The 144179-nt window shown below is 40.3% G+C and overlaps 1 protein-coding gene and 1 long non-coding RNA gene across 5 annotated transcripts in view; both read left to right on the top strand.

The window, feature by feature from the left end:
* Positions 1 to 34653: 34653 nt before the first annotated feature.
* LOC115795750 (neuropilin-1a-like) lies at positions 34654 to 126164 on the top strand. 4 transcript variants are annotated; one of them, XM_030751810.1, is made up of 19 exons: positions 34654 to 35272; positions 36194 to 36368; positions 60577 to 60755; positions 70752 to 70979; positions 75914 to 76084; positions 83032 to 83198; positions 94316 to 94471; positions 96331 to 96475; positions 100295 to 100470; positions 101363 to 101518; positions 105720 to 105864; positions 112883 to 113062; positions 113545 to 113589; positions 116981 to 117118; positions 120312 to 120613; positions 121495 to 121591; positions 122071 to 122115; positions 122220 to 122264; positions 123199 to 126164. In XM_030751810.1, exons 1-19 carry the CDS (start codon positions 35179 to 35181, stop codon positions 123471 to 123473), a joined length of 2919 nt encoding a protein of 972 aa, XP_030607670.1. In that variant the 5' UTR covers positions 34654 to 35178; the 3' UTR covers positions 123474 to 126164. The 4 variants fall into 4 exon arrangements, with proteins under 4 accessions (XP_030607670.1, XP_030607669.1, XP_030607672.1 ...); XM_030751809.1 differs by having other exon boundaries at positions 94316 to 94477; XM_030751812.1 differs by lacking the exon at positions 122220 to 122264.
* Positions 126165 to 135807: 9643 nt separating this feature from the next.
* LOC115796497 (uncharacterized) overlaps positions 135808 to 144179 on the top strand; it is a 14778-nt gene continuing 6406 nt past the window's right edge. The window contains exon 1 of the long non-coding RNA XR_004021307.1: positions 135808 to 136199. This is a non-coding gene — a long non-coding RNA (uncharacterized LOC115796497). The remainder of the gene's footprint in view (positions 136200 to 144179) is intronic.

Below are 144179 nucleotides of genomic sequence, written 5' to 3'. Positions count from 1 at the left end.
TTTTAATGTGACAGCGGGCTACAACACTGCCCAAGCCTGGACGCGGCAAATTAGGTCACAAGAACGATGAGGGAAAAGTTCGTAGTTTTTCTGATGTTCACAGTGTTATGAAGTATAAATTAATTCCCAGGAATAAGGCTACCGTCTCAGAGTTTTAATACTGGAATGTCCTGGGGCATTTGAGGAAAGGCCTAAAACTTCTCAAATGTCCACTTCTTCAAACAGGCCTGAATTTCAGGTGGCTGATCATCATTGGTCCATGCACCTATCCCAATCCCTAAACTGCTTGTACCTCATTTTCAGGTACATTCTGCTAGAGACGTGCTTATTATGTGTAGCTTTTCCTGCTATGTTCATAGGTTTTATTATTTCAACAAAAAGAACCAAATGATCAATAAGAACTGTGACGTCCTATCCCCTTCTGTCAGTCGCTCAAGTCATTTTTGGCTGAATTACAAGTGTCTCTTATGCTTTTGCTTATATGTGCACACCCTAAACTGCTCATTAAAAGCAATAAATGCATATGCAGAATCAAAATTGATTTGATTTGGTGTCAAGAGAGTCGCCTGGCCAGAGGAGGTTTAGCATAGAAGGAAAAGACTACCAGAAATTTCTTATCTCCATGAGCTTTACTCTTTGAGTCCCGGCCAATATAAAATTTAAGCAGTTATTATTCATCAAGAGTCGTTGGTACAAAGTGAATCTACATGCAGGGGTACTGGAGAGACACCTCTCGCTCCCAGAAGAGGTTAGCTTCAAGAGAAGAAAAAATTTTCCTTCAGTATCACATTATCACAGACTGCAATTATTTGGACAGTTACACATATGTGTTCTTGAGGCTTAGGCTGCTTCAATATTGCTCATATTAAAGTGCAGCTCTGCACTTTAATGCAGTATCTATTATTTTATTTTAAATTGAATGTGCTGAAGCACAAAGCGTGAAGAACACATATTGTGTTAGGCTGACGATTAGGGTGAAGAACAAAGTACATCAAACGCATGCTTTTCATGTTTTTATCCTTAAAATTAAATATGGGTAGATAAAAAAAAAAAAATCACATGCTGGGTCACTCGCTTCACTCTCAATGTACTTTTTATTACACATTCACATGACTTTGGTTCCTGAGGTTGTGGGGAAGGCCTCCATGGATTAGACTGCATTCTGCAGTACTGGATGAGGTTGAGATTGAGCAACACACTTGTTGCTGTGTTGCTCAAGTAGGTCTAAGCAGTTTTTATGGTGTGACAGGCAACTGCTGTGGGAGCTCACCACCCTCTGCAGTTTTGTTGGTCTGGAACTAACATGCATATGCATGCCAAGGCCCAGAACATTAGATTGTAATGATTTGATCAATGTTTAATGTTGTCTGTTTAATGTTATGTCTCATTGGTATACTTGATATTTGTTTTCTTTCACAGCTGTCAGTCTTAGTTCTTTGCCCAAGTTTGTGATTCACATGAGTACACCTCCCACCTTACACGTTATCAGCACACGTGAGGGTTTACGTGTGTGCTGAGGACGGGGTAACTTTTGTTGTCAATATAAATTAGAAGGTGTCTAACTGAGGAATGGATATGGATTATGACTCGGATTTTCAATGAAATGACTTTTAAATTTGTGCTGTGGTTTTAGTGAGATTGTATGAACTACAGATAGAACAACGGCAAGATTAAAACCTACCTTTAAGGTGGATCCTACCCATACGGTATAAACCTGATAATAGATCATCACCATGGTGGAAATATATATATTTAAAAGTTTATTGTTCATTAAGCATTGTGTCATAAATTTGTAAAAAAGAAACATGCTTAAAAAACTAAAATCAGTACACAAAGTAAGCGCAAACTATGGTCACTTTTATTTTTGGCTCTCCTGTAAAGTTGATGAAATGTCACTTAGGCCTCTACGGCTCTAAATCCTTGTTATGTAATAATGTGGTCTAAGTTTAAAAGTTAGAAAAAGAAATCAATCAAGAAATAGAAATTAAGGCATCCTCCCATCCCATTTATTTAGAATCTTCTCAGCATCTTCCTATGAAGTACAATAAAACAGGGTTGTGTGTACTTGCATTGTGCGTGTTCACATCTTGGCTACACATCTTTGGAGGCAACTAAGTAGTCTGATGGTCTCATCTTAGTCGCACATGTGCATAAACACACACACACACGCACACACACTCTCCGTCTGCTCACCGGCTGCTGTCATCTGCTGGCATGAACACACACCAGCCCGTGTCCTCTGGGGGGGCTGGAGGGCTGTGGGTGGTAGGGCAGGTTTTCTGGCAGGCCTTCAGGTCTTCACCCTGCACACTGGGCTGTCTGTCTGAGCCTCTTTTCTTGTCAACTCAAGGACTCCTCTATCAAGTGTCTGTCACTATCGCTGCCTGTCTCTGCAGATAGCTAACAGATGTCTAAGTCAGAGTTGAGTGAGTGACATGGCATCGCGTTGAGGGTGGTGGGATTATGCAGCATGTAAAAGGATTACAAGTGAAATGCTACCGGATGTCTGCTGCTGTTGATGTGGCAGAAAACATAGTAGCCCTCTCAGATTATCAGCGATGTCAAGAGCATTTCACTGCTTTTGAGTCAAATCTACATTGACAACCTTTTAGGGATGACTATGCATTTCTAAAACGCAAAGCTAATACCTTCTGAAGGGATTCTTGAACCCCTAAAGGCCCATGTAAACCTTTAAGGTTAAAAAAAATTCCCTCTTACACCCACTGCTGTTTAGTTTTACATGTAGGCCTACATGCAGCTTTTCCAGAAAAACCTCTTTATAGTGTTTTACTCTTTCTCCAATTTGTTCAGGTATTTTTCCAGTCATAGGAATCAAACTTGTCACTGATTAGGGATTGCTGTGGTAATGGAGCAACACAGACATCAAAGAATCTTGAATTAAAATTGCTGCCAGAAGTTATGTTTTTAAAAATATAGGCGTAAGGACAAATATTTAAAAAAAAAAAAAAAAAAAGATGTAGATTTGTTAATTCCCATTCTGGAATATTTGGATAATGTGTTAAACGGACCGAACTAAGTTGCTGTCATTGTTAGATGGTAATAAACATACCGGTGCCTTCAGTCTTCAGCACATGTACTGCACTAACGATGGTACCGAACAGCAAACGTGAATCACTGAAGTTAATCTTTGCTGAAGTTGGTGTGCTTTACAGGTGAAAAGTGATGGCCAGGTAATAAATGAACTCCCCTGTCTCTCCATAAGCTCAGCACCACAACTCCACAATAAAGATGAACGGCAGTGACTTAATTACAAACAAGAGAAAACAATCACCATCCGCCCTATGAGGACTACTTTGACACAGCTGACACACACCAGGTGCTGATGATGTACTAGAGTGTATTATGTTGAAATGTACTTTCAGTGTACTGTATATTGAAGTATTCATAAATAATTTTCCAATGTTTTGTCAACATAATGCTGACAGGTACACCACCCACACCCACTGAAACCTCATTAATAAAGATTCTGATTCTGTCAAGAAATACCTGAAAATGTATGGATTTCATAAAAGTGTTCCTTATGGTGAGTCTATCTAGTTCAACTATAGAGTTCACCTGGTGGAAAAATCCAACATATAACCCAACAATCCCGTGCATGCAAATTATTATTAACTTCACTAATTACTCTGTCTCGTTAAGCATTTCCTACTAGTTTAAAAAGACAATACTGGAGCTCATCTGAGACAATTTTTCCATCAGACTAAATTCATAATAATCATAGCATGCTAAGATCCAAGTTTTTTCTCAAGGAGGGATTCTATGAAGATATTCTAATTAAATTATTACACATAAGAAAAAATTATAAGGAAAAAAGGATGAGCATCAGATTTGATTTCCCTGGAGTCTTAGTGTCAAATACAGTAATGTACAGTAATAACATTGTTATCTTTAGTTTTACTCAAGGGAAACTAAGGATATGTGGATGAACAGGTAACACAACCAGTTGTAAAACTGTGGAATAAAAAAATATAGATCACATTTGAATTTGAATTTCCCTGAGGGAGCCTTCCTAAAGGGATGAGTAAAGTTTTTTTTTTTTAACTGAACTGAATTTGCTCACACTGTGTTCACTGAATGCTCATGTAGTGCCTAATTTCCAGGTTTTCTGTATTATCAGTCATCATGCTCTGCAAAACTGTAGATAATGGCTAAAATGTAAAAACTAAATGTTGTGTCAATGTTATCTCTTGTGCAGATGCTTTTCTGTCCCTGATTTTAACATTAATGCTTTATTACTATTATGCTGATAATCTTCATGAAACCTATAATTATGTTTTGAATGGATCTTCACTCTGCTGGGGAAATCACTTAAATCTCAGAGGCTTTTTGTTTAATTTGCAAGAGATGGGATTTTAATTCCATTGGCTAATGAAAACTAATGAAAACTTAGATTCAGATTTCAGTCATAGATCAGCATATCAATAGCGCTGATGCAAGGCATTTTAATTCATTAACCAGCCTCGAATAAGGATCCCTTATTAAACATTGCTCTGGCTTTTAACTTTACATACTTTCTGCACCATTATTTACATTTCAGACATTCAGTTCAAGCCTGTAAACAGTAAGACTTGCCGTGAATGTGAAGAGACTGTAGGTTCACATCTTTAAGGAATTTGATGGACGTGTTTGTGGTTACAAGGTTTGAACTTTCAGGTCACAGCGTTACCCTGTAACCACAAATCCAACCTTTAAAGGAGCGCATTTCAAAAGAACCAATAATCTTCAACAACAAGTGTAATTTATGGGTCAGTGTAGCTAAGTCACGGTAGATTAATTCAGAGACATGAAGCAGGGCAGTGCCAGAGACTGAACTGAATGAAATGTTGAATGGACTCCCCTCACATGGTGCAGGGGGAAGTGAATTCTAATTCAGCCATAGTGCTGCACAGCTTACTAATACAGCGCTCAGAGTGCAGGATGGAGGCCGCGTACGGTGAGCAGTGAATAAAGACTAGGATCAAGGCCAAACCAGACTCTGAGGTTCCGACCTTGAGGTTGCGAAGTCTCCACATGCACTGGCTGAGAATAATGATAACTTGCCTTTATATACTGTATATGTGCAGGTCGCATTGTTGCAAACTCTCCAGTAGTTAGTGCTGAAAAAAAAACTCCTGTTTGTTTAAATAAACATAATGTTAACTGTCCTTGTGTCCATGCTGAATCAACACAAGCCCGTTTCAGAGAGCAGAATTTAGAGCCTTTTTTAAAAAACAGAAAAACGGTTCACATACACTGTAAAAAAATCTTAATTGTAAGGGGAAAGTAGATAAAGGAATAGAAATGCAAGAAATGTGACAGGACTCGAACCGGAGGCATCGCTGTTAGGATTCCTAGAAATAAAGATGCTCAAAAGAACTCGTATCCTGGTACAAAAACTTGAACATTACAGGCTTCAGGTACAGGAACTGGAATATAACATAAATTGTTTATAATGAGCACTCTACAAGAGTGAATTATCCACTAATCATGCAGCTGATCTAATCTGGGGCATGCCCATGTGCTGAAGGGTCCTTTGGCAGTAGAACTTCGAGTTGCCCCTGATGACAGAGTTAATGAGAAGTGCATTGCAAAGCATTTTGTAGAACTACTGAAGTTAAATGGCAAGACTCCTATAATTGGAAGTAATAATAAATAATAAGTTATTGTCTCTGTGGTCTATGATGTTTATAGATGACACTGTGATCTGTAGTGGGAGTAGGGAGCAGGTGGAAGAGAGCCTGATGAGGTGGAGGTATGCACCAGAGAGAAGGGAAATGAAAGTCAGTAGAAGCAAGACAGAATACATGTGTGTGGATAAGAGGGAAGCAGGTATAACAGCGAGGCTGTAGTGATGGTGGGAGAGTTTAAATACTTGGAGTCAACCATCCAAAGCAATGAACAGTGCACAAGACAGGTGAGGAAGAGAGTGCAGGCCAGGTGGAGTGGGTGGAGACAAGTGGCAGGGGTGATTTTTGACAGAAGGAAAGCAGCAAGAGGGGAAGGGAAGGATTATAACAGAGCAGTGAGACCTGCTACAGTATGATGAGTAGTTTGGAGATGGTGGCTCTAACAAAATGACAAAAAGCTGAGCTGGAGGTGGCAGAGTTGACGGTTTTCATTGGGACCAACCAGAATGGACAGGATTAGTGTGTGTATCAGAGACAGTTCAGGCCGAGCACTTTGGAGACAAAGTTAGAGAGGCAAGGTTTGGACCTGTGCAGAGAAGAGAGAGTGGATACACTGGACAAAGGATTCTGAATATGAAGCTGCTAGGAAGGAGGAAAAGACCACAAAGAAGGACAGGGTGAGATGAAGGCAGATGATCAGCTGTGGTGATCATCTTTGTAGTGTCCATTTTATTTCCACATTCTGGCTTAAAAGCACGTGAACAGCTTGAAGTCAGAAGAATTACTTCCCACCTTTGGAAATGGAACAAGTATAGGAGAACACAAAATGTAGGGTTTCATGTCACTTCCTTTAGATACTTTTAAGTTCACCTATGTAGATTAATGTACCCATTTCATACACAAAAATACCAATATGATTGCTAATATTTGTTTGAACCGTGCCACAGCTGAAATATCAGCGTGTCATCAAACAGTATTTAGAGAACCAGGGTAAAATACTCTGTGAGCCAGCAGTTTGGCACACATAAAGAAGGCTTATAACATATTTTTATTAAACTATTTTATAGTATACTGATAATTCAAACATTAAATTTGCTTCAGATAAGCAAAAATGTGAGGGTTTTCTTTCAGGTCATGTGCAAAAAGCATGTTATTCAAATTTATACCACGTTTCCTCATCCCGGTAGTGTGAAACAGCATCGGTAAAGAATAGCCAACATGCACTGCATTCATTCATGTTGCATGTTTGCACAAAATATTTTCTGTAGTAAAGCCTGAAGCAAATACCTTCAGCTTCTTGCCAGTACCTAGTCAGAACATTTTTCTTTATATTTTCATTGTATGCACAAATTTATCAGTGATAACCATGCCTGGAAGTGCTGGATGATGTCAATACAGAGTCGCTGTGTGTTTGTGCGTAAACGTGCCCTGTATTTTTTTTTTTTCCTAACCATTCACAGTTTGGAGCAAAAATACATCAACATATTATACTTGACAGTCATATCTCATAAAAAAATGTGTATTTTATTTAATACCTGTGACATTTGTTTGGCATTTGAAGCCGCCTCCACATCGTTCTCATGCAGGACGCACAGGAATCAGATCAGCCATTTATGGATTTAAATCCCAGGATCAGAGTGTTTCTCGTAAAACACCCTTGAGTTGAATTCTCGATGACATTTACATCTGGCGATTGCTATTTTAGATAGGCAAAGCACCTAGCAGGTTATTCAGATGTCATTGGCATAGTAGGCAGCATTTCAGTTGAAATTTCCTTTCGCCTCTTCGAGATAGAGTTGAGAAAATACGAGCGTCACTAAAGCTGCCTGGCAGAGTGACATTTCCATTACGGGTGGTGTTGTGACAGTGGGGAGTTGGGTGCAAATGAGAGCATGCATATGTGAGACTTGATGGTGCACATGTGGATTTGGGCAGTGCTCAAACAGTGTGAGCTTGTATGTGCAAATGTGCATGTGTTTGCATGTTGTAGCAGGTGGTTTTTTTTGTGTTTGTACATGTGTTTATCTGCATTTGCATGTTGGTGTCAAGACAAATTATTGGAACAAGCCTATTCTATGTTCACATGTCCATCACTGTCACACAAATGGAAATGTCAGAGTTTTCTAGTCAATATTTTTAATGCTGAGGGTGCGTGTGTGTGTTTTTAACACAGCTTTTGGTATTTTATTACCAAAATTGATGTGCATCTATGAATAAAAGTTAGATAGATAGATATTTTATTGATCCTGGAGGAAATAAGGGCAAAATGCTGTCCTGATGTAAAATGCTGTCAGTTTAAGTAATTCAGTTGTTTCTTGGCCTGTACTCTGTACAGGTCAGAGATGAAAGGACCCAAATCCAGTACATCAGTGGCAGGGTAAAGGTCAAAATCAAAATCCTGAATCAAAGTAAGCAAACTAGATGAGGAGCAAGCAAAATTTAAGCAGAAAGTCACATAGAAGGAAAACTGAAAAGTGCAACATTCAACAAGAAAAACGAGAAAATGCTTGAAAAGTGTGGCTATTTGGAGAACCAGCTAAATCTTGCCTGGAACAAAGGAGTGCAAGAAGGTATTGTAATGATCCATGATGGACGTTATTGCTAAATGTGTGTCACAGTTATTGTTCTCTTTAAGTTAGGTTGTTTTGGGGTTGAACCGGAAGGAGATGTGGGGGGTCGCTCTTGGGAGGGAGGTCTCTTTTTTTTCTTGTGTGAGTTAGAGTTGGCTGTATCCGGCGAGAGCTGTTCTGTGTGTGTCCGGCCTGATTAAATGGTGTTAGTAACGAAACCTCTGCCTGGTGCTTGGGTGACATAACGGAACGTTACAGTATCTTCTGAAAATAATTGAATGATTGAACATGCTGATCCACAGCAGAGCAAGTAATCACAAAAGGCAGGACATGAAACAGACTGGCAGCGAAATGAATGAAATGACCCAGAAGGAGCTGCATGACGGCCATAAAAAGAGCTGGTTTGGAGTCTCCAAGTGTAAAGGAAAGGTGCTTCAGTGCTTTAATTACCTCCTTTAGCAGAGGATCACTGGATATCTGAAAAGCAAAGCACCATCTGCAACCTAACGCCATCATTAACCAAACTGATTATACATGAAGTAACATAGATCATCATGTAAATTACTGCTGTCTAATATGCAGACATGTTTTTGAACTTGTTAAACCAATAGGCAATCTATGAACGTAGCAGTAGTGTAATAAAAATCTGCATAATATGAAGTTGCTGCCTGATAATTAGCCAGGTTTAAATGATCAAAGTAAAGTGAAGGTTTTAGTAAACTGGTGTTTGTGCAGTTGGATTTTCTGAGCACTGTGGTCCTCTCCTCCTGCATCCCTCTGAGTTCTCCATTACTGCCACCTCATCAGGTTTTCCTCTGAGGTCAAGGAAAGGTGATTTGGAAAAGACCCAAGTTTCTTTTTTGGACTATTAGACTTCTACCATGTAATTAAATGAAACGCAAAGCAAAGCTAGGTAATAGCCAGAGCTTGGGATGCTGTAACCGAGTCACACACTCTCTTCTCACAGCATCAACATCCATGAGTTTCCAAACTTTCAAATCCAAGTCAGACCAGCTGGACCGGTCTCAGTTAAACCACTAACCATGATAAATGTACAAAAATTCATCATGGTTATGGTGTTGATGACAATACATTACACGGGGACTGCATGGTGTCATAAGCAGTGTTTACACACACCGTGTACAGGAGACCGTCTCTATCACAAACATCAGGTTTTCAGATGAAACCATCAGTTTGACAGCATTTCCTAAATCCAGCAAATGATGGACGAGTACCCAGAGGATCAACCCAATAAATTAAGAGAACAGCAGTCTAATCATGTTAGCAACACCCACAGACATCTGGTAAACACTTCAGCCGGAACCATGCAAATGAACTCTGGCATAATGGTCGCCCAATTATGGATTTAACTGATGGGGGGGGGGGCAAAGGGGGAGGTTTGTGACTGAAATTATGACTGAGATGATGTGTATATATGTTTTTTAAGTAAAAAAAAACATATATATATTGCATGTATTTTTTTTCATGTGCAATGAATGCTTGCATGTGCACCAAGGAGGTGTTTGTGTGTTTGTGTCCGTTTTCATTTGTGCTTAATTTTCTTGTGTCTAAGGCTCATACATTTATATTACATTTTTTTCATGCATATGTGTTTATGCAAATATATATCGTTACATGTGTGTGTTCGGATGTTTATATATTTTTTTTCCCCAGATGCATTCAGAGAGGACCTTTTGTGCATTTCTGTATGTTTGTGCACATGTGCTCCCCCCTGCAGACTTCCCCATCTCTGTCTGACAGCGTGACAAATTTACATTACGGAGCTCACCTGTTGACATGAAAGATAACTATCAATATTGCCATGGTAACTGTGGCCCTGCTGTTACCAGAGACCTACAATGCCACGATGCAGTGTGTGTGTGTCTGTGTGTGTGTGTGTGTGTGTGAGAGATGGAGTTGGGGGGGGGTTGCTGTTGCTTACAGGGGTTGGATGTTCTTTTCCAGAGGTATAGTCTGCGACACAGCAGGTAGGTGACAGGGATTACAGCCGCAGCCAGAGGTAAATAATATGACCACGCTGCTCATCCCTGTGCAGAAAAGCCTCTATATTTCTGAGTGGTTGCCTTGGCAACTAGGAGCAGAGAGTGGCCCTAATTTTGTGTTGGACTCCCTGAGACAGATGAGCTGTTCAGCATTTTGAGGAAGGTTCCTCTTGAATGTTTCTTTTTTTTTTTATGAAGTGAAAGATAGTGAGCGATACAGGTTTTGTTTTCTGTGGATACTATAGCTCTGCTGCTGTTAAGCGAATACACTATACTATATATGTAATATGCAGCCAACTCAGCAGGCATTTAAAGTAGGCTAACAAAACCAAGCCCTTAACCAAATGCAGTTTAGCATTACTTCAGTTTTAATGGCAGCTTGAACATAAACCACGAGTCATATCTGATAAAGAGTGCTTCAAAATTCTCGTGACTTTTCCCAAAATAAGGTTTAAAAAGCTTTTTTTTTCCTAGTAGGTTATACTTGCACTCAAAATGCACAGAATTTCATAACATTACTGCTTCATTTACAGCATATCCCAGTGCTGACACGATTAGCACTTCAGGTAACTGCCCTGCTAATTGACATTTACCTACATGTTTATAATGAGACGTTAGCTATGTGCTTTTATCTGTGCAAGAACATGATTATCCAGTATGTTTCCCAGCTCAGCTATCATAAAACAAATGGCTCATTTTGGGGAGTGACGGGGCAGCCACCACCAGGATGAAACCGATGATCCCCCGTGAACAGCGCTCAGTGATGGTGGAGAGGACGAACTCCCTTCGAACAGGAAGAATCCTCAAGAGAACCAGACTCAGGTAGGAGAAAGAAGAAAGAACAGAGACGCATAGAGAGACCATAAAACTATAAGAAAGAGTAGACAAGTTAATGACATGATGGCATTTCAAAGTGGGAGGATTGGGGAAAAAAAAAAAAAGATTACTCTCAGTTATTCCACTCACTGCAGTGTGTTTCTGCTTTTTGATTGAATGATGCTTCTTTCCCAGTTTAAGTAAATTTCACCATCCAGTGCTTATTGGCTTCTGTTCTGTTTCCATGTGAATAAATTACAAATGATTTAGGCTCAACTTCAATAAAAGTGAAACTGCATTAAAAAGGCAAAATAAATGGATGCTTAAGGATTAGTCTATTTGAGGAACTCATTGAGGAAGGCATTAGAAACAGGTGAAGTTATACAAAAGTCCCAGGTGCAACACACACCTGTACACATCATATTCCAGATGTGTCATACAGACAAAAAATAAATCATTGAATTGGGTTGGGAAGTGGCAAGCTGGAGAGCAAGCGGTGCAAAATCATTCCTTTTCAGTAGCCTTGATAATTTTCAACACAAAATGACACATTAAAATGTGATAATAGTGTATTCCTATCACGCTGCTTCGGCACACTGCTGAGCTTTACAGATGCACGTCTGCATGTTATAGCTTTCTTCTGCCAGTTGGGAATTGTTAAAAGGAAAAAAACTGAAACTGAAAATGTACAGTACTCTTCTTCATGTTTTCTGCTGCTGATTCTTGAGCTTTGCCCTCTGAAGACAGAATCAACAGATGACAGATGGGCATCTTTGTTCTGGAGTGAAGCAAAGTGATAAAAACCGAGTAAAACTGTCCAATGAAGCCATTTGTTGTCACATATTTACATTCTTAACTCACCATTTTGAGTGCTTGAATGGACAGCTATAAAATGAACTCATATCAGTGTTAAAATACTTATTTTGGAATGCTGTATGCTTCTAACGCTTAATGTAGAAGATGAGGATGGTCCGTAGAGCAATTTTCAGTTAGTCATTGAGGGAGGTTGTCAGCTCCGATGGCAATTCCAACACTTATAATTTTTTTTTTCTGGTTAGGTTTTAATGGTACACGTGCTAAATTCTTTTGGGTGTTTGTGTATTAAATTGCCATCTGCAGTGTAGAAGATGTGTGGTCAGAGGCTCAGCAGATTGTATATGTTCACAAAATGTGGCATCTAAAATGTGAGAATTTCTGACAAGTCCGCAACTTGCCATGTTTGATTTTAAACAACACCTGGTCCAAATGCATGTGGAGCGGTACAAATATGAGTGTACATAGTGTACTGCGTGGAAGTTTACAAAGTGAAGTATCTGGATTGAAACACAGTGACTGTGCTTCTCATTTGTGTTTTTTTTTTTGTGTGCTTCTTTTAGATGTTATACAGAAAACAGACACTGTTTTGCAGCTGTAAAAGGTCATATGATAGTATAACAGATATAAAAGTGCATCAATGTTTTTCATTTGCCTTACTCAAGGAGTGGGAGGCACAGCAACATCAAATTTACAGGTGTTTTTGCACATGTAAACATAATACGAATGCATCACCAGACCATGCCATGTTTGTGCAGCGTTTGCCATGTGCACAGGTACGTCCTCAACAGGAGTTACACTATATTGCCAAAAGTATTCGCTCACCCATCCAAATCATTGAATTCAGGTGTTCCGATCTCTTCCGTGGCCACAGGTGTATAAACCAAGCACCTCGGCATGCAGATTGCTTTCACAAGCATTTGTGAATGAATGGGTTGCTGTCAGGAGCTCAGTGAAGTCCAGCATGGTACCGTGACAGGATGCCACCTGTGCAACAAGTCCAGTTGTGAAGTTTTCTCCCTACCATATTCCACAGTCAGCTGTTAGTGGTATCATCAAGAAGTGGAAGCTACTGGGAACAACAAAGCCATGAAGTGGTAGGCCACGTAAAATCACAGTGTGTGGGTCAGCGGATGCTGAGGGTCATAGTAAACAAATCAGTGGAGACGTTTTCTCTGATGGGTGGGTCTGGGTTTAGCAGTTGCCAGGAGAACGGTCCTTGTCTGACTGCATTGTGCCAAGTGTAACATTTGCTGGAGGGGGGGATTATGGTGTGGGACTGTTTTCATAAGCTGGGCTGAAAGGAACTCTTAAAGCTTCACCATATCAAGACATTTTAGTCCATTTCATACTCCCAATTTTGTGGGAACAGTTTGGGGATGGCCCCTTCCTGTTCCAACATGGCTGTGCACCAGTGCACAAAACAGGTCCATAAAGACATGGATGAGCAAGTTTGGTGTGGAAGAACTTGCCTGGCCTGCACAGAGTCCTGACCTCAACCCGACGGAACACCTTTGGGATGAATTAGAGCGGAGAGTGTGAGCCAGGCCTTCTCTCCAACATCAGTGTCTGGCCTCACAAATGTGCTTCTGGAAGAATGGTCAAAAATTCCCATAAACACTCCTAACCTTGTGGAAAGCCTTCCCAGAAGAGTTGAAGCTGTTATAGCCACAAAGGGTGAGCCTACATCATATCCCTCTGGATTAAGAATGGGATGTCACTCAAGTGCATATGCGTGGGAAGGTTGATGAGTGAATACTTTTGGCAACATGGTGTACACGATCTCCAAAACAAAAAGTGTAAAGGCATGCATAGAAAGATAAACTGTTATGCTGCTCATGTCTTCTTTTACTGGTGATCAGATAGAGACTAATTAAGATGAGTCTGTAAACGAAGAATGGCCTTCGCCACAGTTTTGTCCAAATGACTGAAAAAAAGCAAAATAAAAAAAAGTATGTCTAATTTAATTTTCAGAAGAGTCAATATGTTGCGGAGACAGTAATGCACTGCCCAGCATCTCATCTCCCACACTCAGTAATTCATTTGCTTTAAAGTCATTAACAAATGACCTTTGAAAACTCTGCGGTGGAAGTGAGTCATTTTCTCAGTTCATCGTTTCAATTCCCAAAATGTGTATTTTGGGTATTTTTATCAGAGCTGTTTTATCCCGTATTGTTTTTACAGTCCGCACATGGTCAGGAAGCAAATACAGTCAAGTTCTGACAATGACAGTGTGGCAACAGCAACAACAAACCGTTCGGGAACATTAATAACATCTTTCACTTTCTGTCTCTCTTTCCTGGCTCAATATCTTTCTGTCCCTTTTCCAGCATCTTTCACTCGGTCTCACTGTCATGTGGTGGACAATAAATCAATAGAGCATCACTGAAGGAGACGTCTGTGGGAAAGTGAGGAAATAGGAGACCTCAGGGTTGAGAGAGGGAAGAGGCCGGGCTGTTGGATTGTCAAATGAAGTCTGTCCCTCTCGCTTTCTCCCACTAGGTTACTGTGTGTGCGTGTGTGCCTGTATTAGTGTGTGTGTCTGTCGGGGTGAGCCATAAACTGTCTCAATAAGAGATGAGATAAAAATTTTACTGCTCTGTGTGTGTGTGTGTGTGTGTGTGTGTGTGTGTGTGTGTGTGTGTGTGTGTGTGTGTGTGTGTGTGTGTGAGTGAGTGAGTGAAAGAGAGAGAGAGACCCTCGGTGGTGCAAACGTGAGCCAAAACTGTCAAACTGAGAGATGAGTTAAAAATTTTACTGCTGCATCTGTGCATGTGTGCATGTACCGGTATGTCTGTATTTGTGAGGGCCATAGAGTTTTATGCCATCAGAGAGAAAGGACATCTGAGGAGTGCGAGGACATTTTATGCCAGCTCTTATTCTGGAGCTGAGTTTCAAAGTGTTGTTTGAGGATCAAGTCTTGATTTTAGGCTTTTGGTTACAATTATGTTACGGTTAGAGTTGCTGTGAGGGAAGGCACGTTATTGTGGAACATTTGTTTCAAAGTAATATTAATTTGATTGGAAAATTAAAAAATTATTGCATGCACATCCATACATGACTCTGTGTCCATTCAACTGATATGCCTTTCTCTGTTTTTTATTTTTTTTTATTTTTAATGGAAGGTGGGCTTCATTCATAATGTATCATGGAGACGAGTGCATATAAAGCATTACCAGACTCCATCATATTCCAGACAGTAAACTGTCTGGCAACTGTCCCACTAGCACTGCCCAAGGCAGCCTGACACACACACACACACACACACACACACATGCATGTGAGCAAACTCACATATGAGTAAACCAAAGCACTCCTATTCAAATATTGATCCGCAGCCTTCTGTTTTCAATTCAGCCTCACTTATGAAATTCTCTTACAAATCTACTTCAAAGGCAGCAAGTGGCCGAGGGTGGCGGTCTGCAGCAACACTGGCCAAATTATGCTGCGTGAAATATGGGTTGGTGCTGCATGTGCAGGTTCTTCCATTCATTTTACTTTGCATTCATAAGCAGGCCAGCCCTTTGTTTGTGTCTGTTTGCTTGTTTTTTGGTTAAAAGTGGTGAATATATTGTCTCTGTGTCAGTAAAATACTAATTTAACAAAGCCTTTTCCTTACCTCTTCTGTTTTAAATGATTTGTCTGATTGCACATTCAGTGTAGCTATAAAATGAGACGTAGGGTGTCTAAAGATTAGGGCAGCAGCTTTTTTCCATCTTTCAAAAAAGAAAAATACACAAGTCAAAATCAATGCATCCCACTGTGTGTGGTTTTTAGCTAAAATAATAAAAATAACCATGGTCATTGTATCTCAGAGTACTGATAACAGTCCTTATGCTTAAAAGTCCTTCTCTTTTGTAAAAAAAGAAACACACTGAATATATGAATAGCGTAAATCTCACCACTAGCATAGTTGACCTAAATCAACTGTGATCCCAATGCAAGCTCAGAGCTTGAAGTCTTGTAAGATGGATCCTCTCATGATCACGAGCTTGTGACGATCTAGGTGCCCCACAAGATAAAAGTTTCCAACCCTTTGAGGAAGTTTAAGGACTAAATTGAGTTGCAGCTGATAAAATCTCATAAAGCGAAAAGAAATAAATGTCAGTTGAATCTCATTAGGTGCGTGCTACTGGAAGTAATACCTTCAATCTAAATAACCCCCCCAAAAAGAAGACTCAAGAATAATGAACCTGTGGAGTTATGTGTTCTTAAGCAGTTTTAATTATTTCTACTTTGTTTCTGGTCTAAATAAACAATATCCATCAGCAGGCACACACCATTGGAACTAGTGGCACGCAGACAAACATGCACCTTGCCAACAGGACATTATTTAATCAATATAGTCAGGAACAAGCAGCAGGGACAAATATATAAATAGAAAGTCAACCACCAGCAGCAGCTTTCCATAAAATAATAACTAATGCAAGCATCATAAAGGACATCTCATAATAAAGCTTTAATTTTTCCAAAGGGAATAAATAAATCTAGCTCGAGGGTTGTTTGCAGTTCATTTAATTTAGAAGATGCATAAATCCCATCCTGCCAAGATTACTATATAAATAAGGAGAACCTTTACACTTGTTATTGGATTGGACTGAAATTAATGAAATGAGAGACGTAAGTTAAGCTCTAGATGATTATGAGATGCACAATGATAGATGCAGTGAGGACTTTTACATGGTAACGCACACTTATGATTGTGGTGTATTGGACCTTCGGATATGGGGAAATGTGTTTTTGATTGTACTCACTCCCACACACAAGCTGACCTGTTTTGGATGTGTATTATACATTTGTGTATAGATTATGCAAGGTTGCATGCGGCCACACTTCCTAAAATCCCAGACTGAACAGAATGTGAGTCTGTTTTCATTCATATGTGTGTGTTAGTTGTGACTTCAATTTGCACTAGCTATTGATTGGCCTGTAAATAATTATCTACTCTGACTAAATAATCAATGTGATGGAGTGACAGTGTATCCATTGACAAACCGGATACTTTTCTGAATGAGTCATTTTTGGTCCGTTTGGGCCACAGAACACAAAGATAACAGTGCAATAAATCGTTTTTCTTCTTGTTTCCCCTGCAGCAGGCTTTCTACAGGTGGATAGATGGGTTTCAACTGCTTTACAGCCTTGGTGAGAACAGTTCGATCCTAACTAGACTTTTAAAAAGCTGTCAATATTGGATCGTATTGTGATTCTAATGTATTTATTACTGTACTGATACTATTCAAGTGGGTAGGAGGGAAACTGTCCTACCTTTTTGTGATGTTAACAGACTTGGACTCCAAAATCAAATAACTCATATACCTGTTGGATGGATTGCCTTAAAATGTGGTACACACATTTATAGTGCACATAGGATAATCCTACTTCTACCTGAATTAACACCTTTTGAATGGAATATGCTCCTACATGAATTGCCACCTTATTGTGGTGAATGGGTTTGTGTGTCCAAGTGATCCCAAGAGCTACTGTATGTTGTAGGGTCTCCCATGACAAACTGGTCCTGGGTGAGGGACCAGACAAAGAGCCATTCCGGGATAGGGTTACCGGGAGCCCCACCCTAGAGCCAGGCCTGGAGAGGGACCTCGAGGGAGACCGTCTGGTGGCCGGCCATTAACCCGTGGTGCCCGGGCTGACACAGCCTGAAGTGGATATGTGGGCCTGCCCTCCTGTAAGCCCACCGCTCACAGGAGTTGTCATAGTGGTCGGGTGCAATGTGTGTCGAGCAATGGCCAAGGGCGGAGGCCCTGGAGGACTGATCCCTGGCTATCGAGACTGGCTACTGGGACGTGGAATATCACCTCTCTGGTGGGGAAGGAGCCTGAGCTAGTGCATGAGGCTGAGAGATACGGCTAGATATCTCTCAGCCGCATGGCCTGGGCTCTGGAAACAGTCTTCTGGAGAGGGCCTGGACTTGCCCTCAGTGAGAGGAAACAAGCTGGGGTGGGTATTCTTGTATCCCCTCGGCTTGCTGCCTGTACGTTGGAGTTTTCACTGGTGGACAAGAGGGTTGCTTTCCTTCGGGCCGGGGAACCGGTCCTGACTGTTGTTTGCGCTTATGCACCAAATGACAGTTCAGAGTACCCATCCTTTTTGGAGTCACTGAACAGGGCGCTCGAGGCTGCTCCATCTGGGGACTCCATCATCCTACTGGGAGACTTCAGTGCTCATCTGGACAATGACAGTGAGACCTGGAGGGTCGTGTTTAGGAGGAATGGCCAACAGTGGCCTGAACCCGAATGGTGTTTTGTTATTGGATTTGTTCATAACAAACACCATGTTCAAACATAAGGATGTCCACAAGTGCACGTGGAAACAGGACACCCTAGGTCACAGGTCAATGATCAGTTTTGTAACTCGGGTGAAGAAAGGAGCTGAGCTGTCAACTGATCCCCACCTGGTGGTGAGTTGGATGCTGGACAGACCTGGTGCACCTAAAAGTATAGTGAGGGTGTGCTGGGAACGCCTGGCAGAGGCCCAAGTCCACAAGAACTTTGACAGCATTCCGAGGGAGGCTGAGGACACTGTAGAAGGAATACTTCAAGGATCTCCTTAATCCCACTGACACGCCTTCTGTAGTGGAAGCAGAGTCTAGGGATGAGGGGGATGACTCGCCCATCACTGGGGTGAGGTCACTGAGGTGGTTAGGCCCCTGGGGTGGATGAGATTCGCCCTGAGTTCCTGAAGGCTCTGGATGTTGTAGGGCTGTCTTGGTTGACACACCACACAACATTGCGTGGGGATCTGGGCCAGTGCCACTGGATTGGCAGACTAGGGTGGTGGTCCCCAGCTTTAAGAAGGGGGAATGGAAGGTGTGCTCCAGTTATCGGGGGATCAGACTCCTCAGTCTATGCTAGGGTGTTGGAAAGGAGGGTCCGTCCATTAGTCAAACTTCAGCTTCAAGAGGAACAATGCAGTTTTCATCCTGGTTGCGGAACACTGGACCAGCTCTTTATCGTCTCGAGGAACGGTCGTGGAACTGTTCGCAGGCGAGTGTGAAGCGGCTGGCATGAGAATTAGTGCGCTCGTGTGGGAGGGGCTCAGAGTTGAGCTGCTGCTCCTTCACATCAAAAGGCGCCAGTTGAGGTAGATCGGGCATCTGATTAGGATGGTTCCTGGGCACCTCTTGGGTGAGGTGTTCCAGGCATGAGCCGCATGTTGGCCAATAACTCCACCCAAAGTCACTACTGTTCTGACTCTGGCTACAAAATGGCAAGATGGCAGTTTCTGCCATATCGTCCATCTTTTTTATACTGTCACTAATGTTTAGCATGATGGCGTTAGTATTTAGTGCACTTTGTCACTGTCTCATTTTTCTTTCACTTGTAATAATATGAATACATTTAATAATGAACAAAAAAAAATGATGCAATTAGTTTTGAAAACCCTATGACACCATAACCTCTGTTTATTTACACATCCAATAAATGTATTTTTTTTCCTCTTTAGGTGAGTTGTGAATTTACTTTACCTCAAATATCTCCTGAAAAACTGCACTGACCAGAGTCCCCTTTTTAACAATGTCTGGATTTAATCTGCAATACTTTTGTGGACTTGCTGGCACTTTGTAAGAAACGCCTGCTGTTTTGCTCAGATTCTTTTAAGACAGTGGTGTCAGATGATTTACAGTTCTCTCCATCCACCTCCACCAACCTCCACGGTTTCCCGTATAGCCACATGTTTCACCTCTCTTCACTGCAAAACATGTCAACACGCCATTAAGAGCCGAGCCTCCAAATCCTGTTTTAATTAAAGAGTTTACAAAATTAAAATGCAAAACATCTTTCATGACAAAATAAATGAACAACACTCGCTTGAAAAACCGAATCATGAAAACAAGCTGTGCTGTTGGGCTGATCCATATTTTTTCACTGTTTATTTTTTTCTAATTCTACACCATGTTTTCAGAATTGGAAAGGTTTGAACGGCCCTGTGGAGTGATCTGTTTGTTTAACCTAAATGTGTTGGAGAAATCTGCATTTACCCTTTTTTTTTTTTTCTGAGACAAATATAAACGACACCAGATTAAATGACTTGTTAAGATGGATATTTTTTTCACGAGTGCAGGCTAGCTGTATCCAGAGCCCGTCTTGGGGAGGAGAACAAATCGGCTCCTTCATGGCCCAGTGAACCATCGACTCGGTAACCAGCAAAGTCCTTCAGATAGAAAAGATGCATGGTGCTTTAAACCATCGCAGGCTTCAGCTCCTCAGCCCCTCCTCCTCTCCTTTTCATTCCTCGTGCTTGGGCTTGAAACCACTGCTCCATGACACTGGACATTACACTTAGAATAAAAATGAGGTGAGGCAGCTGGAAAATTGAACATGTTGTCAGGCTGCAGTAGCTGTTTTCACTGATTTAGGAACTGTAGGGCACACTCGATTAGGGTCATTTATTTTGGGTAATGTAAATACAGTGATAGTGGGGTTGGCCATGTGAAGAATGGAAGTGTGTTGCTGAGGTTATTGGTAAATGGAAAGTTACAGTATGGTATTTTTAAAAAAGGTGGTCGACGGCTTTTCCGTCTAACAGTGATGATTACTGCAGTGCAGCATTTTGAGATATAACCACAAACAAGTGGTAAATGCTGTTCATATCTGCCGTTCTGTTGGATGACTTCAGTTAAAGTGTGCTACAGATGAGCACATACAAATCAAGCCCTCGACCCTGGCAAAATGGCATGTATATATTTTCATTTTTACTTATTCAAACTGAAACTCCAAGATAAAATAAAAGTCAAGTGACAAAAGGTGCAAAAGAAAGATTATCGTTTTCATCTTTAGTGCTTTTTTTTGTTCTGTGTGCCGTAAGTACAAATGAATATCAGAAGATTATCTCAACGCGATGGCTGAAAGGCAAGCGGCTTAACTCGCATGCAATCTTTGATCTCTGCTTTGAGTCGTTGCCTCAGTTTAACGGGAGAAAACAAATGAGCATTCAAAAGCCACATGTAATAAATTTCTCTCAGAAAGCTGCAGATTTCCATGCCGCCTGTGTGTTCTGCAAAGATTTGACATATGTGTGATGTTGAGCTTTTAGTAATTTAAAAGAGGTGAAAACCGGTCACAGTATCAGAGTTATACTATCAGTTATTCACGTGACTTATAAAACAATATAAATACAAAGTATATACAATTAAACCTGTTTGGATTAGTCCTGTGTGTGTTATATTTAGTTATATTTAGATGAATTTTTAATTTATCTGATCACTAAAACAAATTAAAGTATTAATATGACTGTTTTCAGTACAGACAATGCAATATATATATATATATATATATATATATATATATATATATATTTGCAGGACCTAGTAGGAATGCTTTTACTTAACAAAAGGAGCACAAACATGTTGTACTGAGTGTGTACTGTGTTGTAATAGTTTCCTGGTACATAAATGCCAAACATTAAAAGAAGGTAAATAACCTCTGCATAGCTGAAGTGACCATTCTGCTGGGACGTCTAATAAAACAACAGCCGGCGGCCACGGCTTTCGCTCCCTCGCTGATTAACGGTCTCAGGTCGTTAGAAGTCAACCGGAGCGACCTCGCTGCTCTTTGGCCTCTGTTAGTCAGTATGCTGTAATTGCCGTGTCCGTGTCTCAGGCTGGCTGGAGCATGTCTTAAAGGGATGGCGATAACGTCTAACACACATAAACACACACACACAAACAGTCGTTTCTCTCACAGTTTCTCTTCTCGTAAATCACAAGCCGAAACGCTCACACTTTCATTCTTGCACATCTCACTCACATGCTTCCCTGCATCCCTGTTTGCAAACTGTCATGATTAGTGCAAGAGACTCGAAAGCTGGACGTGCTGGGAAAAGTTCCAAGACTTTAATTAACACTTTGGAATTCACAACAGGTGAGTATTGGCAGCTTTTCAGGATGTTACTGAAGTTGATATTTAAACAGTGGTTTTCAAGTCTTTTGTCTGTTTGTAGGTTAGAGTCCAGTTGTCACAGGCTGGTATGGCAGGAAAGTGTTGACTGTTCTCTCAGGTTGCAGACGCAGGTTGGTTCTGGTTACTTTCACAGGTGGAATTGCAGGTAAGACTTCTCTGTTTTTCTTCACATGTGTTTACTGGGAATGATTCTCTTTTTCTCCACAGGCTCTGGTGCAGGTAAGGTCTCTCCAAGTCTGCAGGTGAACATCTCTTTGTGAGTGAGAGTGGGTCAGGCAGGTTCCTCCAGAAGCAAGACGGACAGGCACACCAGAACAGGATCTGTGGCAAAGAGAACGGAAAGAAGGCTCAGGGGCATGTCCTCTCACGAGTGTATGCTGCACACACGCACTCCCAGGTATCTCACTTCCTAATATTAGTTAGTATTAGTACATAAATTAGTCACACACACATACAGTAACATACTGTTTCCAGCATCTGAATTACATTCCTTTCCTTGAGACTTTCTCTAATCGGAACTGCTGCTCGCCTAGCCCTGACCGAAACCTTAAGTCAACTGTTCACCCTTGTATTTAATCAAATTATTGTTCACACACACACGCACGCACGCACGCACGCACACTCTCTCTCCCTGAAGGTGTAATGGCCTTCTGCCTACAGCACCAGGTTACTGATCACCGCCTTTGTGACCTTTGGGCCATGATGCTCTTACTATCCCATTTACTTCCATTTATCATGTTAGATCCATTTTCATAGAATACAATAAAATGGAATACAGTAGAATGCCTTTATTTGTCATTATGCAGAGTGTACAATGAGATCGGAGGGCCACTCCTGTTCAGTGCCATGCAGTAGACAAAAAATCCAACTCTGGTGGAACTTGAACCCACAACTTTTGAATTACGCCTGAAGTGCTTAACTAGAAGTCCGACACGCTCTCCATTGTGCCACAGAGCCAGCTGCTATTCATTAGCTTGATCCCAACTTTGTTCCCATTAATAACTCTTGATGACAGTTCTGAAAAACACCAGCAAATATTATAGTATATAATTGTGCTGAATTTAAATTGAAAGCATTATTTGTGATCCTCTATTTACTTAGAGCAAGGACCTGTATATGATCCTGAAATTTTTGAAAGCTGGTTTTTGTTTTGTTTTGGTTTTTTTGTCCCACCTCATAACAAAATTGGTCCATTTTAACCCGGGGAAGTGAAGGTCACTTCTCAACAGCAGCTCTGACAAATTAACAAAAATAATAGTTACTTTGATAGTTTAGGGCAATTTTTTAATAATAATATTTGCAACTAAATAGCACATTTTTGTTCAGTGCAGACAACATTAGCAAACAACTGTCAATAAGTCGTTCCATCCATTTATTTTAAGTGCTTGTCTGATTTTGGGTTACAGAGGGCTGGAGCTTATTCCAGCTGGCATAAGGTGAGAGGCAGGGTGCACCCTGGACAGACTGCCAGTCCATCACAGGGCTAACGCAAAGACAGCTAACACACCTGCAGCAAATTTAGAATCACCAATCAACTCCACCTATTATTTGTACTGTGGTAGGAAGCCAGAGTACCCAAAAGAAACCCCTCACACATACAGGGGGAAAATGCACATTCTGCATAGAACGTGCAAGATTAATGCTATTTTGGCCCCGGGACAGTCTGGCAAAAGAGATTCATAATTTTCCATTTCCTGGTTTAAAAATAAGGTAAGTTAGAAATAAAAATTAAAACATTCATAAGACAAGATTTGGTTTGTTATCCAACTCATTTTTTTTTCCCCTTGTTTTTTTTTTTTTTTGTAGCTTCAGTCTTTTGTTGTTTTATTGCATGTGGACCAGAAAATCTTATCACGCAGTGTACTGAATGATATAGTGGTCCTTTCTTTGTTAGCTGATGTAATGCAACACCACAAACTGCGCCATCCTGCTTCTCACCCACACAGAGGGAGATGTGGGACAGTGTTTCTTTCTTGACAAGCAGCTCTTCATATCACTTGACAAAGTATCAGGGTGCCTGGAAGTGTTAGATGCTGGCATTTGCACTTAAAGCCTTCCCAAATGGCTGCTCGGTGCCAAGCAAGGGCTTAGGCTAAATTGATGATGACTGTGCCAAGAGAGAGAATGAAAGGGTGAATTTTGCACAGCTGTCCCTAAAAATAAGGGAAGCAAATATAATTCTGAAGAGACATGTGTGAGTGCTCTTAATTTCACTCTAATACATGATTTGGATTTTTTTTTTTTTTAAGAGGATCAAAACTGTGTTAGGGGGGACTTTACTTTAAAAAGAAAAAAAAATGCATGCTTTACCCTGCTGTTTAGATGCAGTAAATGTTTACTCGGCTTAAGTAGAAACACAATGTGTTTGTGCTTTCTACTTTTTTCTGTTAACGACGTGGATTGGTAGCAGCCGAAATGCCTCATTCGATGCTTTCTGCGTGACTCGGTGCATTTTGCACACATGTGGTCACCATTATTTATCAATCAGTTGAAAGCGTTGGGTTCTCACAGGCCTGTGTCAACAAATTAAATCTGCAGAAATTCAAATGTTTTGGGTGTCGTTAATGTTGCCCTAACAACATGAATAGGTTACACATCAGACAATATATAACATACATCTAAATTTAATTTGTTTTTTTTATTAAATATACTTTTTGCTTCAGATGCATGGTGGAACAGTGGAGTGCATCGAATTCTGTTGCTTAGTTCACTGGCTTTGACTTGATCTGATAAATACTGACTCACTCCACTAGTGCTGCTGTTGGATGGGAACCTTGCACGTGTGCCACCGCGGGCCAGCTGAGTAATGGAGCTCAAATCTCACTGAAAGGCAAGAAAGGTACGACTTTCAGCTGTCTCTGACGCAGACGTGACTCAGCATTTAATGTCGTGGCTCTTTAAATGAGGGACACGTTAATGTAAATCAGATTTTTACAACAGCCTTGGAAATTTCTGATTTGTTCTGCCGTGGGAAATGTTCAGTTCTGAACTTGAATGTGTTTCGTAACATTTGAAGCCTCAAGAGTTTCAGAGTTTGAGTTTACTTTTAGAGCCGCATGCTAAGTAGATTTTCTGCCAAGTTGACAGGTCAGAGACCTGTGCACAAATCATGCTGATAATTACCATATGCCAGTATGCCAGATGTGCTTCGGAGACAAATTGCTGCACTGTCGTAAGCGATCTTCTTTATTTCCTCTTGTTTTCTTTGATGATGTTTAATGGTAGACCTTGTTAACTATAATCTATCTTTATCCCAGCCTCTTTGAATTTAAAACACTTGTTTGTTGTAACTCTGAAACTGAGAAGTTTACATTACACTTTTTTAGGTTTCAAGCTGAATAATATTCTCTATTAATGTTGGAAAAATTAGTTCTGTGATAGTATGATAACCTCTTTTGTATAATAATTATGCTTATGTTACATGTATCTGTGTTGCCCATTTAAGCTGACTGAGTACGTGTGGGAATTTTTCTGTAACCTTATGACCTTTGTATAGAATGTGTTTTTATACACAAGTGTAATTATAATGAAGATTCATATGTCTGGTAAGTTTCCACTGACCAGCTTCCACTGTTTAATTATAGCTATAGTAAGGTGCAAAATTAACTTTCCATTTAACTCAGAGACCTGTACAGACTGCTGTAACCAGAACGCTGAAAGACATCAGTGGGTTTTTTTTGTTACTTCTTTCTTTAAGCTCGCTCTTGTTTCCTGTTCATGTGCTCAAGCGTGTATAAGAAAAACTGATCGGAGATAACAAACTGAACTTGTACTGATGTAAATGCTCCTTTAATTTTCTCGCAAGAGAATTAAATGATCTTTACTGGAGATTTGATTGTGTGGCCTCTGGTTTTTGATAAGTTTCTGAATTTATCCCACAGTTAATCAGAAAAAAAACCCATTTAACTTTAGTTTTGTCGAGACAGCTTCTAACCAAAACAATCAAACAACTCTTTTGGAGTACTTGTAGACTTATTAATTGTGTTACTGGGTGGAGTCCCCGGTGTATAGTACAATATCACTCCAACAGAGCACTTTGCTCTCAGACTGCTGGCTTACTTGTGGTTCCTGGGATACTTAAGAGTAGAATGGGAGGCAGAGCCTTCAGCTTTCAGGCCTCTCTTCTGTGGAACCAGCTCCCAGCTTGGATTCAGGAGACAGACACCCTCTCTATTTTTAAGATTAGGCTTAAAACCTTCCTTTTTGATCAAGCTTATAGTTAGGGCTGGATCAGGTGACCCAGAACCACCCCTTAGTTACTTTGCAACAGGTCTAAGCTGTATTTCTTTTTCAATCACGTCTTTTCACTCTATTTATCCACCACTCTGCATTTAATCATTATTTATTATTAATCTCAGCATGTCTTTTGTCCTGTCTCTCTCCCCTCAGCCCCAACCAGTCACAGCAGATGACTGCCCCTCCCTGAGCCTGGTTCTGCTGGAGGTTTTTTCTTCCTGTTAAAAGGGAGTTTTTCTTTCCCGCTGTCACCAAGTGCTGCTCATAGGGGGTCGTTTTCTCTGTAATTATTGTTGAGTCTTTACCTTACAATATAAAGCCCCTTGAGGTGACTATTTGTTGTGATTAGTGCTATATAAATAAAATTGAATTGAATAGCCATTTAATCAGCTGTTGTTGAGCCAGTGCTCAAAACCTTCACTGTGGCTGTCAGGAGACGTGTAACCTCAGTAAAGTGGTCCATAATCAAAGTTTAGAAGTTTCAAAACAGGCATTTGCTTTAATACTGCATGCATCATTTGAATTATGTGACAGAACATCTGTCTAGTAAATGCTTTGTTTTAGTGCAATTTTGTAAATTTAGCATGGAGCACCTCCCCAGTGCATTTGGCAACTTGTGATTTCACAAGATTCTTCATGATCAAACTTTTTCCTGCAATCCAAAATGTTTTTGGCCAAGGCCCTCAACGTAGTAGCTGAAATGAGCTAGGGTTTACCCACTCTTTTATTTACAGCTGGACGACTGCTATAGCGTCCTTTTTCAAATCGCCTCCTTGGTAATGACAGTAATTATCACAATCCAAGTCCTCAAACAAGGCGTTTTTGGCCAGCATCGTCCATTTCACTCCCCAATCCAGAGTCTAATCATTAGGTCCTTTGGGAAGTGTAACTGGCAAGGCCATTGCAAAGCTCTGTGTGTGTGTGTGTGTGTGTGTGTGTGTGTGTGTGTGTGTGTGTGTGTGTGTGTGTGTGTGTGTGTGTGTGTGTGTGTGTGTGTGTGTGTGTGTGTGTGTGAACACAAAAGCTTGGTCCCATATTGTGAACCATAGGCAGCTTGGCTCATTGCCAGGCAGTGAGACCTGATCATCAGTGCCATGACCTTGTGCTGTGTTGAAATGTCTTCCCAGAATTGTGTGTGTGTGCGTGGCTGTTAATCTGCACATGTATACATGTATGTGTGTGTGGAAAAAGGAGGATTAACACTGTGAGAGTGTTTTGGTTTCACCGGATTGTTTTCTGAAGGAAAGCTTTTGAAAAATCTGAGAGGGGGTGTGTTAAGTAGAGCTGAGGGTTGCATGTGCCTGTGATATTGATATGTACTTAAGCACATTAGTGCATGTTTTTGTGATCTTTCATGCGATTGCTTTTACACACATTCACACGTAATGTCAATGCTTACAGCATTTCTGGGTGACAGGAAATGAAATTAAATGAATGCATATGTAAATTAGCTTTAAAATGAGAAATGATTATGCACGTGAAGAATAATTGCAAATGATTGCCCAGTGCTTACACTGAAGTGCACAGTGCCAGCTCTAATTGCGCGGCAGAGGTCATCAGACCTTTTTTCAATTGAAGGTACAAAACCATTAACATAAGTATAAAAACCATAAGACAGCAATGGTGGTTTGACAATATGGAAGAAATTGCACTGTTTGCCTGCAACCAGATCCTTGAACCTGGATACACTGAGTGTCACTGCCACATAGATCCCTGATCCAGGTGTTGACTGGTCAGCTATGACAGACTGTATAAAATTAACTGTATGTAAATGTCACAGTTTGTGTTTTGAGAACATCATCTTGCTGCAAGTATTTGCATTCATATTTGCATGTCACTAACTGAAACTGAGAGGTAAGTCTGTGTAACAGTATTGCTGTTTGTTGCTTGAACCTGCTGGTCAGATCAGGTCATTCTCTCTCTGCTTCGTGCCTGCACGGGCTTTGTCCAGGTGCTCCATTTTCCACCCATAAGACATGCGTGGAGGTTAATGAATGATTCAAAATTGGCTGGAGGTGTGGATTTTAGCGTGAAAGATTGCATGCCACTCAGATTTCCATGCTCCGTGATGGACTGGCATCCTGTCCAGAGCGTACCCCACCTCTTGCCAAATATCAACTGGGATAGGGTCCAATCACCCCTCCACCAGTGTGACCAGCACTACTCCTTTGCAGTCTCAGCTCTTAGTCATGAAGATGGACTGTATTGTGTTTCTGTGTCAGAAATGCATGCATCAGAATATAGAGAATTTTAATTAGCTGTATGAATGCGAGCGTTACGGTACACGCAGATATAAACTGTTGAAATAACATCGACAGACTGTGTTTGAGGTACATGACTAACACTGCTCTACTCTCCTTTCTGTATGTGCCCTCAAACATGTGCTCTGTGAATGCAGCACGCATAGAATCTATGTGCCATTACATGTGAACGGTAAATGCATAATAATAGGATGTGTCTACCAGAAGCCCAGTGTTAGCCAGTATGTAGCTGCTGTTGCTCTCAGCCCACCACAGTGGACTAATGGATCACTGTCAGTTTCTCCTGTAATTACTGAGATATGACTGTGTCATTATAGAAATACCACCCCTCCTCCATCATTCCACAGCCATTAAATGCACGGGTGTTCTTGTGTGTGGGTGTGCATGCTCCTGCTCCAGTATGCACATACAGCAGCCGAGGGTTATTTTTGTGAATGTATTAAACGTTTTGTAAAAGTTTACTGTGCAAGTATCTCTGCATGCATTCAAAGTAGTTTCATTCATTTCAGTAAAGGTGAAAAATTATAGAAGCTTCCTGCATTATAAGTTAGATGAAGGTGAAACTATTATTACCATACTGCAGGTATAGTTACAAAGAAAGTAGTTACAGCAACACAACATGTTTGCTGACTGAAGCTACAGCACATTAAGGTTGGTTTAGGGAAGCTGGAACCTGCAACAGACCAGCTTCCACCCTTCTGATAACTTTATCTGCCCGGTACACTCCTTGGGAGAGGTTGGATTGTTGACTGGAAATTCAGCACAGTTTGAGAAACTATATTTTTTACATTTTTTTTGCTAAGTATGCTATTTATTGGTGACACTGCTCCCTAACACTGGATTTTGACAAGAGAGCGATAAGTGATAAATCATTCCTGTAAACATTCCTCAAAATTAGGGTAACTGGATTCCAGTCTTTTTAGCGTATGAGGAAACGTACCACAAAATGTACTGTAACATATGAGAAGTGCATAATAAAAGCATATGTTTGGGTATTTTCCTCACAGTAATATCTCATTTTCAATACATGTTAAACATGGCAGCATCCTGGAGAATGTAAGTGCCTGTTTTTTTCTAACACTTATTTCAGTGTTTCTAAGAAACAATGATTTTTTTTTTTTTTCCTGTCATCTTGGAAGGGTAAATGGCATCTCATGACACTCAGGGGGGGGGGACCCAGTCACAGTCACAAATCAGAGCTGTAACACAAACATCAGGGTTTTATTGAAGTAGTTTACAGCAAAACAGTGCACTGCTCCTACTGAACAGTTGAATATTTTATCCATTTTGTGTGTGTGTGTGTGTGTGTGTGTGTGTGTGTGTGTGTGTCTGTGTCTTCTTTAGGTTCAGTGACATTTAATGACAATGACTAATTGGATTTTGAGGATTTTAAACCAAATGATTTGATGTCTCTCACAAATAAATGTTCATTTTGAGTCTAGATAAATTTTCTCTTATTTTATATACACGAGCTTTTTATCTAAGGCTGTTTTTTTAAATGAATAGATAGCACAGTTATCTTAACTCTTGACATAGTTGCGCAGCTTGTATAGTGATGATTTATTCTGGAGAGTTTTGTATCCAACTACATCTTGGAAGTGCTCCAACTGATGGTCACCTACAGTAAAACCGCCCGTGACAGAATTACCCCGGACATGCAAAACAGCAGAATTGCCAGTGTGCATAGTACATGAGAACTATCAAGAGACATAGAAATCCAAGAGAAATGGATGCTTTTTGATATATTTCTATTTTTAAAATGGCATAGCAAAGTAGATTATGCAGATTAAATCACATTACATTATTAATATAATAGGTAAAAATTACCCACCAACTGTGGAAGTATACAGTACACTGTGAGAACTCCTTTTTTCTCAAGAAACAGTTTATGGTCCCAGCAACAGGTGTAACACCTGTGCTAAATCAAAAAATATGAATCATAAAACAGATTATGAAATGATGGAAGCTGAAGTAGAATGACTGTTGGGGAGAGGTATTACAGGCACTGGGTGATTGTGAAGAATTGCCAGATGGTCGGGCAACTACAGCAGAAGTGGTGAAGAAGGCAGCTAGAAAGGAGCTTGATGTGCTCATTCCTGGAGCGACAAATGCTGTCATTCTGTTAAAGCTGCTCCGCAGATGAGCATGTGGTGTTTTTTGGTGTCTCTGCCACGACACACACAGTTTAGGTAATAGTGAGATGGGCCTCTTACTGCACTCTTCACATAGGAATATTTGTAATGGACGCTGGGGTTTCCCACTTTAGTGCACTGGATATGCGTCATCTTTTAACATCCATCCATCCTTCCATTTTCCTAACAGCTTATCCAATTTATGATCACGAGGGTGCTGGAGCCTATCCTAGCTGTCATGGGGTGAGAGGTGGGGGAAACCCTGGACAGGTCGCCCATCTATTGCAGCGCTAACACAGAGAGGCAGACGATCATTCATGTGCACATTCACCCCAACAGTCAATTTAGAGTCACCAATTAACCTAACGTTCATGTTTTTTGACTGTGGGAGGAACCTGGAGTACCTGCAGAAAACCCACACAGGCACAAAAGAACATGCAAACGCATTGGACCGCAGCCTGGGTTGGCCAATTTTTCAAAAATTGGGGTTTAATCTTTTCTTGAACATAGTCAGATGCTTAAACTTGACCAAGCAGCACATGATAACAAAAGTAAAAGTAGTTAAAAACAACAACAGCTATAGAGACTTAGAGATCACAGGAGAGATGGGGTAATGTATGGCTTTTACGTCGAGGTGGGCTTACACATAGGGTTGCTCTGAGCCCTTTTCTGTTTGCAGCTTTGCTGGACAGGCTGACAGATGAGATCAGGCACGAGTCTCTGTGGAGAAACATGTTTGCAGATGACATTGTGATTTATAGTGTGAGTTGGGGAAGTTGAGGGAATGCCACTGAAAAAAAAGAGTAATAAAAGCCAGTGGAAGCAGGACAAAATAGCTGTGCACGAGTGAGACGGACAGTGAGATCATGAGGATGCTCCTGGTACCGCTACGAGGTACCCGGTCCAAATCCCGGATAAGGCCCCATACAACTGTGAAATGACTGAATGACAAGGCCGGGCAAGATTAGGAATGGGTACACAGGGATGACTCAGGCTGGACTGTTCAGGAACACAGTAAAACAGGCAAGATTAAGCAGCTGGGTAAACTCGGAGAATAATGATGGAGATGGAGCCAATCACAAGGAAAAGAGGAAGGCCACAGAGGGCATGCAGATGGTAGGTGTGACAAAGGGCAGGATGAGATGGATATTCAGTTGTGGTGTCCTCTAATAGAGGAAGACGATATTATAATTATTATTGTATAAATCCTTAAATGAACACGCAAGCATATGGCTGCACTTTTAATATCACTCTCAACACTTTCTATATGTCACTCCTCCATCTTTTCACACTCACCTACATGCTGAAATTCACTTTAATGAAACTTCACTCCAGATCATTAGCACACATGAACTAGCATTAGAGTGATTTATTAGGCTGTTATTGGCCTTTTATTAAATCCTGATGAATGGCTCTGAATTCCTGGAAGTACTTTGCATTAAAATGGGGAAAATGTCAAGTTGTCAAAAAACATCAACAGGCATCAGTACAGAAGAAAACAGCTGTGATCAGTCTTCAAAAGCTTGAATCTGTTGTCATAACACAAACACAAGTTCTGTTCTCGCTTTACAATCTGCGTCACTAACATGTACTTTGCCACCGATGCTATTTCAGTCATGCTTGGCAGTGTTATGAGTGCATCGTGCTGCCAAAGATTTTTTTATTGTCTCCACTCCGGCATGTACTGGTGCGGAAAAAATAATCAGAAGACTAAAACTAGAAACTAAATCATATTTGAACACTGACTGGAAACATTAAAGTCTATTGGGATCTTTGGATTGTAATACAAACTGTTTCCGTGATGAGAGTCGTGTGTCTCCACGCTCTCTGCCAGAGCCACTCAGCTGCTCATTTGCTGATCTCTTACTGTGTTTTTATGTCACTCAATCACTCTTTCTGCTCGTTCGCACTTCCACTCGCTCACCTCATCATCTCCCCCCCCCCCCTTGTGTTTACATTAAAAGATCCATTTCTGCTTGTGATGACATTCAAGCAGGTGCATGTAGTGCAAATTTAGAAACTGGTGAAACTGTAGGAGCAATTATGTTACATAGACTTAAGGTTTTTGGAGTTTTTTTTTGGTGGGGAGGGGGGGGCTTTTTCCACAGTGATTGTTTGTATATGTGTATCCTCTAAGAGTTTCAGTTCTTTTTGCTGTGTGTCTGTCAGTCTCGTCCTTTTAACTTTTATAGACTTGTCGTTCCTCTTGCTGTTTTTCATGGTTGCTGAACTGAAAGATAAACTTGTGCTAAAATGAAACTTAAACACTCAATTCCCTAAAAACACCCAGTTGAACTCACGAGGTATAAGTTTTATCATTTAAACTATTTACTGTGTATTCATTGCGCATATACTACAGTGGAAATGCCAAGTGCAAGACTCTGTCTGTACATTTAATTTGAAATACACTTTCCTGCTATTGTTATTTTTTTCCCCTTGTTTAAATCTTCTCCAGAGACACTGCCCTTAATCTGAGCAACTGCTGAAGAGATTAAATTGCAGGCAGCAGCTCATCAGCGAGGATGACGAATGCTGACGTCAAGGGAAACTGAACGGCTCTTGTTTGCAAAGAGCAGCAAACAGTTTTCTTATACATACAGTTATTTTGAATTACACAGCATTAGTACAGTGCGGTGAGTAATTAGCAGCTCTCGCAAGTGTCTAATAATCACATTTTTATCTTTATTTAGCCGGGGACAATGTGCTGAGCAAACAAGTTTTCATTAATTATAAACAGCTACACCTGGGAGTCTTCTGCTGGAGAGTCTCCAGCAGGCCCAGGATATTAGAAAGGTCATGAGCTATGAATTGTATTCTTCCTGGATGTTTTGTAACTGTTATTTACTGAACTGTAACATCCAAAAGCCAAGGGCATGCTCTCTACTCCTCCAGAAGACTTAATTTATACTCTCAGCTTTTGATTAAAAAAAAAAAAAAAATCCAACTTTTTTTGTCACGGAGTTTGTGTTGTCATAAGATGCGAGTTTATGATGTCCTCACTGTTCAGTAAATTTGCACCCTCCTGCAGGAGAGCTCAGTAAAAGGACCAATTTCTCTCCAACTGCATTAATCACAAGAGAGCAGCAGTGTCGACACTAATGTTTTCCATCCCGTGGTCAACTTGTGATTGACAGTTTAGGCGGTGCAGCAAGTTTATTATTGTAATTAAAGAATTGTTTGTGTTGATAATGTTGTTACTGTAACCATGATTTGAGGAAAATGCCACGGTTAATGCCCCCTGAAATTCTGCACCCTGTCCTCACATGCCATGACCCAGCTCTGTCACGAGAATGAGTGTGTTTTAGGCTGATTGTTGGTCTTTCAATGTCAACATTGCTTTATTGATATTCAAAGTATTTATTTCACTCTCCATCACAGTGTGCAACAAGTTTGAGCATGTTCTCTGGGGGTTGCTGAAAGGCATTGTGGGAACTGTAGGAACTCCTGCGCTTCACTAGATGAGGCAGTTTTAGGGATGTAATAACAAACTAACTCCTGTAACGCACATAAGCTTAATCTGACACAGTAGTGAAGTTTTCTGTACATGCTTAATAGCGCTTTGCATAAGTATACATCCATATGCATTAATATATAATACGAAGCCAAAAAATGTGCATACAATTTATTAAGAAACACAAAAAGACACTCCCTCAAGTAATGTGATTCTCTTCCCAGTCAGCTCTCCGTACATGCTCAGTGTTTGTTATTGTTTGGTCCTTGCACCCAAACATCATTTATCAATAACGCAAAAAGGCTAAATTCACAATATATTTGCCCCTATTATGACACCTGTTTCGGGGGGAAACGTATTGCTTCATCTAAAAACGACAAATGAAATTACAATTTTAAAGTCACGCAGCGCGCACTCTTAAGCCTGAATATTGTGCCCCAAAAACATGATTTAATAGATTGATTAAACGTATCCGGTCAGTGGAACAAACTATGTAGGATGTAGGTCACCTCCGAGGGACGGAAATAATCTTCATTGAATACTTTTGTCTTCGTGACTTCGTGTCAGATGATTCGTGTCGTTGGCTCACATGGTCGCTGTCCACATCTCACCTTCCACCAGACCCACATGCCAGCCTCAGTTTGCGTGCGCATTTATCCCTGCGAGCACGCGTCGGGACCGTAAAGAGGGCGCACCAGTGTCAGTTTGCTCCAGCCCCTTTGTAGCGGTCGGTGGCTGGTGGGTGCGCGCAAGGCGTCTAGGAGCAGGAATTTGGGGAGTGGAAATTCCGCTGTTACTTTCACGTCTTCCTGACATTTCTGCTGCGGCGGTCAGTCAGACGCTGAGAGCGGAGAGAGGCGGAGAAAGAGCTGAACTGAAATAAGGAGTGAAGATCTGGAGAGCGGCGCTCCGATGTTCCCCGCGGTTGGGTTTCACTAAATAGCGTTTAACTACTGATTTCTCCTTTTCAATTTCCCGTTTGGAAGTATGTTTATCGCTCCTGTTTGGTGCCAGGAGTGAGAGGTTTGACCAAGTGTCGCAGGCGCACGGCTGCCACTTTTGACGATCGGATTTTTCCTTTTGATTTTATTAATTTTTTTTTTTTTGTCTTGTTTTCTGCATTTGGATTATTATTTTTTCCAGGAGATGCCAAGTTGTTCACTGACAGACGCAGGGCTCTGCTGCTGAAGCTCACAGGATGCTGGGGACCTTACAACAACCAGATCTCTTACTTTGAGACAAATTCCGGTTATTTCTCCTCTGTGGACGTAAACTCTGGACGTTTCCCCTCCGTTTGCCTTCATTTTCTTTTATTTTTTCGTTTTCTTTTATCTTTTTTTGTATTTTAACAAATGTCTGTCTTGTGCTATCTAATAAGGATGCGTAGTGGATTGCTATTGTTCCTTTTCACCCAAGTCATCTTGGTTGCTTCGCTGACACAGACTGGTAGGTGTTGACTAGTTGTAAGAATACATGTGGCTTGACAACAGGCAGCCTAGCTGAACGTTGATCCGTTTTTCATCGTTTTGCACCATTGTTGCCTCTCACCTGTTATGCTTCGGCTTTCCCTTTGAGAGCACGTCCGCAGGGGTTCAAGTTAGACCATGTAAATACTGTTTTCTGTATAATTCCTCTAATAGACGGGGAAACAATAAGAATAAGGCACAGAATACACCAAAACCTGATTATACTAAGGATGTGTAGATGTAGCGGCGCAAATTACCTTAAAGGGGCAAACTAATAAATACAGTCACTGAGGCACAACAATTCGCTATATTAAGTTTCCTTATTATAATAGAAAATTTAAACAATTTCTCTTTGAGGTGTGTTGGCTTCATCCATTCATTTTCGTCACTGAAGCATGATCCCGGCTGCAAGCAATTTAATAAATCATTCACAGAGAAAATTAAATTTAATCATCCTGCGTGATTGCTGGCAAAGCAGCCCACTTCACCTTCATGGGCGTAATCACACCTTATGGCGAGGATGCTAAGGGAACTCACTTTATACAACACCTCTGATCAAAGAAAATGAAAAATACAAAAGTGTACGCGTAAAGTTTTAGCACCTTTTTCAGGGGGATGGAGATTTCTTGTGTGTGAATTTTTAGTTCCCATGTGTGGCTGGCTCCTCGGCGCACAAATCTGTGATTATTATTTTTTTTTTCTTTTGTTCTGGCGGTGGATATTTGGATTTATGTACCCAAGCTGGAATTGTTAGTATCCTCCTCACTCCCACCCCTGCAGTTGCACTTAAATCATTTACACCAAAATGCGCAATCAGTCAACATTACAGTGCAGCTCAGTGCCCAGAAAGTCAATTTCTCCTCTCTCACTGAACAACTTTCTTGTTTCTTTTGCGGTGCAGATAAATGCGGGGGGAATATAGAGATACACAGCGCGGACTACCTGACCTCCCCGGGCTATCCCAGCGCCTACCCGCCCTCCCAGCAGTGCGTATGGGTGATTACCGCCCCTGAACCGGGTCAGAAGATCCTCATCAACTTCAATCCGCATTTCGATCTCGAGGACAGAGACTGCAAGTAAGAGTTCACTCCTCGCTCTCTCGCTGTCTCTCACTCTTCTCCCTCTGCCACCCTTCTTTGCTCTCTCCTCAATTCTGCCCGGATACAGTGGGAAACTGTGCCACCTATTGGTCAAGGAGTTGTACATCTGTTCCCAGGGAACGGGAGTGCAAGGATGAGATATGGTACTGAAGGTGCTGGCAATTACTTCAGAGGAAATGGGGTTTGATGGGTCTGGTAATTCATACATGATAAGGAAGGAGGCTGGCGTTTAGCATGATTTTAAGAGGGGCGCAAACTCTGCAAAACTGGTTGCATCCACTTCTGATTAATGAAGCTCAGTTTGCTCATTGCTGAAATGAAGAAAGTGGGTTTACTTTTCATTTGGAAGTAGAGTTTACCTGTTTGCATTTGGTGAAGAAGCGCTTTGTCGGGCTGAATGGGGGAATGGAAAAACCATCAAATTTGATTTTAAAAATGGCTGGAAGTGCTGATGTGTTGGTTTTAGGGGGGGGATGCTGGAAGATAAACACGCATCACTTAATGCTTATATGAGCAAACATGCTTCCTCTCATGTGTTTTCTTGCACTTTTTATATTTCACACTAACAAAACAACAATGCAGTGCATTCTGACATCTAACGAACCATTTATTCCTGAAGGAATGTTCCAGCTTATCAAATAATGTGAAGCTTTACTGCATCATAGTTAAGGAAATATATTCAAGTTTGGGAGCACCAGTCAGACAAAACAAGTACAAGATGACAGCATCTTGTATCCTGGGAACTTGTGATAGATGTTTTATATATATTTTTTTAACCTTTTGTGGACAAAACAATGAATGAGCATGCATGAAAAAGATAAAGATATATTCAGCCTTATCTCATTGCTATCACTGGAGGTAGTTTGTGTTATCCACCATTCTTATATGACACACAATGTTACACACATGTACTAAAATCATTCGAGTGTGTGTCTCATGGTGCTTTCCTCTGCATTACTGCTCACAACCTGAAAACAAGCACCCATGCAGATACCCTAAAGCCACCCTCTTTGACACAGAAACACACACACTCAGCTGTGCACATCCACACAACAGTCCGTGTGTTGCTGCCCATAAATAAGCCTGTTTTTATGTCAGCTCCTCTGTCTTTTTTAAAAGCTCCATAAATGGCTTCTGTGTAAATCACCACTAGCTGTCCAGCGCTGTCTCACAGATGGGGTCCACCAATACTATTGGATCATGTTTCAGCACCGAGGGACTAATAAACCATTAGTGCTCAGGACAGATAGTGGATATCGTGTGTCTTTCAGGGGAATATACACCTTCCACCGTGCTGCAAGCAAACAAGCTGGAAAGCTTCTTCTTTGGAAGCTAATTCTGCAGTGACCCTATTTTGTGTGATAACCCAGGGAGCAGTATAAGCATGCAATAATGCTGTTTAAGTACTTAATGAAATGTAATAAATCATGGCGATAAAATTTTAGACAGTGGCTGGCACTGTAGTGCAGCTCCAATTGAATGTTATTGTCTCTCTAAATGACTTTTCCATAGGTTAATATGCTGGAATAAGGCAGTTGTAAAATTAAATATTACAGTTTAATCAGGTTTTATCATGTGCAGATGGTTTTAGTGTTAACTAGAGAGCATCTGGCTTCTGGTGTCTGGCAAAGCACCAACAGAGAGTGCTCAGATTTTAAAAAAAGATAAAGTTTTTTTTTTTATGTCCAAAAGGTGGCAAAGTGTGAAACGAGGGGGGAAATGGAAGCTCAGGCTCTATTGATTGTGTTGCTTTTCAGCGTTACGGGATTGTTCATTTTTAGCAACATGTGCCTGATTCCATGTCTTGCAGTCAAGAGAGCCAACGTTTCCACATTATGATTGACATGTCTGAACAGCCTGACCACCCTGAACATGTCATTTGGCTGTTTACTTGGGGGCCTCCGCTTTACTCGATTGGTTTCATTATTTGTTGTGCGAGTTTATGTTGGACGATGATGGGGTGCAGCTCGTAGCTCTCTGACTTGGCAGGAGCAGTGTTGTTTTTGGGAACGAGTCAAATCTTCGAAATATGCCCATCGAGGGGGGCCTTAAGCCTTTGGCAGCGCTGCAGTCCCACTTAAAAATTTCCTGAGATGATATCTTAGTTTTATTTCACTGATCGATGGCACAACGTCAGCTCCAGAGTATGAAACTGCAGTTGGCGAGGGCATGATTGGAAACAGAAACAGAATGTAATATTTTACTGTGAGCTGACTGTCTGAAAAGTTGTGCATTAACCTCTGTTGGCAGACAAAGCTGGGAGAGGCAGTACACTAGTAGAACACCTGGGACAGCGACTATCTGCTCACCTGAAAGCCCCGTCAGTTCCATAGTTTGCCTAGAAATAATTTCAATAATTTATAAAACTATTTTTAAGCTAAAATATCAAAACTTATTTGATTATAGCCTGGAAATGTTTCAGTTTATCGTTTTGAGACTCTGTTTCACAGTATTGAATAATACAGGAAACAGAAACAACAGTAATATAACACCCTTTTATCAGCCTGTTGAATGGCTGTTATCAGTATGTACTAGCAGGCTTATAATCAATTGTATTCAAAGATAAATAGATTAAAAAAAAAAAGTCACATTATGTAGGAGACCTCAGGCATGAAGCAGTGAATGTGAAATGTATGCCATGGTAAATATTGTGGTAACCCAGCAAACTGAGCTTTCTAACATGTGCTTTATGGTGTGAAAGGGAGTAATTTCCACAAACAGCACTGTTTTTCTCACCTTACTTTATCAGCTTTGCTGCCTTAATGCATCCCAAGTACTTTTGCTGCCAAAGTCTACCCAAGTACCTAACTAATTACTTTTGGACACCTAACCCTGACCAAGTACTTTGTGATTTTGGTGCCTGATCCTAACCTAGCAGGTGAAACCAAAAGTAAAAAGCAAGTTGTAAATAATGTCTAAAAGACTGGCCTCGAACTCGTGTTTAAACTCAAATTGATTATGCCTTTGCAACCTCCCCTGCATCCTAGTTCATAAACTGGAAACACAATTCACATCACCTCTGATCGCCAGGAAGACCACATCTGAATGAGGCGATCACCATCTAGGTGTCAGGAGAATTTCCGAGGAATAATGACCAAGAGAAGGTTATAGGTGAGGTGCAGCTTTATTAGAACTTGCAAGTCCGGAGCAGTCGCTACGCAGTCTACAAGAAGGATGTGAGGAGTGCCCCCGAACGCTTTTATACAGTTTACATATCATATTGATTTCAGGGCAAAAGGGGAAGCATTCCTTTTCCGCTACTTTCCACACATGCTGACCGTTAAGCACATTTCTCAGCAAGATGTATCAAAACATGTCATACATGGCATCATCATTCTTAGCAAACTGACCTTAAGCCTCGGTGTACATGCAGGTGTGCTCAGATCAGTAACTTACAGCTCTCTCTGTCAGCTTTTAGTCAGCTTCCTCTTTTCTGTGTATATCTACAAAAATACTTTCTAGCAACTGCTGACTTCTCAATACACCAGTCAGAAGCAAACTACATATTTTCTTTCTTAGTATTGAAGGATTACTGTAACAATACTGTAGTACGATTAACTGTAAACGGTTAAACATGTGATTAACATAAAAGATTAATGCTTTAGTAGTAGGCAGAGGAGGCACCTGCTGACAGTATGTATGGAAAAATCATCACATTTGAGAAGCTGAAAACAAAAAATTGCTTCTCCTCCTCATTTGCCTGATAAATACACGATAAATAAGTAACTGATAAGCTTATTGCCACTTGTCCGCTAATCAACCAGCCTTCCAGTTTCCAACACCCTGCAATCATCGGTAACCTTCACAGCACCTTCGTAGTGCTGTTTTTAAGTGTCTCGCTAACATAGATTTGGAAGTTATGTGAGGAAAATTAAGCCAGTGGCATTCAGCCTCTCAAATACTCCTCATTTTAAGATCCTCTCCAAATTGAAATTCATTGTTGGAATGACAATCCCACCTCCTCCGTCATATCGTGTAGCTGCTTGCCCATTTCTACCAGTCCCGTAATTAAATTATTGGACCAAAACAGAACAAACGTGCTCCACTGCTGTGAAGCATGTCTGCAGTTTAGTAGCCAAACAGAGAAACCATACCACTGCTGCTCCACAAGCGAACGCCGGCTACATTTCCGACATCTGTGTCACAAAATATCTTCCCCTTGCAGCCTCGTGGCCCAGGGTTTGTAATTATGATCTCTAATTACAGCATATTTAAAAATATGCTGTGTTTTCTACAGGGGTGATTCATAAAGAAAGAAACTCGGGAGGAGTTGTGCCCTAGACTTAAATGATCCGTCGTCTTTGAAACAACTTAAATTCATCTTGAAAAATAACACAAATGTAATGCACACAATTATAAGCCTCTGTCATTAAATAAAAATAGAAGCATCTTTTCTTGTGGACTTTAAGGTCAAATAGATGTAGCCGTGGTTCACAAGGCCATCATAAGCTTCAGAAAAACAGTCAGTCTGCGGAGGTAAAAGGTCGTTGTTGGAATTATCACCCAAACTCTCAAGTGACAAATTCTGTGCTCGGTGAACAGACGAGAAGCAGTAACACTTTTTTTTTTCAGACACATTAAGATCCGTCGGCTCTTCCTCTGTAGCCAATCTGGAGCTGCACCAGAACAACACTCGTCTCATGTCCACGTCTGAAATAGCGTGGCCGACAAAGTGAATCCCCGCGGAGCGTGGTAAAATAGAGCAGAGGCATGGGTAAGGAACATGCGTCGGTGGCCGGATAATTTGGGACATCTTTTTAGGAGTTGGCTGAACTGTCGCCTCCTACATGAGGCTGAACTGGCACAGCCTGCACCTCACACGTACACAACACACACACACACACACACACACACACACACAAACACAGGCAGCCTTAACTTTCTGTCACTTACATTAAGCTTCACGTTCAGATGCTGGTGCGCGTTGCTACAGTATGCACACACTGCCTACTGTACACATTCATACTGACACACAAAAGGTAACTTCAGAAGGAAATTTTCGTCTCTTTTCAGTGATGAATTTTGCCTTTAGAGAGCCATTATGTTGTTTGGCTCTTGTCTTTCTTTCATGTAGCTAATTGGTCAAATGCATGATGCAAAATCATGCACACAATAAACAAAATAAATGACAGAATAAAGGGAAAATGTGAGCCTAAAAAACTGGATAAGCATAAAAAAAATGGGAAAATTCAAGGCAACATGTTAGACATCTATCTCAGTTTTGATCATTCAAATAACAAATAAGTGAATGCCATTTGGAAGAATGGTGTTCATCCCTCCAGAAAATGACTGCAGACTCGCTGAATCAAAAAAGCACTGAAGCATTTCTGGAGGCTCATTGCAAAACAACAGTTTACCAAAATTTGCAGAGTTTTCCCTCTATCACCAACTTCTTTTTTTTTTTTTGTTACCAGGCACAACAAAGATGATTCATCTAGGAAGAGGTCTGTCATAGATTTTATAACCTCATACGGCTCAAATTCAAAGCAGGTTTCACAACTTCATTTATATGTGAAAAACTAACTGTAACCTATGATTCAGACGCTTGTAGCGCCACCTTTAGCAGCAGTAACTTGAAATAATACATTTCTGTATGACTTTATCAGTCTCTCATATCATTGTGGAGGAACTGTGGCCCTCTCTTTTACAACATTGCTTCAGTTCATTGAGATTTGTGGGCATTTGTTTATGCTCAACTCTCTTCAGGTCCCTCGACAGCATTTCAATCAGGCTGAGGTCTGGGCTTTGACTTTTGGCAGCGCCTTGATTCTTTTCTTTTTCAGCCGTGCTGTTGTAGATTTGCTGCTGCGGTTTGGATCATTGTCCTGTTTCATGACCCGATCTGGGCCGAGCTTTAGCTGTGGGACAGGCGGTCTCATACTTGACTCTGCGTACAGAGGAGGTCATGGTCAAATCAATGACAGCACGGTGCCCAGGGCCTGTAGCTGCAAAACAAGCCCAATTTATCACCCCTCCATCACAGTGCCTGACAGTTGGTATGAGGTGTTTGCGCTGATATGCTGCATGTGGTTTTCACCAAATATGGTGCCGTGCGTTGTGACCAAACATCTCCACTTTGGTCTCATCTGTGAGCGCCTGTGGTTTGCTCAGATGCCACCTTAAGCCATGTTCTTTTAAGAGGGAAGAGGCTTTCTATTTGCAGCCTTTCCAAACAAGCCATACTTGTTGTTTAAACATGCGGAAACTCCTATTTTATAGAGTTGATCACACGTGATGGCGATCAGTTAACCAAATGTATTTGATTAGCATCCCCTGGCTGCTACCTACCCTCTTAATTCCTATGGAAGCAGTAAGGATGCTCTTGGTTTTTGAAAACTTTCTTTTTCACATGACTGTATGACAGCAGTATCTCTGACTCAAATCTAAACTTTTGCCAAATTAAGTGCACCAGCTTGCAGATGCAAAGCCAATTTAGTAGTTCAGCTTTTTTGAACCTGTACTCACCGTTTCGGTTGGTAAACAATCAAAAACAGTCTTTACAATCGAACAGAGAGAACCAGAAAATCCAAAACAGAGGAAGCTGTCATAGCTGTGTCACATGACCTCAAGGCTTTCAGCACAACCGGTTTAATAAACACACAAGTGGATTTTGGTGTGATTCATATGTGGAAAAACACTGGGGTTCTTTGTTTTAGAACTGGGTTATGCTCTACATCACTCCACATCGCATGCACACTGCCAGGTCATTATAATCATGCAGAATCTGATGTTAATTTTTCATTGTGTTAATATTAGAAACATTGCAGCCTTAATGAAAAATGATCTATCACAGGACTGTTGCATTGGTCGATATTAACTAGACTTAAGAAACTAAATGAGTATAAAACCACCAATTTGAAACGGGTACGTGAGGCAGGTTGAGGAAAAGTGAGCACAGCCAAGAAGATAATTACAGCAGTTAATCACAGGATAACTGCAATGTGTGGACCACCTCATGATAATAAATAACAGTGTAAGAATATCTGTGTGCGTGTGTGTGGTTTTTTTTCTTTCTCTTCCCAACAGCAATTTGGTGCATCCTGACATTTCGGGAACATACAGCAAACTTGTCATCCTATAGAGGAGAGGCTGCAGGGGTAGAGGAAAGAGAAAAATAGAATTCCTCCAGAGTGTGACAGAAGGACCAGTTGCTCCTTACAGTTTGTCTCGAGGCAGAGTGCTTCATGATAAGTCAGAAAAATGCCTCCTCCAGCAGAGACACAGTCACAGGACCAACATCTCGTACCCCGGAGGTGTCACATGAATGGAAACATGCTCTTAGGGGGCGTTTGTGGTGTGTGTGTGTGTGTGCAAGTCTCTGTGTGTGATTGTTGGTGGAGCTTGTGTTTTCAAAGTGGATTTTGTGTTTTTCCCACCATATCTGACTTAGATTTTGTTGAGGCGTGGTTTAACTTGAATGAATGAAAAATGAGTCATTGGAAAATGGGTCACAGCACTGCTGTCCTCTAGACATGTTTCTTTGCTATTTTGCAGTCATCTTTATTTAGTCAAACATACTCAGTCGGCCCCAGTGTGTAGGCCCCCGCTGGAAGGGAAAACATGGAGAAGTCAGCCGGGTATATTCAACAAGATCAGGCACAGCGTTAAGACAAAATCAGTAGGAGTCGAGGCACATCAGTCGATCTTATTGCCGCTTTGCAACCCACATTCACCCCACTTCCTCCTTTCGATGGTGTGTCACTGTCATGACTGTTGTCATTGATGCTTGTTCTGTCCTGTACTGAGGTCTCGCTGCTGCTATCTCCTGTGTATGCACATGGAAACACTGGAAGGTATGCTCTCCCCATGTAATACTTTCCATGTATGCACATGGAAAGGCAGGGGAGGCCTCCAGAACAGAACCATGCGGCCGAATATAAATGACTCCAGATGGAAATAACTGTAGTGGTCCAAACAAGTGTGATAGGCAGCAACACTGTTGCCCAGTGCTGGAGGAGGAGCTGCGTTAGGCTTTTGTCAAGTGCTTTGAGTACCTGGAAGACTCCACAAGAAACAAAACTGGGTCTAAGATAGATGTTAGAGTAAATTAATGGACAGACACATTTATGGATGGATAGATTGGCCGATAAATGGATGAATTTCAGTGTGGTGGGGATAAATGTCAGTATGGATGGAAGGGTGTATAGATAAAGAAATGATTGGCAGGATATGACTGTTTTGATAGATAAAAAATTAAAGGAACATATAGGTGATTTCTGGATGACTGACAAAAGTATGACAGGATGAGCGGATAGAAGGATGTTTACTGAATATATGGATACATTTGAGTGTTTCCTCTTCTTCTGAAAGTGTAAAGCAATAGTCAGCGACTCTGCCGCTGCTCGTTTAGTTTCGTGTTTGTACCACATCAAAAAAATATTGTCTTGAATGTCATTCTTTTTTATGTGGCTTCAGACCGAGGCGTTTTTTGTTTTCTTTCACCCGCCCTGCGCTCAGGATTCTCAGCGTTCAGTCTGACTTTGCCATTTTCAGACGAAAAATAAAAGCCTCCCTTCCAGATGGTTGTATTTTTCAGTTCCACAGCGACCACACAAAACAGGAAGACTAAATGTGCTGCTGTCACTGAACAATTGGCTCGCTGCCCGAAAATCGAGGCGTGAGCCTTCAAAAATAATGCAGTTGTTTATTTTGTGTTTTCCTTCTATCTGTAACTTTGAAGTCCAAGAGAACAATGAGGATTAGGTCGGTGAATTTGTTTTGTCTTTGTAGTCTGAATGAACAGTTGTAGCCTCTTATGTAATATTATTTCCATTTTTTTTTCAGTAATGCACAAACAAATCTGCAATTTCTCAAGTACATTTCTAAAAATAGCAAACACACCGAGACTGTGTAAACTTCTAAAGCAGTCCAGCTTAAAAGCTTTTCTTTTAAACATGGACTTCTGGTAGTGGGTTTGACGCCAGGCTTGTGGGTGTTTTTTTTTTATTTTTTATTATAAAGCCAATCTCGTAGTGGCCTCTGGCAGCCTTCAGCCTCCGCTGTAGGACGTCTGTGGGAGCAGACGGGGGCAACAAGAAGCCCAGGCGGCAGTGGACTCGCGTGCCTCGGAAGAGTTGCGTGGTAGCCCCACAGGGAGAGCAGAGCAGAGTCTTAATGATCCTTCTACAAACCTATTAATACATACAATCATAAAACAATAGATTTATCACTACCGCACATTTCCCCCCGTGCTTTTCAAAAATGACTACATTTACACTAAGGTGCAACAGAACGTCATGAATTCCTTCCTTCTTAGTTAAAAAAAAACACAAATAAGACACACAGTACATTTGACTGTTTAATCCTGTGTCATCACAAAAAAAAGTCTCCACATTTTCATGGAAAATCTGCTTCATGAGAAGAAGCTAGTCTGAGATGAAGATTAAGCAAAAGGTTATAGAGGGGAAGTGATAAAAGCAGAGAAGGATGAAAAGAGAGATCAGAAGGGCCCCGACAGACTCGGAGAGCTTCATGCTGGTTGGCACGGTCACTCTGAGCCTGACCTCGGTGACAGACCTCTCACTGTTTCTCCTCCACCTCCTCCAGCCTCGGGCTTTTCTGTCACTTGTTTGATCGAGTCCTCTCCTGCCGTTACTTTCTTTTTCTCTGTCCATCATCTCGCTCTCTTCTCCCTGTGAACTCAAGGTGCACTTGCTATGTTTTCATCCCACGTTCTCCCCTGTTCACCATATGCTCTTCCTCTCTGCTTGACTTGACAAATGACGATGAACTTTAAACCGTGTGCAACTTGAGCTCTCAGCTATGGCAAAAAAAAAATAAACACAAATCACCTTATCTGTGTTGTTTACCAGCTATTACTCATTTCTCTGAGCATTTTGGTGGAGGACATGTAGCTTCTCATATATGTCTTCGTTTTTCTTTTATTGGTGCTGAAAACAAAGCTGAACCAAAATTGGACGCTGCACCGAAGACATGTCATTACTTAAACTGTGTCCATTAGCTGTCAGCCATGAGAGTAACTAATAAGGGTAACTTAACCACTTAATCAGAAATCCAAGGAAACCCATCAGGTAATGAAGGTGTTAAAGTTTAAGAGCTCTATAATCTTGCCCCATAATTGGGAACTTCAAATTTAAGATCATGCAGGTTTTAGAAGTTTTATTAAGCTCAAGGGAATCATGCATGTGACAGCTTTAAGGGCACAGCTGAGTCAAAACGAGCTGGCAGTCCTTTATTTAAGTTAACTAGCAAAGCTAACTCATTTCATATTTTCAGTAAAGCTCGTGCGGGCTTGTCATAAATAATTTAACAAGAAAGGACAACAAGGAGTACAAGAAAACCTCTACACAATGTCCAAGGCACAAGGACGCACCTCAATAAAAGAACCTAGTTATTTTATGGTAGCTGATTGGTTGGTTGGCTCTGTTTGAGGCCCTTAACAGAAAAAAATACACACTGAAGCAAACTGAGAGAACATGAAAGATCAGAATAACTGACAGGCTTACAGTGCCAGACATTTAGAATTTATTTAGCGCCAAATACAATAATTGACATCCAGCATTTGTACAGTAGATGACAGTAAGAACAGAGGTTAAACACTGGTGAACAAGCAGACTTTCACCAGCTGACGTCTCTCTTTCAGCAGCAAATATTTGTGTAATGGGAGGAAGGGTGAACTCTGAATCCTGCTATTGTTTCTCTTATGTAAGTGAATATTGTTTAGATTTGCCTTTTTTAAACAATTATGGCCCCAGATTCTGTGAATCAGCCTGCACATATGGAAACACTGATTCACAGTGACTGCATTAAACAGGCATTAAACAATAGCACACATGCAAGCTATGCAAGCGCACGGTCAAGTGCATGCACACACAATAAAACTAACAATACGTTGTGAATGTAATCAGACCTATTGTGGACTAATCGGTGAACTACACACGCACACACACACACTTTCACACACAAATGAAAACACATGTCAGATTAGATCCTTAACGAGCAGATTAACGGGGAGAGAGTTTGCAGGGGGAGAAAGAGGGAAACCCAGTAAACAATGTCTCACACACACACACACACACATGCACACACATGCACGCTCATAGCTGCAATCACAGGATTTACAGGACACACTAGCTGATACGCTCCAGATGTCCACAAAGCAACACACACTTATACATCAGAGGGCATCCATCAGACTAAACAGCTGGATTTAACAGTGATGATCAAGCTTGTTTTGAACCTTTTTTTTTTTTTTTTGCAAAGCTTCCATTGGCTGTTATCTAATCTTCTGTTAAAGTTCAATATATTTGATACAGGGTGAGCATTAAAATGACAGATGGTGGTGAATAAATGTTTTCTCGATTGCTGGACTGGTTGGTTGAAGTTAAGTTTGGTGATTTTTATCCTATGAGGCGTTTATGTATAAGCATCACTTTTGGGATTATAATTTATTTAATGTGGAGTTGGTTGGATACAGCTGCTTTTAAATCTTAAGAGGTTTTCAGGTTTCAGCCTGGGCTTAAGTGATTACTCAAGTTTGTTTGGATACACGAGAACACAACATGTGACGGGAACTTGTGCTGCAATCAAAGTTGAAATCAGCTGTGGTTTGACATCTTCACAACACTTGTGGGGTTTTTTGTTTGTTTGTTTTTCTACTAACAGAAGACACATCACTTTATTTTACCCTTTACGTCTTGATTATTTGGTCCTGATAGCACATAAGAATCTACTTAAAACTGTTTATCTGGACTGAAAGCAGCTTTCACACTTCAGCAAAGCTCTCAGGGAAAACAGTGTCTGGTCTAGCAGTTGGCTCTAGTGTAAAAATGGCCCTACGTGAACCTTAAAAACACTTTTAAAATAGGATTTCCAAAAAATGTCTTTGCTTTTAAATATTAAGAGGAACACATTTAGAGAGAGAAAGAGAGATCCTTCTGCTTTGTTTTTTTAAATGCATTAAAATCAAAGCAACCAGAAATGCGTTTGGATTTGCTAAAAGTCACCGGATGCGACTCCTCATCGTTAAACATAAGGACGTCACTCCTCGTGATTCTGTTTCATTCTGACTTCTGTGAAAACAAGAAAAGGTCAGTCTGGGGATATCAGGGTTGGAGGTCAGTCAGGGGGTCAAAACACAGTTTGACCCCCTTCAGGGAGGACGAGCAGCTTGAGAGACTTTTAAATATCCGTAACAGGGAACCCGCCCTCACTGAAGCCTAAATGGTAGCTCAGTGGCAGGATGGACAATAGTCTTTTTCTTTTTTAGCGTGTAAAGGAATGTGTTGTATCTGTCTGTGTAGAAACACCCAGGGTGACCTCTGAGTGAGACACATAGGCAGAGGACACACTTGCATGCACATCTTGCTTGCAGATGATAAACAGAGGGAAATGTGTGGGAGGCATAAGCACAAACACGCACAGATATATGCACAAATGAAAAATTAAACAAATGCATGGACGCATGCATGAATGAATGCATTCATTGTGTTGACCCAACCCAGATAGCAGAAACATTTGGGCCTAATCTGAGCTACTTATTGCACTTATGGCTCATTTGCAGCCCAAAAGTCTCCAGCTGGGTTTGACACAGCGAATCTTTTGTGAGCCAGAGATGGCCCAAACGCCACAACCTACCTGACATTTGGCCCGTATAAGGTGAACCCGCGGCTGAGTTGAAGCAGCCAAACCAGAGTCAATGCTGTTAGTCAAGTCCAAATGTGTCCCAAAGAAAACTGCTGATCTGAGGCACATTTGTTATCTGGCAAATCTTCACACCTCTATTAAAAAACTGGGCCGAATGTCAAGTAGGTTTATTTTGCTAAACCTGCACTTCAGTGTAGTGTGTCTGTGCCTTGCTTAGTTTAACTTTTGCATGCTTTGCAAAGCATGGTGAGTGGGGGGGTAGGTGACTCTATAATGAGCTGTAAGTAGTTTTGAATCAGATTGCTGAATGATGGAAACTCAGCAGATTTTAAGGAAATGGAAGTATTAGTCACCAGAAGATAATTTGTTCTGATATCCCTTAGTATAGTGCACATTTATGTGACTAATAACACACAGTAGTTGAGGTGTTTAGATGCACCTAAGGTCAGCTGTTACAGCCCTCCGTTATAAGTGAACAAATAAGACGCGTAAGTTGTAACAGCCAAGCGTGTTTGTTATGAGAAATAATCCTTAGTGTTAAATGAATGAGAAGCATTTTGTTCCAGTCGGCCCTTCGGAGAATCTGCATCAACTTTTTGGTAGTTAAGAGACAGGAAATGTTTCAGCTTTCCAATTATAACATGCTGTTGTTTGAAAAACTGTAATCCTATTGTTATCCATCTCACTAAAGTGGAGCTCCAGAAGCAGTAATCCTCAAATAACACCAGACTGATTTGGGTGTTTATGTTTTTATTACTGAAAAGCCAATTTTGCAAATGGGTTAATCTCCATATAACTTGGTTTATTTTCCAAATGTTAGTCATTAAGTCCCAAACACCGGGAGGCGGTTCTGCTCAGGATCATCTTTCTGTCGGAATGACGACTGTTTCACAGCCTCCGAGTGTTTGCTCCTTATCGCTCTATCTGCCTCCATGTTTGTCTGTCAGCTAGCCTCCACGGTTGCCACACTGAACAATTCCTGCTGGAGTTTCTATATTTGTGTCTGAATGGGGATGGATAATTAATCTCACATGCTTTGGGGGAACTAGAGAGGAGAACGTATAGCGGGGCAAGCCTCTCTGTGAATGCAAATGAGCTTGTCGAGGGCGAACGCGTGTCAAAGTGCAGTAGAAGTGACAGTGTGTTTATTGCTTTGCCCCTGGATCACTTCAGAGAGGTGTGGATTGAGTGTCGGCTGACAAAGGGTCTTTTTCCTCCCAAATCTCTCGGGTACCGACTGAGAAGTTTTGACTTTTTCTGGATTCAGACTCAGAAACGCCCTGCTGTGTTTATTGAAGTCTAAAGTTACTCAGACAGACTCAGGATGTAGCGAATTTTATGAAGCTGATTAAACTTAATCTCATTTTCGTTGCTCACAGGAAACACCTGGATTTTTATTATGTGTATAAAACATACAGGCTTTAGCTCATCTTGTTTTTCATAAAACAATGCGAGAGCACTTTCAGCAACAGAATAACTTTCCCGCTCTCCAATATGTCGACTCTGACTTTCGCTCTTTTCGACTTTTCCGCATTAAACGCGGACGAGCTTGCAGCAAATCTCATTTCATCCTTCAGGGTCCCTAAACAGTCTGTCTAAGAAAGTGGAGGGGAAAACAGCGTTCTCTTTCCCCTTTCTGCTGGATTAAGGCTTCCTAAATGAGAACAAATTCCACCTCCTCCTTGCCTCCGTTTTAATTTCCCAGAAGGATCGTGCTGCCGTGGCTTTGTATCTGCACAGCCGAGGTGAGGGATGAGGATATTCATACTTTGGCTGCTTGGCCCAATTTATTTTTTCAGCAAACTTCTTGTGACTGTTTAATCCTATTGGCTTAAATTGGATTTGCTTTAATATGTTTTCTCAGTTTTTGGAATTCATCATCATACCTCAGTTACCAAGAATTTATCACACAAATTTGCATTTGGGTTCAGAGTATTTGATGAGCAGTCATTGGTCATCTAAATCTGTTAGATGTGAAATAAGAGATTAATTTTGTTGTAACCATTGTTGACTTGTTGTTGACATATTTTACTTTCACTGTAGACTTCCCAGCCACTTCCTCCAAGCCCTCACATGGCTGCGTGCCAAGCAGCATTTTTCTGCGCCTATAATCGTTCGGGTCATATAAAAACGGGAAGAAACAATGATGCACATTTATGAACACATCTGGTGAGAAGCCAGCCCACAACCAGGCAGTTTTCTCCAAGCTGATGTCCCCTGGTAGTGCACCAGTTGCAGCAATACTGAGAGCAGCTTTTGTCCCGGTTAGTGTAGCTTAGCATCACATTTTAATACTTTTAACAGCTCCACAGCATCGTCTTTCAGGGTGCAGTTTTCATACTATAAAGTCAGGTAATAAAGCCCCGTTAGGAAGCTTTGAGCTGAGCATTTACACCCTCGCCACCTTGGGGTTTTGAAAGTGGACGTGAAGAGCAAGTGAGGGGTGAATCTGACTGTCAAACTGAGGACATTGCACATTGGGTAGTAAGCCAGGATAATCCTCCTTTCTGACCATTTCTAACAATGACCATAATTTACAAAATGAATTTCACATTTTATTCAGTGTGACCCAAAACTCGTCGACAAAGTGTTTACTGAGGTCATAGATCAAGTGAGCCGGGGGCTGTTTCCCCAAAGACTTCTATCCAATCAGAGACCTTTTGGTAACCACAGGAGTCACTTCCATGTTTTTTACACATCTTTACCTAAATCTTATCAAAGAGCGGGTTAAAATGAAAGGAAACAGTGACAACAAATGGGACAAAAATCTCAGTCAACCTCAGGTTAGTAGTGGACCACACAGCTCCTCTTTTCTTTTGCTTACTGTTTGCATACTTTGTCACTCTTTCGAACAGAACCATTAGCTTTTGGTGTCCCAGGTGTGCCGGGTGCATCAAGGCATTGACACCAAAGCTTGTGCTTCTCTCTGTGACACCAGTGGCTTCTTAAAAAAAGGGGAAAAAAAGGCTGTTAAGGAATATATTGTGTCAGTGAGGGAGAAAAGAATTAAAACTGGATACACGTGTTGCATGTGAGTAATTGGGTGGCATGAATGCAAGTGAGTGTTTATGCAAAATCTGTGAGCGTGAGTAGAGGACTGACTAAGAGTATTCTGAGATGACTTGAGCTGCAGTGAGTTAGAGAGCTGAGAGAGTAAAGCACTGAGCAGGAGATGATGTCAATTTCTTGATGAACAACGGAGGAGGTGATAAACGGAGAGGGATGGACTGGTGTGTATTTGTGATGACAGGTGGCATCGTAGTGTATTTTCTGCTCACACACTCAGACACTACATACACACACACGCACACACACACACACATATGTGCCATCTGTAGCCTCCCAGCAGAGTGACTGGTCAGGCTGAATTTATCAGTTAAACACAGAAACCACTCATGTATTACAAAATCTGAACATTGTAGCCTTCAGCATCCCCCTGAGTGTGTGTGTGTGTGTGTGTGTGTGTGTGTGTGTGTGTGTGTGTGTGTGTGTGTGTGTGTGTGTGTGTGTGTGTGTGTGTGTGTTTGCATTACTCACAAGGACAAAAATTTGTTCACACAGTCACATTGTGGGAGCTTGGCTTGCATTTGGGGACGAAAGCTGTTACCAATAAGGAAAGCCATTAAATTAGTTGACTCAGTTTAGAGTTGAAGGTCAGACGTGTAATTTAAAGATTCGAGGTCAGTTTAAATCCTGAGGGAATCAGTGCGAGTCTGTTTTCTGAAGCAACAAAAACACTCGAGAAAACAACGTTTTAATGGACAATTTTGGCTTTGTTTATACAAAAAAGCTTGTTGTAGATTCATGTTCAGCGGTGTGTGTAATATCTGAGAGGATCTGGAGACCGCATTAGAACATTTATGATGTGCTTCCTCGCAGGTTACTTTTCTAGTGCAGCTTAGACAGCACTGAGTGGAATTTCCAGGCCTGAACCAACATGGAAATGACAAAAATAATAAACTGCAGTTCATCAAATGGCCACCAGATGCTAGCTCTGTAATTGACTCAGCCCTCATAGACTCCCATGTTAAAATGTTACAGCAGAAATAATCATGTTTGTTACCTGTTAAAAAAAAAAAAACAGCTCTGGCTTACATGGCTTCTTTCCCTCTTCATAACAGGGTTTATAGTATTATAAGATAATATATAGATAGATAATACTTGGCCCTAATTAGCAGCTTTCTGTGTCTTTATGTAAGGGACCAAGCAGTCAAAGGACAGATAGGCACAGGTATATTTTTCAAAATGTGGGTTTTACTATACCACCAAAAACAAAAAAATAGAAAAAACACACAATTGAGTGGGCACATAAAATAGGTCAACTAAACATACTCTTAACTCAACTAACACACAACAAATTGACCAAACCAAATGAGCAGCAGCTCAGCGTATATACTAGCAGAGTAAACCACTTTTAATGCACAGAGGGACGACACAGGGATGTTACTTAACTTTAAAATAAAGAAACCTCATTCTTCCCTATGCAGCACATTACAGCAGACAGTTCAGTCCATTTGGTTGGCCTCTGCATTCAAACCAGTTCCACCCTCAGCCTTCGCTTTTGGGCAAACCAGGAAGGACTGAAACAGCTGATGGGTAGCTCAAGAAAACAGAGAAAAAATAATTAATGCAACTTATAAATCAGTGACAAAGCAACGTAAACCGAACGTGCGCGCTGTCATTGAGACTACAGTGTGGTGTCATATTGTCTATTAAAACAAATTAACCAGATTAACTAAAATAAGTGTTTGCTACAGCTTCAATGACTGCAAAATTAGCTTAAATGTGACATCTGTATCTGATTTCTATGAATCTGGAGTATGAATGAGTGTTCCCAAATTATTTTAATCGTTTGGTTGTGGATGTGACCTTTACAGTATACAAAGTACACATGGCTGCACCTTGCTAACTAGCTAGCATTAGCTCAAAATCCCCAAAGCTTGTTCAAATATGTTGACTTCTGGTTCCATCAAGGCAAAACGAGACCGGCCAAAATGTTAAAATCAATGTGGGACTTCACAAACCAGTGGGCAGCATCATTCATATGCAGTATATGTAGCTACACTTACACATGATTAAGCATGAATTTACACCATTTCTGGTATGACTCCTCAGCTGTGAGTCCTAAATGACTCTTGAACAGGAAACAGGAAGTAACAGAGGATAATTTGTCCTTAAACGGCTGCTGTCAATTTTCCGGTGCATTGTCTTGTTTACAAGTGAATTCATATTGGCAGGTTTTCAGGTAGTCATTCAGTTTGACAGCTTTAGCAGATTTAAACACTAAAAATAGACTTTTTTTTTGAGTGTGAAAGAAAAACATAGCTTTACACATTTTTTAGGCTCGGTGTTTGATGATGCGTGCAATACCTGTTACATTTGGAGAATAAGACAGGACACCCTTTTAAAAACGGAGCACTGTCTCAGTGTTATCGACACAGTCGCTCTCTGTCTGCTGCTGAGTGCAACAATATTTTGCTGAGGTTGTTAAAAGGCTAATGAAGGAAATCACTGAATGAGACAGAAGTAGATGGGTGCTGGTGGAGAAAAGTGGGCATGCCAAAAAGTTTATTACCATACTTGATCAAACTTTACCACCTGAAAATTCTGTTTGGGTGCCAAGAGAAGCTTTTGGAAGAACATTTTAATGTCTGGGGAGGAAGGTGGAGTCCAGACAGTGTTTGCACAGAGGGATCCAGACGAAAGGAAAAGGGATCTGGTTAGACTAAATGGATGTCAGAGAGAAGAAGGTGTGACGCCGCTCTGCAGAAACACTGAGTCATTCCCAGCTTTAGCTTTGCCTTGCAGGAGGTGACTGTAGCAACAGCTCAAAGTTCACTCTGTAAATGCTCCTGTGATATGTTCCAGATGTGCTCTCCACACATCTATCCACAGGGGTAATGCAATACAACGTAGCACCACGAGCATGTTAATGAGCTGTAATGCATGAGTAGAGCAGGGTGAGGGTACATGCTTTCAAGCCTCCAGTAGCTTGGGAAAGAGGTGAGAAAGAATTCAGGGCTGTGTGAAAAATTCCCACTCCATGTCTGGATCTTATTTATTTTAAGTGGTAATCTGCCACATCCTCATTTGTGTTCAATTTGTCAGCACTAGCAGAACTAAGTGGTCACTGCTCTCGACAGTTTTCTTTGCACTTACTGTAACGGAGATCACATATCTGCAAGGCTGGTACTGTGACATGTTCATTTGTTTTGTATTGACTATTTTTTTTTCCACTGATTTGGATTTATTAATTATTTCTAATCAGTGAAATCACATTTTTGTTCGACCAATTATACCTGTTATAAATTTTGCTAATGCTAGACACCCACTTCCATAGACTGTACCAAAAAAATGGAAGTAGCCACCATAATCCTTAACTAAATCCAAATGGATGAGCTATAACAACAGCTCACCCCTAATCAGGTGTTATGAAGGAAGAAGTTAGCTGCAGAGACAAAAACCGTTATTTTTACCAGGCTATAAACGTGCCATTTTGTAGGGCTGAAGTTGGGAATTTTAACATGGAAGTGCAAGGGGATTGGCCTGCAGCCTATTTATTGAAAATAAATAACAATATATAAAGTGAGTTGTCCTTTAATGTCATATTTTCAATTGATGCTGGAATATTACAGAAATAAAATCTAACAGGCAAAAGATTATCAGAATAACTTTCATCCAAAAAAAAAAAAAAAGAGATGCAGACCAGGAAAAAAAGTAGTTTAATCTTCAGCTTCTTTCATCTTGTGACTTTCACAATCAAATCAAACTGTAATTATAGAACTGCAAAAGTGACAGAATTGGTTCTTTGGGGCACATTCCCTTAATTTTTCTGAGGGAGAAATTGCACAATTATTAGCTTTCACTCAATTTTGTAAAATTATGATTACTTTGTGCTATAGAGTAGTGAAAAATCACGCATTTCTTATGAAACTCTTTAATTCTTGAAGTTCTGGCAACATTATCATCCACCTTTTCACCTTCCTTTGCTCTTCTTCTACTTGCTTATTAACCTTACCCTGCCCCTCCTGTTCTGTACATGGCGGTCAGTGAGAGTGCCCCTTAATTCCATAAAATGTTAATTTAAACATCTGCTCTTGGGCCTCCAGATGGAATGCCAACCATTTTTGCCCTTGAGCAAGGCATTTGCCACGGACAGCTGCATTTGGAGGGCATGAATAGCCGGTGTGGTTAATGAGTGATGTGAGGGGATGGAGAGGAGGCTGCAGGGCTGAAGACTGAGAGACTCTCCTTAACTAGAGTGTGAAGAGACAGACCCACTTCATTAAACGGCCTGTCTGTGCAAACACTGACTGCCTGCAGGACTGGCTGGAGTGACTGAGGGAGTGAGTGTAGCCATCTGCATGCAGCAGCACATACACACACATTCTCTGTGCCTCTTTCTCCCTGTTACTTTATGAGCCTGTGTAGGGAGGGCTATGGAGGGGGAGCTGGGTGGAAGTTTGATGCTATGAATAAAAATGCCATCACCTACACATCACCGTCGGCACTAAGGCTTTACAAGTGAGCACTTAAGTCCATTTCTCACTGGGCATGTAAAGTCGTCCGCAAACACATGCGGAGTAAGAACAGAGACAAAGAGAAAAATTAAGTCAGAAAAGGAGAGAGAGAGCAAATTTTGTACACCCGAGGCGCACGTATCCCAGTTTAAACACAGATAACATTGTCTGTCCGCTGAGCTGTGTGAGAGCTGCTGCAAGTTTCACAATATTAAAATCAAAAGCATTTTTTTTTAATGTTAAAATGTTGCTTTATTTTCATAATCATGTTTTTAGAGGATTTTGCTGCATAATAGGCCTATTATTTAAATACCTTGCAGCCTGTTGGTTTCACTGAGCTCAGGGATCCTACATCGACGTAGCTTTGGGCTTTGACTATGCTTCTGCTTCGGCTGCTGGTATAAAACTCTGAATTTTGTGGCTTCTTTTTGGCAGTTGTTCCTGTATGATTGTGTTAGATTCTCCTGTTATTGTTTGGGTTGGCTTTTTATTGTTGGCTGAATGAAAAATGACAAGACCATGTCCTCAAATGTTTGCAGATTTAGAGGTGTCCTGTGTGAGAGCCCTCTGCGGCCTAAAATGAGCCTTTATTTTCCATCTCCTGTCTGTCTGCATTTCCACTTTTAACCATCTACCAAAGGCAAGGAAAGATGTTTAGTAAATCCAGTTTACACATGCAGAAAATAACATATCCAAAATGTAGTTTTTGTAAGACTGGTCCAACGATTTTTGTCCACCTGTTAACGACTAATCAGCACTATGATTTGCATGATTAAGTCTAGAAACAGCCTCACGTCTGTGCTAAGCGATACACAGACGCTTTGTTTTCCCCTGATGGCTAACATAAAGAGATCAAAAACTTTAAATCGAGATGTCTGCATCAGATACGGGAGAGAAAAACAAATTCCCGCTGACAGACACATGAAGAGACTCTTTGAAAACGACTACCTAACAAGCTCTCTGCCTGCACGCTAATGCTGTTAGCCATCAGGAAGATCATCAGTCAGCAGTCTGAGTCAAACTAACTGTCTAGACGAGCTTCAGTCAAAACGCACTGATTAAGTTTCCGTGGGAAAGCTTCAGGTGTTTTTATCGTTTCTGGTTCAAGTGTAGCAAATGCATCGAACTGAGCATGGTTATCTGCTGAAGTCTGAAAGTTTGTTTTTTTTTTCCCTGTATTTGCATTACTGTGGGAAAGAATCTCATTAGAAAACAAGTTGCCATGCCGAAGGAATATTTTCTGCCCAGCTTCCCCGGGAAAACTTGTCTGATAGGTCAGAGGTTCAAAACAGAAGCCCTGGAGCTCGTATGAGTTTTCTGTCTTACTCAAGGACAGCGCAGCTCACACGGACCAATCATGTCCCGGTTCTGTAGCTCGTTTATTGTATTCTTCTGAGCCCAAATTGTTTCTGTTGCTGGCTTGAAAGGAAGAGGCTTTGTACATCACATATTATAGCTGTGTATAATATTTTTAAAGCACTAATCAAAACAGCTGCTAATACTTTCAGACACTGTAGCAATAATAAGAGATACATGTCAAAACAGTGACATGAAAAGCACAGTTAAAAAAAAAAAAAAAAAAGGCCAACAAATAGTGAATAATGATTTTTTTTTTTCCATCCTACATTTTCTGAGCACTGATGCTGGAGGCAATCCAGTTGATTTCCAGTGGGTTTGGGTGGGCCATGACAGCCAGACGGGAAATTTAAGAGTGTTTCCCACACAATTAGATTCTATTTGTGTTGTTTAGGGTGAGGCTGACCTGTGTGTGCAGTGTGCATCCACGCTCTCTTTAATTATTGTGAAATATTTTCTTTAAATAGGTTGTTTCATTGAGATCATGATTTCTTTCAGTTTGCAAGTAGACCTACACATAATACACATACAGTATATATGTTCAGGAAATGATCAATCAGGAATATGATTGCAGATCCATAAATATGACAGTTAGAATAAGAGAATGTAGTTCATTCCATTTTTAAGCAGCAAAATAGTTAAATCCAGTTTATTCCAAACTGTGTGTGATTGACAGGTTCACTGAGTGTGTCCTGATAGTCTTTGTACTATATTTAGATTCAGGCAAAGAGCAGAGGTAACCAGGAAATCTGTGCAGAAGAGCCTTATAAATAAACACCATGCAGTGCTGCTCTTATGTCATATTAAGGAGAACCGTTAAACTTTTTCATACAAGATACGACGGTGTGTGACCAAAGAACCACCTCTGAGGTGCAGCGCGCATAACTGGTTTCTGCCAAGGCAAGGACAACGTGCTTTATTCAAAACTGACAAAAACTAATGCATGTTACATTTTAGCGTACTGTAGCTACTGTCATTAAAATCTGGAGACTCCAGTCTGATCTGAAAGCCGAATTATTTTTTGATTTATAGGCAGTTCAGAGCTCCCGGGGGCTTAAAACAGCAGGATTTGACACCCTGGGATGAAAATGGGTTGCAGAACCAGTGATGCAAAGTAAAATGTTATACAACTAGATGATTTACAGTTTTCTGCATTGACATTTGCGCTCCTATTTTCACCATGGACACGTCACATTTACTACATGTGGTCTTGCATCTGAGCAAGCAACTTGTGCAGCTTCTTCAGGCCCACTGATTAATTTGGCCCTGAGTGGAGGATAAAAGATGTTTATCAAGACACACACACACACTTACAAACCTATTCATACATACTCAAACACCCACTTTTTGCTAATTTGTATCCTTAAGAGTGTTGTTAAAGGTGCTGAATAGCATGATTTGAATAAACATACATGCATTATGGAATACACACTCACACACACACTTGAGTTGTTGTAAAGCGGACAGTGGGTGGACAGAAGGGTGTCGGCTGGTAAAGGATGAATCGCTGCAGCAGTGGTGGGAGGTCCACACCGAGGGCAGAGACTGATGAAGTCTCTCGGTGCGCTCGGTGGGATCCGTGCAGCCTCCCAGCACTTCATTCTGCCATGTGTTCATATTTCTGTTATCTCTGCCTCTCTCTCCCTCTCTCTCCACGCGGTATCCCTCTCACTCCCAGCCGGAGCAGCCTCGTGTCCGATCTCATAGATTTTGTTCACGCTGCAGTTTCCTATATTTGATTTTCTTTTCATTTACCCACACATACTTGAGACAGAGCTGATGTTTTCTTATCATTGGGGGAAAAGCAACAACATGCAATCTTTTTTTCTTTAGATGCAGTCCAGTGAATATATGGATCACAACATGTGGTTGGGTTTAAGCAAACATCATTTTTATATGAATGTGCAGAGAATCTGAAATCACTCGAGTAACTCCGATCTATGGGCTTGTCTTTCGTATTGCCATGTGAGCTACCTGTTACAAAGTCCATCCAGGGAACAACCCGAAGCACTCACCTTTTTACAGTCTAAAGAAAACTAGGCAAACAAGCAAACATCATTACAAACATCATTACTGCACTGCTGTATCAGAGCATATTTATCCAGCTGAGACAGTTTAATCCTACAACAGTATTAGCTGTGCTAGAAGGACCAAAAAACAAAACATTTCAAACAAAGCCAGCCTGCTGAGTCGGTGTTTGGGGAAACGCCTCGATTCAGTCAAAATCCAGAAGCTCTTACTGTCAGCAAAACGTGTTTGAGAAAGACAAATATGATCCTTCTTTGTTGTGGTTTTGCATTATGGGTGTGTCCTTTTAGCTCCTCTAGCAGTTTGAAACAAAGTATTTGGGAAATGCATTCAATAATAGATAAGCAGAGTTCAAAAATCTGTCTCAGCAACACTGCATCGCTCACAAGACAGGACCTGTTCATGCACTGTGGGAGTTTTTATTAGTTCCTTTTTACACACTAGGAATCCATTGAATTATTATTTTATTGTTGTAAAAGACATTCACTTCCCCTCCACATTAAAGATTTGTAGTAAGCTGGCATTCCCACCTATAGTCAGTGAAATGCCTCTTTCTAATCACTAATAAGTAATAATAAAATCATCCTCGGTCTCAACAATCACTCATGCGCAGCTCCTTACATCGTTCTGCTGGATCCTAACTCTAAATTTGCATCTCCTCTGATCTCTCACAGGTACGACTATGTGGAAGTTTACAACGGTGGCGATGAGTCGTCCATGTTGGGAAAGTTTTGCGGGAAAATCGCACCGTCTCCGATCATCTCCACCGGCGGCCAGCTCCTCATCAAGTTTGTCTCTGACTATGAGACCCACGGGGCGGGATTCTCCGTTCGCTATGAGGTCTTCAAGACAGGTGTGCACTTTCAAACAGGTCTGCTGTGATGTCCTTGTCTTACATGCACAGCGGCAGCAGCAGCTAAAAGCACGAGCTAGAATTGCTCTTTTGTTTTACATAAATCCATAAATGTATGTGATGAATAACCCTCATGAAAAATGGCCCCTTGAAATTCAATTGTGCTTTAGCCAGATTTCCAGGTGATTCTTCTGTTGCTCTTGGATCAATTTTATGTATCACCCTGTCGTACATAATGCAAGAAAAATAATCTGAAAGTTTTAACCATTTAACATATTACTACAGTGCAAAAATGCAGCAGCAGATGACATGTAAACAATATTGTTACGCCTGCCGGCTGTCGCTGGAAGGGAAATACAGCCTATGTTTTGTGGTCGTTATGGTTACCACTTGTAGCAATAATATCGCTGACATAGTAACGGTTTGAGCTGCAATGAAGCGGTCAAATATAGAAGCCTGCCACCATTTCGGTCACTGATAGATGGATGTGTCAGTGTGTGAGGGGCAGATAATACACACTCATATATATATATATATATATGTGTGTGTGTGTATATGTATATATATATATGTATATGTATATATAAATCTATGGATTACTAAAAGGAAGTCGAACAGGAAGAAGTCAGTTAAGAAATATAAGCAGCTACAGGCAAGACAAATAAACTCCCAGGTTAAAGAAACTTATTCAGAAGAGGAAATAAAAACAAGTCATGACATTATGAACCCAAGCTTGACCCGAGCTTAAAGCTGGACAGGAAACCAGTGTCGAGTAAACTGACTTTTTAGTTTAGGACCAGCAGCATTTACAAAACACTGTTAACTGCCAAAAGCTCATGATTTCATAGGATTACTTTACCGTGGTGTCAACATGTTTGTGGCACGGGCTTTCTAACGTTGATAAATTATAAAATCAAGAAGGTCTTTTCTTACTGTGATGATTGTGTAGATGCTTCATAGTAAAACTCCAATTTGTATGTTAATGTAATCATGACAGTAACCGAGACAGAAACGACCTGGAAATATTCAAAAGTATAGAAGTGCATCTATTATTAACAACAACAGGCATTAAAGTGTGTAACTTCACTAACCTGCTGCAAAACATTAACAGCCAATAAAACCTGGTATCTGCTCCTAGCCTCTCTGTGAAATCAGGGTTTAAAAATATTTTCCCATTTGTGTGCTTGATGCCGATGGCTGTCTAAATAGCTGTAGCTGAACCTCTGGTACCGTGACCTTTATAACTGCAGGCCAAATAAACTCAAAGACCCAGAATTCATTGGAGGGAAAACCAAGTCCCAGATGGGGCAGGATGCTAGCAGGACAGACCTACGTAAACACTCCCTTTCAAGGAAGGAACCTTGCTCTCATGTCCTACATTTGTATTTGCTCTTTCCTCTGGGGTCCACTTGAGTAGCCGCCAAAACGACAAGTCTCCCGTGAACACTTCAATTTCCACCAATGGGGACCGGAGATAAATCAGGGGGAAAAAAAGGGAATGTGTGTGAGATTCCCCTTCATTTTTGTTTGTACCCAAGAGAGCAATAACTATTCAGAAAATCACAGGATCCAGAAATAACAATCCCCAGGTGGATTTATGTTAGAAAGTGCTGCATTGTACTATGAAAAATGGATAGGCAAGTGCTCTTTTGTTCTTTAACGAGGTGCACCGTAGTACTATGAGGGGAGGTTAGAGGCCCAGCTCAAACTGAAGCTCCTCCAGGCTCTTAACATGTCTGTTCTCCAAACTACAAAGCACGGCCCTACTCCTGACACTAAAACTTTAAAAATATGCTCATATCAACTTTAATTTCAGGGTACAAAGTGTAGCCGTGACTGATGGATGACAGGATGTCATTAGGAAGTCAGTGTAATAAATCTTTAAAAGTGGGTCAGCAAAGTATCGACTCAGAAAGGCACACTGGTCCTGAGTGGTATTCTTTAAGGATCTTTTTAAAGATCCACAAAGAATTTGAGCTTTGATCTCTAATAAAGTGAAGATTGGGCTTCATGGGCTTTTGTAGAGGGGCAGTCTCCTTGAGAGTTACTTGAAGAAAGGATACAACTTTAAACCATTTTAGCTGAAATGGATGGAGGTGAATTTTTAAAGTTAAAAAGGGGCCGGATGGTTGGTATCCCTGCAGACAGAATACTGCGGGCTATTTCTAAAAAGCATATAACAAGACATACATAGCCTCCGTGATGTCACCCGTTTGGAAGCGTCGACATGTGTCTTTTGACCTCTGCCATCTTGTGTTTTTGAAACCAGGTGTCACTGCTGATAATAGCTTTGTCATCTATTTTGCACTAAAAGACAACATAATTTACAAAATCTTGTAAACAAGACTTAAAACTAGTGACTGAGACTATGAACTCACCAGGAAAGTGTTTACAGGCGTCATAAATCAAGTGGGAAGTAGAAGCAGTCTCACGGTCTTCCCCTGCTGGCTCTTAGGAAGAACGCAGGTTCGAGCTTAACTAATAACCCCAGATAAGCAGCAATAGGAAAATAAATGTGTGATCTGAGCAAAAAGACGCTTTAAAAATGGTTCCAAAAGACCTGCGTTTTACTCTTCAGGGTTTAAAGATTGGAAACAGCTGTAGAGAAGTTTCACCACAAGGTCTATTTAGTATTTCTTCTTGGGGTGATCGATCATAATCATCACCACTCTTCGTCGCTCGGTTTTCACGGCACTGTGCCACGAGCTTAATTTAGAAAAATCACTTTAAATATGTGGCTTTTACTGGAAAACTGCTCAACATCTTATAAAGAACGTGATCAGAATTTTCCCAGCAGCTGTTAATGCACCTTGCGGTAAGTATCTGAAAGAAGAATATTCCTCAGATTCTCTCATATTGATGTTTTATGTTGATTGATAAAATGACTGAGTTTAGCTGTTTGAAGCTGTTGGATGTGCCGGTTTAAGTCTGCAGGAGCAGAAGTGAGGCGTAGCTGTCAGATCTGTGAGTGCTGCCATGCTGCTGCTGCTGCTGCTGCTGCTGCTGCTGTGCCACCATGTAACTGTCAGAGACACTGAGCAGCGTTTTCCTGTTGTAGTTGAGCACGTCCGGCCACCACGTCTTGCCTGCGAGCTACTGTTCAGCGGCGAGACGACGGCTTCGGAACAAGCTGTGTGAATGTGTTCACACCCATTTTACGTGTTAACAGCCTGCATACGTACATTTTTAATGTCTTTTTTAGTTCTGTGTGTGTGTGTGTGTGTGTGTGTGTGTGTGTGTGTGTGTGTGTGTGTGTGTGTGTGTGTGTTTATATATCTGTCTGTCTTGGTAATGCAGTGCATTCATTTGGCTTCCTTTGTGAGTATGAAACAGACAGGTGTGTGGGACCCCAGGCTCATTTAGCTAATGGGCTGTTTGTCCTTGGAGGCAACAGGGGTGACCTGCAGATGAGATGGATGCTCTGGCATAAAGAGGGGCTCTGAAACTAGGGCAAAATATGTGTGTGGGTGGGAGCATGTGTTGGTGTGTGTGTGTGTGTGTGTGTGCTGGCCTCAATATGGGTCCTCTACCTCCTAACAAGTTAAAAACAGCACTTGTACTCACTCAGGTAATCCCCCTGCCATGTTGCTGCCTGGCTCCTCACCACATTTAAAATCCATTACAGTCGAAGCGGCATATTGTAACTCACTGCTAAATGGAGCTGCTGCTCTGAGTACAGACAGGCTTTACACTCTGCTGAGACCTCCGTCTTTGTTTTCATCGCGCTATTATCTTTCTCTGTTTTTGTCCTTTGATCTCAGAGCTTTTTCCCCGCATAATAGTGTATCAATCTCTGCACCCTGAAGTATCAGAGGGACACAAGCTAGCAAAGGTTTTGGTTATTATATGGTTTTTTTAATATGTATTTTTTCTCTGCAGTGTTAAATGTGTACCGAGAATGCACATTTAACATCACAATAAAACACTTAATACGTGATAAAAGAAAAGGTGACAGTAATGATCAGGTTGGAAAAGAGGAAGATGGCACAGGAGACTCATGGATGTAGTGAGAGAGGGTTGGTGTGACAGAGAAGGGTGTTAGGGTCAGGGCGACTAGTCAAAAGAAGATTACAACGATGCCTCCAAATCAAATATGATGAAGTGTGTTTCGTTATGATGACTCTTTGCAAGTATGCTCGGCTTCTGTCCTATTTTCTTATGCCCATAGCATGCTCAGAAAGTCAGAAAACTCTACCCACAAAAATCACATCTAATTTAAATTCAGCCAGTCTCCCCTTCAAGATTTCCTCTTTGGAAAGCACTGCAATGCCTTCGATGCTCCTGCTGCATTTGAATTACTCCCTGATGTGCAGGTTTGATCAGTAGCCAGTGTGCATTTGCCGTGTGCTGTTAAAATAGTGACCTTTCAACCTCAAGTTCATTATGGGAAAGAGGATGAGGTTTAAGTAAGACAACATTTGAAAAGTAGGTTAGGCCAGAAGCAGTGGTTGTGTTATTGTGGTCCAAAAAAAATCTTATTAATTGTGAGCAGCTGACACACACACACACACACACACCAGAGTTCAGGTCGTTCACACCACATGTTCTTCCTCAGATGCCTCCGGATGTTACAGTCTCATCCTGAGGGATGAATTCGTGGTGCACAGTCCCGTGACTGATGGAAAAAGCGACACGCTCATGACCTCACGGGCCACTTTCAGACCTGGAAACTGCGGGTTCTCTCTCAACCCATCTCTCATCAGCAGTGATAATTCTGAAAGTCGGTCCAGTTTGATACAGAAGATATTGTTTGCAGTCCCTGGTGAATCACATGTTCAAGGAGGGCTTCCATTATGTGTTTTAGATGCAGGAGGGTTGGGAATGGTGCAGAATTCTTGGCAATTTCAAATCGGTTGAATAATAACAAGCTATTTTTGGTTCCATTTGTAGGTGAAAACCTTAACTAATGCTTAAAATACTTAAAATCCCAGTTTTCCTTATGTATTTAAACATTACTTAAATTTTTCTGGCATTAAGAAACAAGTTAAGTCTGCAGAAAAGCAGGGGAGCATTGCTTGTTTGTTTAAACACCGAGAATGACTTGTTTTTTTGTTTTTTTTTGCTTCCCTGCAAGAACATCCTTGTGGGTGTTCTCTGAATGATTGTTTTTCTCAGTACCAAAGGCAGCAGCGATGTTGTGTTGCTATGTCATCATAAAAACTCTGCGTGGTAGCTGCAATGTGTGGATTTCACACAGGAAACTGAAGTTCCCTTCTATAACCCAACCGTCAGCATTGGTTTCTTGGACCCGTGACCACCAAAGGCAGAGCTAGTCAGCATTATTAAATGTGACCATTTTTAAGCCAATCAAATTAAAACACTGAGTTCTACTGTTTTCCCTTTATGGGAGTCTTTTTAGAAGATTTGCTAGATTTGACATATGTCTTTACTTACCTTTGCGTAATTCTGTGTAACAGTCTGTGGCTTCATCCCTCATCTCCATCCCTCTTTCCCCCCTGTCATTAGTACAAGAAAATCCCTAAACACTGCCACAAAAAGCACCAACCCTCATTGAGATGACATGTTCTGTTTGGCTTTAAAGATGGCACTAATGAGTGTCGGGCTGTAAAGCTCCATTGCATCCGTCTCTTGTAACCATAACCATAACTCCACCCTCTGCTAACCACACAGTGCATTTCATTTATAAATGATAGCCAAGTGAGGCCCCTTCAGTGTCCTGGAACTATATTTGTCCCAACTCCCTGATTTTTATTGCAGGTTTTATTTTCAAACCAGAAACACATGTTTGTCTCTGCATTTTTTGTTTGTTTGTTTGTTTGTTTGCTTTTTGTTTTCCTCTGAGGTGACCTCAAGCCGCCGCTGATTGAAGGGTCATTGATTTAAAAAAAAAAAAAAAAAAAAGATGAAAAAAGAAGTTGAATGGACAGAGGATGGACAAATGGGAAATGCACTGTTTGTTTGTTTTTAAGGAAAGAATGCAGTCATGTCAGTAACATAACACAATAACACACATGCTTTCACGCATATGCAACCTCTTTTGACCAAAACATTGTTAAATATGGAAACACACATACTGGGGGGGTATTTGTTTGGGCTGTTTTTTTTCATCATTTTTAAGACGCAATAACTCAAAATAATGCACATTCTGGCAACCCCCAGAACTGAACGATAAAACCAACACAGAAGTGCGGGAACTGCAGTTCCTCATGTGGCCACATGGTGCTCGTCCCAAGTCAATCCTCATAGACATTCCATGTTAAAACACCAACTTAACAGCATTAAAAAAGCATATTTAGAGCTTAGACAAAAACAATGGTTTTGGTCTCTATAGCTTATTAAGGCAGCTTCATAACAATTACCTGATAGGTGCAAAGTTAGAGGCATGGCCAGCTGCTGGGACTCTCCTCAGCTGACTGGAGTCACTGAACCGGACCTCTTAATGGAATTATCCGACAAATAATTTAGTCCACTGTGCTCCAGTTTTCTAGTATTTTATTGGTCCTTTACTAATTAGCAGTGAAGCACACATACAGTTTAAGGATAAAGTTTGCTAATCGGGCCCTCAGCTGATAACTTAGTACTTTACACACACCCCCCCACGACCCTGAACAGGATAAATGGATGGATGGATGGATGGATGGATGTTGAGGCTTAAAAATGTGGTGTCATGAAGCTAATTGATGATGTCATAGTGACTTTGCCCAACTTTTATGTATAGTCTATGGTTAGTGGTATAAATATGGTAATATTTATTTAAACAGGTACAGATTTAGAATTTGTTTTGTTTTTGTGTTCTTACAGTTTAGCTTTTTGTTGTGAATTTTTTTTTTAATAAAACTTTTGTACATTTAAATTAAAAAAGGTTTTGCTGAAGGTGTTTGTGCAGGAAACCAAGAAGCTTAACAGGCAGGATAAGAAATATAAATGCAGAAAAACAACTGGAAGTGCAGGGTGAGCCTAACAGAAGGGAAAAGTTGCACAAAGAATTAAATCATAAACTCAAAGAGAAGCACAACAGAGCAGGAGGCAGAGGAGGAGGAGAGGGTGAGAGTGAACAAAGGGGCTGGTAAGGGGAAATACAGGACTATAAATACTCAGAGAACTCATTGACTAATAGGACAGAGGTGAAACAAATCAGGTTGTGGAAAGCCATCTTAAAGGCAGGAAATACAACAAAGACACGCAGTAAAACAACAAAACACACAAATAAAGACAAACAAAGGGAAGCAGTGACCAGAAAAGATGGAACCGTAGGGGAAAGTAAAAGAAAAACAACATGAGAACACAAGAAAAAGAACCAAAGACAAACTCGAGGCACTGCAGTGGCAGTGAGGCGCTAGCATATTAAAAATAACCTACAGTGACTGATGAACAAACGAGTTGTATTGTTCATTTTTATCTTCATTAAATCAGATTAATTTCTGTCCTTGATAGACATACAGCACCACAGATTTCTCAACCTAGATTTGAGCAACCCATCTGCACATTTCACACACACAACCACACACACACACACACACACACGCACACAGTCCAAAGTGTGCCAGTTGAGCAGGAGCGAATCCTCCCTCGTCCCTCGCCGCCCATCTTTCCTCATCATTTATCATGTCGCCCTTTTAATGACACCACCTGTGTCAACAGCAAGGGGACCATTTCAGTGTGTGCGTGCCTCTCCTTGTGTTTCTATCTGTGTGTGGATTTGCGTTTGCAGGCATGCTCAGATAACATGCAGGTCACATCTGGACTGGCAACATGAGAAACCCCCTGCTCCCCAACCCACACACACACACACACACTCCCACCAACACATGCACACGCCGTTCGTGCCTCCGAGCAACGCTTGACCCTCGTCCACGCCTCCTGTCCTCCCGTCTCGCTCAGAGATCAGTCACTGTCTCGTAACCTCACTCATGTCACTTTATAACAAGCAAGGCGTGAACCGCCCCCGCCGTGTTGACCGATGCGAGCCGACGCAGAGATTTTACATGAGCAGTGCAAACATTGTGGATGTGACTGTGGCGAAAACAGCTTGTGTACAAAAGATGGCAATGACAGAACAGCTGCCGAGTTGGCCCGCTGGACTGTTTGGAAGGAACTCGAGTCACATGTTGTTGCTTCAAATTGAGTTGTCTCTGTTAAAAAGGGTTTAATTATATAGTGTGGAGATCTAAAAGAGCATGTGATACTTTCACGCAACTGTAGCGGGTCAGAGTCTGTGGTACGCTGTCCAGCAAACAAGAATCGTACTTCCTGAGAACATTTTCCAGGAATTGAATTTATAAGCAAAGCTTTGCTGAAATCTAATTTTTTTAATTTTCCCTCTGGCCTGCAGCACTATTCATCCTTCTAGACTATTTTGGTCGGGGTTGCCTGCTTTTGTGGAAATGTCTGCCTTCTCTCGAATATAAACTAACGGTGCTGCGGGCCAGAGGAAAGATACGTAAATGTGATTTTGGGGTGAACTGTCCCCTTTAAGTTAGCAGCATGTGGAACTGTAGGTGTAAAGAGACAAAGTAGTTTCCATTCAGCTGCAATTACCAAGATTTATTGGCTCTCATGGCAATACTTCTACATGTATTTTAGTCAGTGTTCAATAATTAATCCCTCTTTATATGTGGGTTTTATTTGTTATTCTACCAAGACAACAATTAATAAGTCCATACTGTTATGTAATGTCCTTTATACATTAATACATTAATGCATGCATTATTCTCACTTTAGATGCAGAAACTGAAAAGTAAGGCTAGTTAACTGTCAGTAAATGCATAATAAAGTTTGTTTTTACTGTTAATAAAGCACAAAAAAAAAAGAGGTTAGTAAGCATTTAACAGTAATATAAATTAATCTCTTATTGTAAACCATTGCTCTCTGTTTCTAAATGCCAACATGGTCTCAGCAGCACACTCACAAGCTTTTTATATTTGTGTCCTGTATGTGATTTATGCTTGCAGATGTCTACAGAATCAATGCATGCACTGAAAAGATTACACATAAAACAGAAAGTAAGCAAAGTGAAGAGAATTTATTTAAGAAACATAACCACAGAATCATTATGACCTCCTCTAAAAACACATAAAGTTACTTTAATGTCTGTGTTGTGTTTAGTACAAGATTCGTTATGTTATTAGTTGTGGTTGCTTGATTGTGTAGATGCAGAATAGGATTGTGTTGTCTGATTGTTGGTGTATCTCTGGCTGTGTCACTGTATGTTTACAGTGATCATTTTCACATGGTCTGCGTCCTTCAATAAATACCAGTCAAACAACCCCACCCAGTAGTCACAACTCAGACTCAGTTGGCTCCAACAGGGGAGGGGACCAATCACAGCGGAGCTCGCTGGATTGGATGGAAACGACATTAGTTTTGTCAACAAAACAAGCCTTTTTTTTTCTTTTTTTTTTTTTGGACCATCCCAACAAGTTTGATACTGATGCTCAGATATCATTTTACTTCTTTCAAACCAAACCTGTTTGATCCTCCTTCACTGGAAAAACAAATTATAAGTTACTTCCCAGATTTTCCCCATTTTTAAAAAGAATTTCTGGCCTTAGGACTTATTGCTACCTTTTAAAGAGATCAAGGCTGCAAATGTGTTTTGAACTGCAAAAGTTTCAGACAGCGAGAAAGGTCAAAAGCAGATGGATTCAGTTGATTTCCATGTCTATCCTTATTTTCCCCCCACAGTAAAGACTGAAAAGGTCAGAAATTCAAACTGCTGAGGATCCCGTAAACAGTGCCAACACAAACAGACCCAAACCCACCTCTAAAGGCTCTGTGTTGACTCTTGTTTGATGTCATTTTGAAGCCGATGAAAAACATTCTGAGCTTTTTTTTGTCTGTAAATGTTGGATTTTTTTCAAGTATCAAAAACATTAATTTCATTGTAAGAAACAAACTGCATAACCTTTTTAAAACTTGCTACACATTATGACCCCTTGCTGCCCTCTAACCCCACAGAGTTCACTCGTTTGTGTCGGTGAGAATTAGTCGCCTCTTGACATTTTTAAAACTCATCTTTACGTCCTCTCCTTGCAGGTCCTGAATGTTCCAGAAACTTCACGGCTCCCAGTGGAGTCATCAAGACACCGGGCTTTCCCGAGAAGTACCCCAACAACCTGGAATGCACCTTTATGATCTTTGCTCCCAAGATGTCAGAGATCGTGGTGGAGTTCGATAGCTTCGACATGGAGCCTGACACCACGCCACCACCGGGCGCCCTCTGCCGATACGACTGGCTGGAGATCTGGGATGGCTTCCCTGCAGGTGAGTGGAGAGTTGGGTAAAGCAATGGATGATTTAAAAATGAGCTTCTATGAAAAGAAGGGAGAGTATCATGTTTACAGCTTTTTGTTGCTTTAACTTCTGTGTTTTATGAATTTCCAAGTCCTCTTTTTACACATTTTTATAGCTTAAAAATCTAGAAAAGATAGAAAATTTACTGTATCAGACTGGTAAAAAGATAAACGTGCAAAGAAATAAAAGAAAAAAAAAACAGGGCTGCTTCTCCACAGGTATAAGCAAGGTTCAAAAACTGGGATGCAGATGTAGATGGAGGAGAGGAAATTGGGAGGAAAAGTGGCAGAGGAGTGAAGGGAATGAAGGAACAAGATACAGAGTTGTGAAGCAGAGGAGACGAAGATGAAAAGGGTTTGAGGCAGCTTCCCCCTGTGGATGCTGACAGAAAACAGGCAGAAAACAGGCAGAGACATGTGGAGGTGAAGGGGAGGAGGAACGTGGAAAACAAGTATGGATGCCATCCCTGCTGGTGAGGTGAGTTGGGATTGAGTGATGGAGGTGAAAAATAAATGGATAATTGCAAATGCAAGATGCAGAATGAGGAAGGGGAGTAGGAAAAGCACACAGGAGTACGTACTGCATGTGCCGACTTTGCACATATGTGCATCTTTCTCTATCTTTTGATTGGCAGAGTGGAGTAAAAAGAGGTGAATGAAAAGAAACACTCAGTGCAGGATAAAAAAAAACCTCATTGTCCTTAACATTTAATGTCCAGTTTCTGTACTAGATACCACTATACTAATGTGACTTTTGAGTCACATTAATGCAGAATTGAGTTCAGTATATTTTCTCATCGCTTCAAAATACGACAAGTTTCTTCAAAGTTGCTGAGCTGAAATATGTTGAAAATTAAGCATTCCCTCATACTTGTGTTCCTGTTCCAGTTTGGTAATTCGCTCTGTGTTACGTCACGCTCCCCAGAAACAAAACACATGTTCTAATTCTTCCATACACGACAAATTATCTTCATATGAAATACGTGTCCAGGCTTGTTTTTATCTGGAGTAACACATCCCAAGTCCAGTCAGGCTGCTGATTATGCATCAAAGGAGTATTTTGATGAATATAATTACTCTATAAGATCAATATCATATGAATCTGGAGTGGCAGATAGCGGCCTCTTCCCTCGCTAGAGCCCAAAAAATCTGCCTATGAACACCATTGAACTTCAAAAGAACTGAATGCAGGTGTCACAAGCATGCAGAGATATGAGGAGCACACAGAAACTGATACTCATTTGTGTCTTTTGCTTGAAACTCATCTGTGAATCTGCACACGTGGAGGTCAGTTGCGCCGAAAGTAAATGGTGGTGAGACTCCTTCGCAGCTTGCTCATTGTTCCTTCACCGGCCACATTTGTAAAATCAGCTCTCTGCACATGAATGACGGCGACGCAACCTGCTCTACCCTCTGTTCACACTCCTCCCCTCACTTGGATGGCATTTCTCAGCTTCTATTGTTGTCTAATTAGCCGTACAGTGTGCATATAATCGTGAGAGCTACATACCTTGGACAGGCCTGCGCTGGCTGCCAGGATGCCCACAATACTTGCTGCTGTGCCCAAAGCTTTCCCTGATTATTGCCAAGGAGGAGACTGGCATGGGAATATGAGGGACACAAAGACTGGCACAGGTATACAGGCAGTGACATACACTTTTAAGCCGTGCCAGTATACATAACATGCCAGGGCTTTTCCTGTCAAATGATCTGTGCGTATATCTGTGTGTGTGTGTGTTCAGGTGTGTCTGTTTGCATGAATGCATGTGTGTGCGTGCGAATGTGTGTGGGTGATGTTAAAGCCAAATGTGTGTCAGAGCAGACAACAAAGCATCTCTGCAGCAGGGTTGAGACCAGCATGCAGTTCTACATCCCAATAAATGTTAATGTGCACATCAAACATTTTTATTAGGCACATTTTTGGGTTTTTATTTTTTTTCTTTTTTGAGCCGTAAATCAGTTGTTCAAAAACAAGTCCCCCTTTTTTCTGACTGGACTTAATTAGAAAAAAAACACCTAGTGGTCTTTGTTTCTGATTATTTTATAATTCTTCAGTAAAGATTTTTCACGTATTCTCTCACAACAGCAGTGCAGCCATTACCAAGTAAATAACTCCATCCAAGCGTTTCATCTTTTTGATGAAAGATTCTTATTGCCATGTGGACTTTCTTAGTTTTATCATAGCTTTTAAACACATTTCATGGCTTTCATTAGTTCCTGGGGTTTGTCCAACTGTTTTAGAAAGGCTACAAGATGTGACCGAAATTTTGGAAAACCCAAAAGAACTAAGGAGCGGTTTGACCGTTTTACTATCGTAATGCACTGCCCAGAGTTGGTGCTTCCAGCAGAATTTGATTTATACAAGCTACATTCATTCATGCAGCACTTTTTATCTGTCTCTCACACACATGATGTTGGATCAGGGGATGGTTCAAAGGGATCAGAGGCGGCTGTTAGAGCTTTATGTGGACATGTTTACATTATATTGTTTCTTTAATTTCTTTCATTTGATTAATTCTTGGGAAGATTGGCAGGATTTTGAAGCCCGAAGCACAAAATATGACTACACCCCATCTAGACTTACACAGCGTCCTTTTCTACCATGGAAAGTACAACACACAGTTTTCTCAGATTTTTTGTTGATGGTACGATGCATTCATAAAGTTAATATTTTAGGTTGGGTCAACTTAAAATATTTTAGTAAAAAAAAAAAAAAAGCTACTTTTGTGTTTTTTCTGATAGCTCAATATATTTAAAAAAAAAAAAAAAAAAAAAAGGGTTTATTTTGCTGGTCTCGATTCTCAGACTTTACTAACGGATCATTCGTGACGTCAAGAGTGCTGAAATGTAATTTTCTTCCTCACTTTTCCTTGACATTTACTTCAGATATAACCACTTCCTTAGATGTATATGGAGCCATGTTGCCTGCAGGAGTTTCTACTTCCAGGGGGGGCTGATTGCATCAACTGACAACCTTGCAGCAAAACCATTTTCATAACCCTTCCGATAACAGCTGAAATAGTTTAAAAAATGTAATCCGTCACAGGCTGTCAACTACCTGCTTTAAACTGTAACTGGTAAACATAATCCATCAGAGTAGAGCTCAGCATTCCCACTGAGCCCGCCTCGTGTTTAATTTTGGCTGGTTTGCCTCCACGGCTGAAGTAAGTTGTTAGTAAAGTTTAATTTTTGCATAGCATAAAACTGAATCTTGCTCCCCGCGCAGGATTTCCACCAAACAGCCGGCAAGCCTCATGTTGCTTCTCACAGATAAGAACAGGATGAAACGGGCAACCACCTGTGGATGTGGAACTCAAAGCCTTTAGACGTGAGACAATCTGTCACCGTGTGCTGCACATTAAAACAACATGTTGCTACAGTGGGTGTTTGTGTGAATCTTTAACTACGAACAGCTCCTTTTCTGAAAGGGAAATTCCCAGCAAAAAAAATCCAGAGGGTGCCGATTCCCTCTGTTAGCCAAGTAGGAAAAAATAGTTTTAAAATGCTTTTCAGGAGCTTTAACTTTCTGAGGTCTAAATTGTTGTCGGTGAAGACCCCAGCCCTAGGCTAACTGTAAGCCTGGGCAATTAGAATATGTCATGTTGGCATGGTTATGTCATTACTGGCTACAGTACTCTTAAAGGGACAGTTCACTTTAAAATCAAATATGCATATTTTTCACTGTTGAGCCGTGTAGATTTTGACATTAGCGACCCAATTTTTTGGAGATATCAAATGCAAAACTCTTGCCTTCATAACTGCATTCTTTATATCGAACTGTGAACTGTGTCTAATCATGACTAGAGACTGATGCAAGGGACAACATAAAAGGGTATAAAAATAATTCCCTAATAATTTGCAATACTTTTCTCAAAGAACCACAAACATTTGTTATGCACACAGATTGCTAACTCTATTGTTACACTTCTAATTAATTCCTTTCAGTTATTACTTGTATACCACAAATCAGAGAGCAGCAAACCAGCTGAACATTTAAAAAAAATTGTAATTTTTATGCAAAAAAGGAATTAATCTAGCAAATTGAACACATATTTTCCTAGGGCTTTCAATAGATGTTTGTTTGTTGGATATATTTCCTCATAATTAGTGTTGGTAATTATATTGTACTTTGTAAGAAATTTGTAGAAAGAAATTGAAACATTTGTTCATGTAAAGCTGAAAAAAAGCTGAGGATTTTGGAAATGCCTTCAAAATTGCACTCAGTGTTGTAAACCAACCTCTGGGGGGTTTAGACTATAGCTGATCCCTTTAAAAAAAAAAAAAAAATATATATATATATATATATATATATATATATGAAATATAATATAATATAGCTGCAGTACTTTACTTCTCTCACAGAAGTGCAGTTAATTTTTTTTTTTTTTGCCATTGTTGTAATTGGATGTCATGTGATATGAGTTTAAATCTAATTCCAGGTGTGATAGTAGAATAAAATATCCTGCATTGACTCCAGACAAAAGTTATTCACTGCTGCACCTGATATGATCCTGTATATGCACTTTATATATAGTGTTAGGGCAGTGAGTGTCAAAACAATACATGGTGGAAATGAGTGTTTCTGCTGCCTGCCATCTCACCTTTATTTCTGCCCATGAGGTGTCATGTCACTCCTGAGAGGTGGCAGATTGTCACTGACAGGAGATCAGCTGCAAACTGTATTTGTTCAGAGCACAGTCAAGCTTTTCTTAATCAAAATCAGAGAAACTTGAGCTCTACACAAAATAGAGCAAGCAGTTTTGCTTGATGTCATGTAATATTTGTAATATGACAGCAATGGAAATTAAAAAAGCACTCTGTTCGGGTGATGAGTGATGAAGTTGACATCCTTTTCTTTCTCCCTCCCTGTTACCCGTACTCTTCCCCTCCCCCTTCTCCTCCCAGTGGGCCCTCACATTGGCAGATACTGCGGCCAGACGTCCCCGGGCCGAGTGATCTCCTACACGGGCATCCTGTCCATGACCATCACCACTGACAACGCCATCGCTAGAGAGGGATTCTCCGCCAACTACACCATCCGCGAGAGGAGCCTCCCCCCAGGACACGAAGACGAGGGTGAGCAGCTGGATTAGTGAAGGGACTGTGTGATGCGGGGGGAGGTAGAGCTGTCATCTGGTTCACTTATTTCAGCATCTCAATGGTCTCAAATAGAACAAAAACAGACCCCTCACAGTAAATATGAGCGAATGTGAAGTTTCAACTCGACCTAGTTGTCCTTGAGCAAGAGGCAGTAGCTCTTCTAGCTCTACAGGAACCAGACTCTGTCCAGTGTCTGATCTCTGACCTCTGTGTTGGAGGTGAGACAAGCAGAATTTATCCTTCAGGAGGACACGCATCCAATGAAGGAAATTATGTGACTTTTCCTGGATTTAGAGCGTTTTGTAGTTAAGGTTAATGCTGCACTTAATTATTGTTTTCCTCAGTTAATATTTTTATGAACCTTTTTTATCTGGAAAAAAGCCAGTTAATTATGAAAAGTCCAAGGCAGTGTCGACATATGAGCTCTTTTGTCCGACCAACTATCAAACAATGAAAGCTATCAAATTTATTCTGCTGATATGGACTGGGTAATGTGTCAGGAATGCATAACTGAAAATGCTGCGGCATGCACCTAATGAGTGTCCTGGGGGATCTCCTCCCAGATCTGGACCAGGACATCACTGAGCTCCTAGACAGGTGGCGTCAGATGGACTGAAACATAATGTCCCCGAGGCTTTCTATTGGATTTAGGTCAGGAGAGCGTGACACCCAGTCAGTAGCATCAGTTCCTTCATCCTCCAGGAACTGCCTGCATACTCTCGCCACATGAGGCCGAGCATTGTTCATGCACCAGGAGGAACCCAGGACCCACTGCACCAGCGTAGAGTCTGACAATGGATAAAAATTTCATCCTGATACCTGACGGCAGTCAGGGTGCCGTTGCCTAGCCTGTAGAGGTCTGTGCGTCCCTCCATTGTTATGGACCGGTCACGCTGAACGATGTTAAAGGCAGCACAACATTCTCCACGGCTTCTCCAGACCTTTTCACATCTGTCACATGTGCTCAGGGTGAACCTGCTCTCATTTGTAAAAAGCACAGGGCGCCAGTGGTGGACCTGCCAATTCTGGTATTCTATGGAAAATACCAATCAGACTCCAGTGAGCACATGGCCACAGGGCTAGAGGATGGTAGGCCCTCAGGCCACCCTCATGAATTCTGTTTCTGATTGTTTAGTCAGACACATTCACACCAGTGGCCTGCTGGAGGTCTTTTTGTAGCTCTGGCAGTGCTCATCCTCAGCCTCCTTGCACAAAAGGAGCAGATACCGGTCCTGCTGATGGGTTAAGGACCTTCTACAGCCCTGTCCAGCTCTCAGAGACCTCCACCTGTAAAACTAATACACATTTAAGCACAAAATTGATAGAAGCTGTGGTCTGCCACACCAGGTGCAGGCTGTGCAGAGATGCCCCTGAGACAATCCAGCACATAACAGCAGGGTGCAAGATGTTAGCTGGCAGGGGATACATGGAACACCATAACCAAGTGGCTGGCATCATATACAGGAACATCTGTGCTGAGTATGGCCTGAAAGTCCTGAGGTCAAAATGGGATACGCCCCCAAAGGTGGCTGAGAATGATCGAGCTAATAATTATATAAAATCATCATATGAAAGAGAGAAATTAAGCCGCTAAAAAAGAGCTCCCAGTCAACAAAAGTATGCAATATAAAATGACAATTTTCTTGGAATAAATCAGTTGGATAATTAAGTTAATGATTGATGATCAATATTTGCTACATTTAGCTGTCGCATTTTACAGTTTAAAGTCCATTTGTTGTGGCTTGAAGTCTAACAAATGGACCAAATACGCTGCTTCCCAACTTTTTGGCTTATTTTATGATAAGGCAATTTATTCTATTGACAGCTCATTCAAAGAGCGTTCCCATCTAAGACTCATTTACTTTAATACATTATGGCCCCCTGAAACCCGGTAGTATTTAACAAGACCAGTGCAGAGATGTGGGAAATATTATATATTGTCTGCTGTGGAGCTGAGATATATTCTCTTACTTTTTTAATCATCTTACAACCCCTCAGATTTATGCAGTGACTCAGCAGGGTGTGGTTGGGAATCACTGCTGAATTGTCATGTGGTTTATTGATAGTTGTTTTCTGGGAGTCTGAAAGTACAAGTTTGAGTCTTTACACTAAATACAGTCAGTCCTGCGTCTTGTATATGTAAGCGACCGCTTCCCAGAGACACGTTTTCGGATCATAAAACCAACAGTACGAGTTTGCGACAGCTGTTCTTTAACGACTCGACTTTTAATGAACTGTTAATATCAGACATGTGAATGTAAACTTATCCCGTAGTTGCTTTTAAATTTATTACGTCTGGCCCACTTTTTGCTTTTATCTTCTCCTTCTGAACAGTCCATCGGACCAGTTTCACACATGAGGACACCATCAGGAGTTTTCCGTGCTTGGCTGTTGTTCTTTTTCATGTTTGCTCATGTCCACATGTTCTGGACAGAAGCCGTTTGTCTGAATCACTTGACTGTATGACCTTGTTGGAATGCCTTTAGAGGTTTAAGTTTTGCTGCCCTGGATGCTTACTGCACTCTGGTAACCCTGACCCCAGTCACCCTTCTTTAGGAATGCGTGTATGTGTTCAGAGGTGAGCTTCCTTAAGGTCCCGCTGTGGCACTTAGGGGAGAAGTGAATGTAAAATTCTCAGTTTGCTTTTCTAAATTGATTTTTAAAGGCTGTATTTTAGGTTAAGATTAGCCTTCAGCTGGAGATGGATCAGCTGCATACAGTGGTCATTGTTAGTTTTTATTTTAAAACCCAAATGATTTGTTGAGTCGTGACAGGCAGTGTAAACAGGTTTGGAAATGGTCACACACAATTTTTTTTATTGACCAAGATCACAAGCCATTTATTAGATATTTTTGGAGCTTTTGAGAAAATGGAATCACCTCTAACAGGAAAAGTTCATGTCCATTTTTCACTAATTATTCAGAGTCCATGTTGGCTTGTAAACAGAAACAAGTCTCTTGGTTTAGGAGTTGAGGAGCAGCACATTTTAAAGCTCTGTTTAAACCCCTTTAACTCCAACAATGATATTATGATAAACACCCAACAATCACTCTAAGGGAAATATTTCTGCAACCAAACATGTAAATCACAGATTTCACCAGAGGGGTCAAAGTTGTTATCTTCATATTTTTTTTCTTTTTTTTTACTCCTGTTGTTTGTTTTTGCCATGGGCTGAAGATGTGGGTGTTGTCAGCTTGTATGTGATGTTGATGGTGAGCATCCAAGACAGTGTGATAATGTATCAGATACGGCAGTTGGTGTTTAAACAGTAACAATAAATCACTTTACTTGCCGTATTTTTTTTTTTTTTAGGATGTCTGACAACAGCTCTGGGTTTAGAAAAAGGCTCACACACAGATATACACGTACACATGGGAAATTACTCAGCCTACAGACCGCCAGCCAGGCTCAGCAGATTGAATCAAAGTTTCTCACCAAATCACATTGTCTTTTCTCCAATTTCTACCACCAGGGTTAGCTGCTCCTACAGCAGGGGGTAATTCAGCACTTACCAAAAGGGTGCATAGACACATTTTAGAGCAGCTTAACTACTCTGAAAAGAGAGGGGATTTTTACTGAGTAAACCTTTTGAGAACACCAGCTGAGAAGACTTAACAGTTGTTGAATTTATTTTTTTATTATTTTATTTCACCTTTATTTATCCAGGAAGCACCTAGAGATCAAAATCTCTTTTTCAAGGGAGACCTGACCGATAAAGCACACCATTCCAAGGTTTAAAAAAAAAAAATTAAATCAAATATGAATATGAACACATATGGGATAAAAATAAAGCAAATCAGATTAGCAGTTGCACTTTTCAAAGCTTTGAACACTCCCGTGGAGTCTCCAGGTTTATGGTGCGCTGAAGGTTTTTCCATGAACAAGGCGCAAAATAAGGGTGAGGAAAAAATGTCCTGGCTATCCTAAAAAGGAGCCGTCCAGAGGAGTGAAAATTCCAGCAGTGAGACGTTACACAGACAAGGGAGTTTACCCCCGTATGGCTTTGTAAGCAAAACTATACCAATGCTGTTGTCTCCACGAGCTTAATGAAGACCAGGAGACCCGACCAGTCGAGATAATGAAGTGCCAGAGAGGCGGCATGCATGTCAATAACTTCAGATAGATAATGAAATCGCTGAAATGCTAATAAACAGCCAGTTTGAAATCTTTCTGATTAAAAACTACTACTTTAAACGTTTTATGTTGTTTTTATGCAGATTTTCACACCAATGTTACGCTCCAGTCGCGCAAAACATTCCAAAAGAGCTCCTCTTTGAGCAAACTGCTTTGCTCATCTCTTGCTTGCAGCCTGAGAGGAATCAAATGCCGACATCCTGCAGTGAATTTATGGGTTTCTCTCGCTCTGTCTCAGCCATCAACATCAGCAATGGCCTCCAGCAGAGCTTTTGATCAGCTGAAACATTGGTGGGGGCTTCGGTTTGCATCCTCTCTTTCTTTTTAGATGGAGAGGTACAGGGACAGGGTGGATGTTTGTCCCTCGTATACCTGCTGCGGTGGGGACACAGAGGTTGTCTCATGAATAAAAATAAGTTTGATGAGATGGGAGCTAAGCTGAGATGGGAAGCAGAAAAAGTGAGAGAGCTGGAGAGTTGTTGGGGATGGGCTAGTGTATCAGCTGTGTGAGAGTGCTTTTTTATGGTCTAGCTGTAGTTTCAGAGCATTTTCTGGCAAGAGGACTCTTCTGGGTAAAATTGAATTGGAGGATTTGGGCCTGAATATTGTCAAGATTAAACCAAAAACTACTGATGGTGAGCGCAATATCCAGCTTTCTGCAGCCTGTAGGAGATGTCGCAAGCAAACTTTCTCCCCAGTTTATTTGTGGGACTTGGAATGATGTAGTGTGTTTGTGTCAGTCTGGCAGACCTTGTGTCTCCAGACAGCCCTCCCACACACACACACACACACACACACACACACATGCAAACAAACACATTTCCTTATGCACCCCCCTCCCTCTTCCTTCCCCACGCTGCCCTGCTGTTACAGAGTGGACACTCCTGCCTAACAGATACAGAGATGTGGTTTGACTTTGTCCAAGCTGCTGTTTTTGCCCTGTTTCATAAGACCAAAGGATTGCAGAATTTTCTAAACCCACAGAGGAGTGGATCATCCTGCTGATAAAGATTAAAACCGAATCCACACACAACAATAGCTGGAATGTGTGCCTGGGTTACTATGTATTTATAGCTGTTTGTGAGTGAGTACATATGCAAAATAAAGCCTAAACAAACGTTTTTATTATTATTATCATCAATGAATCTAGGCTAACTATAATGCATCTAAAATCTTGTATCTAACAATGTCAGAAAGTGACAAAGAAAAGCAACAAAGTATTTTAGAAGCTGCAAATAGGGAATATACTTAAAGAGATCATTGCCCATGTCTTAAATTGTGCACTACTCACTATAATAGATTAAATAGGGAGTTTATATTTTGGAGTACTTCTGAATGTAAGTATCCCACAATACTGTGGGATGGTCAGTAGACAGAAATGTGCACTACACTTGGGCGCAGTAGCACTTTAGATGCTGCAGAGACATTTTCTTTACCCAACTATTTTATTTTCATTGTTAAAGGTCGATTTTGTAAATACCTCTGCAAATTGCAGCTAAAACTTTCTCCACCGGGGGCAGCAATAGGGACAAAACTAAGAGACATTGTCCAGTTTGTTTACCTTTAATAATTATTTTTTGCCCTACCCCAATTTTCACAGAGTTTTTTCATTTCTCAGGTGATCAGCCTGATTAAATAAAGGTTACATTGACTCACTGCATCACCCTGTGGTAAAAATCGGTATTACCTTAAGGTACAGCCCAGCGTCTTTCACGTCAGCTGACATGGATACATGGATGCATGTTTTGGTCAAAAAGTTGTTGTGAAATTTTTGTTCACATTACATTTTGGAACGTTTTAAAAACTGTGCCACTGAAGTGGAGGCATGCTGGGAAAGGTTTGGCAACCATGGCTATACAGGGCCAGCGGAGCAGTAAACGAGTGAAAAACGTCGGACACAGCAGAAATTTAATTTGATAAAACACTAGTTGCAGATGTGATTCCCAGCCAGTTGATAAAAAAAATGATCACCACCTGCATCCAGTTTTTAAAAGGTTCAGGGTTTATTTATTCTGGTATTACCGTAAATTGATTTATGGTGGGATTTTCTGTTGCTTTGGACCCAGTCACCAGTATATTGTGATTATGTGCAATTTTCTACTATTTTCTTACATTTTATAGATTAAATAATTAAGTAGGAAGTTATTCTTTGAAGTGCTGAAGCTTAAATAGCTTAAAGTAGCCATTCGTAGCCCTGTGTAAGGCAAAATCACAAAGGTCGTTCAATCTGGTAGAAATTAAAGTATTTTGCTGGCATTCGGCTCCATACGTCTGCACACAGGGCACAGTCTGCATAGCCATATCAAACCAACCCAGTAGCTCTTAGTAATGACCCCTCACTGAAGCTGGGACAGACTACTTCATGGTGTCTGGTTGACACGCTGCTCACACTCATACTCACACTCACTTGTTTTCCTGCCTGAAACAAACCCAAACTTCAGTCCCCCCCCCCCTCGCACCAGACTCAGATTTATGACTGTAACTTTTGGAGCCCGGTTCTGGAGTTTAATGATAAATTAATCCATTAGCAATGACTGCATGCAAGAGCAAAATACCAAAAATTCAGTTCATCCAGCTAATGATGTGTGTAATAGACTTTTTAAAGTCATATTAAAGAAGCCGATGGTATGATTTCGACAAACAAACATCCTCCCGTCTAACCGGACCAAAATTTATAGGTAAAAGAATTAATACATCTTTTGACTCACAATAGTAACTTGATGATTACTTTCTCATTGGTGGGGTTGTGTTGTGGAGCTTTTTGTCTGAAGGCTTTCTGTCTTTGGCAGATTTTGCTTGTATGGAGCCACTGGGCATGGAGTCTGGGGAAATTTCCTCAGAACAGATCAGCGCATCCTCCCAGTATAACTCCAACTGGTCTCCTGAACGTTCCCGTCTCAACTACCAGGAAAATGGCTGGACGCCCTCAGATGACACCATACGGGAGTGGATACAAGTCAGTAAAGTTTAGCTTATTTTTAATTATCATTAATCAGAAATGATCATTATTAGTTAGAAATACTCACATTTACACGTGTTTATGTAATGATAATCGCTGCCATGAAGCCAAATTTGAAGGCTCAAAATTGGAATAGAAGGACTGAAATTATGTCACACTGGCTTTAATTTCCAGAGTCTGATCTCAGAGTGAAAGCATCCTCATCATATCTCTGTGGAAAAACAGTGTTCCTCAGTTTGAACTTCACTGTACCGCTGAGACCCTGCTCACATCTGGTCTGAATATTGTTCACTCATATGTGCCACTTCTGTGCATTTTATGGGGACACTAGATGGAGAAAAAAATAAACCAGCTTGCATTATTTATTGAAGCGTGCCTCTCCAGCTCAGCTGACATTTCTTATTCATAGTGAAATCTGACACACCAGAATCCTGCAATCACTGAATGAAGAAGTAAAACTCTTTTTTTTTTGTTGTTGTTGTTTTTTTAACCTTTTTAAGAAATCTGTTGGATACAATTTGGTTATAAACTAATATAAACTGCTGAGAAGAAACCGTTAATGCTTAGCCACACGCAATAATTGTGCTGTAAAGAGTAATAAACAGCCAATGCTTAAAAAAGTGCTGAAAATTAAACTGCAGTTAGCCTGTAGCTGTTCTGCTGCTGCTAGGCTAAGGCTTTTAGGGTCTCGTTTTTCCACATCATAACAAAATATATTCTTATTTAGTTCTGTTTTCAGCATATGGAGTAATTTAGATACTATTTTACCGCTTGACATTTTTTAGAGAGTGTTAAAAAACAGCTCCAACAACTCCAAAGTCTAGCCAGAGTCCACTTTGTTGTTTCTTTTGTTTTTTAGCTATCAGTATAAATCTAGGTGCTGTTTTGGAATGGCAGAATACTTTTTATAGACAGGAATGACTTTAATCTGAAAGAAAAATAAAATGGGGCACTGGATGAGTCAAAAAGGTTTGAGCCCTCGGGACAAAAGACTGTGGTCCATCACATTTATGTTTTCAGCTAATATTACAGGAGCTAGAATTCCATTTGTTTACATTCATATTAGCAGCCTATTAAATTATCATACCTAACAGACCTGCAAATTAGGAAAACTGTAAGGACTCATGAGTCCTTCCTCTTTCATAATTGTGATTTTCAAACCAAAACCACCCTGTGGGTTAAACCAATAAAAAAAAACTAAATATAGAGGAGATCGCTCCCTCAGATAAACAGGACTAGTATTAAGGTGCGACTACAGTTCAGGACTCTCCCATTGTCCAGGACAGGAACTCATAGAGGAAGACTCACAATGCCCCTCGCAATAAGAGCAGACCCTCACTTCCCTCCTGTGGGGGTTACAACAGGAAGCAGACAGGAGGGAAGTGCTGGATTAGTACTTGTGGCCCTCTATTGTCTGTCTGGGGACTTGTTTTTGGTACTGGCCCACTGCTGAGCCCTCTGGGATATTAGGATATGAAGGACAGTGTTTTAATAGAGGTTAATGAGTCAATGAGGAGAGGCTAAATTTATCTGAGGGTCACTGAATACACATAAAATATGTAGTATTTAAAACACTGCCTTAAGACATGTTAAATATTTATTTTTACTATGTAGTACAAATTACTTTGAGGGATGTTCCATTTAGTGACAAGGTAGAGAGATACTATGCAATGCATTGTTAATGAGTCAAAGCCCTATTAATTTTTATGTTTCTTAGATTCTGTAAGGTTTATCAGCATTAAAGCGGGTGTCGTGTTGCTCATTATTGCAGGGAAATCTCTTATATTTGGAAATGATCAGCCTTGGAAATTTAATAAGAACTTTTTCATTGAGAAAAATTACAGGATTGAACTTGTTTTTGAGCCTTTTGAATGCACATAATGAGCTCTTTTCACAAAAGCATGTAAGCATCGAGGATGGGCAGATTGGGAAAAGTTGGCAACAACTATCCCTTTAACCAGATGTGCTCTAAAGACGTTCTAACATTATAGATGGTAGATAATATTCCAGCAGAGGCGAACCGCTTTGTTTCTAAGCCTCTGGGCAAAGTATTACAAGGCTGCCATCTGCACTCTGCAGATTACAAATTATATCCACAGCGGACAGACAATGGGTGCTACCAGGGGCAGCCATTTGTTTATAATATGTATATGGGGTACTGCTTAATTTATTTAAACACTCCTCTGTGCAGTTAGATGCTAATATTAATATCCAAGTTCAGCTCAGAGAAGAAATTTTCTTTTGTTTAATGAATCCCTTCTCTTCCTTATCATCAGTCACATAGGCGGATGCTCATAATAAACATCCCGTATTAATATTTAAACGCTCTATTTTAGACATTTTTTTTGTACTCTTGGCTCTGTGTGATGCCATTGAGAGCTGATATCCCTAATATGGTTATCCCAGATACGCAGCTGACTGAGAGTACAGAAGGGAGGTTGGCCTTGAATTAAAAAGAGTTAAATCAGCGTGTTTCAGGCAGAGGATGAGCTGCACCAAGACCCGCTGTAAGATAAATAAGGATTATACTAAACTGTGACTCATGCAAAGCTACTCTGACAGAGTCCAACACAGCTCTTAAAAAGAAATGTGTCCATGCTGAGCACTCACTTCGGGCTCATGTGATATTGTATTTATAAATGTTTGATCAGAGATACTGCATGGCCTCAGGTTTTCCAGTTATTCTGTCCTTAACATACAAAATTAGCTGAGATAACAAATTTGTGTTGACACCTCTTCAAGAAATATGCACAATTAATGCAGAACCTGCCTCGAGCGTCGGTTCAGATGATGTTATGTACAAGTGCAATTAACCAAATAATTATCAGCTGACACACTGAACACGGAGTTTAGCTTTCTTGGGAATGTAGGCAACACGGCGGCTCCAGTTTCTCGTGACATCAAAACACATACTAGAGTAATGCTGACCATCTGGGCCCCCAAAAATTCACGTGTCCAGTTCACTGTTCTCGACACAAACACCCTTCTGTACAGCTGCAGTGCAGAGACACTGACTTGTTTTTTATGTTGATCAACTTAACTGCAGGACTCTGCAGAGGTTAAACACCTGGCTTGAATGTGCCTTTTCAGCAACACTGTTTCTCCAGTGTTTCCATTTCAGAGCACACTGATTATAGAGACCGCAGGAGGTGATGACACTCCTTGTTCTGCTCACCAAGCCACACGATTTTCATCAGCAACCTCTTGGTCACATGCTCGCACTCAGATCTGGGAGCTTACCGGGTCCAGTTTGGTGTGTGAAAACAGCTTTTTCTGTTAGTCACATAAGGAAACGTGAAGAAACGTTAGACCATCCGTCTGCCACAATGATTTATAGGCTCCGAAGCAGTGCTGTTGCTCACCCCTCTGACTCTGTGAGGTATTTGAGTTATGACTGGTGGTTTTTGTGAGGAGAATTTTCCCATTTTATTTGATTAAGTGTGGTGCGTGGCCAACTCTGCACAGCATGGCTTGCCTTACGGCTTTCAATTCATCTTACGTGAAAAAAGAAATTATGACTTAGTTAATTCTTGCATGCCTGCCTACACCACTGCAAACACCTCTATTATTCATTTAAAGGCATTTATATTTTATTGATACTATTTTCAGGTTCCTATTCATAATGTGGTCGGGGTGATGTTACCCGGTGGCAATGTGGATGGCGACACACCATGAGCTCATTATCTAGCTGTATGATAAATATGTAATCATATTTTGCGGTGCAGTGTAGTGACCCATTTCATCAACATGCTGGATATTTGCAATTAAATGAGACCCAACTCCTACAACCAGATTTGCTCGAGAAGAAATACTGAAGTTTTACTTGTGCCGCAGTAAAATTAACAAAGCGAGAGCTTTGCAAAGTAAAATGAGCTTTAAAACTAACTTTTAATGTAAAAAATTTAAATCAGTCTGTAGTGGCTGTGAGTAAGGCAGAACCACTGAATGAAAAACAGTAAACAGTGAGACAAAATAAATAAAAGGAGAACTCCTAGTCTAACAGGTTACAGTGAAAGCCCTCCTTATTCAGGCGGAATCACACCAACATGTCTTCTCCAACCACCACCACCAATAAACGAGGTGATAACCGGCTTTTGAGCCTAGCGGGCGGAGGAGTCCGTCTATTGCCAAGATCTATGGGAGGGATAACAACTGAGAACTGCCATTTAATGGGCTGATGACATTCTGCACAGGTGCATATGGGGACAGTATCATGTGATTCATATGTTTTTGACCACAGGCATACATAATAGTTTGGCCAATATATAACACTATATAAACAGCTAATAAAAACATTAAAAAGAAAATTGTTTACCTTTGAAGTAGAAAAGCACTAGATAGATAGATAGATAGAAAGATAGATAGATAGATAGATAGATAGATAGATAGATAGATAGATAGATAGAGTCATAAAATGTCCAAATAAAACAAACATTTACTAATAGACAATGGAGAATTCTTAAGTTTTGTTGAATTTCCTTCCAATATGGAAAACATGGTCAGTAGTGGCATCTTTACAATTGACTTGTTATTGAGAAGAGTGATGTAAACCCAGGAAAGGTTTCCTTCCCCTCCTGACTTCAGGTATTTATAGAATCCCTGCCATTTGTCTTCAGGATCTCTTTGACGCCACCAGGAAGAGCATCTGGAGAACACATTTAGGTATCTTGTAAGTGAGGTGTGTTGCTGAAGCCGGGCCATTAGGGAAACTGAAAGACAAAAAAGTCATCCAGAGAATGTTATCCAGAGCAGGCCTCTGGAGGAATGCCACGGTGAACTTCCAAACCTGGGAGATATCATTAGCTGGGAGAAATAATCAGTGCAAATCAGACTTGCTAACACAGAAGTGTGTCTGAAAGTTGTGATAAAAGAACTGAAGAGCCGTCGCACTGATTATAAATATCATTTCTCAATTAGTGAGAGAAGAGAGGTCAAAAAAAGGTGACGAGAAGTGAATTATGTCAATCATTCATCAAAGAAAATAATGCCCCCAAACCAAGTGGATCTAATTAGTCTGTTCATTAGCTCATTTTGACTAGAAACCCAAGGCTGCTTAAAGAAAGTAGTTGGACAGTGAGAACAAAAATATTTCTTTCTCAGCAATGCCAAGCAGTAATTTAAAAGTGCTGTAATAAGATTTTAAGGACCCTGTGGTTCTAAATGGCACTCAGCGGATACATAATTGCATAAAATTTCCAAACAAAAAACATTTAAAAATGATTCCCCCGCGCGACAATTACAACCATTAATGATTCTGCCATACAATGGTTTTAACACTTTAAAAGTAAGCCACATACCACAGCTTTGAAAAGTAGCAGTAGAATTTTAGCTATTTGGACATCACTTCAAATTGACTTCCTCGCATCATGAAAATCAATGAGCAAATAATGAGAATAATCTATTATTTTGTTCGTTTTGAAGGAAACTTTGAGGTTCCAAAAATATAATGAAAATTAGATATAAAAAAAAGAAAAATCCTACTCAGGTTTTAAGAACTGGGTTAGGAAGTCACTCAGCAGATGCACCTTTATGTAAACACGTTTTTCCTATGTGCCTGTAAAGGGCCGTAATAAAACCCTCAAAATCTTCACCTTAAATACAGCTGCAGTTTTGCAACCATTTTTTAATGCATCCTGTATTTAGGTACCGGATCTTCTTCTCTGACTGTTCCAGTAGCATTGATCTCACAGGCGGTCAGGATGTGCCGCGTGCTAAACAAACATGGATATCAAATGCATTTTGCCCTGACAGCTGTTCTGTTCATTTGTGCCAAATTGATGAAATAATCCATAAAGAGGGTGTATGTTAATACGTTATGCCAATCTTACCTCAAATTTTGCAAGACTCAGCCTTGCTTGTCTTGTACCGTGAAATTATATCTGTAATAGGGTAGGTGTTTCATAAAGTTGAGAATCGTGCTTTTTCTTATTGTAATTGCAGGACTATCTTGCTGCATAGGCAGCTACCTAGATAGATACCACAATTTGGTCAGTGAGAAAAATCTAGAGCTTGTTGTGCTAAGTAACCTTTACCGTAACTTCTGTATACACTGAAAATGGCGGGATGACCATGTTACTCATTGTTGGTTGATTTGACAAATAACCACCCTCCTAGTAGGACCTCACCCACATGGACAAAACCTTATGTTGAATATATGAAATTAAAATGTCAGCTGAGTTTGATTATCAGACTAAAACGATGTGTCCCAACCATGTAATTATCTGAAAACTGAAAACTTTGTTCTGCTGGCATGCGTCACTACAGGCCTCCACTCTCCTGAGTAAACACTGAAAAATGCAGATGAGGATGGAGTAATGGAGGCTCCCTCTTTCACTATCACTCTAAAAGCAGTATCCTGTTTTGGCAGGAAATAACATTGTTTCTGTTCAATCTCATTTAGCCACACTTCAGCTCGAGTTATGTCCCCCCTTCCTGCATTTGGTTCCCTTCATTAAAAAGCTCTAAGTGTGACCATTTTCTGTGGCATAAATGGTAGGCACTGCCAAGTGTTGAATAATTAGAAGATGGAAGACCAATTAGCTTCAGTCGCCTGATGGAGGAAGTCTGGAGAATGGAGTTATGACCAGGCGCTGCAGAAAAGATGTAATGACAGCAATGGCTGGCCAAAGGATGACTGTAAATGCGGAATCTTTTCCTGAAACACTTTGTTTAATCTTAGGTGACCTTTCTCCCACTGCCATAAAAGCTCTTATATGGAATATTGTTTTCTCCACTGCAAGAAACTGTAGCACATTATGGAAACAACACTTGTAATAGATCTTACAACTTACTTGAAATAGCAGCTCCCCCAAATTGTTGTTAGACTTGTTGGTCAGGGCCAGCAGGCATCTCATTTTAATGCACTGGGTGTCCCTTTAGCATCATTCTTCGACATGCGCGGTCATCAGGTGGAGTTCATTACGAGTCCCTCAGGGATGCAGGTGAGACCACGGGTGAAAGTGCTCTGCCGATGTTATCACTGTTGCAGGGCACGTAGTTTACCTATTAGCGTGCACGTAATCTTGTGAAAGGGTGTATTTTAATCCAAACCATACCATGTACTTTCAGTGCATAAACAAAACAAATTGCTTTTTGCCAAATAACAGCAACAGAAAAGGTCCAATCAAAAAGAAAGTAAAGGGAAGTATTAAAAAAAAAAATGTCCCAGATGCGATTAAATGTTTGTTTTATGGTTGGAGGCTGTGGGATTGTGCTGTCCATCAATCCAAATACCCTCCAATGTAAACTACTGTAGTTTGTTGTTCTTCCTCCCTTCTAAAGGACAAAAAGCCCACCATTGACTGCATAGTTCTGCGATCAGTTGTGGCAAATTCTATGATAAATTTCTTCATATGTGATTGTCCATTAAGTATAAAAACTGCAGCTCCAGAAATACAGGAATGCCTGTGAAACCCAGCACGGTGGAAGATTTTTAAACTCCTTTTAGCGCTAGCAATTTCTTAACAATTAGCTGAGATGAGCTTTGTGAAAACGATGCAAACCTCTTTTAGGATTATGCATTTCCTAAAAATTTGCATTTTTTAAACCGGTAGCATTAAACATTTTTTCCAGTTAAGGCTGACCTTTTTTTTTGACTAAATTTCACCTCCTACCGTCAGTTCTTAACCCAGCTGCTTAACAGCAGAACAGATCCGCTAGCTTGTTTGTGATTTCACAACAAAACCTGCTATGCAAAGCCTCTCCGGTCACATACAGTATGCACAGTGTATGTGGGTGAGGCGTCTCGTGGGAATTTAGATGAGAACAGAGCTGGGAGCGCCGTCAAGTAATCCCACGAAGTATCGTTTCCCAGGGGTCTCCCTGTCAGTTACAGAGCCCACAAAGACCTGTGGGAAGCTATTCTCTGCTCTTGTCCTTAAAAGGCAACAGTGGGAGAAGTCAAATCCTGGCTTCTGGGGCCTTCCCATGTACAATATCACAGCTGCAGTGTCTCTATGGTAATATAATTATATAACAGGCATCCCGCATATAGCATTGAGTGTATTTTGGTATGCAACTGATAATTTACAAACTCAACAAACAAGCTACTTAGTTCAAGAGGAATTAAATGTTAGTCGAATAGAAAGTCACCTCCTTTAATAAGCGCTTAAATCGTTTCCATTTCGCGCTGTAATAAAGTTTGGAGGAACTTATGCAAAGCTGCATACCGTGTTGGTGAAATAATCTTAATTTAAGATAAGCCTTAGTATGTGTGGACATATAAAGACTACTGTGAGGCTTTCTGTTATCACTGCCGCTCTCTTTGATGATAACTATCACTTCTTAATCTGCTTTTTTATCCTTTCCTTTTTCAGCACTTTGAACAGCCGTGTTTCTGGACGCTGCTTTGCTGCAGTGAGATAAAAAAGCTTCTGCCATCTGAACAAGTGTTTCTATCTGTTTTTTAGCCCTTAGATCATAATTTCATAAAGAAAAAAAACATGGGGGGAAATGTATTGCCAAGAGATGCCAATGGATTCCACTTTGAGTTACTCGCTTTGATCATCGAGTAAAACGTGTGGCGATCGCATCTGAGTATCTTTGTGTATCCGTCCTTCTGTCCGCTCTTCGTTTAGCTCGTCAGATGCTTATCTGATCCACTTCAGGCTCGTTGCACGTGTTGCTGGGTGCTGTAGTAACCACGGCGCTGATCCTGAAGTCGTTTGGATGAGTCGTTCTCATATTTTAATTTATTCTATGTTACCGGTGTTTCCCCGAGACTCTCAAATCTGTACCTACAGAGTTTTGACATTTAATTTTCTATTACTCACTGTTGTAAACAGGGTATTTTTTTATACTCTTCAGTTGCAAAACTATGCAACCTGTACACCAAACTGAAACAAAGTTGAAATCTATGTCATAGCCTCCCTTTAGCACCTTATCTTCTCAACTTAGCTGCCCTCTTGTCAAAACTATAGTTTCATTATTTCATGCATATTAAGGACACCTGTAAATTGTAGTTCCAGACTGCACTAGTTAACAATAAATTGAGTTACACAGCAACATGCTCCCCTTGTGGCAGATTCTCGAACAAAATTGAATCATTTTCTTTTCAAGTTCTGTTCTATTTTCAGGATTTCTGGGAAGTTTGTCTTGAGACTTTGTTTACTAAACTGGATCATTTAACTCATGACAGTGATTTTAGTCAGTTCAGCCTCACAATCAAACTGGGAAAGTCCCGGGCAAATTATGCTTTTTTTTCTTTTAAATCGTTACTGCTAATCACCCTGCCGTACAGCTGAGGTCTGCTGAGCTTTTTAAGAGTCTAATTGTCAGAAAAAGGGAATTAAGGTGGACTGAAGCCAGTAAGGTTTCTAAAATGAGATCTTTATTGTACTGCTTATATTTCCTGACAAATCTTTCTCTAGTTTAAGTGTATTTTGCATTTGCAGCTTTACTTCATGTGCAAGTAGCAGGCTTGAACTGTCTTTTAGGCCTGAGTAGCGCCTGCAGTGATTCCCTTCAAGCTGACATCCCCCTCCATCCCACATATGGTTGAGTTACATATTTAGACATTATTTGCTCTCATTTGTTGGTTTAACTCAACCTCTTACCCTTAAATGTTACCATCACCCCACAGGTCATACACTAGTTATTAGTAATGCAGACTGACAACCATAAAAGTGGTCATGAGCTTGTGCAAACACTCACACACCGCCGGGCATGTTCTGCATGAGTCACACACACTCCTCAGTACCTCAGAAAACAGACTCTTTTACTCTTTAATGTGAATTATACACATAAACCTAAATCACATACAGTATCATGAACCATCCCTCATCTCTTTATGCAGAAGTTGTTGTTAATGAGAAAACTGACATATTGTGCATAACACGGACAAATTAAATCAAACAATAAATGAAGGAAACAATCAGAATCTGAAATCACTTCTGGGTTTAACAACTAAAACAAGACAGCACCTTCTCTCACTGGGATTCAGCGCATATTTGGAGAAAGTGATTAAAGAGAGTATTCAGTACTTATAACACTTGTCAGCGTTTTACTCATAGAAACAAGTGACACCATAATGGTTCTGTAAGCGCTTTGATACGTGGTTATGCATTAACAAATGCGGCTGCCTGTCTCTCCGGCTTTCTGCTCTGGTCTGTCTGCTTACAGATGAATCACAGTATAATTAATGAGTCCCTGTTTCCCATATTCTTCAAGTAAAACATGGAACAGGACATTGTTGCACTTCTGATGTAAAGCATACATGAATATACACACTGATGACCTACAAGATACAGAAGCTAACCTCCAGAAAATGCTTCTTTTCTGCAAAAAACAAGTCGCTTTATTTCGATGCAGGCACATTTTGACACTTTAAGATGTGCCTAAAGAAACACAATGTTACACTTGAGTGCACTGAGGTTAAATCAGGCCTAAAAGACTCAGAACTTGTGGATCTGCAGGCTTTCATTTCCTTGCTTAAGTGCTCTTTGACAGTAATTGTTGTTCGCTGGAAAAGCATCTGCTGTTGGATTTTCTGTCACAAATCCACTCGTTTAATCTCCGTTTCTGAAATCGTTTTGTCTCTGATGTCCTCCACACTTTTTACTTTTTACTTTAGCCAACTCACCCAGCAGTTTGTGCAGCACTTCTAAAGCGGTTTCAGCCACTTATCCAGCTAACTATTTCACATTTAGCTAAACGTTTCAATCATCAGTCCATTCCTCTGTTATATACTGTAATCATAAATACAGATATGATATATTTTTTCCTGTTAGCTGACTGTTTAAACTATTTTAACCTTTTATCCATGATGCATTTAGGTTTTAATGCAGCTAGCAGTATTTTCCACCATTTGTGTACTTAATATAGTTTTTTCAATATTACTGATTGCTTTTAATTACTGTTTATCTAATACATGACAAACCTTTTATGCAAATTTTCAGCTTTTTTAACAGTTTTGACTCGTGTGTTAATGCTCTCGTGTCTCTCTGCATCAGCCGTGGATTATACATGAAAATAGTTTCAGGTCTCAACATGTTGTGCTCAGCTGTTACTGATATTTCTTAATCAGATTTTAATTTCCACCTTTTTTTTGCTTTTGTAGAATTAAACCCTGGGGTTACTCAGCTTTAATCACTTCCTGTCCTTTCTTATATCTCCAGGTGGACTTGGGGTTCCTAAGGTTCATCAAAGCCATCGGGACGCAGGGCGCCATCTCAAAAGAGACCAAGAAGCACTACTTCGTTCGCTCCTACAAAGTGGACCTGAGCTCCAATGGAGAGGACTGGGTCACCGTGAAGGACGGCTCAAAACAGAAGGTAATGGTGAGTCGCGCGTGCCGTTACAATGATCATCTGCCTAATGCTGACAAGTAATGAAGGACCCTGCATTCTAATCAATGAGGTAAATGGCTGAATCAATGTTTTCCAAGGCTACAGCAGCTGGCTGCATGCCTAATCTAAAGTGTGTACTGAGGGTCTGCTTTGCATCTCACTTTTCTTAACACAATCAGAATTAATTTATTCTGGCACTGGAAGTTGTTGGTGCAGAAGTAAACTTCTAGCGACTGACATTAAAGGGGACATATCGTGCTTTTAAATCCTTCCTTTTCATATGTAAATCATTCACTTGTGGTCTATATAAAGTAGAACTGCAATGCTTTGGTCTGAACTCCTCGTTATTGTAGCTCCACAGAACCCTCGTTTACACCTTTTCTGAAGCGTGGTGGAGCAGCTCGTTTTGGTGCGGTCTCTTTAAATGTCAGTGAGAGATTTCAAGCTCTGCCCCCCTCCAAGTTGCAGAGCGTTCCACTCCACCTCGTTCGGCCATTTTTGTAGTTTGATAGCAGCCATACGATTATTTACCGGCAGAGAAACAAGCACTTCGAAAAGGCTCTGATGCGGGGGGGGGTAAGGAATCGTGTGGGTTAACACACCCAACAACCGGATATTTTGACTTATCTACTTGCAACTTTGGCATAACTGAACTTGGACTACAAAATCGCTGCGACAAAAAATGGCAAATTCACGAAATTGGTTAGCCGGAAGTCCATGAACTTGTTTTGCAGTTCCACAGCAAATACTGTGACGTAATAGACAAGAAAACATAACAGGGAATAGAGAAAACTGAACAGGCCGAGAATTATGACCCAAAAAGAATATAAAGATATCTACACAGCACCAGGAGAGAATAAATTTAAATTTTCTGCACTCCTAGACACTCAAAGTACACACAAAAAAATGTATTTAAGGGCTAAAAAAGGGGATTTTGCATGATATGTCCCCTTTAAGCAACACACTGACAAACACTGTGTGAGGCTGTAGCTTCAAATATAAGATGTCAAAGTGTCGCCTCCTCTGTTCTACACTAAATCTGATTTGTATGACTCAAGTTGAACATTGTGGTTTATTGTGGAAAATTAAGTGAGCTGATTCCTTAATGTGTTCTTTGACTTCCCAAGACTTTTTTTTTTTTTGGACAATCTAATTACTGAGCTAATGCAATATGAGCCAAGCACTTTGTTACCCTGCTGCTAAAGGTAAGCAAAAACACACTGAAAGCTCAGTTCTTAAAGGTCTAAATAACCACAAGGCTTGCAGCTCAGGCAGTTGCACCAAGAATATCAGTACAGTGTGTTGTAGTCATCTGCAACAGATGAGGAATTATAAACGCAGCAGCTGCTGTGTTATTGTAGTAGCAGTAGCATTATTGGTAAGAACAGTAATTTTTTTTTTATTGTTAATCGTGGCGACAGTAGCAGCCAAAGCAGAAGCTTTAGTTGCACTTTGGTGGGAGTAGCAAACACTTACAGTGTTACAGTACATAGTTGTACTGATTAGTAGTGATTGTGATGAATAGCCGTAAACATTCCTGCCAACACAGCTGTTTTTCCCAGGTTCTCTCCTTCTATTTAAAGACCATCGCCCTGCAGCCTCACACTTTAATCTTTCTCCTGACAAAAACCCCTTCATTTAGGAGTAATTGTAATACGTGCATAAATCACTCTAGTGTATTTCTTTAATGTTACCAGAGTTGCCAAGTCATGCTCAGAACACAGTCTTGAAACACAGTCCACACATTTCGCACAGTTTTAAACCCGTCAGTCATCGCAGCAACCCGGCTGAAGGGGGTAATTATGAATAAAGTAACAGAAGCTCTTCTGTGCCCTTATTTTTAGATCTTTCAGGGGAACTTCAACCCCACAGATGAAGTTCGCAGCCCTCTTCCCAAACCCACTCTGGCTCGCTACATTCGCATCCGCCCCATGTCCTGGGAGCAAGGCATCTGTATGCGCTTCGAGATCTACGGCTGCAGAACATCGGGTGAGCGCACATGCTACACAAACTCGTACATACTGATGTGGGACCAGCTTCAACTCTTGATGCATAGATTTATGTACTCCGGTGCATACTGTTAGCACCGAATTCCGGGTTTTTACATATTTCATTCAGACATTTTCTTCTTAATTAACTTTCCCCATCTCCTCAGGGATTACTACAGTTTAATGTAACATACACACACACACACACACACACCCTAATCTGACATACACATATGCAGTGTATGCATTTGCTAATACTCACTGGATTTCTTATTTTTTTTCTCTTATTTTCTAATATAGTAAGCCAAACGTATATGACCACTGGAGAGGCACAGAAATGTTCAACTCACTTTACAATCTGCATAATTTTTATCAATGCTCAGGAATATATAATAAATATTCAGCATTTTCCCCAAACACAAAAAGAAAGATTTATGACTTTATTAGATGTTTTATGTAATTTTAATGCTCATCCCCCCCCCCCCCCCCCCCCCCCCCCCCCCATTATTATAGACAAAATATTCTCTTCTCTAAACCTGAGCTGAAATTTTAGCTTAGCCTGTCTCTATAAGATGGATTATAAGATGGGCATTGCAATCCGTTGGTTTGTCGTGGCCTTCGTGTTTTGGAGCCAGGACATAAAATGCATAACTTTTAAGCTTTAATGCAATTATATAGAAATCTACCAGGGTAGGGTTGTGATGAAGGTCGACAAAGACCACAATGTCTTTTGTAACAGGCTGTAATCGTGATTGTTTTCTGCTGTGAAGCTGGCACTTTATGATGGGAGACTGTCTCTCTTTTCTAGACCGTCAGTGGAACTGCATCACTTGCAAAAATACAACAAAAGGCCTTTAAAGAAATTAGTAATGTTTTACCAGCTTATCCTTCTCTCCCACAGCTCTTTCGTCTTCCTTTTCCTCACTTTTGTTCATCATGAATCAAACTAGCATCTTTTCGTTTCGTGGATGAGAAACCCCTGCTGCTCTCTGTTGATTTAAAATAATCACTGCCTCCGAAGCGCGCACAAACTCCCACAGAAGGATGTCGTTATTCATTACAGTGGAGCAGAGGAAAAATCATGGTGCCTCATTACTCATCCCCTAACATTACATAAACCTCAGTCCTTGATGTGCTACAAACAATTCTCAGTAGGAGGGCTTCATGAATTGGATATCAGGCTCTTACTCATTGGAGAACTGGCTGTAGAGTGTTGGACAGGTGATTTGGGAGATATAGTGATGCAGTTTGGGAAGTGTAGATGTGCAGGTAATGCACTTGAACCAGAGGCATCGTTTACTGCAGAACTCTAAAGTTTTTAGCTGCATTTTTATCTACATTTTCACAATTTAAAGAAGTGATAAAAACATGAAATACATGTTATCGTTTTCATCCCTGGGAGGACATCTGGTTCTCGTAAGGTCAGAAACATCAAAACACACACAGGCAGCCCTGTGGGAGATTTCCATAAGGGGCTCCGAGTAGCTTCATATTTTCACACTGTGGAAGAATTTACATCCCCAAGAGCTGTTGTTGTTAAACGCCATAACTGTGGGAGCATTCGTCAAGTGCAAATATCATGACTGTTTGGGCCCGGATATTAAGTCAAGCTTGTTGTGGATAATGGATTTAACTTGGCATGCGATGACTAAGACCATGCTGTGCAAGTATTATTAAGAGTTCACATTCCAAGAAAGCTCATCTAGTCATTATCCCAAAATATACTCTAATACTTAAACGCTGAAAATAGCAGCGTTACAGAAGGCGGCCTGGTCTGGTTGTTGAACAGATTGTACCATAACCTCAAGGTCGCAGGTTTTTCACACACGTCAGTGACTCTGTCAGTGTCATAATGCCCATGAGACGAGACTTCAAACCTCCAACATGTTGCCAAGATTCTGCTGCAAGCTGCCTCCTGACCTCTGATGACGTGAGGCAGATTTGCAGTAGTAAACTTTTCTTTCCTTCTCCATTTGAATCGCACAACATCGGGTTTTGCTTAATGAGGCAAATTTGTCATTTTGGTTTAGATAAATAAAATAATTCAGCTTGACTTGACTGCATTCGGAGTGAAACATCCAGAGCCTTCTATGAATTGGAAGAAAGCTTTGTTTAGACCGACTTTAGCTCTGCATGAATAATGCAGCCTCTTCATTTATTTCAGTGGAGTGCTAAATGCAGAGGCTCAGTATCATCTGGCAAGGTGCTGTCGAGTGTGTAATGTGAGTAAATTACCTTTTACCCTGAATGCAGAGTTTCTGCTATACCCCTCATGCTCATCAAGAAAAAATAAAATCACTTTTACTGTGACAGCTTCCTCCTCCTCGTCCTGATAGATTAACTTTGCAGTGTTTTGGTGTCTGGTAACTCTTCAAACTTGAGGACCTCTTAAATCTCGGATCATTTTTCATCATCTCACCAGTGCTTGAGAGACTACACAGCAACTTGATGAATGCTTTGTCCTTCTTTGGGTTCAGACACTCACAAAGAAGGCAGTGTTTTTTGGTTTTAATGTGGGTCTGAACCTGTTTTTGAGGGCATAGTACTAAAGTACAAATCATGCTTACCATTGTAACATAGAAGGCGCATACGCGTTCATACCTGACAACAAACCTGTGAACAAAACTCTGCTGTCTTATACAGTTTGGAGGATATTCAGGCTTGATTGTAACAGCAGTAGTGGCAGCAGCAATAAAAAAAGAAGATCTTTATCAGCTTAACACAGCATAAAAAGTCTGACAAGCAGTAACAACTTAATCCTCATACAAACTGCTTATAGCATAAAATACAAACATCTCGGCACTTTGGATGTTTGGGTTCCTGTCCATCACATAATGTCTTATCTGATTGGCTCCATTTTCATTCTGTTGCATGACACTGACCCCAAACCTACAGCCAGAGTCAGAAAGAATTAGCACCAAGTAGAACGAGGAGTCCTGAAACAGATGGTGTGACAGCCCACATCGCCCTGATCTCGACATCACGCAGTCGGTCTGAGCCTGAAATCCCAACGGTGCCTGAATCCACAGAAAAGCTATGAGATGTGCTCGTGTAAAAGAGGGAGAATTGTTGCTGAGGGTCAGACCTCTCCAAATCAGAGAGGTTTGACATTTCAGATGCAGGAGACAGACACCCTCTCTACTTTAAAGATTAGACTCAAAACTTCTTTTTTTTTTTTGGTAGCACTCATAGTTGGGGCTTGATCAGGTGACCCTGAACACCCCTTAGGTATACTGACCACGTCTTCTCCAGGCACCTCTTTTCACCCCTGCATGTCTATACTGTATACCACTGCAGCACAGCATTATGGTCATCTGTGTTTTGTCATATGGCAGATGGCTGCCCCTCCCTGAGCCTGCTTTTGTTTCTTCCTGTTAAAAGGGAGTTTTTCCTTCCCACCATTGCAAGTGCTTGCTGACAGGGGATCATTTGATTGTTGAGGTTTTCTCCCAAATTGTGTGAGGTCTTTACTTTACACTTCAAAGTGCCTGAAGGCGACTGTTACTGTTGCCATGTGAATAAACCTGAGGTAAAGTGAATCCTTGCTTTCCTTTCACAGCGCAGTACTGTACACAGGCTAAGAGTTGTAATCCTTCTTTCACTTCAAACAAACTCATCCTAGGGATTAAAGATGAGTCTTTGGTATTTTTACTCTCCTGTTTAAACACTGCATCAGCACCCAGAGGGCCTCACAACTAAAACCGCTGACTAAAGCAGTGACAAGATAATGATGGCTGTGGCATTTCTTATCATACTTTACGCCTTTCAAAAGTTTCCTAACCACTGTTCGCTCTCTCTTCATCTTTCTCTTGCTTTACAGACTACCCATGTTCAGGGATGTTGGGGATGGTGTCTGGCCAGATCGCAGATGCTCAGATAAGCGCCTCTTCCTACGCTGACCGGGGCTGGGTGGCCGAGAACGCCCGCTTATTGACGGGAAGGTCGGGCTGGACCGGACAGTCGACAAAGCAGCCTTTCAAAAATGAGTGGCTACAGGTGGGTTCACAAACACAGCCGAAACAAGCAGTCAAGACCAGATCATGACTTTATGTGTCTTTTATGTGTTTACAGTAGTAGAAAGTGAAATTATATATCCAGCAGCCACAATCACAGATCCTTAACTACAGGAATACAATATTTCATAATTTCTAACAGTGCTTCCCAAACTTTCTGGCTGGTGACCCCTTGAAATAAAAACATATCTGCTTGTAACCACTCATCGCAAGTTACATATGGCCCTGAGTGCTTTTGTATATAATTTAACCCCTTAACTGGCAGCAAAAAAATCACCTGACAAAAACTACATAACGCCTTCTGGTTATTATTGGCTCTGAAAAACCCATTTCATAGCCTATTAATCGGCTGCGTCTGGTCCGCGGGCCGAATGAAGTGCATTTATATGGCAGGCTAGACCCGCCCATTTTGACTGACACCTCATTCGGCCAATAATGTTAAGAAATGGGTTTCCCAGAGCCAATAATACTCAGAGGGCGTCACGTAGCTTTGTCAGGTGATTTGGTGCAGCCAGTTACATGATTGGCCGAATGACGTGTCAATAAAAACGGGAGGGTCTAGCCTGCCATATAAAAGGGACTACAAACGGCCCGTCACCGGGCCCTTGCCAGTTAAGGGGCTACAATAAAGTATACAGTTTATTTTTCCTGTTCCCCACTCAGATGGGAAGCATCTGGCAAGAAAAAATATCTGCATTTGACTAACAAAGTTCTAAACAATCTTATCCTGAGGCCCACTGCAGGGATCCCAGTCCCCAGAGTGGGAACCACTGAGCCGCACCAATCCAAGCCAGTCCTTTTTTGTGTTTTACCATCTATTACAAAGTGACAGGGTTCATTTATGTAAATATACCGTAACTTTAACTCCTTGACAGGTGGATCTGGGCCAGGACAAGATGGTGACCGGTGTGGTGATCCAAGGAGGAAAACATCGTGACAGGAACGTCTTCATGAAGAGGTTTAAGGTGGGCCACAGCATGGACGGAGAGGAGTGGACCATGGTAAAGGAGGACAACACCACCAGGGTCAAGGTTGGTTGACCTATATACATAAAGCCAGTGTGTCTACATTTTACAGGGAGGAAACAATTAATGGCAGTTACAAACTATCAAGGAATGGACAATAACAGAGGAGGGAAAATAGTAAAACTGCAACGAGACGCCACTGAAAACTAACCTTCACAATAAAACAGAAAATAACCAAGAGGCAGCTCCTCAAGAGGCTCGAATAATGACAAACTAAAACTCCACATCAGGAGAAAAACAATGAAATCCAAACAGGAACCAGAATTCAAAACTGTCACAACAACTGAAGCTCTGATTAGGATAATAAAATCAAAACAGCGTTCCGATCAATCAAGGATCCAAAAAAACCATAAGACTGTGACTAAACGTGCTTAATATGTTTAATATGAGTTTAATGAACACATTTGAAGGCGGTGCTTGAGGCCGTGTGAGCACATCAGATGAAAATGGTTTTACTTTTTCTTCTGGCTTCTCCTCCCCGTCTTTCGCTCTGTTTCTTTATTCCTCCCCTGTGTCTCATTCACTGGCAGTTTTGTGAAGCAGGCCATGAATTAAAAGGAAGCCAGATAAAAAGTTGTTGACATGAAATAAACCTCTTCTTACAGACATCTTTAATTCCTGAAAGCCATGAGACGGGCGCTCTGCTCGCCACAGCGCCGCCCCTGGAATGAAATGTTAATCACCTAAATTACAGACTCCTGTTCACATGAGCTCTGCTCGGTGGGACTTTGTGTGTTGGATGCTTTGTCTGAAGAGTTCAACTAAACTTTCAAGAGGAAATTTGGGTTGTTATGGAAGCAAATAATTTTAGCTTACACTAAATAAACACAGAGTAGAAGAAGAAAGCAGGACTGTGGGTTAAAAACTGATGCACAAACAGACAAAAGAGAGAAAAACAGCATTGTTGGGGTGTGTGAAAGAAACAGGATTTAGTGATGCAAAAAAAAAAAAAAAAAGTGCAGCAGAGTTGGTGCTCGACCACCCACACATTTATTTATTTTTCACATTCACTCGAGCTTTGCACCGAGGTCCCTCGCTTCTTTCTGCACCAGAGCCTCTGAGACGCATATTGATCAAACATGTCGATACGTCTGCGTTACAAAAATATTAGTGGTCATACCTTAGTGAGTCTCTCATCGATTGGCTTTCCAGCACTTTCTGGGCTTAATGACACCACAAAATTACTACAACTAAGTGAAGTTTTATTGCTCTCAAACAGAGTGCAGGCTGTAGTCCCAAACTGGAGCTGATAAAAACGTTAATATCTGAGTCGCTTTTAGTTGTTAAGTATGTTTTATGTTGTTGGGTTGGATCCATAATTTTGCATCCAGAACATTAACCTGTTTTTTTTAATACAAAAAGACTGACACAAGTATTTGGTCCCCTAGATGACGGAGTAAGAAAACAGGAACTACTGTTTGAGCTATATTTGTGTCCTAATATAGTTTGCTGGATTTCATTCATAAAGTTTTATGCTTTCAAATTTGTCAAATGTGCAGTCTGACAAATTTGTTTCAGAATAGGAAAACCACATTCATAATCCAGCAGCAGAATAGACGTCGGCGGGTGTCGGGAATTTGCCTTCACCATGCTCGACTTCATCCGAAACAGATTAATATAAACATTACTTGCAGCTATTTGCCTTAATCTTATTTGCAAAATCAACCAGAAATGAAAATAAACTCAACCATCTGTAAACTTTATTCTCTGGAAGTATTAGAAACCGACTTTCTTTCTCTATAAACATAACTGTAATTCTGATCCGCAAAGAGGAAATGCATGTCACTGCTCTCGAGACCCCTCTTTCCCTCCTCGGCTGGCCCTGCTGGTGCGACATCCCCCTCTATGTTTTCCAGATGGCAGGGCGGAGGGCGAAGCCGGCCATCAGACTCCTGCTGATTTACTGCAGACGGAGATCTGGATGCTCCTCTGAGCCTCTCCGCTCTGTTTCCTGTGGCTTTTTATAAAACCTCTTCAAAAGACGGGGCAGGAAAGCTCAATGAGATCCAAGCCGGTACATGTGTTTAAAGATACCTGGGCACAAGCACGTACGCTGTACATACAGTACATGTTCACGCATAAAGATGAGCGTATACAGAGTACATGGGAGACATGTGGGTTACTCTGTCTAATCAAAAACAGCAGTCCTGGAAGATGATCGAACCAAACTTGTAATGGTTATAAAGACTGCAATTAAAATGGTTTTGTAATTCTCAGAGCTTAACCTCCCAGCACGCAGATTAAAATCACTCATTTTCTGAGTGTAACAGTGGTACAGCGTTGTCTAAAGAAACTAAAGGGCTACTGTAGAAGTAATCTCCTAAGATTTTCCCTAATATGTATGCTGGAAGTCAGGCTAAAAAATAAAAATGTGGCACTACTCTTTAAAGGGGACCGGTTAAGCTAATTTCCAGATCCTTGTTTTTATTCTTTACTAGAGAATAATCCCATGATTCACAGTTCAAAATCATCCTATTTTGTTTTGAATTTGGCCTTAGTGCAGCCCCTTAGTTTGTCCTTTTTCAAGACCTTCTTCCTTTAACCCAACTTTCTGCTGATTGACTGTCCCTCAGAAAGTTTGAACAGCAGGTGGGTGGGGCTTCTGTACCTGAGATGACCATATAAGGATATGCTCCCCATATGACATCATACAAAGCCAAAGTTTGAAAAAACGGTCTGAAATCAAGTGTCTGAAGCCTGAACATTTGGCTCAGAGGAATTACTTCTACATAGCCTGACCTCATTATCAAAAAATTGGCCATGTTGAACAAGTGCATCCACCACTGTAACAGTAAATGTATGACTTACATGATAAGAAAAAAATATAACAGATCCCCATGTATATATCTAACAATGTATGTTAGATTGTATACTTACCTGCAGACATTTACATGTTTAAACAGAAATGTGTCAGTTTAACTTTTTTTTTGTATTTTCATCAAAATTAATACCTAATGTAGTTCCAAAGAACTTGGTAGATATTGTAAGGAGTGCAGTTGTGAATTAAAGTATTCCCATGTTCTAAAACATGGGAATACTCATCTAAAAAGATACTAAAAAACTAAACTTTGCATTAAACTTTAGAGCTTTTAAAGACTTTCAGACAATAAGAGATGCTACAGTTTTTTGCCTTTTGTCACACAGATGTTTTTAGTCAACAAATACTGTAGTATGCTAAAGTGTTAGCATAGATAGAACAACTTTAGTGTAACAGTTATTTCCATGCACAGCCTGAAATGTTGGTTTCTGAAATAAAACTCCTTTCAGTCTTGCATATTATAATTCTATAATTCATCTATACTGCCACACTGCAGCCTTTAATAAATCAGGCATTTGGAAACCACGGCGGTTAAGACAGGCAGGGGTGCATTTGGTGTTTGGTGTCCCACTACTTGGTTCCCAGCGTGACTGTAACCATTTTCATCTGTGCTGCTTCCATGTTGAAACTATGAAAGGATGGCCTCTGGATCTGATTTCCTGGCTTTTGCTTTTGTTTCCTCCTTTCATTTTGTTTCAGCTCCTTGTCAAACAGAGTGATGCCTGATCAGAAGCAGTGCACATTGCCCCCCCACCCGTGATTCTTATCAAAGCCTTGAGGATGGGCTTTTACAGAGCAGTGAGCACTGCAGGGTTTTCAAAATAGCCGTTGATTGATTCATTGCTGTATTACTGATCTACTGTCATCAGGTTCTATAAATGACAGACCTTACAGATTTTATAGGTTTACTTAATTGATTTCATTTAATGCACAATTTACACTGATATTAGAAAGGTCCTTAAACTTCATGCATCAATGAAAATTGTGAGTATTATCTTAACCCTATTTTTCTTTGAGTGGCTTTAAATGATCAACACCTAAAGCATAAAGTTGCGCCAGGTTAGATCAGAGTGCTTTTCAATGTTACGGTCATTTGATTTAGGGATACAAAGATGTATCAACCAAACATCAGTATCAGCCGATACACTATCGGGCAGATGATATTTGCCAGTGTCAGTGGCCAATATTTATCTGTTGTGTCACATTAATTTTGCATTGAGAGACTGAAACAGTTTTATGAAGATTTCTTTATTTCCTTGGTGCTGGGAGGGGAATAAATGGCTGGAAAATAAATAAATATTGGTATCATAATCTCAGTATTATATTGGCTCAGAAACGCATCCTAAGTTTGTATAAATTCAAATCTATGTGATACCTGTTTTTCTTCAGGTATTTTTTGGAAATCAGAACCATGACACCCCAGAGCTGAGATCAATGGGTCCGCTTCTTACCCGCTTCATCAGAATCTACCCAGAGAGAGCCACTACTGAGGGCGTGGGCCTCCGCCTAGAGCTGCTGGGCTGTGAACTGGAGGGTGAGTCCCTTTTACCACAAACAAATTTATCAATCTGTCGTTATGTATTATACCACAAAGATAGAAGGAATTACATTAAGCCTCTGATATGGAGCAAGTTTGAACTGGACCAGATTACACTGGAAAACTTAGCAGCATGTTGCACTTTAATATCCTGATATTACAAACTCCTGTGGTTTCTGCCTTTGGCAGGCTTGGTCTTGCTTGAGAGTGGCACGGCGCTTTCATAAACCATAGCAAATAATATACAAAAGCTGACTTTAGATATTCAAGGAAACTCAGTGCAGGAAGAAGGAATCTACTGTTGTGGTTGTTTTTTCTCTTTAAATAAAAATAATAAATAAATAAATAAAACAGAATGAGGCCAAATGGGAGACACTCACAGTAAAGCTTTCTGTACCTGGGCTGGGTCTTAGGTCTCATTCGTCACACTTCCAAATATTCAGACTAAATCTCTAGGCTGCATGTTGTTTCTGACTCTCTCACCTCTCCCGTCATTCTGGTTCACTTTAACGCATTATGTGAAATAAAGCAGTCAAACATAAAACAGCAGGAACGTTCAAAGTTTGCTTGTTTTTTCCAAAATAAAGTTCACTGTTAAACACTGCCCTTATCTTCTTTAAGATCGAGGGCAGCTGATGAGCTGCTGTAGTTTAACATCTTTGCATTACTGGCCTGTAGTTTTCATTTCTATATAATTAACCAACATGAAGCACAACTTAAGTGGCACAACGCTTTTGAAAACATTTTGTGTGTTATTTCATGCTGTTATGTCCTTATTGTAAAGTGATCTTACCGTAAAATGGGCCTTTGTTTCTGTCTTGTTGCAGCGGTTGATGCTCATAACAAACATAGCCAAAGTTTCAAATAATGAGGTCAGTGTGTGTACAAACAATCCCTGTGACTCAAAAGCTCTAAATACAGGATCTCAGACAGTTTGGGAACTATAGACAGTATAAACCATGGGCGTAGCTTCTGGGTCAGAAAAATGAAGCCAATGCAGAAGGCCCTTAAACTTGCATTCTATCTGTAGGCCACCAGGGGGTGATAGCTCTGGTTGCAAGAAGATTTGCAGTCCTATAGAGGTGTATGGGGAAACAGCTTTCTGTCTTGACCTCTGTAAACACTTTTCTGCTTAGTTTATGGGCTCAGTCACTCATTGTGGGTCATATTGAACAGAAAAATTAAGTCTGTTTTGCAAATCTTGCTCATATCGTGTTTCACAATGGAGGATTATCTGTGGTAAGAAACCGCAAGCTCGTTGGCTAACAAGTTGTCAATCTCAAGACATTAGCCAATGAGCATGTGGTTTCACAGTCAAACTCACTTAGATAGTATACCTACTGTAGATGCCAGCGGCTCATCTCAAGGACGTCACGGTAGCTACTTCAACTTTTATACTGCCTGTGTTCAGCGAACTATGACATCAATAAGAGAGGTATCCTTATTGATGGGACAGCCAATCAGAAGAAAGCTTCCTTTAAAGGCGGGGAAGGGAGCTAAAACAGCTCATTTCAAGCTGAGGGCCTGCACAAAAGCCCAGTATAATGGAAATAAGGATCATTTTTAACAGTGACTCAACCAACACTCTAGTGGAGTACAAAAATAAAAAATATGGAGCTACAAGTGAAAATAAAAGCTCTCATATGTGTCAGAAAAGTTGTGTTCAGGGTTCAGGGCTGCTGCGTGTTGGTCTTGAGGCTCAAGTATCCAACAGATTAAATAAAAACATGTTTGCAAACATTTACGATGTTTGCCTTTTTTCTTCATTTTTTTTTAGAAAAAAACAATTAAAAAAATGTAAATATGTATTGAAAAATCCAACATGCAAACAGCATTTGGCTTCAGTCGTCCAAGCAGTCAGCTGTTACTGCTTATACTTCACAGTGTTTGGTGTAATGAGAGAGAGAGAAAGGGAGTGTGAGCACATGAAAGGCTGACGCATGCCGTGGCAGGGCACCATCTCTGCTGCTGCAGTGGTCAGCGCTTGATGGGTGTGTGGGAGAAAACGGGAGAGGAGGGGCGGGAGGAAGGGCTTGACCTCTCGCAGTAGGTGAGGAAGGAACAGATGCAGGGAGGAAGCAGGCTCTCTGATGGAGTATCTGGTTGCACTGTAGGGAGAATGATAAGAATCAGCAAAACCATGCAAGACCGTGTGTGAAAGAGTGAGAGAGGCTAGAGAAGGAGAAGACTGATTAAAGGACAGAGAAGACAGAAGAGCTGAGAGAGAGAGAAGCAGTGGGAAAAGGAGATCCAACTAGAAACATGAAATCACGGGGAGTCTTGGATCTGTGAACTCAATTAAATTAACCTTGTTTAATTGAACTCTTGAAAACCTTAAAATCTCTCTGCAGCTAATTGTTTTTTTCCTTTCTGCTCATCTTTAGGCCAAAGAAAAATATTTGCAAGATGACAGGTGAGGAAGCAGCTCAGAGAAAGTGACGTACTGTACCTGCAGACCTAAATGTGCAAACTATCAGCATAGATTTAATACTGCTCCTTATTTAAAGTTCAGTAAAAGTAAGATGCAGAACAAACATCCTTCTCTTCCCCAGATGAAAACATTAAGCACACATTCTCGTGCAGACTGCAACCTGAAATTCACTAATATCAACATGTTAGCACATATTTCACTGCTAATGGACATGCTTATACTTACTGGTTTTGAAAAATCTCATCATGTGCATCTGCTTGCATATGGGCCCCCTATTAAAGGAGAAATAAGGACCTCTGACCCTTGCAGTGAGGGGATCAGTTGGTTCTTTTGTACTTTGGGGGGATTTTGCTGGCATTGTTGGGCTTCACTTGTTCTCTTGGCAGGAAGGGTCACAGTAAATGAGTTTAAAAAAAACGTTCTGAGTGATCACCCCCATCCTGATGGGAGTGGTTTCCTGGAAAATGGCAGTGCCTCCATCCCTGAGAAATAAAGGGTCCCTGAATAGCGAGTAAAGCAGTGATGTAAATCATCTTCTTTGGCCTTTGGAGTCACCAGTCTAAACACCTATGGGATGTTCTGCATTAAACTGGGGAACGTTTTGGTGTCCTCTTGGATGAGCTGAAGGAAGTGGCTGGGAAGAGACAAATCTAGGCATTCCTGCTTAGACTGCTGCTCCACGACCCTGATAATCGGCAGAAGATAGATGGATGGATGATGTTGCACTGTAACACTGTGCAATTTTAGACTTTTTACAGATGAAAGATGACTGGGTAAAAGTCATCATTCCTCAAAACCAGTGGTCCTACATCAAGCAGTGAGAAACGCGACAGCTTTGCAACCAAAGAAAATAAAATTCTGTGTCAGAAAATTAGGATGCCCATCTACCAGTATGGCTGCTGCTGGAGCTTACATCTGCAAACCAACCAATCAGAATCCAGCATGAAATGATGCTGTTGAACTTGACACCTGTACTTGTAAGAAGGAAAAAAAAGAAGCTCGCACAGAGACGAAGGGGAAACAGAATTTGTGGGTTTCAGCAAAGAAGAAAACTTTGCTGTGTTGTTTCTATGATGTTTCCTCCAGCTGTTCTCATGGCTGCAACAAGGAAAGCGTAGCAGGGAAACAAGCAGCCGTGCATCAAAGATCATGGTTTTTTTTTTTTATTATTATTATTATCATGAAACAGTCTGCGTGCATCAAAGTTGATGTCCTACCCAAGGTAGAGTTCCAGAAAACTGATTCCCAGGCACACTGAAGATGTTTTTCCTTTATTTGTCACTCCTCTATATATACAAACATCTTCAGGAGATGATTTCACAAAAAAGCCTTTTAAATGTTTTTAATCAACACTGGAGACAGTATGATGAGGATAATAGTGTGGTATTATTATTATTATTGTTATTATAGGGATGCTCAGATTGTGTTCATCTCATACTTTAGTGTATGAAGTTAAAGAGTGAAAAGGGCATGGAGGTTTTCAACACAGACACTTTAATCCCACTGCTTGAAACACATAAACACATATACACATTTAAATTCATGCAAAGCATGAGCATACATATAAAAACATGGTACACAGACATTCACAATCACATCCAATTATCCAAATCACAGCCTTCTTGGAACAGAGATGTTCACTGAGGCAGTTTGGTGCTTCATAAATGTGCATAATGACCTGAAGTGGTCCTTAACGATCCAAACAAGTCAAATTTGTGCTATTAAATTAAAAAAAACATGTGCTAAAGCTGTTGTCAAAAGCCTTAAAAATATAAGGTGTTAGATATAAGATAGCATTAACTAGCAGTTCATTTTTCTTTATTGCCGAAAAGATGTTTTTGTTAATTAATCTGAAAGCCGTGCTTCATTAATGAGTCGTCTTCCCTTTTCACAAGAGCATCAAGATGCCAAGTCGAGCTCAGACAAACACAAGCGAAGAGAAACTAACAAGCTGAAGAATATTCCTGCAGATCACTTTCAGCAGCCTAATCAGATGTTTTGCCTCGAGCTTCGAGTTAAATCAGCAGCTCTCCGCTTACATCCGTGCTGCTGTAAGAGCAAACCTCCATCCCACTCGAACTGTCGCAGACACGTTTCCTTACAGAGTTTAATTATATGCAGACCATCTGTGGTTTTCACATAGTCTGCATACGCTTAATGCAAGTTCAATTTGTTTCATTTACATAAAAACACATCGCCACGCATCGACTGCAGAGTAGAATTTAACAAGATACAAGGGTTTCTGTCATTATTACTCTGGTGCTTGATGGGGAGAAAGGTGCCAGCTCTCAACCTTCTGAGAAATCAAGACACTTGAGTTTTGCAGTTAATGAGAGTGTGGCATCCAGCCTTGTATCACTTTTCATTAAAGGGGAAACTGTTATGTCTGTGCTTGATTCACAAGTCAAAATAATCTTTAGATAATCTCTTACTGTGCGTTAGTGCAGACCCTCACTTCGTCCACTGTTATAGGTTTTTTTCACTCTCACTTTAAGCCAGCTTTTTTTACTGCCCCTGGTATACTGGAGGTTTAACAGCATTCCTAATATGGGCGTTTCAATGGCAACACACAGAGCGAAAAGGAAAACGAGATGTGCATTTGTAGCAGTCTGGAGCCTGAGCATTAGACTCACAGTGATTACTTTTACACTGAATGTTTGGCCATATTTAATATGAGCATCACCACTGTAACAGAGTATATATGGAAAAAGCACAATGGTCCTTGTAATGACCCACAATTCTCTCATAGAAGAGATCTGACTTCGGTGAATGTCGTCTTCATCGCGCCCTTCTGCATTTGTTTAGTGACTTTAAGGGGTGACGTCAGGTGTCCGGTGCACCTTTCTCCTACGTATTCTCCTTTGTAGACCAAAAAAGCTTTCTTTTTATCCTTTTCAGCTCATCGCGGAAAAGTGAACATTTAAGTTAATTAGACTGGCTTTATAGTCAAAAGCAGTAGCTTGCTTCTTGCTTTGCTTTTAATGTGTCTAACTACTTTTCTTCTTTGTAAATCTGTCTCCAAAGTAGATATGATCTGCTCACCTCCGTGTTATTTTTAATCTTCTTTTTTTTAAGAAGCGCCATGAAAAAAAAACCAAAAACTCAGAAAATCAAAAAGTCCTTTGTGCCCATTCCTGTTTGCATTTCCACCACGACTGAAAAACTGTGAAAATCAACTTAATTAGACTGATAGCAGATGAAAAAGCAACAGGTTTTCAACAGTTTTCCCCCAGTGGGTATCTGACAAGACCGAGACACAGCGGCATCACACTGAGAACGCCTGTCTCCGCAGTAGGAGGTGATTGGATCCTCTTTCTTGTTAGTTACCAAATAAAAGTTAACTTTTTGTTTTTCTTCGGCGTGTTTGTCAGCAGTGTTGGGCGCTAATTCAGCCCCAGTAGTTTAAAAAAAAAAAAGAGAGAGAAAGTTCAAGCATGTTTCTTATTAGAGGCATTAAGTTACATTGTCAGGCTATAAACCTCTTCGATTTCTGCACTAGAATATATGTGAATTGTAAATTGAACCCAAGGCAGGATTACAAACAGAGCAAAGCAGACAAATGCTCAGAGACCCACAACTCTAGGGGGACTCATAATAAGTCTGTCACTGATGATCAGTCCCGTATCCTTCATGTTTGGCGCCAGCCAATGAGAGGGACTAGTAGACTGGGACCAAACTGTTTTGGTTTAGCTTCTTTCCATCAGTGTGCTGTGTAATCAGCAAACACAAAACCCTGGGAAAGAAATATTCTCAGTGTCAGTATATATTTAGGAGTTAACGAATCGCTCAAGGCCAATCATTATTCACAGAATATTTTGAGATTCTAGACTTTTGAGGCACAGACTCTTTTTTTTTTTTTTATCTCCCCAGTGAGATGTTGAGTTTGTTGTCAAAGGAAAATTGTTAGCACTTAATGAAAAATCAGTGAATTATTTTGGCTTTGGAAGTTTGAGCTTTGGACTGGTACTTACAGAGTGCTTTTCTACTCAACCCGAGCGCTCAAAGCACTTTTACTACAAGCCACATTCACCCATTCACACACTCATTCAGTGCTTTTTAATAACTAAACACACTCACTCTCGGTTGGATGCCAAAGGGTACTCCAATGTCCACATATGTGGACACTGGAGGAGCCCTTCTGGTAGAGCAGCCCCTCACGTTCTTAGCCACAGCCACCTGTGACGCTGCAGCCCTTTACAAAACTTTGGAGGTGTCTGGATACTTGAAAAAATTAAACTGGTACAGTAGTACAGTTATGGTCTGAATATCTGCCGCAGGGCCATGTATGAGATCAATCCAGCCATTATTAAGCCAATCTATCCCTTTGACAATCACACTGCAAAACACAGCATCTACAAATCAGACTTTGTGCTTTTATGTCCCTTAATGTTGTTAAACGTGTCAGTTTTATCAGTGCATTATTTTCTTAACTGCTTATCCCATTTAAGGGTGCAGGAGGGTTCAAGGCTGTTCCAGCTATCATAGGGTGAGAGGTGGGGTACACCTCATTTCTTTACACTCTTTTTTTTTTTTTTTGTCCATTCTAGTCACTCATACTTGCCGTCTCTTCATCTTCGTTCACAGAAATAACAACTACAGCACTTCCAACCACCCCGCTTGCATCTACCCCTCCCATGACCACGTTTGGTGCGACCATCACAGCACCAATCACCGTCCCTGGCACGACACCAATTATAGAGTGTGAAGAAGGACGAGCGGACTGCATCGGTGAAACAGAGACGCCTGATTACGATGACCCAATGGGTAAAGCACAGAAACTCAGTTCCTTTAATTTTGCCCTCACCGCCCTCCATCTCTGCCTGTGTAGCACTCGCCAAATTAAAATGCAAAGCAATTAAAGGTAAAAGGATTGAATGTGGGAATAAAAGCCTTTCTTCTTTTCTTCCTTTAAATATTATTGATTTAAATTCTGCTGTAATGAAGTCCAGTTGGAATTAGATCATGAGAGATTCTCCCTTATCTTCCCACTGACTGCTATAGTTTTGACTGAATTTGGTCTTTCGGTTCAGCTTTATTTATTTATTTGCTTTTCTTTAACAGTGTGTGACTATCCTTGTTTCCAATTCTCCTTTATCTCCTCTTTTATTGTCAGCCACATGAAGCGTTAGGTGTGTTTTCTAGGCTTGAAAACTGAATCCCTTCATAAAGAGACATGTGTTTGTGTGGGTGTGAAAACCCTCTCTGACCTTTGATCCCCCCAAACTGACTGTCCCATCTGTCTTTAGCAGGAGGCACCCTGTCCACCAACCCCATTGTGGAGTTCATGCCAGGTGAGTATTTCCGCCACAATCTGCTTCCATGTTTTCTCTGTAAGATACGTTTCATTTAAAGCAAAGTTGAACCATTGTACAGGCAGATGTAGATATGAAAGTGCTGTTCAGGGTTTGCCAGATCAGTGCATTAATTCAATCAGTGAATGAATGCACTTTAGTGTCACCAACAGTACTGACCACAGTCACAAAGAACAATGAAACTGACCTCCATTAGAGTTAATAGCTTTTTCGTGGTCCCACTTCACAAATGAACCTGACACGGCTGAACTCTGACATTAGTGGATTGTAGAGAGAGAAAATAGATAGATGTGCTATTATGCTGTATACGCTATATTGCAGTATTCACTCACCCATCCAGAGCTTTGAATTCAGGTGTTCCAGTCACTTCCACGGCCACAGGTGTATAAATCAAGCACCTGGGCCTGCAGACTGCTTCTACAAACATTAGTGAAAGAATGGGTCGCTCTCAGGAGCTCAGTGAATTCCAGTGTGATACCGTGATAGGATGCCACCTGTGCAGCATGTCCAGCTGTGTAATTTCCTCACTACTAAATATTCCACAGTCAGCTGTTAGTGGGAGTGACTGGGAACGACAGTAACTCACTTACACCAACTTTCTGCAGTCAATCGCTACAGACCTCCAAACTTTATGTGACCTTCAGATTAGCTCAAGAACAGTGTTAGAGAGCTTCATGGAATGGGTTTCCGTGGCCGAGCACCTGCAACCAAGCCTTACATCACCAAGTGCAATGCAAAGCATCAGATGCAGTGGTGTAAAGCACGCCACCACTGGACTCTAGAGCAGCAGAGATGTGTTCTCTGGAATGATGAATCACGCTTTTCCATCTGACAATCTGATGGATGAGTCTGGGTTTGGTGGTTACCAGGAGAACGGTCTACTTTGGTGGAGGGGGGGGTTATGGTGTGGGGTTGTTTTTCAGGAGTTGGGCTCGGCCCCTTAGTTCCAGTGAAAGGAACTCTTAATGCTTCAGCATACCGAGACATTTTGCACATATTCATGCTCCCAATTTTGTGGGAACAGTTTAGGGATGGTCCCTTCCTGTTCCAACGATGGCTGCAAAGTCTGGGCCGACATCATATTAAACGCTATGGATTAAGAATGGGATGTCACTCAAGTTCATATCCATGTGAAGGCATGCTTTTGGCATTATACTGTATTTACACAGAGGGAAAGGGCAACATTTTTTTCTTCAGTGTTTTTCATGTGTGATGCCAGACTGCTATAGTTAAAAGTAGATTGTTTCCCTGTGTACTAATTTGCACAGAACAGATCAGAGTGGCTTGAAGATGCACAACACCTGCAGGCAGGCTTAAATGGTGTCCCACATCTGCCTTCAGCTGATCATAGGATACCACCTGAGCATGTTTTTGTAGCCTGACTTAAAGAGTGCTATGCTTAATTTTAAATTAAACAAAAAGGAAAAACTATCAAGAGGCCTTTTCATAACCAAAAAAAAAAATCACCAAAACGCTAATAATTATTCATTTTATGATAGCCAGGGGTGGGACAACCACCACTTTTGCTGTTACTGAATTCTCCCATAGATATCTGCTGTCTAATTCTTTGGGTGTCATGCGTCCCTCTCCATATTTCTCTGGCTTAATCTTTCTCTTTCAATTAAAGGGTTTCTAAAGGTCTCAAAGGGAAAGGAGCAAGCATATTAGAGAAAAGTCAAGAATTTAATGCAGAAATATATTTTCTTACTTATTCCTTTCACAGCAGATCTATCTTTAGCCCCACTGGGAACGTTTAAATAGTGTCTCGTTATCAAGAACCAACTTAAAACTTAGATTATGAGCATCTGCAATTCTGCATAAAACTATACAGATGTGGAAACAACAGCAGAAAAGAAAGAATGGGTGGCATTAACACACGAGATGGTATAAACTAACTGCAGGTATTACTACAGAGGTAAACATAAAAGTTGCGATTCTGCACAAATGCAGTGCTCTGTTTTGATCATTTATGTCTTTCTTTGCTGCGTGAACATTTTAGCACCATATCACAGTTTATCATCCCTTGTGAATACACCAAATTCAACTCATTTGGAGCAAACAGCCAGCCTCAGAAGAAAGAATAGGCCAGAAAAATGGCAGCCCTGACAGGGAGAAAACGAAATAAAGCAGTAGGGATGAATAGAGAGGAGAAGGAGGCTGGGTGAGAAGGATAAAGAGGCAAAAAAAGAGAAAGGGAGAGTGCAGGTAAAAGAGGAATAGAGGGAGGTGAAGTGAGAGCAGCAGAGGAAGAATAAAGGCCTCTTGGGTCTCAATTAGCTGAGCTGAAGCATCGCGTGAAGACAGCTTGGGGTTGCTGGATGGCGGGCGGGCGGGTGGGTAAGGTGGGTATTACTGTGCAGCTCCATGGTCATTTCTGCATCCTATTAGCCTCTCAGAAACAACATATCCACTGTTGAGAGATTTCAGCATTTCTTTGGATGCTGTGGTGAACCTCTGCCGCCAGTCGACTGCTTGCAGAGGCAGAGGAAAAAAGGGAGGGTTTTTTTCTGTTTTTTTTTTTTTTCCTTTTCAAGGGGCCACATCCGCTGATGTTGGTGGCACCCCGCCCTTCTCCATGGAAGCTCCCTCCATTCTTCGGCTTCTCTCTCTTGAAGTGCTGATCCCAAACATATGTACGTGCTGCTGCCGTTCCCTATCAGGGGAGGAAAATGCCCTCCAGCACTGTACAATGTACATACAGTCACAATGGTCTCCCTGTTTGTCTCACCCTATTCCATCTGCACAAGCCTTTTGTTTGGTGTGATATGCTTTCCACAGCCTGCACAATTTATACTCTGACCATACAAGACAGCAGGAACAGCTTCCTAATAGGAAAGCTACAAGACCTGCTGTTCTTTTTTCCAATCTCCTCTACCGCCTCCTTAATGACACAGTTTGGTGAGAGAAAACAGCCCCAGATCGTAGCAGCCTTATCACTTAAAAACCCATGCAGTTTGTCGCATAGCATAGCAGCTATGGATTCAGTTCTCTAGAAGGGTTTACAGGAGCAGATAGGAGAGACAGCAATAATAATTTGAAGCAACTGACACTTTCCCTGCCCGTGCCCTTGCCAATATTTTTAGTCATTTTGCCAGACTTGCATGAAGGTCCACAATTTAGCATCAGCTTCTTCGTCTTTTGGCTGATACATAGAGCCGCATATTTGATTTCCCACAGTTTTTTCACGCTGGATTCCTTTTCTTGACACAATTCTCCCAGGGCTTTGTGTCCCCTCCCAGTCTTGAACTGGGGACATATTAGGTGAATTTGTTAACCACTACACTATGGAGCTTCAGAAAGGCTTGTATATTTATAAAATCACCATTTAGTACCAGCTTCTTACAACATTTTTTGTGTCTCTTTGCCGCAGCTTATTTATGGTTTGCCTGTAACTTTGACTTCTCGTCATTCTGCGGCTGGACCAGAGAGACCGGTACAGGGGCCGAGTGGATCATCCAGGCCAATGGGGCTCCTGGCGTCCACAGAGGACCAACCACTGACCACACAGGTAGGTGATGTGTGCTCACTTTTGTGTTCAAATTTGGGGTTTTTTTTTTTTCCCTCTCCTTTTTTGAACTAGTGGCACTCGACAGATGCTTTGGGAGAGTGCTCCGTAGCTCTCTATGTTACTGTGCATCTGTTGAAAAGTCTGTTGAAACCTCTTGTGCTAGAAGTTGGAATATTTTCAACAAAGCTTTAAATAACACTACACAGTCCCTGTGCTGCTGAGAATTCACAACTGTACCTATTTTCTGTTTAAAGAAATGAGGAAAAACATGCCTATGATGTAAAAAGAAATTCCCATTGGACACCTAACCTTGTTCCTGCTCTGAAGGACAAAGAGTTTGTGAACATGGAAATGTATCACAAAGCTAAATAGGCCTTATTCTCTATGTAGTGTCATGCACATGCTCGCTCAAATTATAATGTTAGGCCCCTCTTACTACCCGAAGATCATATTTGGGTAATAATTGCTGCAAGAGGTCCGTCCATCTATTTTCTAACATTTAACTGGCAGATGTCTAAGTAGAGGTTGCCAAACATCTTTCTTCCTAGTCACCTTCTACTGAGGTTCTTCCAAGCCAGGCATAATCTCAGATGCCCAAACAGCCTCAACTGGCTCCTTTTGATGTGGAGGAGCAGTGCTTCTGTCCTGAATCCCTCCCAAATGACCAAGTTCTTTACCCCATCTCTGAGGCTGAAACTAGACACCCTTTGAAGGAATCTCATTTCCACTGCTTGTATTCATGATCTTGTGCTTTCAGTAAGTACCCGCATACTGTGACCACAGCTGAGGGTGGGCGTGTAGCTCGACCAGTAGATCAACAAGCGCTGATATCTTTTTACCACAATGGGGCCACAATAGCATCCGCATCACTACAGATGCTGCACCAATAAGTCTGTCAATCTCCCATCTTTATCGGGAACGAGACCCAGAGATACTTGGACACCTCCACTTGAGGCAGCAACTCATCCATAAATATCAAAAACCATATTCAGTTTAAATTTGACCATGCCGTCATAGACCTCAAACTTTCACAGCCAGCAAACATTTTCTGTGTCAAACTGACCCAACTTTCCCAATAAGGATCTTGTGATGAGAGTTGGGTCTCCCACCAAAGTTTATAATGGAACAGTCCAAAGTGTTCATGGCTTAAAGCAGTGGATCAGATCAAAAGCAGAACCAGAAGCATGCCTGTGTGTGTGTGTGTGTGTGTGTGTGTGTGTGTGTGTGTGTGTGTGTGTGTGTGTGTGTGTGTGTGTGTGTGTGTGTGTGTGTGTGTTTGGTTTGTTGGACATTCTTGTGGTTGTGCATTGTGAAATCATCCATCAGGGTCAGACCGGCATCACAGAGTTCTGCTGTAACATCCTGATGGGTGTGATGGAGAAGGGTTGTCAGAAATGGTCCAAATTGTGGTGCGTGTCATCATGCGCAGGCATAAAGTGGGAGTATTCTGGCTACACTGACAAAATCATTGCTTTCTACCCGCCCTACTCACCAGATTTGTTTGCCTGCAGCTCCTTTTTCTTCAAAAAAATTATATTCAAGTTGAAAGGTTTCCTGTTATGACACAGCGGAAGAAATCCAAAAATAGTAGCTTGGCTTGAAAAAGATCAGGAGAGATGGAGCAAATTCAAATAAACTTGTTTTTTACTTTTGTGTGATCACACCTTGTGTATTTATTCTAACACAAATGGGATATTTTCCTGAAATTTTAAGTGACAGTTCCAACTGAACCCACTACACAACTTTAATCCTTACATAAATTGTTGTGAAGACACAACACAATTGTGATGAGTTGGTAAGGGGCTCTTATACAGGATGGGACAACTGTTGATTGTTTTTGTGGCACAACAATGGTTCGTGACATGTGAGCACACCAAGTTCAGCCAGCCTGAACAATTTTGAACTTTGACCACCGCACATTGTGAAAGCTGCCCAAGCGGTGGAGGAAAAGTTGATTGTGTGTCTGAATTCCGTAAATTATACAACTCAAGTGTGAGTATGTAAATAAAGCCTTTCTTGGAAATCTGTCTCCATTTAAGTAGACGTGCCAGGTGGTCGTTTTAATAGTCACGTAGCTTGTTGTTGGTAGGCAATGTGTGTAAACACAGCATAGATTTATTGTGTGTTCCCACCAATAGCCCTACGGCTCTGTTGAAGCTTAGGAGTGAAGCTAATGAAGAAAACAGACATAGTTTCTTTGCAGAATATTTTACTCTTCTCTTCTGTCTCTTTGGATGTTTTGAACACATCATATGTGTCATCAGCCCACCGCAGCTTGTGTGAAAGCCACTGTATGCAACAAAATCAGGAACAGACAGAAATAAAAACACCAACAAAGTGTCCAGCACAGTCAGTGAAATCATTTTATCATGCATCACCTTGAAACATGCACTAACAGCAGCCGCTTTGCAAAGAAACAACTGCTCATCATATTAACATGGATGATGTTCTGCACTGCATCGAACAGAATGGGACTTGTAAATGTTATGAGCTGTGTCACATTTTGAAAAAGGCACAAACAGCCTTGAAATCCCCGACTTTTAAAAGACATAGAGCACTGAAATTCATCAACATGCCTCAGCTCTCTGTCCTTCTCTCCATTCAAGCCTGATGGGTGTGATGGATGTTTCTGTGGAGAGCAGCAGCAGCAGCAGTAGAACTACCTCTAAAATGAATGATTTCACCTTGATTTCTTGACTTAACCAGATCACTAGTAAAAAAAAAAAAAATGAGTATTTTGTGATGTCAAGTTAGATTTTCTCCTGAAGCATGAGCCCTTTGTTTTCACCAGAAAACCTTGTGAGGTCCTTGAATCTGATGTCTCTGGGGGTTTCTAAAGCTTTATAATGAGCAGTAACACACATATTATCAACTGCTCACTTTATGAAAAGACGGTTAAGCGTTTGGAGAAAGCTCACAGAAAGTAATCAGCTGAAAGCAGTAAAATGATTGTACTGTAATGAAGGCTTGTGCGTTTTAGAAGCCCTTTATTGTTACACTGATGCTTACGCTCAGTCATGTTAAAGCTTGTATTCATTAAATTTGTATAGAAAAAAAGCATTCCTGACTGCATTTTTACATTCAGGGATGTTTGATACAAGTATTTTAAAAAGCAGCAAAGCATAGGAAAAGCTGTCAGGAGCCCTCTAATGTCACAGTCATGTCTTACCTTGTCTTCTGCTGTCCCCTGCAGGCCAACCTGGGAACTTCATCTACATGCAGCTGACTGACTCAGACACGCTGAGTAAAACTGGTGAAGATCAGGACAAAGAAGAGAAGGTGGCGAGGTTGGCCAGCCTGCCCATCACCTCACCAGACTCGGACCTGTGCATGTCATTCTGGTACCACATGTTTGGTGAACATGCAGGAGCGCTTCACATCAAACACAGGAAGGAGGCAGAGGAGGGGCAGATCCTGTGGACACTCAGTGGCCATCAGGGCAGTCGGTGGAGGGAGGGACGGGTTATACTGCCACACTCAAGCACCTCCTATCAGGTAATACAGATCTAGATGGTAAGGAGCTTAAAATGGCAGCAGGGAGAGATTAGAATCTGTTTGGAAATTAATTGGATTTCATTTTTTTTTTTTGTCCTATTACAGAATAATCTGTAATAGGACATTGTACATTCTGTATAATGACAAAAAAAAGGCATTTTATTCTAAGATGACAGTGAATTGTGTTTAAAGGTGATCATTTAGAGCTTTTGATGTAAGCCTTCCAAGTTTTTTGTTATTTTTAGGTCCTTCCTGCTCCAGTTGAACAGCTTTTCCATAGAGATTAAATAACAACAAGCTGTGGAGGCAGAGTGTGAGGTTAGGACAGTCATCTCACAGCAAGAATTTTCTGATGGGACTTCAGATTTTCTCAATTCCTGCCAAAGTTAAAACACAGAAGTATTTGTGTCAAAAGACAAAAACATGCATGGTGGGAGCAGCTGGAAACCTGAAACTTGTTGGTTAACTTTTCTTTCCCTACTGTGATAAACTATACTTCTGATCTCTACCAGCGAGCTTTGTCACATTTCACATTTTTCTGTCGAAGTTCAAGAAAATACTGGCTTTTTATAGTCTTACATTGTAACCATTTGTAAAGTCAGAAGAGATAAAAAGTTTCTGCAAGTTGTGCATTTGCATAGACTGTGCTTCATGTGTGGTCTGAACTCACCAGTAGGATGGATGTTTGGGGTCATTTTTGACTTTATTTGATGGTCAACAGTGTAAACAGAAAGTAAGAGCAGAGAAAGAAAGATATGATTTACAAAAAATATATACATTTGCCACAATTAGGGAGGTTTCTTTACTGGATGATTAACCTTCTCTTTTTGTTGTCCTGTATCAGAAAATGCATGTGAAAGACTTTGTGTTGTTATTTGCAGGTGGTGGTGGAAGGTGTCGCAGACCGACGCAGCTTAGGCCACATAGCTGTGGACAACATCCAGATCATGGATGGAATCAGCGCTGAGGACTGCAAAGGTGTGTAATTCAGTGTTCCTTAACATCAGGAATGATGGAAGGGGGAAGGGATCAGCCCACTCAAATATGTAATCATGGTTATGAATGTGCAGTATCCCTTGGTTTCTTAATCAGATCTACCCCCTACAAAAAAACCTTAGTTTACGGTTTCACAAGACTTCACTATTCAGTGGGTGATGTCGCAGTCGCTTTTCAGTCTACAGTTTATATGCAGTCTAAGGCCGTATAGCAGGAGAACTCAGGTGGATCAGACACACAAGGGTGGGGAAAAAGAACCACTGCTGGTGGCGGAAAAAAATAACCCAACATATACTCCAATACAGGCATGAAATGTAACAAATCAATGTTCTAAATGTTAGTTCAATATACTTATTTTTGTCAGGAACATCATCTAAAAAGTGTAGAGAGAAAGAGATGAAATTCCAGCATCTGTTCTGCATTGTATGCAAACAGAGAATCTGTTTTGTGTTTCACTCCAGATCCAAAACCTTCTACATCTCCACCGACAGAGATCTTCATCCTGCGTAAGTATTGAACATAATATGTTTGTGCTCGATAAATAAGTGCATGCACTTATTTATTAGGCACTTCTCCACAGACATTCCAGTGTTTGTTTTTTTAACTCCAGATCCAAAACCTCCCACAACTCCACCGACAGAGATCCTCATTATGCGTGAGTATTGAACATAATGTATTGGTGCTCAATAAATAAGTGCATGCACTTATTGGGCACTGGAATTGGTAATGGAAAACATTAAATTGGTGCCAGAATAAGAATCACACTCGTGATAGTGTGTTCTCTTCTTTGTTTGTTTTATTTACCTCAAAGAATTCCATCTGTTGTTACTGTTTTGTTATAGTTGTTTTTTCCTGATGAAAATGTACTTGAAGCATGGTACAGTATTTATTACTGTACTGCTGTCAATGTAACATTTATACAATAATTATGAACTTCAGACTTCCTTTGCTTTGTTTTGTTTTTAAGTTGGGGATGATGAAAAACTATCAGCGTGATCTCGAAACCTTCTATTTACTTCTATTTTTATAGACATGTATTGATTAGGTTTCAGATGTAATATATCACCAAGGTACATTTTACCAAAGAATACAACACAAACATCAATATAAACTTGCATCTCCTTCCATAAGGAAAAAACAGACATGGTTATAAAACTATAAGTGTAGTAAACATAGGAGTCCCTATCAGCAGTCCCTGTGGTGTATGTCAGCTTCAAGTTCTTCAGGAATGCAAGAAATTAGTTCCAAATTTCATAAAATTATAAAGATTTATTTCTGAATGAATATATTTATATTCAGTGATCAGGCATGACCAGGCAGCTCTGTAACCCAGCAACCAACAGAAGAGCTTTTTTACATGTTTCCAAGAGAAAAAAAGTGAAATAAATCATCTCTCTTGTAGGTACAAATTGATCATTTTTTCCCTCTTTGTTTCTTAACAAAATCATACTCTCACTTAAAAAAAAAATGCAGAGTTTAAGGCAATTGGGGATATTTTAAAGCTTCTTTACATATTCAGGCAGGAGTATTTGAATTCATCTGTTTCTATTTTGAATATTTTAACTGGAATATATTTCTGTGTTTTGCAGCCATGGACACCTACTCACAAGAAAACAATCAGCTTGGCAGCCCAGGAAACATGCTAAAGACCCTGGACCCGATCCTCATCACCATCATCGCCATGTCAGCTCTGGGCGTCTTCCTGGGCGCCATCTGCGGTGTCGTTCTGTACTGCGCTTGCTCACAGGGCAGCATGACGGACAGGAACTTATCTGCCCTTGAAAACTATAACTTTGAGCTGGTAGATGGCGTGAAACTAAAGAAGGACAAGATGAATGGACAGACTAACTACTCAGAGGCGTGAGTGTGAAAGGGGGACGGAGCTGCAGTTGCTCCGCGCGGACACGTTTGATGCAGCCAATCAAGAAAGCGGAACACAGGGCTGAAGCCACCAATGGGATGGCAGGGTGGGCTGAAAGTGAGCCGATGTAATTTTATTTCTCAGGAGCAGCAGTGGAAGGGACTCACCTATAGGGGGCACTGTGTATAAAGAATCTGTACAGCAAAAAAACAAAAACAAAAACAAAAAAAGAAGAAAACTAAGGATTCTATTTGTTTTTTGGCGTGCTTTGTTGATTTCATGTAATCACATGCTGGTGTTGAGACCAACTGAGATGAAAGTATCTTTGTGTACTTTTATGAAAAGATAAGATCTGTTTTTTTTGTTTGTTTGCTTGTTTGTTTTGGGGGTTTTCTCTTTTTTTTTTCTTCTCCTTTCAGATGTCATTGTTTCACAAAACAGGCAGTCTATTGAGAATATGCTATTGTGATATCTTTTTGTTGGCCGTATGTCCCCGTCCCCATGTGTGGTTGAAAATGTGTGTATGTGTGTGCGTGTGTGTGCGTGTGTGTGCATGTGTGTGTGTGTGTGTGTGTGTGTGTCTCACATTTATACACAGCCGCATATAAGGTGTGTATGTGTAGTAGTCTGGCTGTAGACATGTGTATCATTACAGTCATGTCTGTGTACATGATAAGCGCGCATCTTTGTGTGCGTGCGTGTGTGTGTGTGTTTTTGTTTAAAGTGGGGACCCGTCCCCGCCTTTCGACCGGCGTCTAGCTCCAACAGTGCCTTTTTTTTTCCCCTCCAGTTTTTCTGTTGCCTTTTTTCTGCTGGTTGTTTTTCCATCAGCTGGCGTTCCATCTGGGGTTCCTACACAGATGTGAAAAAAAAATTGCAGAAAAAATTACTTTTCCACATTGTGATAATAAACCTACAAACTTTTTAGTGTTGTAGTGTGCTGTCAAATATCACACGTGTTGGTGTAGCTCTGTAGATCCTCATGCCTCAATGAGAGTGGCACTAACACAAAATCTAGGTGACGTTCAGGAAAACTTGTGAAACTATAGAATTTTCCAGATGGAAAATGTGTAGGAGCCCCGAATGCCTCATTTTCATGGCACATGACACATCCAACATATTGTACATAGGTTTTAATATATTTGAGCGCCCTCTTTATAGAGAAAGACACCAGTGCTGCAGCATCCTTTATATGCTGACAAAAATTTCACTGTTACTCATTTGAATTTTGATAATGTATAGAAAAAAAACAGAGCGATACCGACATGTTTCTGGTTTTGTGAAATTTTATTTGAAGCGTCTCTTCAAGTTTCTTTGGAGTCCTCTACTCAATCAAACCCATCCTTCCCTGAGCTGACAGATTACTTCTTTTTTTAGATGAGACTGGACTTTAGAATTAAGAATTTGAATTTATTCTTACTTCAAATTTTTTTTTTTAAAGTTACTTTATTTTGTGGAATTTGGTTTCCTATTTCTATTTCATGTGGCTTGTACTTGGTTTAAATTTCCTGGAGCATTTTTAGACCTTATTTATTCTAAACTACAGTAAATATTTACATTTACCAACTTTGACATCTGTGAAGTAAAAAGTTAATATAGTTTTCTGTAAAAATTTGTTAAAAACAAAGAACATGTCCTAAAAAGACTGCTTTATTGCGCTTTAGGTTTTTAGCTAAACTTGTTGGTTTTCTCATTTAAAACACCATATAGATTGGAGAAAAATGTCACCAGTCACTAAATATCTGTCAGTCTACAACAGATGTTTTTCATAAACAGGAATATTCTGATGTAATGCTCTTTAAGTTGGGGCAAAATATACATCTACAGTACAACTTTTCAAAACCCATTAAGAAGGTGTGGTTGATATTTTTCCTTGCTTGTTTCCTGTCTTATTGCACCATGGATGGTAAATCTACCAGTATTTAATGTAGCATTTTATGAGGCATAACACAATTCAAAATGACAAGTGACATCGGCATCGGTTCTCAATTTGTAATTGTCTGTTCAATAGCTATTCACCAAGCAACCACAATCAAAGTGTGCTGACTGTTGAGGCATTCATGCTTCATTCTTGTATGTCACTCTTCACCTTATTCCTAAAATCTTACCTGCACATTCATTACAGAAAAATAACCAGATAAGATATCATCCCCCTTTAAACACAAAAGGATGCTGCAGCACTTAATGTGAAAACAAATGTTGCACTGATATATTTAAAAAAAAAATCTATGTGTTTATGATGTTGATTTAGGAAAAGAGAGAAAGAAAGAAGGCGAGGACAGTGTTATTGTTGCTTCTTTTTAACACAGTTTCAGAAGACTATGTTATAATTCTGAAATGTACAATTTACAGAGATGTTTTTCATTCTCAGAAAAGCTTATATGCGTCTCTTTGAAAAGTAACAATTTTATTTACTTGGTATAATATCACCTTGTGTTTTTGTACTGTCACTGATGTACGTGCCAATGTTTTAATTTTTTTTTCTTTGTATGACAAGAAAAATGTTTTATTTTCAGTACTGTTTCTGTAATTTTGCTGTCTCAAATCTAGGAAAAAAGGAAATAAGGAAGTAAAAAAACATTGGAAAGCAGTGAGGCCTTACGTGACTAATAGTATTGTTTGTACTTTGACTTTCTGGTCAACACTCAAACTCATCTGTCTCTGTTGTCTCAGACTCTCATCATTGACTATTACATTCCAAAGAATTGGATCAAATAAATGTTTTAATTAAAAGCGGAGCTACCTTTTTTTCTAACATCAAATAGCTTTTTATTATTATTATTATTTGAAAGTGTTTTCACTGCAGCAATTTAATCATAAACAGATGTTTAAATTTGTTGGCATCACTTTGCCACAAGGCACACCAGGTGGTGAACAAATCTCTGCTAACATGAATTTTTTTTTTTTTACTTTTTAGCTTCTTAGTTGGGAGACTTTTGACCAGCTAAACTGAAAAAGGCTTGCAGGGTAACATAAGTGTGGTCAGTCTATTTAAGAAACCATAAGTTAGTGGCCCAAAGGCTGTTCTATATCTAAAAAGCTTAATAAATATTTTACTAAATACTAATAAAACGCCTAATGACCATTCATAAATTCTTACATGAATGGTTCCCCGAAAAAGATCCTGGCTCTGTAGAAATATAACAACAAATTCTGCCTACTAGCATCTCCTTGCATTTGTAAAAAGCATAAAAATTACCAGTTGATATTTTTTTTGTGGCTATGTGCTGGAATTTTTTTTTAACAACACCCATGTTTCTTTTATGTAACCACTGCCCATGTAAAAAAAAAAAAAAAAGACAGAAGTTGATATTTGGCTAAATATGTTAATAACACTAGCCATGTAAATTATAGCTGTTGTAAGTTTATTTAAATGTGCCAGGAGGTAAATTTTTACCTTTGCACAGAGCCAGGCAGTTCCCTCTGCTTACTGTCTCAATATCATCGATTCATTAGACTGTATGTAAAATATTAATGTCGCTTCCATATCTGAATAATAACAGCATATATGTATGTGCCTTAAACTTGTATGTTTCTAATGGCCAGATAGAGGTGATTCCTCTGTCACAAAAGGATCCTTGTGCTCACTTAATTTATAACCCTGAAACAAACTTTTCTTGATGAGTTCATAAGGTTTCAGTTGCTAGTATAAAATCTTGTTTAATACATTGTGTTTATTTCATAATTTATGCTCTCATTTAGAGAAAAAAATAGACAATAAAGTTGACAGTAAACTTGTGATTGACAAGTTAGTACTATGTGAATGCCCAGTGCATTCTCACTCAGTTTCCAGCTACCGTATCACTCTGGGTTGAAAAAAATAATCAAGATGCAGATAGCCAAAATGACATCCCAGTGGTTATGTCCACATTGTATATGCAATCTTTGCTTTATCTTTGGTTTCATATTACTATGAGACTGATTTCACTCTAAACATTTAACTCTCAAAAAGAAAGCAAATAAGTGTGTTTCACAAGGAGCCTAGCTATTTATATTGCTTTAAATAAACTATCCGTCCATCCATCTTCTTCTGCTTATCCAGTTAAGACCGATTTCAAGCAATCTGTGTATGAAGTATAATTCATCCGCAGTTCAAGTTGCATAATGAGAAATGCCAGTTCTGGGTGGCATTTCCTATTTTCATTGTGCTAATGGAAATGCTAAAGTGTGAATTCATTGTTCAACTGCTGTGTAAGCTTCCCCTGTCTTATTGTTACTCTAGACAAAAAGAAATTTAATACAATTCGGCATACTGAAGTACCAGCTTACGCCGTTATCCAACTTGTACAATGAAAATCTTAACAATCGCAAAGCAAACTGGAAACAGAGACAGTTCACTTTCAAAGTAAAAGTTGCACCTTTTGAACATGGTATAAAAGACAGACTATCAAATGAATCAAATGAACTAACAATGAAAAAGTTTGCCAATCAGATTTTTTCATGTACATTTTAAAACTGGGGAAATTTAAATTATACTAAGATAAAATATTTGATAGAGGCCTTTAATCACATTTCAATTTAGGCACATAAAGCTATAATATATTTTCTGTGAATGACAGGCAAATATGATGATTCACTATCTTATAAACAGAGGTGTACAAAAGTACACATATTTGTTATTTGTATAGAAGTATACTATATATATATATATATATATACACACACACACTTGTGCTAAAAAAAAAAAAACTCAGGTAAATGTTGCAAGTACTGATTCAACTTCTTTACTCAAATAAAAGTGAAAGAGTACAGACTGAAATGTACTCAAAGTATAAAAGTAAAAGTTTGCTCTTTGGAGGACATTTCTACCAGCTATTTTTGTGCAAAGTAATAATAAAATAATAACACAAACGAATACAGTTTCTTACTTCAACTTAAATTACAATTCTACTGAATGTACACAATTTGAACATCTATTATGTAGAACAAAAGCAGAGAAAAACAATGGAAATTTAAAAAAAAAAACAGTTTCAACAGATACTGGTTTCGGTGCATCTTCAGTGATGCAAGCCATCATGCTCTACATTCCCCAGAGGGCACTTTTGGCTTTATTGTGAAATGGTTTTCAAAGGTTAATTTGATGTTCAAGTGCAATAAATTACTGTTGATATAACTGTTGAGACTCTGATCTGCTTACAAACAATAATATAGAAATTATTTTTATGGCTTTGTAACAGAATCAGCTGTGCTCTCACAGGTTAAGTGAGTTGACCTGGAACTGTTGGGCTTACTTTGGCTTACAAAATTAAAACCTAATGTCAATCCATGGAGGGATTATAGAAGCCACATTACAAAGCTTTCTCAAATATTTCCATTGTACACACTATACTACTGTAATCTTGGAGCACTAGTAGAAGTTGATGGGCCTGTTGGGGTGAGCACCCGCATTTGGGGGAAAATACTAAAATCAGAGAGCCAGCAGAACTAAATTTGCTCCCTGAGGTTAATTTGTAGGAGACAGTGGTTAGCACTGTTGCCTCACAGGAAGAAGGTCCTGGGTTTGAATCCAGACAGTTGGCGTCCTTCTGTCAGGAGTTTCTGTCATGGTCTCCCTGTGCTTATGTGGATTCTCTCCAGGCACTCCAGTTTACTCCCAAAGTCAAAAAACATGCATGTGATACACTAGTGCCCTGTTATCCAGGGTGTAGTCTGGCGCTTGCCCTAAAGCGCCCTGAGGCAACTGTTTGCTTGGCACTATATAAATAAAATTGAATTAAATTAACTGTGCCACCTGGGACAGGCTCTGTCCTGACTAAAGCTCCAAACTGTTTAGCTGGCTGGAATCCTGGTAACACAAAATGCAAACAGGCATTAAACAAAAGCAGAAAAATTCCGATTTTTTTTAATGCAAAGCAATTTGGAAATAAAATCAATTCTTATCTTTTTTAATAGCATTAATCTAAATAAACAAAGGAGCTTTGTCAAGTTTTTAAAAATTATGACTGAGTCACTACATGTATACCTGAATCACAACCCTCAAAGAGCTTCTGCAGTTGTACTCATAGGTGATTAAGCTGTGTAGAAGTGACAAAAATATATTAATTGTACATCATATTTAGGCAGTTTATCATTTGATGTGGTTCAGCCCTGTGACTGTGAGTGTGAATGTTTGTCTGTCATTCTCAGGGCTGGGTACTCCAGTGCCCCCAGCCCTGAACTGGATAAGAGGAAGACCATGGATTCATGAATAGATACATGTTTGTTTGTTTGTTCCTAGTAAATGCAAGCATTCAATCTCATTGTACATTCTGTATAATGACAATAAAGGTATTCTATTCTATTCTATTCTATTCATCTGTTTGTCATGTTGTGTTTTGCCCACAGAGAGGCAGCATTGACCCTAGAAAGTTCTACTTGTGACAGCAGCATGTGCCAGATGCACAGACTAAATGCTTTCTATTCTCATAAAACTGAATCATGCTTTATGCATTTATCTTTAAAATGCATGATTTGCTCATCTGTTTTCTCATCTGCATGAACTGACATCATCCTCCTCAGCAAAGCCAAGTCTGATTGCATATCTCATATCTCCAATCTCATTGTACATCCTGTATAATAACAAATAATTCTATTCTATTCTAAATAAACCACAGTTTGTGGCTTCGGTTCAAGTTTCGTTTCCTGCCCACATCGGTGCCACTGCACCACTTTCTCATACCCTTCTGATTTCCGTGTCAGCAGTTTAATTTGACAGGGTAACACGGTGATACTGTGGTTAGCACTGGTGCCTCACAGCAAGAAGGGTTTCTCTGGGTTTGAACCCTGGCTGGGGCCTTTACTGTATATGTGCAGTCTGCATGCATGCACACATAAGTTAGGTAAATGGGTAATTCTAGAGTGGCCATTGATGTGAAGCAAATAAAGTGTATAAAGTATGGAATAAAATGTTGCATAGTTAAAATGTGTCTTTTAGTGTTACGTGCTTTGAGGGGTCAGTAATATTACAAGTATATAAGTGCAAGTGCATTCAATATTTATTCAGGAGCATATTTTTTCATCTGTTGCTAAACACATAATAGTGATAGTATTTGCCCTTAACATTACTGTTATAATCTTATCATGCAAAACCACCAACATGCAAATAATAAATTATATGGTTATGTTGAGCTCCCAACACATATGAAGCTGAGACTAAAAAAAAAGCACACAGTGAACTCTTCCTGGATGGATTATCAGAGGTATGATGCAGGATGAGTGTGCGGTTGTGTCAAGATGCTTAAAGAGATGGTGACTTAATGAGTCATTTGTCCAGCTGGCAGCATCAGCTGCTACATACTCATCACACATCATGCCAACCCAATTTAAGACTGGTTTAACTTAAGGAGGATTATGTTCTAACCTTTATTTCAACAGAACAAGTCATAGTACAAAGTAACTTCACAAAGTAAGTGTGAAGTTGTTAAAATCATCCAATTCTCCTCTTTCTAAAAGTATCATATACTATATTCTGTGTCAGCTTATCCCCCAGGCTTTGAGCATTATCACTGCACCCTTCCTTTAAAATTTAATTTTATGGCTGTTTCTTGCATTATTTTCAGTCAGCTTGATGTACTTGGTATTTTTCAAATGTTGGGCTCTCCACTTGTTTCCACGTGGACAGACTGGCAGCTGTCAGTGATGAGTCCGTGAAGCTGAAAAGTTGGCCTGCTGTGACTGCTAAAGTAAAGTAGTTGGCAAACTGACTTTCAGGTCAGCACTGTCTTGTGAAATTAAGTAATTATGTTGTCCAAAAAATAGGTTTGCAGGTTGATTTTTTTTTTTTTTAAACAGGAAATTAGATCAGGTGACAAATGACTAAGCTTTGTTCACAAAGGAAATGAAGCTGATGGGTAACTAAGTGCAGCAGACCTATAAAACAAAACAAACTAAAACAGCAGATGAACGTTGTTGTTCTGCTGAGATCATTTTTGCAGCATTTCCTCCTCCACTTTTATCTGATAGTTTGCCGTTTGCAGTGGAAATTAATGCGACTGCAATAAATGCTGGACAGAGGTCCAACATGTGGTTTTTCACATGAAGCAGCATGTGTCAACTGGTGATACTATATTACTATTATCAAATATTACTACCTCTATATTGATGCATTGACATATTAGCAGAATGTGGGCGTTTCAGTTAGTAGAGTTGAAGCTAATTTAAGATTTAATCACATGTCAGACCATCACACGAGTCTGACATGTAGGCAAATTTGAAATTATCTGAAGACTGCTACACTGTAAGGTATGATTATGTGCTGCATTCAAAGTAAAGAATGTAATATTTCTTCCATTACTTATAGTTCATAAACTGGTGAGATGCTATGTTTGTGCTTCAAATTTTATTTGGAAAATAACACTTTAACTGAAAATATGTATCTTTGAAGTGTACTGCAGAACTACTAAGTAGCCTGAAATGGAAATTATAAATTCACTGTTGGGCACTTTTAACTCCCCTATTTCAAACACTTATTGTACAGTATGTACAAGCACACTGAACAACAAAACTGCAGGTTTGCAGTGTAATTAAAACTCAGATAATGTCAGGAGTATGCAAAATATACAAGCACACAACTAAAATGACAGTTTGATGCATGGAAAGTTGTTCAAGAAGCGAGTTATGCCGGTTGTCAGCATTCATCTTCTTTGCTGATGCTGAATTCTTCAGTAAATTTAAATCAAGATTCTTTGAGCGCCATAAAATCTTGTTCTATATTGTCTCTAGGAATACTCACGAAAAGCTACCTGAAATTCTCGTGCACAGTAGGTTGATCAGAGGTAGTTTAAATCTCTGTTTTAACTACATAAAGCAATGCAGGAGTGAAAATAAGTACTCTCTTTTTGTCAAGGCCACAGTCTCCAAATTATACATCACAGCAGGTGTCAAACCTTCCCTTTCAACTGCTATCCTTCTGTCACATATCACCCCCGACGCTCGTTTCCACCCACTCCACCCTGCTGGCACTCTCTTTTTCTCCTGTGGCTCCTTGCAGCTTCACTGTTACATAGACATTAATGAATCAATAACTAAATTCCAACAGTGTATCTAATTCTGCATAATGAGTATTTTTATTTTAGACACTTTAACTACATTTTGATGCTAAAACTTTTGTCCTGTTACTTAAGTAGGGTTTTGACTTTAAAGTAGAGTATAAAACAGGTGATTAGCTGTTATATTTATAATGATATAATTATAATGAAAATTTATAATTATTATGATAATTGTAGTGGGTGATTTTAACATCTAAATAGATGCTGAAAATGGAAGCCTCAGCGCTGCATTTAATCTGTTATTAAACTCAATTGACTTCTCTCAAAATGTAAATGAGCCCACCCATCACTTTAATCATGCTTTGGATTCTGTTCTGACATATGGCATAGAAACTGAATATTTAAACGTATTCTCCGAAAACCCTCTTTTGTCTGTTCATTTCTTAATATTTAAATTTACAATAATGGATTACACAGCAGTGGGGAATAAATGTCATTACAGTACAATACAGAGTTGTAACTAAGTTTAAGGATGTAATTCCTCCATTATTATCCTCTTCAGTGCCATGTGCCAACACAGTGCAGAGCAGCCACCTAAACTCTACTCCCACAGAGGTCGATTATCTCGTCAGTAGTGTTGCATCCTCACTGTGTACGACTCTGGATACTGTGGCTCCTGTGAAAAAGAAAGCCTCAAATCAGAAATGGTGTAACTCACAAATGCGTAGTTTAAAGCAGATAACCCGTAAGCTGGATAGGAAATGGCATCTCACTAATTTAGAAGATGTTCATTTAGCCTGGAAAAAGAGGTTTTTGTGCTCTAACATAGCCAGGGGTGGAGCTTCAGGAGGGGCTGGGAGGGCGGCACGCCCCTGGCCTGGGCCTAGAGGGGGCCGGATGGGAGAGAGGAGAGGAGGGAAAGATTTCAGGTAGCCAGGCCTCTGTCACATCCGAAGAGAGGAGCGGAGGAGGAGAAGGAGAAGGAGGCAGGCCCTGTCCTGATTGTATCCCAATGTGCACAGTGTATAACCAAGGATACAGCCCGCTCTACATCACCCGTCATTCATGTTTTTACACGAGGGTTTTAAAGGTTGCCAGAGTCAGGACTGAGTCATGGTTGCTAAAAACTTTACAAGACCGACTGACTTTAGTGATGTAGTAGGTGTAAAATATTGAATAAGATGTTGTGCTGCATGACTGGCTTTATTTTCATTCTTACATTTAACTTTATGACACGCAAATTTTCAAGTGGATCGCCGATATTTTCTCCAAGTGTATTGTGGGTAAAACTCGTCACCAACCGTCCACCAACGGCATCATCAGTCACTTGGCAACAGATTGTAAACTAAGTGGAGCATTTTTATGGACTAAGCTAACATGAGTGGCACTTCATAACATACAACATCGTGTATGTTGTAAAATTATGTTATGATGAGCTTTATTATTTGGGTATAAAGGGCCCGGTCATTTGCCCCGCCCCTGGCCAGGCTCTGATTTGTTCCGCTAGTGAAAATAGCCCTCCGTGAAGCTAGGACACGGGGTCCTAGCCAGCGGTTGATCACCCGGTGCTGCGCCTTGCTGAGGTGCCGTCGCGCCGGGCTGAGCTAGCGCCGCTGCCATTAGCATCAGGAAGCGGTTGTTCAGTACTTTCGGTCGGTACTGAGAGGGGACCCCCGCCCCCAGTCATACATTCGATACCAAGTTTCTTCACAAATAAAATTTTAACCATCCATCCATTTTCTTTATTAGAGAAAAACATTAAGCTACTTTCAGTACTACCGATATTTATTTGGATTCTTTCTCTCCAATTGAGCTTTCTGAGTTAACTTCAATAGTTACTTCCTCCAAGCAATCAACATGTCTATTAGACCCCATTCCTACTAGACTGCTCAAACAATTCTTTCCATTTATTGATGCATTAATTGATGCTCTTAAATATGATCAATCTGTCATTATTAGTTGGATATGCACCACAGGCTTTTAAGGTGGCTGTAATTAAACCATTACTTAAAAAGCCATCACTGACCCAGCTGTCTTAGCTAATTATAGGCCAATCTCCAACCTTCCTTTTCTCTCAAAGATTCTTGAAAGAGAAGTTGTAAAACAGCTAACTGATCATCTGCAGAGGAACGGTTTATCTGAAGAGTTTCAGTCAGGTTTCAGAATTCATCACAGTACAGAAACAGCATTAGTGAAGGTTACCAATGATCTTCTTAGAGCCTCTGACAGTGGACTCATCTCTGTTCTTGTCCTGTTGGACCTCAGTGCAGCTTTTGATACTCTTGAGCATAACATTTTATTACAGAGATTAGAGCTTGCTATAGGTATTAAAGGTACTGCATTGCAGTGGGTTGAATCATATTTATCTAATAGACTCCAATTTGTTCATGTAAATGGGGAGTCTTCTTCAGACACTAAGGTTAATTATGGAGTTCCACAGGGTTCTGTGCTAGGACCAATTTTATTTACATTATACATGCTTCCCATAAGCTGCATTATTAGAAAGCATAGCATACAATTTCATTGCTATGTAGCGATACCCAGCTTTATCAATCCATGATGCCAAATAACAGTTAGTTAAAATGCAAGAATGGAAGAAGGCATAAAACCTTCCTTTTTGATCAAGCTAATACTTAGGACTGGACCCTAAACCATCCCCTAGTTAAACTGGAATAGGCCTAGGCTGCTGCGGGGTTCCCATGATGCACTGTTTCTTTTTCATTCACCACTTTTCACTCTTTATGTGTTTATACAACACTCTGCAGTTAATCATGAGTTATTATTAATCTCTGGCTCCCTTCCCTCACCGTCAGATGACTGCTCCTCCCTGGAGGTTTCTTCCTGTTAAAAGGAGTTTTGCCTTCCCACTGTCACAAAGTGCTTGATCATGGGGGGGGGCTTTTCACTGGTTTTCTCTGTAATTATTGTATGTTTTTTACTGTACTATATATCTATATCTATATATGCAAATTACAATATTTATTAATCAAATATTGTAATATTGTATTGTATTATTATTTATTTATAATTTACGATATAAATTATTGTAATGTTGTTACTTTACAATATATCGCCGTGAGGCAACTGTTAGCTGTGATTTGGCGCTATATTAATAAAACTGAATTGAAATGAATTACAAAACAATGTTCAAACTCTTGCATCATGCCACTTTTTATTTGATTTATTTCTGTTCAAATATTCTGATTAAAATTCCTCCTTATATATAAAGTATAAATTACATTTCAATTACATTTAAAATATCTTAAGTGTGCGTGTGTGTGAGTGAGATCACATCAAAGACTACCGCCTGGGAGCTCGTGTGTGTGTGACTTCGCCACAGCAGGGGTGACAAAAGGTTCACCGCTCTCTCCGGTGTGTTTGTTCCTTTGCCCTCTGGTGCCGTTGTTCTTCCTGTGTAGGCGGGCCTAAGCTAAGAAGAGGTTTGTTGAAGTGGGGTAATAAAAAAAGGCACTCACCCGGAGCCCCAGTCACGGCAGTAACGTATTCGAGCGAGCAGGGGGCTCAGCGATCCTTATCTATTCTCGAGAAAGCCCACGTGAATAAACGTTAACTCCACCCGCTCTTAATCGTTAACGTTACGTCTGGGCGGTGCGGTTTATTAGCTAAAACAAAGCGGTCCCTCAGAACAGTTGTAGCTAGTCTACGTTTCAATTACCGGTTTGATTTTGTTTGAAGAGTACACTTTTTGGAGGCAGATGTTACTCTGAATCTACACAGACATCGCCAAGGTATCAAGCTTAAGGTGAGTGGTGTTATTTTAACCTATATTTGTCACATTACCCGGCCTGCCATGGCTGAAAACAGTGACGGCGGGGGAGAGGCAAAGAATGTGTGTCTTCGGGCTAAAAACTTTGGGTGTGGATTAACAGCAACTAGCTAGCGGTTTAGTTTCTAGTTTAATGCGGTTTTTTTTCAGCGCTGTGACACGTATAATGTTAGCTTGTTCAAGGCTCCTTGATTAAAATCTAAATTTGAGCTTTGTGCTTAAAGTAGGCCAAAAAAGTAGTCGCTTTATGCTACCAAAGAGGGCAGTGTGAGAGGCTAAAGTGTGAGAGGGTAGTGGGATTTGTCCCTCAAAGAGCTGGTAACAAAACCTAATCCGGATGAATCAAGTCAAAACTTCAGCAGAAGCTTTTACACTAACTTGGTGTTTAAGACTCAAGAGTATATATTTCAAGTCCTTCAATGAGCTGTCCTATAAGTGATAATGTGGATGTCTTGTTTTACATATAGCAGTATTGTGCCGTTGTTTTCCCATTTTCCACCGAGTTTATTGTCACACAAATGGGGGATTCTTTAAAGTGAGGACATCGCTGCTGTTCATGAGGAATAATGTAGTTTTTTTGGTTTTGTGAAGTTATCCGATTTGAGAAACGATATCTAATAATTCCCAAGTTACCAATTTGGAAGCAGTCTGGTTTGTCTAAGGAATGTGGTTAAATCATTTGGCTCAAACTTCCCCCGTTGTGTCCTAAACAGCATTTCACTTTAATCTGATGCCGTAACTTCCCTTTTGTAGACCCACACCACCCTGGGAGAGTTGTAAAGGATAGCTTGAAGAGACCACAGCTGGACTATGGTTTGGTTAGGCTGCATTATGGGCTATATAAACTGTGGTTGAGGATACAGTAAGAACCAGTACGTCTTAAAGCTAGGTCAGCTTGGTTAACCAGAATCTAAGAGCCTCTTGTTCAGTCTTGACCACAGCTGTGATTCAGATATGTTGACTCCAGCACTCCAGTTGGACAAGATTGGTCTTGCCTGCATTGTTCTCTTCCTGTAAAGGAATTGCAGTCTCGGGGTGTTTTTTCTTCTTCCCTGAAGAAGTTGATTTGGTTAAAATAGCAGTCTGCCCACCTAGTTCTTGCTGTAAGGCCTAATTTAGTGACATAGGAATAAAATGAAATGACTCATGTTAATTACTGACCAGTCTTGGCTAGTAGACAGCATTATAATGACATGGTACTGTAACAGTGTTGTATGGAGGTGTGATAAACACATATGCATTTGATCTTGTACAGCAGTAGATCTCATGAGCGCAGATAATGTTCACCAGACATGTTAATTGCAGACATGTCTGCAGACGATAGCCAACTGTGCATCAGCGAGTCACTTCCCTTAGTTACATCGTTGTGTTATTTAAACAAGACCCTGCATCTATCCGGGGGCGTTTGGAGGGTCATTTAACCCCCCCTCTGACTGATCAGATGTGAGTAACAGATTACAGCACCTCCAGTGAAGGCAAGATGAAGCAACTGGGAGTGGCATGTTTGAGGAGATATGACCGTGGCCCTTTCATAGATATTATGAGGCCTGAGTCAGTAGTAAAGTGTTGGCAGTTCTCACAGTTAAGAGAAATATTTCATACCACTTGAGAGGTGCAGCGGTAAACACAAGAAGGTTGACTGATGGACTCAAGGTTACTTTTACAGTGGATTTGTACTTCTGTGTTAAAACTACATTGTAGGTACAATGCACAGTTTCTACCAGAAAGCTTAGATTATATAATCAACCATTTAAAAAAGTGCAGATCAGCACTAAAGAGGCTCTGGATTTCCACCAGAAAAATTGTTAAGTAAAGCATGAGTGGTGAGGTTAACGTAGCACTATCTATCCTCAGTACCAGTGCAAAGTTGGAACTTTTATCTGCTTCTTATTTTTATTTCCCTTTTTATAAAGTTTTTTTTTCCTTCTACTAACTCTTCCAGGCTGTGTGAAAATATGTATTAAAAAACACTTAATGGTAACAGAAAGTTAATTAACTAAGTTAACTCTTCCTTGGAGCTTCCTGAGTGGCAGTGCTAAGCCAAAATTTCAAGTTATTTACACAAAAATTTGAGAAAACAACTTGAAATTTTGAGAAAATAACCCGAAATTTCAACTTAGTAACTTGAAATGTTGAGAAAACAACTCGAAATTTCGAGTTATGGATAGGGATTTTTTTTTTTTTCCTGGAGGAATCAAGCTTCCATAGTCCTGGATGGAGGAGTGGGAGGTGCATCTTTGCGCAGAGAGAGTGACAAAAGTCAGATGCACAGACAGGTTTATTTCAGACTTTACAACCAAGAGACAAAAATTTATGTCAGTGGTTTGCAAAATTATTGTTAGAACTGTTAAAAAGAAAAAAAAAGAAGTAATGAATGCAATTTAAACTTAACTAAATCAGGACACAAATGGTCTGATTGATAGCAAGGATCACTTTCTTTGTGGAGAAAAGTGCAACTAATTAAATAGTAGGTGTCATGCTTGGTCCAAAAGCTGCAAATAGGTGTCTTCATCTGTCAGTATATAATTAAAAGAAGATGTGATGATATTTCAGATAGGATGTTTCCCACAAATATGATTACAGGTGTGGGTTTGAAGGCCATTGATCTAGCCTGCTGTAATTGACAAAAAAACGTAAGACATTTAAGAGGAGCAAATTCAAATTTCAGTGGTCTTTTTCAGAAAGTTAAAAACTAATTTATAAGGTATTTCATGAAATCCAGCCTTAGTAAGTTCTTAATGGAGTTTTTATTTAAGAAAACTTATTCTGGCTTTGACGTGTAAAAGGCAGCCGAGCAGCCAAAAGAGCACAAAGTCACTTGTGACTGGATTGACTGAGTTAACTCTGAGTTCATGGTAGAGAGAAATGGGGGGGGGGGGGGGGGGGGGGGGGGGGTGCCGCCATATTTCAGTTACGTAGATTTCCATGACATAAATATGGAGTTTGTTAAACTGGAATGCATTATCTCATCCCTCTGAGGAAGGCTGAGTGATGAGGATCTTCTCCATATCCCAAACAAACCCCAAACACTCTCCAGCTCGAGCAACAGATTGAACTTTTCCAGAGTAAGTTTCCTTGACTGCTGAATATCTAACAGACATGAGAATTGGATATTTTGAATTTACACATAGCTTTTAGATTTTAAAGCAAAGGTCTAACAGGCTTAGACATGTCAGGATAATCAAATCTCACCTTGGACCTTTTTTTTTTTTTTTGGCCCACACAAAGTTTAGATGAAATGGGAACTTTCACTGTGTTAATAAAAAGATAAGGTAAAAATCTGGACTCCTGACAATTAGGACATTAGCCAAACACATGTTGGGAAAGAATAACAGAATAACTTCCCTTCATCCACTTTTTCTTGTCAGTTGGGTGCCAGAAGATGCTTCGTGCTTTCTGATTCTTTGCCTCAAATGCAGATAAAGAAAGCAATCTATAATGTGATTGGCCTCCTTTTAGTTCTTTTTCAAGCCTGCAATAAAATTGAAGTGAAACAAGTGATGCCGGCCACAACAAACCCCGCCCCCAGCAGACAGCACACTGAATCACTGAGATAACAGGTAGGCTTTATTGTCCATGCCCATAATTTTTCAAGGTTTAAAAAAAAAACTAAAATAACTTTCATTTTCTGAATGTAAATGTTAAATTCAAGTAGCATGCAAATCCAGAATCTGGATCAGATCAGTTTCACCTTTAAACCAAATTTAAGTATGAAAAGATGCTTTCAGTGACTGAACAAATAAATACTGTCAACCGTCAGTGCAACCCCTCAGCCTCCCGTCAGTAGAATCTTTAGGTCGCACAAATCCCCTGGAAGTACAACACATAATTACACATAGGTCTTAATGAGGTGTATATGAGCCTTAGTGACTTGCAGATGGCTAAGTGAGAACCAGGAATGGGTAATACTAAAATCATAATAAATATAAACCACTGAGTTAGTTATCATGTTCACAAGATTTTCAGAAAAACTTGACCTCTGACCTCTAATCTTGACCAAATTCTTGGTATGAATTGGAGTGGCAAGAAAAGCACAAATTATACACAAGCAATGAAAAAATAAGTAAAAAAATTATAAGATGAGAAGGACAACAAAAAGAGATCAAAAATGTAAAATATTTTCTTGGAAGTGCCTACAAGGAATCAGTGAATTTGCAAGCAATCATATGTAGTGTACATGGGTCGTTTCCTTCAGTTGTGCCCTGAGAAGGAAAGTGCCTATCCTTCAACAGCCTGTGGGATGAGAGCAGCAGTGTCTGGGAATGGTTTGATTAAGGAAATTGATGAAAAGTCATGCTGAGTTGTTTGGGGACCTAATGAACCGAGAGTAGACTGACTTTCAGCAGCAGGTGTGGACCGGCTGCCACACCGGGTGGCACAGAGCGCTTTGGCTGTGGGGGAAGGGTGGTTGGCTCGTTCTGTGAACTCCCAGGTGATCCACTCTGCAGGAACAACGGGGACTTCTGCTGTCTTTCTTTTTGCATATTTCTCAGTAGATTTGGAAGATTCAGGTGTCGACAAGTGTGCTTGTTGCAGTAGCTGTCAGTTTTTTTAAGGCCTACATTTGTGGCATTACATATTTATTTACATAATAAATAAATGCACGTAAAAGGAGGTAAAAGATGGAGGAAGGAAACAAATGCAAATAATCTGTAAACCAAATGTGGAACTTTTAAAGATGGTGTTTGAAATGCACGAGGAACTTATTAGAGAGGTTATTGCTACATGCATGAAGGCCTCTCCTTTTAGCTGCACACAGACAGTTGTTCACATTTTTGCTTATGTGATAGAAATCCAAGTATTTTAACTGAGCATTGCACAAAAGAAGCAATGTATAGATTTAGAACATTGTTGTGAAAATTGAGCAAAATAGAGAAAATAATTGAGAGATTAAATAAATAATCCATGTTCAAAGTCTGATTGTGCATTGATGCTCTTTTTTTACATCCACCACCTGGCCACAGGTATATACATATATAAAGTTAATAAAATGGATTAGTGTGGGAAATTGTCACAATGATAAGTTGACAGTATTTAGTATCCGGCAGTGTGACCATCTCTAGTCTTTTCATTCAAAAACAAGGAACCACTGAGAAACCAGGAAGAGTCCTGAAACCTTTAGTTCCAATTAACCATTCACATGCACGAAGGCAAGTTGTTGGGATAAACCGCTGTGTTTTTGTTCAGAATTAGTGTACTGACTTTGTGTTGTTTAAAACAGGTGCTGTTTAATTGTTCAGCATGCCTAAGTTCAGTGTTGTCTAGACAACCATTTCTGTTTTTCTTTTCCACGCGAGGAAGTCGAGGAAGCTGCACATCAGCAAACCGCATTTGGCAGGAAACCTTCTTGCAGGTGCTCATGTTATGAAGACCTCTGAGGTTGATGTGGGGGGAGGTGCAAAATAGATGTAGGGCTTTAGATCATGTCTGCTTGTGTCTTTCGTGTTTATCACATAACAGTTTTGTAAAGAAACCTGATTTAGCCTCAATATGCCATAAACCGTTATTACTATTTTGGTCATCTGGAGACCTTATTGTGCAATACTGAACACTCACAGGTGTGCTTTCTTTACCTTTTCACAACACCGGGCTTGTAGCTGCAGACAGATTTGAACAGAGAGGTCACAGAGGAGCCAGGAAGACAGGTTTTCAGCTTAGCTTATGGACATGTTTTACTTTGAGCCAGATAAAGCTACTCTTTTATTTCACAATACCCACATATCAGCCAACAGCCTACAGTTAATGGGACTTTGTTCCCAGATGAGTCGTCTGGCGTCAGCTTTAAAAGCGGAAGTCTCCTTCCTCAAACTTTGTATTACAAGTGGTGACACATGTCTGCAGAGTCTGAGACTGAAGCCTTCAGTCACCTCCTGTGTCCCTCATGCTTACCCTGCCTTGGAAAATCCCAGCACTGCCTTAAGTCAGAGGAAACCCTTCTGTATGAACGTGGCCAGAAAAAACATTATTATAACTGCAGGATTTATTGTAGTATAGTCATCTTTATGTGTGTTAGCTGTTTTCTGTTCGAAGGAAGAGGGGATGTTATTTTTTTCACAAGTAGTAACATTTTTGTCATGCTTTGTGATTTTTAATTATCATAGAAGCTATTGAAGCCATTGGTTAGGAGAGTTATTCAAATGAATAGCTGCTGAACGGCCCTGACAAGCTCCTCCACGCTTGCCATCGTTGTGGCCCATTTTTAATCCCGATTGCATCAAATTTGCAAGCAGCTGATACAAAATCTATGTGATCTCTGAGAAAAATCAGTTGTCTAGAATGTAAAATATCAATTACTTGTTTTATTTGAGTACTCTGTGTTCAGAAATTCACAAGTGATTTTGTAGCTTGGTCTGGTTGACATCTGGTTTATGCACCTTTAAATAATTAATTATCTAGACATTATCAATCCACAACCCCATGTCATCTTGTAACACATTAACATTAAGAAAAAATAATTTCCTACTAATTTTTTGTCAATAAATTGAGCAACTTCTTGTTTCAGAGGAATGGCTGCCATAACCAAGTCTCTTGGTAGTCATTCATTGTGAAGTTTCCTGGTAAAAGTACTGCACTACGCTTTGAAATGAAGGCTATTGATATATAAAAGTAACATTTGGATCAGGAGCGTGTGAACACCTATTTAAGTAATGCCTGACCATATGCCATCTGAGTTACTGCAGCTGTGCTGGTGAGAGGTGACGGACTCTGGTTATTATCAGCAGAAGCTGAATTGTTATGAAAAACTGTGACGCTAAATTGCAGCATGACACAGGGCTTGTGCGGGCTCCATCTTCTCCAGCCTGACCATACAAAGTCACGATTAGCCACAGTTTACATGTGTTCTTGTAAACAGTAGGTTCTCAGGTCTGTCATCACAACGATTCATAGACCAACGTTTCTGTGTTGTGAAACAGAAGGGCTTAAACAGGAAGGTGGCGATAACTATTGTGTTAGCATTTGAATTTGTGTTCATTGTGACATTTTCTTGTGACAGATTTTCATATTTTTTCATTAATTGTTTTTCCTTTATCAGTACTTGCCAGCAGAGGACCAGGTCCTTTTAACTCATGTGGGGCAGAATAATCTGTGTGCATCATAATTTGGATTAAATCAGAACTTAATGCTGATACACTGAATAACTAATCAGGCAGAGGTGGACTAATTATTAAATTATTTACATTTTTGTGTTGCATGTTATAGTGAAGTGACTATTTAGAGGCTTTAAAAAGCTGGAAGAATAAAACAAACTGTTAATGTAACACATTTTCTCACATAGAGCAATTAGCGATCCATTTAGATCCAGCTTTATCCTCATTTTTGACTCTAATGGGGACCATAATTTACACAGTTAATATCATTTTGTATTCATTAAGCCTTGAAACTCACAACTGTGCATCCAAATCAGTTGTACACCCACTCAGAATGTCACAGTCTGAACCCCACCAGCCAGTTATTGAGCATCACTGTTGTAGAATATGCAGTAGCAAAACTTCATCAATTTATGTCAGTGATGTAGAGGAGCAGAAGCCAGCAAGCTGTTTTAGGTTAAATAACCAGTGAAAACTTCAAAAAGTGCATTTTAGAGTGCATAAATTTTAAAGAGTCACATCAATATGTGGGATAAATGGCTGGTCAAAAGAAGTTACAGCATATTAAAGGTCTCCTTCTTGCATATCTTTTAGGGCTGTAACGATTAATCGAGTAACTCGAATAATTCAATTATAAAAAATCCTCAACACAATTTTTTTTGATGCTTTGTTTAAGAAATGCATGTGTGGCCATTACAATGGTGATCACTGTTCACATACCAGTTGGCCTCCTTCAATCATGTTTCACAGTGTGAAGCAGCTTGGCCACAGGCTCTTACAAATTAAGTCTCCACTCTGTTTTGCTTTAGACTATCAGCTCTTATCAGCTGAAACTTGTCAATGTTCCATCAATACTATTGAACGAATA

The sequence above is a fragment of the Archocentrus centrarchus genome, chromosome 17 (assembly GCF_007364275.1).
Source record: "Archocentrus centrarchus isolate MPI-CPG fArcCen1 chromosome 17, fArcCen1, whole genome shotgun sequence".
Lineage (NCBI taxonomy): Eukaryota > Metazoa > Chordata > Actinopteri > Cichliformes > Cichlidae > Archocentrus > Archocentrus centrarchus.
This window is presented reverse-complemented; position numbering and strand designations above follow the sequence as displayed.

Excerpts from the sequence above, each read along its gene's own strand:
- LOC115795750 (XM_030751809.1), top strand. The coding sequence starts at position 35,179 with ATGTCTGTCTTGTGCTATCTAATAAGGATGCGTAGTGGATTGCTATTG. Across the intron at positions 100,471-101,362 it reads TCAAAAATGAGTGGCTACAG|GTGGATCTGGGCCAGGACAA; the intron begins GTGGGTTCACAA and ends ACTCCTTGACAG. Across the intron at positions 122,265-123,198 it reads GACAGAGATCCTCATTATGC|CCATGGACACCTACTCACAA; the intron begins GTGAGTATTGAA and ends TGTGTTTTGCAG.